A 144,179-nucleotide genomic window follows, 5' to 3' on the forward strand; every position below is an offset into this window, starting at 1 on the left:
TGAACCCCACTCGCTTAAAATTTAGGTTAAAGTTCCTCAGTTGCGAAATGGCAAAAATTAAAAGATCCAAAAAATTCCACTCATAAGGTCAGCTGTGAAATTTCGAAGTTCTGAATCGTTCCCTGACGACACATACGTAAATTTTATAAGTCCTTGTTTAGACACTTAAGAAAATTTCAACGCTTTCACGAAGCGACTATCTTGCGGCTCGTGCTATCCTTTAAGATGTAAGTTCTAGGGTTTGTTTATTGCATTTCGGAAACCGTAAATATTTCCATTGACCTGGTTGGGAGGTATGATTTCTCAGATGTTGTGTTATGTTTTGAAATATGTACAAAATCACCTGCATTATATTTGTGTTTGCGTGGACTTACTATTTTAATACGAATGTAAATGCTATTTACACGCTCATTATCATACATCGTCAATTATCCTGATTTTTACTGTCCTGTGGACAGAGCGGTTGTACATGTCGATAATTTGTGGGAGGATATCAGTACATTTAAAAGAACCACGAAGGTTAAAACGCATCCGCAACTGCCCTTTTATCGTCCAGTACAAACGGTCCACAATACGTACATGCCTTCATCTGAGAAAACGCCGAGTAACGGTGTGTTCCACACCGTTCTGCTACAGCCCTGAAATACCTGTTATAGAACTGACGACCGTGTTCTGTTTGTATATAGTGTGGGATGCAGAGTCCAAGCAAATTTCGAGTATGTCTCAATGATCATTAAAATATACGAAGCTTTCATTCTCCTATAAATATTGCCTCATATCTAGGAGATCCACCTGCCATAATTCATCGAAACCTCGACTTATAACCTACCTAACGTGGTACACTATGTGATCAAAAGTATCTGGACACCCACAAAAACATAAATTTTTCATATTAGGTGATTTGTGCTGCCACCTACTGCCAAGTATTCCATATCAGTGACGCCAGTAGTCATTAGACATCGTGAGAGAGCAGAATGGGGCGCTCCGCCGAACTCACGGACTTCGAACGTGGTCAGGTGGTTGGGTATCATTTGTATCATACGTCTGTACGTGAGATTTCCACACTCCTAAACATCCCTAGGTCCACTGTTTCCGATGTGATAGTGAAGTGGAAACGTGAAGGGCACAAACGCATACAGGCCGACCACGTCTGTTGACTGACAGAGACTGCCGAAAGTTGAAGAGGGTCGTAATGTGCAATATGCAGACATCTATCCAGGCCACCACACAGGGTTTCCCAAGCGCATCAGGATCCACTGCAAGTACTATGACAGTTAGGCGAGAGGTGAAAAAACTTGGATTTCATGGTCAAGCGGCTGCTCATAAGCCACACATCACGCCGGTAAATGCCAAACGAGGCCTCGCTTGGTGTAAGAAGCGTAAACATTGGACGATTGAACAGTGGTAAAACGCTGTGTGGAGTGACGACTCACAGTACACAATGTGGCGATCCGATGGCAGGGTGTGGGTATGGCGAATGCCCACTGAAAGTCATCTGCCAGCGCGTGTAGTGCCAACAGTAAAATTCGGGGGCAGTGTTGTTATGATGTGGTCGTATTTTTCATGGAGGGGGTTTGCACCCCTTGTTGTTTTGCGTAGCACTATCACATCACAGGCCTACATTGATGTTTTAAGCACCTTCTTGCTTCCCACTGTTGAGCAGTAATTCGTGGATGGCGATTGCATCTTTCAACACGATCGAGCACCTGTGCATAATGTACGGCCTGTGGTGGAGTGGTTACACGTCTGTAACATCCCTGTAATCTACTGGCCTGCGTAGAATTCTAAGTTGAATCTTATAGAACACCTTTGGGATATTTTGGAACGCCGACTTCGTACCAGACCACACCGACCGACATCGATACCTCTCCTCAGTGCAGCACTCAGTGAAGAATGGGCTGCCGTTTCTCAAGAAACCTCCCACTACCTGATTAAAAGTATGCCTTCGAGAGTGGAAGCTGTCATCAAGGCTAAGAGTGGGCCAATACCATACTGAATTCCAGCTTTACCGATGGAGGGCGCCACGAACTTGTAAGTCATTTTCAGCTAGGTGTCCGGATACGGTTGCTCACATAGTGTATGTTTTGCATGCTGGTTTATGCAGTTCTAGAAAAACTGTCTCCATAATTATGCAATGATACATATTTCTCTATGCTCTGAAATTATAGAAATGATTTCATTCCAACGTGCTGAATGCCCAGCTGTGGATGACGCTGTGAACAGCCGCAATTGATCAACTACTTTATTGGGAACATCATAATAGATATATTGGGGAGACCTGTTGCTAATTGCCGGCCGCGGTGGTCTCGCGGTTCTAGGCGCCTAGTCCGGAGCCGCGCGACTGCTACGGTCGCAGATTCGAATCCTGCCTCGGGCATGGATGTGTGTGATGTCCTTAGGTTAGTTAGGTCTAAGTAGTTCTAAGTTCTAGGGGACTGATGAGCACAGATGTTAAGTCCCATAGTGCTCAGAGCCATTTGAACCTGTTGCTAGTTCACTTATTCTGAATGTCAGTAATGCCTCTGCCAGGTGCGCCTGCTAACGCATGTTCGGTAAAGTTTTTGTATTTCGAACTGTTTGTGCATTTTGTTCGTACTCCATTGGCTTTATTATATACCTCCGTGATACGTAATATCTGACCACAATTTTCAATGTCTTTTGGTGACTAGCTGTCTAGTTTTGTCGTTCTTAAGAATATTAGATGCAATAAACGGAGCATTCTTTCGAATTCTCTGCGTGCGCTCTGTTTTGCACTCATGGTTAAACTTACTGGTTGAGCACCCAGCGCCGGCCGAAGTGGTCGTGCGGATAAAGGCGCTGCAGTCTGGAACCGCAAGACCGCTACGGTCGCAGGTTCGAATCCTGCCTCGGGCATGGATGTTTGTGATGTCCTTAGGTTAGTTAGGTTTAACTAGTTCTAAGTTCTAGGGGACTAATGACCTCAGCAGTTGAGTCCCATAGTGCTCAGAGCCATTTGAACCATTTTTTTTTTTTTTTTTTTGAGCACCCAGCGTATATGGTTTTTCATTTCTTACTCCGTAAGTTGTATCTGTCCGACTATCGGTGTAATTTTTAATGAAATCCCCAATAGCATCTCCTTCATCCTCTTCTTTAATCTTCGAGAATCGTTCTCGAGATTTTGTGACGGTCCTAAACGTGTCTGTGAGTGACTGGTCTCTTTCCAAATCCGCTAACTTCGGCATTCGTTGTTTCTCTCGGGCAGAGTTATTTCCTTCGACGGCTTTATGTTGCTTTACACCAAGCAGACTTTAGAACAGTATATACTCCCATTTACCTTCTTTTCGGTAACATTGAGCTACGCTGGAACTCGATTTTCTTGTTTTCAGTTGCATCAACCCTTGTAGTTAATTTGTTGATTAACTTCAGAGTGGTTTGTGTAGTAACCAAAACCAACTGTAGGAACGCCTTGGGCTGCGGATCGGAGCCGCCAGGCGGCGAAGCCGCCGGCGGTGGAGCACGCACCACCGGGTAAACAGAGGACGAGTCCAACGACAACTGACAACAACCTACCACGACCGACTATGACCGACACAACAAGGAAGAGATAAACAACGGAGGCTTGTGGAAACCACAACACCAAATACCAACAGTAAATCCACTCAGAACCAGAGACAGGCAAATGTCAACAACGAGCAACGACCAGAACGCAGTCCTGCCGAGATAGAAACGAAATCCAGAGCGAGTACCAGACTGACTGGACTAGGTTTTTTTTTTTCTTTACTGTATTTCAATTCCTCATCGGGGCGGGCTGGCAGCAGCATATGCGCTGCTCTTCAGCCGAAAGACATAGAACAAACAATAGAAGACATTTAAAAATAACAAAGGAGAGAATATGGTGAACATAGATATAAAAAAGGGGGAACATCATGGAAGGCAATAGACAAAAAACGGGGTGACTGTAAAATGCAGATAAAAAACTATTTAAAAGTAGCACACACAAAAAGCCACACACTGTGACAATCAAAAGAACACAAGGCACAGTATAACTGGAGCATAAAAGGTATCGACGGATGGCGTAGCACATGACAAACACTGACGGCGAACTTCAAGGCAGTACACAATTAAAATCACACCTCTTGACGCACAGGAGAAACAGCACACTGATGATGATCAAAACGGAGGATCTGCCAGGCGCAAGGAGATGAGGGAGGCCGGAAAAAGGGAGGGAGGGGAAGAGAGCGGGGAGATGAGCGGTTGGCGCGCTGAAGAGGGCCAGGTAGGGAGGGATGTGGGAAGGAAAGAGGCAATTATGGGGTGCAGGGTCTCGGGGGGGGGGGGGGGAAGGAGGAAAATCCGCTCTGGGAGAAGGAGGGGAGAGGAAAAAGGGGGCCCTGGGGGGGGAGGGGGGAACAAGGCCAGGTTATAGTTGGAAGGAAGGGTAGATGTCATGGTGAAGTTCGTCATCCAGGAGGGAGACATGTTGGAAATTGCCCTGATGAAGGAGATGGAGGGTGTGGAGGTGGAGAGAGGGTTACAGCGATAGAGGTGCAGCAACGGGTGGGGGGTGGAGAGGAAGGAGGAAACCAGAGGGTGGGGGGGATCAAGCCTGCGGACAATGTAAAGGATGCGGAGATGTTGCAGGAACAGGAGTAGGTGGGGGAAGGGGATCAGTTCATACAGGAGCCGTGTGGGGGAAGGAAGGCGGATATGGAAGGCAAGGCGGAGCACATGGCGTTCAAGGATTTGGAGGGTCTTGTAAAAGCGGGTGGGGGCGCAGATCCAGGCAACGCTGGCATAACAGAGGATAGGACGGATGAGGGATTTGTAGGTGTGGAGTATGGTAGCTGGACTAGGGCAGAGCGGGTCCCTATATACGAAACCGGAGGGAGCGGCTAGTGGCCGTTGTCTGCACGTGGCGTAGTGGTGGCGCCCTTGCTGCGCGAGAGACGCTGCACGGAATAGCCACCGCGGAGGCGGAGCCCTCTATGGGCTGACCACGTCCATTTGTTCTGGCGCATGTTAGACTTCCGAATAATCCAAGCCAAGGCACGCTCCCGACTCCGTCTCCTCAAGCTCCTTTCCGGCCGTACGTGGTGTCTGGAACCCCATCACCATACTCCACACCTATAAATCCCTCATCCGCCCTATCCTCTGTTACGCCCATCCTGCCTTGATCTCCGACCCCCCCCCCCCCTTCAGATCCTTGAACGCCATGCTCTCCGCCTCGCCTATCGCATCTGTCTCCCCTCCCCCATGCGGATCCTGGACGACCTCATTCCATTCCCCCACCTCCTTTTCTTTGAACGGATACGGATCCTGTACACCTCCTGAAAACTTGATCCTCCTCACCCACTTGTCTCCCCCATCCTCTCCCACCCCCACCTGCTGCCACGCCTGTATTCCCACATCCCACCCGGTCTCCATCTCTCCACCCTCCTTTCCCAAGGTGGCTTCCGCCAGCTCCCTCTCCCTGATGATGCCCTCCTCCCCTCCATCTACCCCTCCTACCAACTTTGATCCTCCTCCCTCTTCCTGTGTTTGCTCCTTTGGGCACCCTCCCTCCCTTCTCTCCCTCCTCAATTTCTCCTCACTCCTCCCCCAGGGTTCCCCTCCCCTGTCCCTCTACTCCTCCCCCATCTCCTCAGTCATTGGTATCTTTGTTCTCCACTCTCCTCTCCTTCACCCTTCCTCTCCTCTTGTCAGGTCCCCGGACTTGCACACACTACGTGGACATTCGCGCGCCGGAGATCATCGCCATCAGTGTCTCGTGTGTGCCGTCGTGTTTAGTGTTCAGTGTTCACCGTCGCACTCCATCGTTCACCTGTGCCATCGCCATCTTCAGTGTTTGTCCGTCGTGTCAACAGTTTGTAGTGTGGATTATCGTCGAGTGTGAACGGCTCCGTGTTTGTCTTTATGTGTCTGCTGTTTTATTGCCCACCGTTATGTCACTTATGTGTATTCTTTCTGTTGTTTCTTTATCTACTCTATGGCTGAAAAGTGGCGTAACATGCTGCTGACAGCCTGCCTGTTTGTACGGGTTTGAAAATAACAATAAAGAAAAAAAAAGAAAGCTCAGCCTGCCCGTCTATCCTCGCGTGCGTCTCAAGAGATATCGCCTCGCATTAGACAGTGTATTGACTTTCGTGTTTTCTTTACGAGTGGACGTGATTGTCTTGTTTGGTTAGTGACTCTGTTGTCTGTTCTTGCTGTATCGTAAGGTCCTTCGTTGGTCGTGTACGTCCTCTCCCGTTGTGTTGTTCGCGGGCCGCTCCGCGGGTCCCGCCGCGTTTCCGTCACTACAACCCCGCGACCGTCCCGATCGCCGTTACAACAGCTGTGGTGTAAGGGCGCGGATGACAACCAAAGGGCTTCTGCTATGAAATGAATTGGCACCCCAGACCATCACTCCTGGTTGTCAGGCGATATGACGAGTGACAATCAGGTTTGTATTCCACCGCTGTCTGGGGCATCTCCAGACACTTCTTCGCTGGTCATCACTGAAGACGATTCTACTCAAGACAGTGAGATTCCAGGCTGAATGTTCCTGACACCCCTTAAAAAGGGCTTGTTGGTATACAGCGATCAATGGTAGTCGGTGCAAGGGACGTCATGAGCTCAGCAACCTTTCTGTGAGCTGCCTGTTAATGATCGTTATGGCCACTGAAGCACCAGTTGCACGTCAGATCGGTGATAACGATGAATATGGGGCTCTGAGTGCCTCTCTCATGGTTGCTAAGTCCTCACGTTCTGTCATTTCTCTCTATGTCGACCGCTTCCTCCTTGACGCTGTGTCTGGCCATGGTTCTCGCGTTCCTGCCAACATCATAGAATAGGGGCATCGTTCTCTTCAAATCTCGAGCGATCCGCCGATTACTCCGAGCGGCTTCTTTGAACGTAACTACACGTCCTCACTCAAATGCTCCCATCTGCGTATATTTTTCATGTGCCTTTCTTCGAGGCATAGTTACTATCCAACTGAATGCACAGAATTAAATTCATAAAGACATTATGCCCTGGTTTCGACGTGTCCCCTATTTACTATCCCTTCCAGCTGCACGGTGACATTGAGCTACAGTGTCACACATTCATCAGTCGGTCACCAAAGTTTAAAATTTTGTATTTTCTGTGGATACCTGTATGAAAATCAGTTTGCGGCCAATAAACCACTATGCGTAACTCCTTCGGGGTACGCCTTTTGTTGTCTTAGAGTGTCTATACACTCTCGAAGCGAACACCAACTGAATGCATTAGCGAGGACATGAGTACGTTCCTCTCCTGGAATCAGATGGACCAACAATAACCGACGTGGTACTACTGGATAGAAATGCCCCTTCTTGTTATTCTGTTTCTCTGAAGTAATCTTAGGTGAATCAGTTACAGTGAGGGAGGCAGAGCGTGAGGGGTCTTTCCCTCCCCTGATGCGGTGTCAAATAACTGCACAGCATACAGTTTGAACTTTATCTTACGATGCTGCGTGACATGTGTTGGTCAAACGTAAACGACTGTTTAAATGGTAATGTCAGAAGAGATCTGCTTGACTTAGAACAGAAAGTATATAATTCGACAATTAGAATAGTCCTAAAGGTCTCTACAGGCAAGTTACTTCCCTTCGTCCTAGCATCAAGGGTTCTGATGTCTCCAGCCGCGGTGGCCGAGCGGTTCTAGGCGCTTCAGGCCGGAGCCGCGCGACTGCTACTGTCGCAGGTTTGAATCCTGCCTTGGGCATGGATGTGTGTGGTGTCCTTATGTTAGTTAGGTTTAAGTAGTTCTAATTTCTAGGGGACTGATGACCTCAGATGTTAAGTCCCATAGTGCTCATAGCCATTTGAACCATTTTTGGTTCTGATGTCATAGAGTTGCACCAGTGTTCCCTGGTCACCCATGTCGGATTCTGACCTCATAGAGCTGTGCCAGTATGCCATGGTCTCCATGTTGCACCGCCGTCTAGGATTCTGGCATCATAGTAGGAATGCACAATTATTTCAGAGGATCCTATAGTTAGCACACGTGATCTACTTCTACCAGTATGACAATGCTCAATCTTTTTTTTTTAATTTTCCTTCAATTTATACTTGTGACAAACAATCCTACATCATAGGAGTGGAGGGAAACCCTACAAAATTTGAATTTCCCATTATTTTATGCATAGAGCAACTGCCTTTTCCAGATTCTTGGAGGAGGAGGGCTGGGGAAATCTGATGACTTACCGATGTTGTAATCGATGACGTCATAGGGGACCTACTCTGCACCAGAAAGAGCACAGTACCTACCACCTGTGAACTGATGGAGGTAATAGTGCCGCTATGGGTTCAGAGTTAGTTGTGTCGTACCCCGTAATTTTAGGTACCGACGAACTGCAGAACATCTCGCAATTTTTTGGGCAGAGCTGGCCAAATGTGCCATATTATTACGCAGAATAATAAGGAAACATGGCAGAAATTTATGAACTCATTAAATCGGTCTAACAGTTTAGCAAAAGTGCGGGAACCCATTAGAAGGATTTCCAGAAAGCAAAGTAGGTCCTCCTATATTAGCTGTACCGAAGGAAAAATGTCTGCAAACATCACCCAGAGACTATGCGAAGATAATGCTGCAGCATTTCGCCAAAAATGTTGCTTGGAGCCGTCGTCTAGTCACCCACTTCGGAACATGGATGGGAGAATTGTACATGTGATCGAATAACGATGAGTGGGACTGCACCTCGCCGTAACTAAATAAAGTGCAGCATGCTATAGCAACTTGGTAAAAATCAGAGGTAATCCTTCTAGAACTTCTTAATAAAATGTAGCAGACAGAATCATTTCTCAGTTCGTGGGCGCATGCAGTACTGTTTAACCTCCTCAAAACAGGAAAGGACTGAGCGAGCCACAGTAATTATCAAAGCGTTGCCTTAACTGTGTAGGAAAGACCCTAGGGCAATTGGTAAAATGTCACCTCGTCTGGATCCGGGAAAGCAGAAAGCTCCCTATCTACTCTCATTGTAGGTTCAATACAAAAGGTTTTCCTGCAGCGATAGCATCTAGTAGGCACTTTCTTTGATATAGACAAGGCATATGATACTACTTGGAGGCACAATATTCTCAGACACTTCCATCAATGGGACTTCCGTGGGAAACAAACTACATTCTTAGGATTTTTGCTCTCCAAACGGGTTTTAGTGTACCAAATTGGTGAAACTCTCCGTGACTGATTTGCGCGCAGACTGGTGTCCCTCAAGGAAGTTCTTTACATCGCTATCACTCGTATAATATCCACGTTAAAAATTTCAATGCAATGCTCTTTATTTGTGGACGACTTTGCAGTCAAAATTCCTTATGAGTATGTACTTGGTAAACCCGGGGGTGCAGGATACTGCAGCCCCTACTTCGTTTCTTGTGCTGCAATCTCCCATCTCCGTGTAGCCTTACTTCTCTTACTCTCCTACGCATGGCAATAGTCTTTGGTGTTAACTCAGCTATTTACCTAGGTTCTGCTTTCTTTCGTTTACATCTTTGTCCATTTACTTTATATCAAAATATTCAGATGAAGTAGCTTTTGGCCCCCTTTTGGGTTTGACCATTTTTCTAAATTTTATCGTGTAATGTGGACTGACTGGGGAAGGACACCTTAAACAGCGATAACTGCCTATACTGTAAAAGAGCCCCTGTGCACCGTAACTACGCACACTATGTACACACATAAAAGCCAATGCGGTAGCCAAACCATCGTGGTGGGGTCATTCTGTGTCACTTCCGTCGGGGCTACTGAAAACTCAGGAATCACACTTCTGATTCCTAAGGAGCTAACTCCCTACGCGTACCAAGGGGTAAATGCCCAGCATTTTTGGGCACCAGGTGTCATAGCAATGGCCATTATGGCAGATGATCTTTGATGCGACTAGACGGCGCGCATGGAGAGACTCATTGATCCGAGCAGGTGTCATCACAACAGATTTTTCGCACATGTAACACATCACACTTAATCAACATAATGGCTGTACCAATACGGCTGTCTTAACAGATATGTATAGGTACTACAATGTGGGCATAGCACAATGTGCCAAACGGATTTCTCTATCCCAGTTACCACATGGGAAGAGCGACAAGCCAGAGGATTGGGAATATAAAGATTTATTCAATACCTGGTGTGTACTAGAACTGATGGAGATACTTTTACAGCACTGATGCCATTATTTTCCGTGGGAAATGTACACACATAAAAAAGTTTTGCATCACCTCGGTTTCGAGAGTTCCGGAACCTGTACAGAAAATTAGAACAGAAATCAACATAAACATCATTTCCGCCCTTTTTATTGCTCATGGAAACCACACATTGCGTGTTGTACCACCATACAGCGAGACCTTCAGAGGTGGTGGTCCAGATTTCTGTACATACCAGTACCTATAACACCGAGTAGCATGTCCTCTTGCATTGATGCCTGACTGTATTCGTCGTGGCATACTATCCACAAGTTCATCAAGGCACTGTTGGTCCAGATTGACCCATTCCTCAACTGAGATTCGGCGTAGATCCTCAGAGTCATTGGTGAGTAACTGTGGTGTCACCGCCAGACACCACACTTGCTAGGTGGTAGATTAAATCGGCCGCGGTCCATTTAGTACATGTCGGACCCGCGTGTCGCCACTGTGTGATCGCAGACCTAGCGCCACCACAAGGCAGGTCTCGTGATACGAACAAGCACTCGCCCCAGTTGTACGGACGACCTAGCTAGCGACTAGATGTACGAAGCCTTTCTCTCTCATTAGCCGAGAGACAGAATAGCCTTCAGCTAAGTTAATGGCTATGAACTAGCAAGGCGCCATTAGCCTTACAGTGATTGTAATTAAAGTCTCCTGTGTATCGTCAAGAGCGATGTACCACAATGGTTGATTAAAGATAAGTATTAATCCAGCTATGTACTTTTCTTCATAGCATTAATTACGTAGCCTGTTCCAGTACTTCACGCCCGTCTGCGTTAGATTGCGTGCATATCGGCCCCCTCACAATAACAAGGTGTTGGCCCAGCTGCTGACACATCACATGGCGACGAGTCTACAAAGGATCTTGTGTTTTACTTTGCCCTAATTTATTTGTGTCATGGCTTCGCCACATTCTCCAGATGTACGGTCCGAATTTTATCGCTTGCAGAATCAGCAGACGCAGGCGTTATTGGATGCCCTTGGACAGCTCGTCCAGGGTCAACGTGCCATTCAAACCGATGCGGCCGCCGCCGCTTCCCCGCTACCGCAGCCACAACTCGCAGTTGCACCGCCTTTTAGGCACTACGACCCGAACCACGAGACTTGGCGGGAATGGTCCCGCCAGTTTGCCTTCCACCTCTCCGCCTACAGAATTCAAGGTAATGAGCGGCAGCCGTTTTTGCTTTCTTGTGTTGGTGTGTCCACCTACCGTGTGTTAGTGAAATTGTTTCCCCGACGCGACGTAGCAACTCTGTCCTACGAGGAAATTTTGTCTGCTTTAGATGCCTATTTCAAAGAAACAGTTAATGTGGTTGCAAAACGGTATACGTTTTTTCGTACAAAACGTACGGCCGGTCAAACTAATAGGGAGTGGGTAGCAACATTGCAAGGACTTACTAGTGACTGTGCCTTTGACTGTGACTGTGGTCTTTCTTATTCAGATACAATGGTACGTGATGCCATTGCACAGAACGTTTCTGATGTTCGCATACGGGAGCAAATATTGAAACTAGTTAATCCCTCCCATCAACAAGTGATAGACATATTGGATAGACAAGACACACTTGACTGTGCTCAGGAATCTTTTGAAACTTCGCCAGCAGTGTGTAACGTTAACCGGCCCGCCAGGCGAGCTGCGCGGCCCGGTCAACTGCCCTCGCGCAAACAAACGCAGCTGCCGCCGCGCTATAAACCAGGTGTGCCGCGCCAGCCCACAAATGCAGTGAAATCATGCCCGCGGTGTGCTACTAGACATTCGCGTGAACATTGCCCGTCACGCCAAGCTATTTGCTTTTTCTGCAATAGGAAAGGACATGTTCAAAGTGTTTGCCAGAAAAAGCTCCGATCAGACAATCACAATCATTCCAGGCCCTTTGCTTCGCGCCGGAATCGAACCAAGGACACTCAGGATCGTGGACCTTCGCCCATGGACATTCATGTCGTTAATTCCACTTCGTCCAGTGACACTTTCTCTAACAGTGACTGTGTTCGTCCCACAAAAACTGTGCGTCGACGTCGCCGGAAATCACGTCAATTAGCAAGTGATTCTGTACCAGTGTCTATTCAAATTGCACAAAACAGTCGCTCTTGTCGTCAGCAGGACAATAAACTTTTTGTGGATTTAGAATTTGAAGGCAAAGTGATACCATTCCAGCTTGATACCGGAGCTGCAGTTTCATTGCTCAGTCACGACACGTACAAACAACTGGGCGCACCTCCGTTGCGTGCCGCAAATGTTCCGTTAAAAAGTTATTCCGGACAGACAATTCCTGTGTTAGGACAGTGCACTCTTCTTGCAACATATAAAGGACAATCAAAGCTTGTGTCATTTTACGTTCTTCGTTCTTCTTCTGCAGTGAACTTGTTTGGTTTAGATTTATTTCAGTTGTTTAACATGTCTATTGTAAATCAGGTGCTATCAGTGAATCAGATTGTGCCTTCAGACAGTGTTTCTCGCTTATGTGATGAATTTGCAGACATTTTTGCACCGGGCTTAGGTTGCGCTAAAAACTATGAAGCACATTTGGAACTGAAGGTCAACGCGCAACCGAAATTTTTCAGAGTGCGCAATGTTCCCCACGCATTGCGTGATGAGGTCGCAAGAACATTAAACGATCTAGAATCACAGGGTGTAATTGAGCGTGTGCAAGCTTCTCTCTGGGCCTCACCCTTAGTAATTTTGCCAAAACCTTCCGGAAAATTGAGACTTTGCGTAGACTTCAAGGCCACAGTGAATCCACAACTAGTGACTGCTACTTTTCCTTTGCCCCGCCCGGAAGATCTTTTTGCTAAACTGTGCCCGGGAAAATATTTTTCAAAGTTGGATCTCGCCGATGCGTACTTGCAAATACCGGTGGACGACGAATCCCAGCGCGTGTTGGTGGTTAACACGCATCTTGGATTGTACAGGTTCAAAAGACTGCCGTTTGGGTGTGCACCCGCCCCTGCATTGTTTCAGCAATATTTACAAACTATTTGTGCGTCGGTCCCTACTGCAGCAACCTATCTGGACGATATAGTGATCTCCGGACAGACAGAAGAAGATCATCTTGCGAACCTACGAACATTATTTCAGGTCTTGCGACAAAATGGTCTTCGCTTGAGGAAGGACAAATGTGTGTTTTTTGCTCGTGACTTACCATACCTGGGCCATGTCATCAATGCCCAAGGCATACATCCGAGTCCAGAGCACCTCCGTGCCATACAAGATTTACCTTCCCCTCGCAATGTGAAACAGCTACAGAGTGTGTTGGGTAAAATTAACTATTATCACAAATATATGCGCAATAGCTCTTCCATTTCAGCTCCGCTTCATCGCTTACGCCGTAAAGGTGTTCCGTTCGTCTGGACGACGGAATGCGAACGCGCCTTTCGCCAGTTGAAATCGGCGTTGCTTTCTAATACTTGCCTCACGCCTTTCGATCCCCAGAAACCCGTTTTGTTGATGGTAGATGCATCGGATTTCGGGATCGGTGCTGTGCTTGCGCACAAAGTTGGCTCGCATGATCGCCCTATTGCCTTTGCGTCCAAATTGCTCTCGTCTGCGCAAAGAAATTATTCCCAGATAGAGAAAGAAGCTTTGGCTCTCGTGTTTGGTGTTACTAAGTTCCATGATTTCTTGTATGGTCGTCCCTTCACCATCATCACAGACCACAAACCTTTGACATCGCTTTTTCATCCGAACAAGCCTGTACCTCCACGTACAGCGCAGAAATTCATTCGCTGGTCTATTTTCCTCTCGCAGTACCGCTACGATATCTTGTATCGGTCCACTGCTAAGCACGGCAACGCTGATGCGTTGTCCCGTTTGCCTGTTGCTGAGGATAAAGCATTCGATTCTTCCGAACTTGCTTGCATGTTCATTGATTCGGAAACCGATGAAGTGGTCGAATCGTTTCCGATTGATTTTCGTCGTGTAGCTACAGCCACAGCTGCTGACCCTGTCCTTGCTACTGTTTTACGTTTTGTTGCGACGCAATGGCCTTTGTCAAAGTCTCGGATCGAGGATCCGTTGGTTCGCCGATTTTTTGCTCACAGGGAGAGACTTTTGTTCGACGTGGTGTTTTGTTGTTGCGTTCTGATAATGATCAGTCCAGAGTAGTGGTCCCACGTTCGTTACAGTCCTCTGTTTTACGGCTTCTTCACCAAGGACATTGGGGTATGGTGCGAACGAAACAACTTGCTCGTCAGCACTGTACTTGGTTCGGAATCGATGCTGCGATTACGAATATGTGTTCTTCTTGCATGGCGTGTGCCGAACAACAGTCCGCACCGCCGCGGAAAGTCTTTGCATGGCCAAAAGCCACTTCCCCTTGGCAACGCTTGCACATTGATTTTGCTGGTCCATTCTGGAATGCTCAATGGTTGGTTCTGGTCGACGCCTTCAGTAATTTTCCTTTTGTTGTCCGGATGTCTTCCACGACGTCCTCTGCCACCATCCAAGCGTTGTCTGCTATCTTTTGCATTGAAGTTCTTCCGCAGACTATTGTTTCCGACAATGGCCCACAATTCATGTCCGCAGAATTTCAGTCATTCTGCCAGGCCAATGGTATTCAACATCTGACATCCGCGCCGTTTTCGCCTCAGTCAAACGGTGCCGCTGAACGATTGGTCCGGACTTTCAAGTCACAGATGTTGAAATTGAAAGAGTCGCATTCTCGGGAGGACGCATTGTTGCTCTTTTTGTCTTCGTATCGCTCTCAGCCCCGAGATGGTCGCTCGCCGGCTGGGTTGCTCCATGGTCGTCCTCATCGCATCTTGATGTCTTTGCTGCATCCGCCGCATCCGGTTCCTGTGCAGCGGCAGACTCCTGCTTTTGCTCCATGCGACGTTGTATTCTATCGCAACTATCGCGGTTCACGGCGTTGGCTCGCAGGGCGCATTCTTCGCTGCCTCGGCCGCGCGATGTATTTGGTTTTGGGGGCCTCTGGTGAGGTGCGTCGGCATCTCAATCAGCTGCGCCTCTGTCGTCGCACGGGTTCTGGCGCTCCCCGTCTGCTTTCAGCGACGGTGCCGTCCGGTCAGCGCCCTGGGGACCCATCTACTGGCTCGCCTCATCCCCAGGTGTTACCGAAGATGCCTTCCATTTTGCCCCATGGCGACGCGCCGCCGCAGCAGTCACCGCAGCGGCCGCCGCCGCCGCCGGCCCCGCCGCCTGTTCTCCCGCCGGCGCCGCCCGCATTCGACGCTTCGCTGCAGCCGCCAAGCGCCTCCCAGGGTCACGCGCCGCCGATCGCTTCCCGTGACCAGCTGTCCTCCGCCATGGAACTCCCGCCCGCTCCGGACCACATGACGTCATCGCGCGTCGGCTACCCCGACGCAATGGAGATCGACCCTTCGGCCCCTCCTGTCTCTTTACGGGCGCAAACACCGCATGTTGACGTGCACCCTGGACTAGGTTTTCAGGCGTTTCCTAGCTCCCCTCGGACCGAATGGCCGGGTGCGGGTGGCACAGCCTCGCCTGTTGTTAGGCTTCCCACCTCATCGCATACGTCAACATGGGGTCCTCCCCACGGCGGGCGGAAGCCTTATAACACGACCGTTCGCTGATTTGCGGGGGAGGAATGTGGTGTCACCGCCAGACACCACACTTGCTAGGTGGTAGATTAAATCGGCCGCGGTCCATTTAGTACATGTCGGACCCGCGTGTCGCCACTGTGTGATCGCAGACCTAGCGCCACCACAAGGCAGGTCTCGTGTTACGAACAAGCACTCGCCCCAGTTGTACGGACGACCTAGCTAGCGACTAGATGTACGAAGCCTTTCTCTCTCATTAGCCGAGAGACAGAATAGCCTTCAGCTAAGTTAATGGCTACGAACTAGCAAGGCGCCATTAGCCTTACAGTGATTGTAATTAAAGTCTCCTGTGTATCGTCAAGAGCGATGTACCACAATGATTGATTAAAGATAAGTATTAATCCAGCTACGTACTTTTCTTCATAGCATTAATTACGTAGCCTGTTCCAGTACTTCACGCCCGTCTGCGTTAGATTGCGTGCATATCGGCCCCCTCACAATAACAAGGTGTTGGCCCAGCTGCCGACACATCAGTAACGTCGTCCATAAACAGCCCTTTTCAATATATCCCAGGCATGTTCGACAGGGTTCATGTCTGGAGAACATGCTGGCCACTCTAGTCGAGCGATGCCGTTATACTGAAGGAAGTCATTCACAAGAGGTACACGATGGAGGCGCGAATTGTCTACCATGAAGACGAATGTCTCACCAATATGTTGCCGATATGGTTGCACTATCGGACGGAGAATGGCATTCACGTATCATACAGCCGTTACGGCGCCTTCCATGACCACCAGCGGCGTACGTCTGCCCCACATAATGCCACCCCAAAACATCATGGAAACTCCACCTTGCTGCACTCGCTGGACAGTGCGTCTAAGGTGTTCAGCCTGACCGGGTTGCCTCCAAACACGTCTCCGACAATTGTCTGGTTGAAGGCATATGCGACACTCATCGGTGAAGAGAACGTGATGCCAATCCTGAGCGGTCCATTCGGCATGTTGTTGGGCCCATCTGTACCGCGCTGCATGGTGTCGTGGTTGCAAAGATGGACCTCGCCATGGACGTCGGGAGTGAAGTTGCGCATCATGCAGCCTATTGCACACAGTCTGAGACGTAACACGACGTTCTGTGGCTGCACGAAAAGCATTATTCAAGATGGTGGCGTTGCTGTCAGGGTTCCTCCGAGCCATAATCCGTAGGTAGCGGTCATCCACTGCAATAGTAGCCGTTGGGTGGCCTGAGCGAGGCATGTCATCGACATTTCCTGTCTCTCTGTATCTCCTCTATGTCCGAACAACATCGCTTTGTTTCATTCCGAGACGCCTGGACACTTCCATTGTTGAGAGCCATTCCTGGCACAAAGTAACAACGCGGACGCGATCGAACCGCGGTATTGACCGCCTAGGCATTGTTGATCTACAGACAACAAGAGCCGTGTTCTTCCTTCCTCGTGGAATGACTGGAACTGATCGGATGTCGGACCCCCTCCGTCTAATAGGCGCTGCTCGTGTATGGTTGTTTACATCTTTGAGCGGTTTTAGCGACATCTCAGAACAGTGAAAGGGACTGTGTCTGCGATACAATAGCCACAGTCAACGTCTGTCTTCAGGAGTTCTGGGAACCGGAGTGATGCAAAACTTTTTTTGATGTGTGTAGAAGACAAATTTGGAGAAGTGGACGCATTATAAATAATTCGAAATAGATAAATATTTATTAATGCTTCATCTGTTGCACATTATCAACGACTTCGGAAATGTGAAAGACTGGGTGACATACCAGTAGCTATTGCTCCGTATAAAACTCTGAATATGGTACAAGAGATGAGGAGCTACGAGTTAACGTAAGACAGTGAGGTGGGCATTTTTTCTGCCGTTTACAAAAAAGTGTTGTATTGGGCGAAAATATACCCGTCTGTACAATGGTGGGTTCTTTATTTTACCCTGAGAGTATACTTAGTGGATACTATAGCACACAAACTATTAATCCATCTTATTATAAAGTAGATAAGAAGAATCAGTTAACTTTGTACAATCCATTTCCACAGGAATATCGTTTGTATTTATAACTCTCTGAACATTAACATATCACTTGATACACACAAAATACAAGTCTCTCACTCAGAGCACATTTAACAAAAACTTTCACATAGAGTTCTGTCTAATACATCGATCACACAGCTGGCCTACTCGAAGACGATGCTGTCATCTTAGTTGATAACCGCTGACTAGGGCTGAGCAACAATGTGCTCGGCTGTTAAGTAGAAGAGTGATTGAAGCAGCGTGGCGAAACGTTTCTGGACATGGCTACATCAGTGTCACTTGCTCGTAGACGTCGCTTGCAGCGACTATCTTCTCTTGTGGTGTCGTTGCGAGGTACCAACTCACTTTGGCACCTCTCTCTTCAACCGACACGCCGGCCGGAGTGGCCGAGCGGTTCTAGGCGCTTCAGTCTGGAACCGCGCGACCGCTACGGTCGCAGGTTCGAATCCTGCCTCGGGCATGGATGTGTGTGATGTCCTTAGGTTAGTTAGGTTTAATTATTTCTAAGTTCTAGGCGACTGATGACCTCAGAAGTTAAGTCGCATAGTGCTCAGAGCCATTTGAACCATTTTTTTTTCAACCGACACCACATTTCTCCCCCAAACCTCGATACTGTCATCGTGCAGGGCGGTGGCACGTGACAATGGTGGGGCAGGACTGAATGCAGACGCAGATGAGAATACAGGAAGTGTACCAGTAGCCGATGGCAGCTCCCTGGCCACAACCTGGTATCCACCTTGCGAGTGACCAGAAATGCAGGTTGAAAAACCGGTTACAAGGTGCACACCTACACCCAGATGTGCAGATGCTTTGGTCGGGCTAACAGTAAGGGGATCTCCAGGAGTGGCGTGGTGACCATATGGAAGCTGCACGCCCACGGACATCGTTTCAGGATGCAGGAGGGGCAGTGGCATCTGCGACGTCTGTTGATAGTGGCGGCGGTGGCGCTGCGTCGACCTCCTTGCGCACCACTGTGAAGTGCTGGCAGAGAGGCGGACGCGACTGCTGGTGTGGCATGGGCGCAAAAATTCTGCAGCACAATCACTGACATACTTGCAATGCAACGATCACATAGATACTGTTGTGGGAAAAGCAAACCAAAGACTGCGATTTATGGGCAGAGCACTTAGAAAATATAACAGGTCAACTAAAGAGACTGCTTACGCCATACTTGTCCATGCTCTTCTAGAGTACTGCTGTGTGGTGTGAGATCCGCATTAGAGAGGATCGACGGAGGACGTCAAAAAAGTTGAAAGAAGGGCAGGTCGTTTTGTGTTATAGCGAAATAGGTGAGCGAGTGCTATAGATGTAATACACAAATTGAGGTGGCAGTTATTAAAACAAAGGCGTTTTTCGCTGTGTCAGGACCTTCTCACCAACTTTCTCCTCAGAGTGTGAAAATATTTTGTTGGCAACCGCCTCCGTATGGCCCGCATCTCGTGGTCGTGCGGTAGCGTTCTCGCTTCCCACGCCCGGGTTCCCGGGTTCGATTCCCGGCGGGGTCAGGGATTTTCTCTGCCTCGTGATGGTTGGGTGTTGTGTGCTGTCCTTAGGTTAGTTAGGTTTAAGTAGTTCTAAGTTCTAGGGGACTGATGACCATAGATGTTAAGTCCCATAGTGCTCAGAGCCATTTGAACCATTTGAACCTCCGTATGGAGACGTGATCATCATAATGAAATAAGAGAAATCATTGCTCGCACTGACAGGTTTACGTTTTCATTTTCCCCTGGCCTGTACAGGGGTGGAATGGTAGAGAAGTAGCTTGAAGGTGAACCTTCTGCCAGTCACTTAAGCCTGAATTGCAAAGCAATCATGTAGATGTAGATGTAGATGTAGATGAGGATGTAGATGGATGGGCATTGCAGCTGGTTCCGATGACGCCGATGCAGCCGAGCGGAACTTTGTACGGTGTAAGAAGAACAGCAAATGGCTTTTGTATCGTCACCATGCTCCCAACGCAACTTCCTCCAAACACTTTCAGGAGTACTTCATCCTGCAGCTGAAACTTTGTCTGACCAGGTGGAAGAAAATGTTTCCCCGACAGCCGCACGAGATGCAACAGGGTATGGTGTCAACGATCATGTAATAATTCTGCTGGTGACTTCTCATCAAGTGACAAGGATCACTAGGAGGAGAGAAAAATCTTTAAGGCTTGATCCTGTGTGTGGCAGGAACGAAGCTACTTCATGTGACTTTTGAATCGTCGAACGAAACGTTCACATGTGCTGTTACATTTAGGGTGAAAAGGTGCAGTAGTCACTTGGTGGAGACTATTGATGGCATATAACTATTGAAAATCTGCTGACGTGAATGGTGGGCTATTGTCTGAGATCTCGGGATGACTTTTAAGACAAAAAAAAAAAAAAATAGGAGCCAAAGGTGATACTGTACTCGCAGTAGTGATGGATGTCATGGGGACAACAAAAGCAAATTTACTGTATGCGTATACCACAATTAACCATTGCATGTTCCAGAAGGGACCCACGAAATCGATATGAATGCAATGCCATAATCTCAACGGACTTGGCCACACCGGGCATCCTTGCCCCACCATACACAATGAGTCGGGCGAATTACTTTTTGTGAATTATGCCCCAATGAACTTGATGCAATAAAGACAAAAGCTCCCACTGTTTGGAATGAGAAATCACAACACGCTCATCGTCATGCTCTGCATGCAACACCTGGCTGCGCGGATAGTGCGCGACGTGCCACAGTTCAAATGGTTCAAATGGCTCTGAGCACTATGGGACTTAACATCTGTGGTCATCAGTCCCCTAGAACTTAGAACTACTTAAACCTAACTAACCTAAGGACATCACACACATCCATGCCCGAGGCAGGATTCGAACCTGCGACCGTAGCAGTCGCGCGGTTCCTGCGGTTCCGGACTGAGCGCCTAGAACGGGGGCGGGGAGGGGGGGCTGGCAGCAGTGTAATATGCCGCTCTGCACCCTACAGATAAAGTTAGAAAACATAATGAGGAAACATAACAATAAAAGAGGTGATAAAACGGTGGCTGTTTAAAACTGGTACAAGGCGAAAAATTGTGAAGAAAACATAAAAAACAAAGAGGCCAGTGATGCTGATTAAAAACACTTAGGGAATAGATGGGCACAATTAAAAAAACCCGGCGACAGCGTGGTTTCTGTTCGCAGCACTTTAAAAAGGGGATTCACAACAATGAACACTCACGGAAAACACTGCACTATAGAGTACGAAGGCATATGGGTATGGGGTGCGGGGGGGGGGGGAGGACTCGGACAGATGAGGTGGGGAAAAAGGGGGGAGCCGATGGAGGGAGAGGGCACAGAAAAAGGGGCAGCAGTTCGGACGCGAGAAAGGAGTGGGGAAGACAATGGAGGGGAAAGAAAAAGGACTGAGGAGGGAAGGAGGTGGGGAGAGAATGGAGTCAAGGAGTGGGTAGGTGGAGAAACATGTAACAACTGTCAGAAGTACGAATAAATGCTACAATCTCACAATCGACGATGGTGTGCTTTATGGTTCTCAGGGTCTCAAATGGATTACTCTGTGATAGAATCCAAAACTTTATGTACCATATCTCATTCAGAATTCCACAAAATATGTTTTTCTCTCATTATAACTATACCATATACTGATGTCCGATCTAATTTTAGTATATACTGTGTGAATCCGCATATCTACTGAGTGTGCTACCACCTAGCGGGAATTATGGCGAACATAAATCAAAGTCTGCTGCATTGTGCTACTGCCTGGTGGAACTGATGTAAACTAGTAATTGAGTAGTAAGGGCTAGCAGTGCACACCATGAATCGTGCACATTGTTTATCAAATCCGTATGTATTTGGCCTTTAAGGCAATTACTGCACGCCAGTTGCGCATGTGCAGAAGCTCCTTAAGACGTGCACAACTGAAGGTGTGCTCACGACCCTGATGCCAAGTTTCACCGAGTCTAGTGGAGCAATATGTAGTACATTGAGGTAGATTGAGCGCCATGTATTTCAGATTACTGCATCTACATTACTTTTAACAGCATTCAAAGAAAAGTAACCAATAAATCCGCAAGGTGTCAGAATTTAGGGTGTTCACGTGCTCTTGTGCTCTTACACAGCAGCCACCACTGCGTAAAATATCTAAAACGTTTTTTAGCCGTCTGAGTTCAGCAGTCCACTGCTTGAAAGTTTGTGCCGGCTGCTGCTTGAGTCGAAAATATTTTAAACCTTGATGCAACACAGTGCACCTGACTGTCGTAATGTTCGTTCACCAGCCGAACTAGTTCATCGTAAATAGTAGTCGCGGGACGAGAATCGGGGAATAGTTTTAACCACAGACTTTACGCATCGGCTCCGTCTGTCGGCTGAAAAAATGTTTTGTGCGTCGTACTTGTAATGTTGTATGCGGCGCAGTGGAACTCCATCTGCGCCCAGTATTCTGATTATTCCTCTTCTGTATTACTGAGACGCAGCAGGCAGTGGTGGTATATGACAAAGGAGGGCTGTCATCGCTTCTACATTGAGCAGCAGTAGTTCAATCTGCTGTGCCTGAGACCTAACAGCTTCTTTTAGAGATATGTCGTGTGGCTACTCAGACATGGTCAAACGCTTGATATAACACACAGAAAAATAGAACTAGAGATAGGACAAACCCAAGGCGGCTAAGTCACGTGAACGTGCTTAAGTCAACACTTTCTAAGGAGGCAAGGTTAGTCTATAGAAATGACAGATCTTGGCACCATTTGTTGTACCATACGAAAATACACACGTTGGTACAATGATGGTTCCTTCACTTTACTCTTGGAGGAGATCGAGTTGATACTACAACACATAAAATATTAATTCACCTAATTATAACATAGAAAAGAAGAATTACGTAACTTTAAACGATTCACTTCCACAGGAATGTCCTGAGTGCTTATAACTGTCTTTGAACCTTAGCATATCATTTGATCCAGATAAAATACAAGGCTCTCATTCAGAGTGCATTTAACAATAACATTCACGTAGAGTACTGTCAAGTATCTCGATCACACAGATGGCCTACTAGAAGACGATGCTGTCGTCTTAGTCGATGATCGCGGACTGGGCCTGAGCGGTACTGTGCTTAGCTTTAAATAGAAAAATGGTTGCAGCGGCGTAACGAAACGTTTCTGGGCACGGCTGCACCAGTGCCACTTGCTCGTCGATGCGGCTTACAGCAATTATCTTGTCTTGTGGTATCGTTGCATCTCGCTCTTTGGACGACACTACAAAACGTCCAAAAGATAACTAAATACATGTGGGTACTGTCATCTTGGCTTTTGACGGAAATGTTCTCCTAGAAAAATAAAGTTACCGTGTATCGGTGTGGCGTGAAACCTACCTCCCACTGCTCACGGAGTGTTTCTGAAGTTTACATTCTGGAAACATAACATCCCATTGCACGGAAGACCTAATATGTAGAAACTGTGGAGAATCAATCCATGAAAGTCGTCCTTGCAAACAACTGCCTTTGCATGTAAACTGTGTGGAAGACTATCCTCCACGTTCTCTGGCTTGCCCAGCATTAAAGAAAGAAAAGAAAGCATGGGAATGTAAAAGGACTGGCCGTTTGTCCTACACTGAGAAAAGAAAAAAATGAACGCGTGAATCCAAGCAGCATGATAACAAATTATTTAAAATTCGCAGCTACAACCCACTTGTTTCGACATTATGAAAAATAAATCTATCACCCGCTGTAAACCAAGAAAAAGTAATCGGGACCCAAAATTATCTGCTTGACTTACAAAACCAGCTAGAGTCTCCCAGGAGACACTTGATATCGCTCCTGCGACACAAAAGGGTTAGACCCACTCCACAGCTTCTTCCTACCAGACATAACTGATGAACTGTTGAATAACAGTCAATAGTTAAAAGTGACTTAGACGTCTGGTAGAAGAAATGTCTGATCGTCGTCTTACCTGTGACTACAACCTGAAAAATTATGCGAAGCATAATCGAAAAGAATCAAAAGACAAGGAAAAAAACAAAGTAAAGAACTAAATAACCAGTTCTCGTGGAACCGGAGCTCTCCTTGACAGCAGAATAATCTGTAGACACTACGCCAAGCAGAGAAGAGGTATTGGAAAACTCAGAAGATGAATTTACTTTTATAGGTTATCTGTGATTTTACAATAGAACTCTAATGGTTAATACTGCCACCTGGAAGAAATTCGAGAATTAATCGTAAACTGTCCCACAATATTCACGGCAATACAAAAACTGCGGTATTTGGAAGACCATCTTCGTTCTCCTAAATGATATCACGTATATAGGCAAACACTGATTAAACACAGAACGAACATCAGGAGGTGTTTGGACACTATTCACATCAGACACCTTCAGTGAACTGATACATACTAGCAATACACTCGGGGATATGGCCAGTATAATACAATTGAGTTTAATGATGACAATCTGTATTAGTAAAAGACAGAATGAGCCCAAGAGCTGCTGACATCTGAATCAGCGTTCCTGAAATCGATGACATCCACATCCAGTGGTCAGGCAGTTGTGCTTGTTGTATTTCCCCTGACATCACCACTTTTTGGCATTCCTGGATTGATGACATCAGGATCAGCATTCCCGAAATTCCCTCCCCACTCCGTCCTCCGCCTACATCCATGACATATATGTACATCGACGGCATCATGCTCTCAGTCAATTGGGACCCAAAGCGGTGACGTTTCAGCCAATGGCACGCAAGTTTAGGCCACACAACTTGAGCAATTTTAATTTTTATAATATAGTTGTGTGAACGCTGTCATTTGCTGTCTGTACGTACCTCTAGGCCTCAGGTGTACAATTGCAAAGATATTTGCGTTGAGAAAAAAAGACTGTAACAATGTGTTTGCTGTAAACATCTATCAGAGAAATGTTTTCTGTATCGAGAATGGAAAGGCATCATAACGTGCGAGTGTATGATTGCAGACAAGAGGTATGTTGAACAACAAATAATGGCAAGGCAACAGAATGGCAAAAAGTGGCATTGCCTAACTGGACCCACTAACTGACTGTTGCATTTTCTGGAATTGTGTACCCTTTACAAAATGTCTGTCCAGTTTCCCACTACTGCAAGAAGCGGGTGTGGGCTGTCCTGGTCCTGGTCGATACGTTACGCCATTTTCGAGTTATTTAACACTGAAGTTAACAAGGAAGGTCGTTACGGGCCCAAATTTTAGCGGATCGCCAAAGATGGTGGCACCAAACGAGTTCTTCGTTTGGTTTACTAAAACCGAAGAAGAGAGAGATACAAAACTTGGCCGTGGGACCGCAAGAAGGATCGAACCCGAGCGAAAGGCAGAGCAGTCTCTTGCACTATTATCTATGCTATGAGAACAACTGACAGTAGTTGTATTTTGCGGGTTGCGTGAATACCCATGTGCAGCGGCCTGATAGGCTAACCTCAGTGCTAATCAACTCGGAAAGGGTGCAATGTATCGAATTCTTTTAACAATTATTTCTCAACACAACCTACCCCGCAACACCATTACAAGCTTTTCGGGCTTTTTCTGGTCACTTTTTGCATTTAATGTGTTTATACTTAGGTTTTATTGTTATTGTTACAGACCCTGACGTGGTGCTGGCCGAATTGCTGGGCCAGAAGATGTATGTGTTCTGTGACGTATAATTACCTCAGCGGCGGGAGCCGCTGTCGGCAGGACATCATGGGACCTGTTGTGCGACTAATCAGTGACATAGCCACAGCAGTCCATAGAACCCCTAATACAATGCTTGCAGAACTGCTGGACCAGGACACGGAGGAGTTCCACGACCTGCTATTGCCTGAGCCACAGCAGCAGTATTCTACATCGGTATATGGTTGTTTAGTTAGACTGCTTAGACTGCGAAACAGTATGGAGGAATATCGCGTGAATGGTTATTACCGTAACTGTTGGTTGTAAACTGACGATATATATATCTTACTTTAAAATAGCTTTTTTTCTACTTCTTTTCATCTGTATCAACCAATAACAGCACACACATCTGCCATTTATGAGGTGCTATGAAGCGCTATCAATTGATCTACGATTATAAAAGTACTGTAATTATCAGCTGTATCGCATTTTTAAATTGGCAGGAAATTGGTAATATCGGTTGTATAGTTTGTTGTAAAACTGGTAATTTGGTAATTCGGAATCTGGTAAATTGGCTGTATAATCGGTAAATTGGTAAGATGCCAAATCTGAAATTTGGTAAAATTAGTTGTAAATTCAGCAATTTGGTAAGACGACAAATCCAGAAATTGGTAAAATGGCTGTATAACTGGTAAATTGGCATCGTGATGCCGCACATACGCCACAAGTGCACCACTATTACTTAACATTCGCCCCAATTACGACGAGCACATGTCAGCATTATTCCACGTTTAGAGAATACGTACACCATACATACACTGCACATACGCCATACATACCTTGTACATATGCCATGGTAAGATACTTAGACAATATAAGATAATGACGTCATAGGAGGGCCTTTAAAATGTTAGTCGAATGGCGCTAAATCAGGAAATTGTTAAAATTTGCTGTGAAATTGCCAGTTTGGTAGCATACGAAACTTGCAAGTGGCATAACTGGTGGAATAGACAGAAGTACAGACGTACAGGCAAAAAAAGAATTGGAAAATGTGTAAATATATCTGTTCTTGTGGATGTGCATTTACATTGAATATTCTAGTGCTGTGCATTAGTGATCGCTGATGTTCATATGTTCATATGTGAAGTTGTGAGAAGCAGAGTTTAAAAAAATAGTGGGGTGAGATACTTTGACACTGCAGGATGTATAACGTCATAGCATATGCCGAAAAAAACTTCATTAGTTATCAACATTACATACTTTGACATTAGCGTGTGTATGAATTCTACAAAGCTGTTAGTCCTTTGGACGAACTGTTGCGACTGAACCTAAAAATGATAGTTTTTTTTATCCATACGTAATGGCTTTCTTACCTAGCAGGAAAGTATTGGACAGTTTTCTGTAAGCCGTCCCCAAATAGTGAAACTATGTGACACATTTACATCGAGTATTTGGGTGCTATGAATATGCATTAGCGAACGTATATGTCAAAGTATTTGTGCAACACACATGTCAATTAGGCAGCTAGCATTTTTACTGTCTCTACACACATGCTTTTCTACAAAGTCAGTGATTGCTAATAGTATTGACCAAGTACCTTTGCAAAGCCTAGTTTGTCTGGACGAACATTGTGTCTACTGCTGTGTCCACACCAACGCTTATGTTACTATTCAAGTGTTATGTTAAGGCAGCAGGAAAAACATTTTTTTTACAACAATGTCGTCAAGCAATGTTATTTCGTGGGTTTCAAGAAAACGCTTTTTATTGTCTACAAGTCTGTTTTCTAAACTATTTAACGAGGATATGGAGAGACTGTTACATCACGCCTTGAAGGATATGGTTGATCTACTTTTGTGTGTTAAGTTTCGATTTATTACTGCAGTTTTTAGCCTACAAATACGAAAAAGAACTTTTACTACTGCACTGTGAGTACACCGAACATGACATGTCCACATGTCGCCCTTGTCAAGTGTGAAAAGCCGTGAAATGTGGTAGAATAGGTGAACATGCTAGTGCAAAAAAAGAAGTAAAATTATCTGCCTAACATTAAGATAACACATTTTATTTTGGGTAATTGCATGGCTGACTTCAACACCATTAGGGGCTGCCTCCACTATAAGATGCTCTAGAAAGAAAGACAAGCCTTTACGACCCATAAAAGAGTCGATGTATTGTCTGTAAGCGTTGCGAAGCATGACCAGCACCTGTTTTTCACATCCTCGCGCTATAAAGCTGTAGTGAAGTTACTGTTTCACTATATCCTTCCCCTGTGCTTAAGGCGTTGTACCTTGTGTACAAATGCTGCAGCAGACTCCATTATGTCTTTTTCGTCCATCTTTTCTTTCTTACAAACAAAACTTGTTATTTTGAGGGAACTAATGCGGTTTTTTCTTTTAAATCAGTCTACAAAATTTTTCGGCGCAATACATTTACAATTGTGTTTTGGTAGAAATAATAGACTAATTGAGTCGCCTAGATGCAAAACTGTCCATGTCCTCCATAACCGGTTTTGAGAAAAAGTGGAAAAACCGTTTTCACTGGGTAAATACACACTGCCCTACACTGTATGTTGTATATATAAATATGGATTAGCACAAAACCATTTGGGATATTGAAAAAAAATCAGGAACTCAATACATGTAAGATATAAGCAAAACAAAAATGGACTTGGACAGTTTCGCATCTGACTTTGCAGATGGCCACTTTTGCATGCAACTGAAATGGACATGGACAGTTTTGAACGGAACTAGTTGTACATGAGGAGAGGATATGGGATGAACATAAAACTGTGTATTCAGTTTTAATTTCTTCTAATATTTCTGAAGGTACATGGCGTAACAACTGACAAACTGCAATCATCTTCAATTTTGCCATATTTCGTTTCCGCTGGTCTTCACGGCATACCTGCTTCCTAAAACGGCCAGTATGTCTTTCTGTCATGCCTTGATTATGTTCCATAATTTATAATTTATTTAGATGAAAAATGTGTATAACTTTCAGAATAAACAGCTGAAAGTGACCACACAAGTACAATGTTTCCATGCTTACGGTAGCCATCTTGCATTACAGTCACATGACCCCAGCCTTCAATGCGATTGCACCCAACTTACTGATGGACATGGACAGTTTTGAGTCTAACCACACTTTTTGTGAGCTGTTTTCCATAGGACATGGAGCGCTTTGAGCATAAATAGCATTTCAAGCATGTGTAAAATGTCATGCTCTAGAATCCAGAGTTGCCAACTCAATTTTTTTAAAAAGTGGACATGGACAGTTTTGCATCTAAGCGACTCAATTTCTTAAATTAGTTATGGGCAGTCAGAATTCGAACCCTGTAATCTTCAAATTTTTTTAAACATTTCCTTTATTTTAAAGAACACTACATTCTTTGTACAATTAAACTTCTTTGCGGTTGCCGATACATTTTTGCTATTACGCCTCTGTTTTAATTTTTCTGCACGCTCATACATTTTCTTATATCTCTCTATAGTGGATCCTTTCCTTTAGCGGTTTCTGGTGATGATGGTTCATACTCACTTGTAGAATAACCTTCTTCATTCCCACTTTCGTTTGCTGCAACCCCAGAAACTCATTCAAGCTCAAAGTTATTTTGATCACCAACATCTAATCTACCATTTATAGAGATATATCTACAAAGAATTCATCGTTAATGAATTTGAATAGTGTATACTGCAAAAGAAAGTTCTTCAATACCAATGCCTATCCCATTACGATCACTTGTGACTGTGCCACATAGCTTCGTAAATTGTCTAAGACATGGACTGACGTGTTGCATGAGGGCTGGAAAACAAAAGTTTATAATTTTAATGCGAATGCGAAAACTTTTAAGTAGAAGAATAAATGTACTTACAGTACAATCATTAATAAATCTGTACTATACTTTAAACACACCTGAATATTTAACACAATGATACCAGACTGATCAAGAATGTGCGTGTATGTACTAGTGAACTGTGGTTAGTTCCTTCTGCACGACAACTGCAGTGAGAATAGGCAAGTTGGAAAAGAGGGGTAGAGAGGGTGATATATACGTGTGTCTGATACGCATTCCCTCGAAAATTTCTCTCCTTCATATCCCTCTGTGTTACGATAAATGACGTGTCACTGATCTTATCTGTATTAAGTCTGCAGTACACGCGAGGTGCCTATTTGCTTCCCCCGCCCTGAGTAGAATGCATGAGTTCTAATTAATGTTCACCAACCTGCAGTCTTCTGTAGTGGTTGTCCCTGCGCAGAAAACAGGACGAAGGTCGTGAATCCGTTTTCTTGCGGCTGTAATAAACTCTTAGCAAGGAACTGATAATGTATGACTAATAAAATTTTCTATTAGTTTGTTTGTACGGGATACCACTCGCCTTTCATTAGCAGAATACGAGAAACTGTACAATTATGTTCCACTTTATGAATCACAAATTATTTCAGTTCTTCACACGTTCATAAAAAAATAAACAAAATAGTGAAATGCATATTTGCGTAGTTACCATCAAATTGATTTCAGTGACACGGTCAAACAATCAGAGATTGGTAATTAAGTTCTCAACCGATACAGACCAAGGCAGACAACAAGTCAGTCCTCTGAGACTGCCGAACCAGCTCTGATCTTACAGCCGAACCATTTCGCCCGCCTGCCATTAAAGTTGGAACATCTCAAGATCTCCGAAGTGCTTCGTCTGTCTTTTCGTTTAGCAACTACTTGCTATTCTGCTGATAATTAACACTTTTGAAATAATGGAATGATAGCCTGCTATCATGAAATGCAAGTAAATACACCGTTTAGTTTATCTAAAATTAATAACAGAAGATTATCATTTTGGCGCGCAAATTCCGAACGCGACAGTCAATCGCGGAGAAGGACGACAATTAGGCGGTCTTTCTCACGATACCTCTACCGAACAAACCATCTGTCGCCGGTACCTCACAGCATATTATGTCATCTTGCCACTGCTGCTTTCTCAACTGCTCTAAGAAGAGCCTCTTATAGCCGAATATGATGGCTGTAAAACCAGAAATATTATAGGAACTGCTTGAATGAACGTACCATGAAGACCATGTATCGCGATACCATACAGCACACGGTGCAGTGGTGTAGTTGTGTGCAACCAGGACATATAGTTCACAAATCATATATCTTTACAATGCGAAAACTTGGGCATTTCCTCAACACGGGACGACGACCACTGCAATCAGCGACAAACCACGGGTCCTGTACACATGTTTCACCCACAAACAACTCATATAGTTGAAACACCTACCTTTTGAATTTATCTCATGATGACCTGCATCCCCTGACAATCTCAACTGGCCAACTGCACCACACGCATGTTTAAATGTCACTAGCCTTGATGATGCATGTCAGAGGCCACATATGGCCAGCACATGTCTTGATCCATTGTGCTCTCATTCCAATCTATTGACATGCAAACTGCATAAACTGTAGAAATAGGAACATCTATGTGAGATCTAAATCTATTGCTCGAATTGGAAAGTCTTCGATACTTTGCCTCCAGAAATGTAATGCAAACAGAAAACAGCTGAGGACATTGCTAGGTGCTGTTCGTGGTCACACAATACGTCAGATTGGCTAGCATGCCTTTCCCAATGTGCACTACATATTGTCAGTAGTCAATAAGCAGTGATTGTCTTTTAACCATACGTCTGTACGAGGCATCACAGCTCCATGCACAGAGACACTGCATGCTACTATCGATTCAGCTACATAACACAAAGTGCAGAATAATAGTTCATAGTGCTGTATCACAGCTACTGAAATGGCGCCAACGGCTGAACAAAGGCACACCACGTGCAACTGCCTACCCCCACCACAGTACCAGCGGTAATCGATAGAAACTGCTTAGTCGGTTCTGCCGCATCCTGTATAACACGCTAATCGCTAATGTTTTTTTGCTGAGGACGATTATTCGAACCGGTATCAAAAGCTTCTACGTGTAGTCCAAGATGGTAACACACCGTATCACATGTTCTTCCGGTCATGCTTTCTAAACGCTGTTGTGCTCGCGATCTAATACTGGTAAAGCTATTTATGTATGTGCATGTCTGCAGCGAAGTGGATGCCCTCAGGGCTTATTTTCATGTACTAAATCATTCCACTTACGATTGCATCCAATTTTTTTCTGGTGCCATATAATACGTTACTTGGATTTCTATGTACTGTGAGAGAATACCACAGTATTCAGAATAAAATAAAGAGTATCTTACAAATAATTATACACAACTCGAGGTAAGGGGACATGGCACATGTCATCGAGTTTTTTTTTTGTCGTATAGATTCGTACGCACAAAAATAGCAGTTTAGCAAACGACTGGGTGCCTAGCAGTTTACGGCTATATAGAAACTAATGGCAGCGAAGGGAATGGATTGTTTGTCTGACCGCATGAGAAGACCAACAAACAGTTCTTACAAGGTGCTCCAGTGCAAATCAATTCAATGTAGTATCAGTTAATGAATAACTTACAGAGCAGCAATGTCTGGCGTTTGACTGTGTTCTACAGTTTGTCTACTGTGGTTTTACGTCAGTAAACACCGTTAATATGTTATGTATACAAAAAATAACCATGTAAATTGTAACAATACATGTCTGAGTGTCGTCATCATTTCATAATCAGTTTTCGCTTAGTGAGTTGGCGATGTGTGTATTTAGTGCTGACAATTTGGCTGAACGTCAGCGCCAGTGTGGCCATGAGTTATGTGTAAGCCTTTGACGTCTAGCAGCAGTAGTGCGACTTAAAGAAGTGTAAGCTAGTGTGACACGAGGCTAAGAACTTTGCTACATATCGCTGTCACTTGGCGCCAAAGATGGTAAGTAGTTAAATGTTTTCTCTATCGTGTTTTATATAAAATGTGTTAATAATTAAAAGGTTTAATACTGATATTATGTCATATGTAAAACAAACTACTAAATAATATTGTCAACATCTTTATGTGTTTAACGAGACACCACTGGCTATAAAATATTATCTCTGATGTCGGTTAGGGGAAGTGCTGCGGGATAAAGGACGCCATACGGTCCCACCTTTTCCTTTAGTCTTTCTTTGAGATTTATAGAAAGACGTTGCCCCGCTGAACGCGAGTCAGGAAATTTTATTGTGCCTCGAGGAAGTGTATCAAAAATGGTACTTGCGGATTACGCAGATACATAAAAGCTTAATGTCGTCGGAGTGGAGTAATGTGGATCAGTTTCTGCAAATAAATGGTAGCCAATATGGCAGTGGTGAAACGGACAGTGAACTGTATGTTGTGGATGCTAACCGACAGTTCGTACAAAGGATTCAGCAGCTTGAATGTATTGCAAGCTACTTTCTAGAGTCAAATGTGTAACTGATACAGCTGTGTGGAGTTACCTGCCATTTAAGAGGGAGTCTAGCTTAATGCTTCCTGAAGCAACTGAAGACTGAAGTATTTTTATTATGTGTGTTGTGAAAATTAGCGAACACTTTGGGAGGCAGCCATTACACAAAGTTAAGTTGTGGTCTATATAAAGTCGATCTATATTTATTTTCTGAATAGTTTTGTTCAGTCGCTGAATTGTGCGTTATGTGTTTTAGACATAAATAGTCAGTGATTTCCAGTCTATATTTCCTTTAACTAAAGTTATTTCCAGTTTACTGCAGTTACTAAAGCAGGCGGATCAAATCTAAAAGTAATAAGTTCTAACATCCAAAAATAGTGTAGACTAGTATACATTATGATTCAGCCTACGGCAGCAAAGATACCATCTGTATGTGAAGTACACAGTGAAGTTGACTTGTAAAGATCATGTGCTATTTTCGCTATTAAACTGTATTGGCACTGTGGTGAATAAAGTCAGTGAAAATCTCACAATCCTAACACATGACGAAATTTGACTGTTTTACAATACAAATAAAATTTGTTGAAATTACGTTCAGTTAGTTAATAGGTTTCATGTAATCATAACAAACTGAATTTTTGCTAACTCTTGAACAACGTAATATATCAGAAACAAATGTGTATGAAACTTCTATTTAAAACCCCAGTCACCACAGTGCGGACTGAGCCTTCAGCCCAATGCAGATTAGTTAGATTCTTAACTGTTGAATATTTTTGATTTACGTGTTATGCATTATGAGATGTTTTACGTGTTTACATAGTCTGTAATCATAAATGCATGCAGATTTAAGTGTTTCTGTTAAGGTGTTCTATGAGTTGTATTTATAGTTGTCTGACTTATTCGCAGTGGACATACAGGAGGACGAAACAGAAGCCGCAGTCCAAGAAATAAAAGAGACAATTGAAGTAAAAGTAGGTGTCGTGTAGAATATTGAACCCCATCAGCGTAAGGTGCTGCGGGAAATGCTTGTGGAACACGCGGAAGTTTTTCTACATAAAACAGGCTCAATCAAAAACCTTCAATATGAATATAAAGTACAACCGCACAAAAAAAATTTTGTGCCACCATACGCCAGTCCTGGGGTATATAGAGCAAGAGTAGGGAAGCAAATAGCACGTATCTTAAGAGAGGGTATAATAGAGCCTGCAAGATCCACATATAATACCCATTACGAGTAGTTGAAAATACAGATGGGGGTGCTCGTCTCATGCTGGACTCTCGTCATACAAATACAGTCATTGATCCGGAAACAGAACGTCCTGAGAGGTTAGAGGAGCCCCTTCAAAATCTGATGTAGTGTCAGTTTTCTCCTTCGTTGACTTGAGATCCAGCTTCTGGCAAATTGAGTTGCACCTCAACTGCAGACAGTACACTGCATTCCTAACTCTTGGTCGGTACTACCAGTTTGGCCAACATAACATTTCATCTGCAGCATTTATAAGAGAGTTAGACAGTATGCTGAGTGAGAATCTAAACAGACGTGTCACCAGTTATGTCGATGACTTATTAATTGCAGAAAAATCTTGGAGGTAACACAATACGGTCCTCAGAGAGCTTCTGGACACCTTCCAAGAGTATGGTGTGACGGTAAACATTGAAAAATCAAACTGTGGGACATCGTCAGTTAAATTCTTGGGAGACATTATTACTGGTGAGGGGATAACGCTAAATCCTGGTAAAATAGAAGCCATTGCAAAATATGCTAGTCCAACGAACAAGAAACAGCTGACAGCCTTGCTGTGGATAGTAAACTTTTACAGCCGATTCATCCATATGAAGACACACAGTTGCCCCCGGATGAATCAACTTACAGGAAGAAAGATCGTCTGGGACTGGGACGAAACCGCAGAGACGGAGTTCCAGTCTCTGAAAGCGACATTACTGCAAGCGTCGATCCTCTCGCACTCAAACTTAGCCAAAGACTTCCCTACGGTGATTGACAGCCCGTACTCAGGATTAGGAGTGATGGTATTCCAAGGCTACGTCGAAGCGGGAAATCAGATCTGGAAAACAATTGATTTTGGGAGCAGGGCTGTCTCGAAAAATGAGAAAAACATTTCTGTAACATCGTTGGAGACACTGCCTATCGTGTGTGGGTCCGAGAAGTGTAAGTACTTCTTGTACGGAAGGAAAATGAGGGATCTGTATGGAATCTTTACTTACTGCGAGACTCAGCCACGGAAGACTTAAAAGATGGGCGAGCTATCTGTAGCAATATAATTTCACCATAGAATACATACAACGAAGTCAGAATGTCATAGCTGACGCTTTGTCATGCTCACCTATAGACCTTTGCAGTAGTATCAAAGAAGATCTTGAGGACAGCCACTATAGCTGATACTACTGCGCAAAGTGGTATTAGAAAATTTCGTAACCTGCAGCATGCAAGATATTAAGAAGCAACAAGACTATGATCCCAACCTTATGAAAGTGAAACAGACAGGATTCAAACAGTCATTAGGCAGTTCTGCAGCCGGCCGCTGTGGCCGACCGGTTCTAGGCGCTTCAGTCTGGAACCGCGCTGCTGCTGCGGTCGCAGGTTTGAATCCTGCCTCGGGCATGGATGTGTGTGATGTCCTTAGGGTAGTTAGGTTTAAGTAGTTCTAAGTCTAGGGGACTGAAGACCTCAGATGTTAAGGCCCATGGTGCTTGGAGCCATTTGAACCACATTTTTTTTTTCCTCTCGAGTCGTTCTGCCTACTGAGAAAATGTATAATTTTCCACCGAAGCAACGTAGAGTACGAAGAATGGTGCCTATGTTTTCCCGATCACTTAATTAACGAGTTGGTGTGGCATACTGAACAATGGCCATTTCGGTCCACATAAATGTTACTTGAAGCTTAGGACAATACGGCACTTCGGGAACATGGAGCGAAGAATTCGGAGTGTACTATCCGTATGTAAGGACTGCCAGAAGACGAAACACACCACAGTCAACATGCAGGTACCTCTGTTGCGATAGTGCCAACCAAATTAAAGCAATTAGCAGCAACCGATCTGATGGGTGCATTGCCAAGGAGTCGTAGCGGTTATAATTATGTGTTGGTATTCGTCGAGTTAACTTCGAAATTCGTCACGTTGACGCCACCCAAGAGGGCGAAAGGATTAACGGTCTCGTGTGCCATAACTCGAGACTTTCTACCACAGGGAGGACATGTGGAAAAGATTATATCATACAATGAACTACAGTATAAGTCGAGCCAGTGGAAGAAGACGTTAAGATGCTAGAAGAAGATCGAACCGATCTTCGTCTCACGCCATCCGAGCTCCAATGAAGCTGAACGAATGATTAAGGAAGTTGAAAAAACGGCTGAAATGGCTCTGAGCACTATGGGACTTAACATCTATGGTCATCAGTCCCCTAGAACTTAGAACTAATTAAACCTAACTAACCTAAGGACATCACACAACACCCAGTAATCACGAGGCAGATAAAATCCCTGACCCCGCCGGGAATCGAACCCAGGAACACAGGCGCGGGAAGCGAGAACGCTACCACACGACCAAAGTTGAAAACTTATGCCGATTGTTCTGCCATAAGCAGCATACTTCGAGGGATGTCTTTTTGAGGGAATTTCAAGACGCCGTCAATGAGGCACCCCATGGGATTACGAAGTTTCCATCTGTTATAGTACACTACTGGCCATTAAAATTGCTACACCATGAAGAAAAGCAGATGATAAACGGGTATTCATTGGACAAATATATTATACTAGAACTGACATGTGATTACATTTTCACGCAAAGTGGGTGGATAGATCCTGAGAAATCAGTACCCAGAACAACCACCTCTGGCCGTAATAACGACCTTGATACGCCTGCGCATTGAGTCAAACAGGGCTTGGATGGCGTGTACAGGTACATCTGCCCATGCAGCTTCAACACGATACCACAGTTCATCAAGAGTAGTGACTGGCGTATTGTGACGAGCCAGTTGCTCGGCCACCATTGACCAGACGTTTTCAATTGGTGAGAGATCTAGAGAATGTGCTGGCCAGGGAGCAGTCGGACATTTTCTGTATCCAGAACGGACCGTACAGGACCTGCAAAATGCGGTCGTGCATTATCCTGCTGAAATGTAGGGTTTCGCAAGGACCGAATGAAGGGTAGAACCACGGGTCGTAACACATCTGAAATGTAACGTCCACTGTTCAAAGTGCCGTCAATGGGAACAAGAGGTGACCGAGACGTGTAACCAATGACACCACATACCACCACGCCAGGTGATACGCCAGTATGGGGATGACGAATACACGCTTCCTATGTGCGTTCACCGCGATGTCGCCAAACACGGATGCGACCATCATGATGCTGTAAACAGAACCTGGATTCATCCGAAAAAATAACGTTTTGCCATTCGCGCATCCAGGTTCGTCGTTGAGCACACCATCGCAGGCGCTCCTGTCTGTGATGCAGCGTCAAGGGTAACCGCAATCATGGTCTCCGAGCTGACAGTAAATGCTGCTGCAAACGTCGTCGAACTGTTCGTGCAGATGGTTGTTGTCTTGCAAACGTCCCCATCTGTTGACTCAGGGATCGAGACGTGGCTGCACGATCCGTTACAGCTATGCGGATAAGATGCCTGTCATCTCGACTGCTGGTGATAAGAAGCCGTTGGGATCCAGCACGGCGTTCCGTATTACCCTCCTGAACCCACCGATTCCATATTCTGCTAACAGTCATTGGATCTCGACCAATGCGAGCAGCAATGTCGCGATACAATAAACCGCATTCGCGATAGGCTACAATCCTACCTTTATCAAAGTCGGAAACGTGATGGTATGCATTTCTCCTCCTTACACGAGTCATTAAACAACGTTTCACCAGGCAACGCCGGTTAACTGCTGTTTGTGTATGAGAAATCGGTTGGAAACTTTCCTCATGTCAGCACGTTGTAGGTGTCGCCACCGGCGCCAACCTGGTGTGAATGCTCTGAAAAGCTAATCATTTGCATATCACAGCATCTTCCTCCTGTCGGTTAACTTTCGCATCTGTAGCATGTCATCTTCGTGGTGTAGCAATTTTAATGGACAGTAGTTTATTAAATACTCAGATTCCTCAGGACCTTATCAGGAAGGTCTTGGAGTTTCCACCTACTCGAGGACCACGCCAGACCATCATTGATTGGTTCAAATGGCTCTGAGCACTATGGGACTCAACTGCTGAGGTCATTAGTCCCCTAGAACTTAGAACTAGTTAAACCTAACTAACCTAAGGACATCACAAACATCCATGCCCGATGCAGGATTCGAACCTGCGACCGTATCGGTCTTGCGGTTCCAGACTGCAGCGCCTTTAACCGCACGGCCACTTCGGCCGGCAGACCATCATTGATCTGGCATTAAACAGAATTCAGATCACAGCCTGAGATAGGAAGACCGGCGCCAATAAAAGGGCACGAGATAGTAGTTTTCACATAGAGGAAAATATGTTGGTGAAATCCTTTCGGCTTTCTAACAAAAGACATAAATGTCAAAATTTTCTCTCAGTCGACAATGGGCCGTGCAGGATAAGGCTTATTGCGCACCACAACGTCTTTGAACTCGAAATGCTGAAGGGTAAGAAATCGATAGGACTTCACTACATCTCTCATATTAAACCGTTTGTGGAATAAGATTGAACGTTGTTCTATCGAAAATTATTATTGTTATTATTGGCCTGGTGAAAGTTTTACTATCAAAAGTTATTGTTATGGCAACAGACGTACGGAAATGTGTCAAGCTCTGTGTCTGACAATACAATCGGTATCTATGAATTTTCTCTAAAAATTGTTAGGCTATCTTGTGAAACTTTATTATCGTTAGCATAAAAATCTGATATGTAGCCGTACAACCTGTATTTTGAAAACCCTTATTCCGACATTTCAGTATTCAAACATTTTCTGGAATATCCTACTATCTGACATGTCAGTATTCTTATAGAGAACAAACAACAGAAATTAATTACTCTGGTCACAACAAGGAAACGAATATTACTTTCAATGTGTGCATAAACGAATCTGAGAAAATCCCTCCAGTGCGCAAGCAAGCAACAACTACGCGCAGCGAAAAGTCAAATTACCAAAAATCCTCGATTAATTCAAGAATGTCCTCTGGCGCCATCAAGCACGGTCAGAACAGGCTGCGAGGCGGCGACATCTCCTGACGCGCAGCATCTCTCCACGCCAGGCTGCGACCGATTACTCTCAACAACTGTTCGCTCGGTATCGCTCACGATAATAATATCTCAGACTCTAAGTTTGTTAATGCACGCAACAACAGAATCAATAGCCGACTTTCCAGAAAAGATATGAACGTCCAACTTTCAAGACTATCTCTGAAGTCTCAGGTTGGACTCATAGTTTCGTTAGTAAGTACTTTTGTTTTGTACATAATAGATGATTATGTAGTAGGATATTTTTTATTATTTTCGTTATATTGCTAGTGCATGGATTACACATGACAGGAATATGACGCGCCAAGTCATCATGAGCGATCTTGCTGCTTTTTGTTATTAATATTAGGTGTCGTTGCGTAAAATTTTCTCACTTGCTCTGTGTGACTTCCTGTTGCGCGGGGGGGACATCACTCCTTCGGAAGCATGAGGCGACTGTGCCAGATCTGAGAACATAGTGACATCTGGCCAACGCTGTTACTATAGCTATGTTGGGGAAGAGCTCACTTTGTGGGTTTGTCGAGGTTGTCTTGGGCACGTTATCTCAACGTAGCGCCGATTTCATTATTAAGCTTTTTGTTATATCCTAGCCAGTAATGCCACCCGAGCCCGCTGCCAAAAGGTTGGCAGCATCAAAGTCCGGACGCCGTCCACATAAGCAGCGCCAGCGAGACAGCAAATCGCCGCAAGTCTGCGCGCGCCACCGCTGGAGTCGCGAGCGCTAGGACAGTTCTGTATTCGCCGCTCAGTTGTATACTCGCCACCGAATTGTGTACTTGCTAGTCAGTTGTGTTTTCATCGCAGCAGAGTTGTTGTTTGTCGTCAGCCGACGCTGACCTAGCCGCTCCGACTCGAACTAGACAGATCTCTGTAGACACGGAGTTCACTACGGTGTTTCTGTATCTTCGTTAATAAAGATAAGTACCGACTTTTATTTAATCAGAGTGTTTAGGTTTTCATCTTTCTGTTCACTGTTCCAGCGGACCGGTCGGCCCGCTATTAAAAGTGTGGCGGTGACTTCGTAAGCCGTTTCTACAGCGAATTGTTTGTCGCTACGAACGCCGCCACAAAACTTTTCGATAGTGTTTATGGGCACGTCTGTTCAAATGGTTCAAATGGCTCTGAGCACTATGGGACTCAACTGCTGAGGTCATTAGTCCCCTAGAACTTAGAACTAGTTAAACCTAACTAACCTAAGGACATCACAAACATCCATGCCCGAGGCAGGATTCGAACCTGCGACCGTAGCGGTCGTGCGGTTCCAGATTGCAGCGCCTTTAACCGCACGGCCACTTCGGGCGGCGGCACGTCTGTATAGCGTCGTGTCTCTCTTCGATGGTGTTCTCAGAAACTGCTGCGTTGTATCAGCCAGACTCATAGGCCGGCTGGTTCTAGGCGCTTCAGTCTGGAACCGCGCGACCTCTATGGTCGCAGGTTCGAATCCTGCCTCGGGCATGGATGTGTGTGATGTCCTTAGGTTAGTTAGGTTTAAGTAGTTCTACGTTCTGGGGGACTGATGGCATCAGATGTTAAGTCCCGTAGTGCTCAGAACCATTTGAACCATTTTGAGACTCATAGAGTCGAATGCCGCGTGTTTGAATGTGCATGTTCGACGCATTGTACGAGCAGCATATTGGTTCGTGGCTGTCGCTCCTCAGCGGGTTCAACAGCATGGGTTTAGTTGGGTGTCGGACGCAGAAAAGTTGAAGAGCGGTACCCACCTGTCGGAACAACTAATGTAAAATCAAACAGCAAGTTTACTGTAAAATTTAAAACTTTGAGAGTTTTTTTCGGCTGAATTGGTGTCTGTGAATTTCAGAATAACCAGAATCATCGACAATATGCAGCAGCCTTGGTAAGTCAACGATGGTGGAGACGCAGGCAGCGGTAGCAGTAGCCTCGTCGAGTAGTCTCATCATGACAGATGATGATGATCGTATGGCATTGTTGGCCTGGAGGCCCCATGGGGTGAAGTTCGTCCGCCGTATTGCAGGTCCTCTTTAGTTGACGCCACTTCGGCGGCTTGCGAGTCAATGATGATGAAATGATGAAGAAGAACACACAACACCCAGTCATCACGAGGTAGAGAAAAATCCCTGACCCCGCCGGGAATCGAACCCGGAACCCCATGGGCGGGAAGCGAGATCGCTACCGCAAGACCACGAGATGCGGACATCATGACAGAAATTGTGTAACTATTCGGTAACCCGGTCTGGACAATAAGATAGACTTAGGCTGAGAATTTTCATTTATACCTGCGAACGCAGTGTGCAGACAAACAATGTCTTTTGAAGTTCACAGGAAAACGTTTGGAGGCCTACTTCGGTTGTATGCTGGCCCGGAAATTCATCTTCTCAGGTCAGGTACTTAACACTAGTAAAAATACGATCGATCATCACTTACTGCCATTGTAATTATCATGTATCTTGACAGGAGAGCAGCCGAGCGGTGGCAGCGCGCTCCTTCGAGAGACAGGTGGCACGTGGGCCCACCACTGTTGTGGAGTGAAAGTGAAACTGTCCGGTTCACCGCGGCACGCGCGCTTGTGTCAGCAGGAGACGAGAAAGCAGGCAGCCGGCCCATTCAACGCCGCCAGGACAGACAGCGTGGCATCCTGGGTGAGATACACGCCCGTGGCGAGGGCCCTTGGGAACTTGTCAGTGGCGATCCGTTGACAGGGTCCTGATGCAGCAATGCCTCGAGGTGCTCGTAGTTGTGGCTGCGTACGCTGAGTTCTGAGGGACGTCGGACTGGTGGCTCTTGCCACTAGTCAGATATGACCGGCCAGACGCACTCACGCCACAGCCAGCACACCACCTCTGCTCAACAGTCTCCGACGAAGATGCTTATTCCATGTGTGGTGATTAAGAGCTGTGTTAGCGTGTGACGCCTCACATGTGATTGCTCTGTCTAGGTATGACATCTGTCATGAACCATGCTTAGCCTTACGAATATGAAGGCTATGAATCCCCAAGCTTTCATTTTAATAAACACTAGTGTAATATATTACCGTTTCCTTCCTTGTCATCTGTCAGAGTAGGGCACACACACACACACACACACACACACACACACACACACACACACAAGTCTTGTTTTGCTGTTGACAACACAATTAAACTGAAATCTATGTTCCTCAACATTTGAGTTGATAACGTTAGAATTGTATATGTAGATATATATCACATTGTTCGTTTCACATAAAATATTGTGTTTAGCTAATTCCATTATGTGACTGGGTATTTTTGTGATATGAACACATTGTCACACAACTTCCTATGACATAGAAGCATTACTGGTGTTTATGTGTATATCCTGAATTTCACATTGTTTGTGTATGATGTTATGTCCAATGTGTCACAATGTTTTTCTTTGTTTCGTAAAATTTATCAATTGTTGCATGTAAACTTTACATTAGAGTTACACTGAGCTTACCTATGTGTATGAATGCAGCGTACCTGCTGGTGCAGAAAAAGAAATGTGCCTGATGGCTTAGTCTATGGTGTATAGACGATTATTCCAGGAACTATCTAGTAAAAAGTTGCACACACTGTTTGAAAAAACAGTATGAATCTGTGTAGCTATTTAAATTCTGAATGCACTAACGTTGTCAAGTTTTCTATACCTATCGTGAAAGCATGAATGTATTTGAGTCAGGTATCAGTCTCAATTTCATATGTCTGAATTAACTAAATATGAGGCTTCTCATGACTACTGGTCAAAATTTGTAACTGCAGCTTGTAGCCTGCATATGTCCAACATTACTGTGAATGTATAAATGTGTGAATGACTGTAAGTGGACTGCGTGAGTGTGTATCTGTGATGAGTGTGGTTTGTTGGGCTGAGAAGTGGGCAGCATCATAATACACCAACCCTACAGTTCTTCTGTACATTCAGAAGACAAAATCGCAATTTGTAATGGCATGTTGGTGCAGTTTATCAAATCAGTATTGAGTGAGTGACACAATACTCCTACTAAGCGAGTCAAAGACTAACCAAAAACGATGTAAAATGACGGATGTGGGGGCGGGGAAAGGGGTGGCATACCGTTGGCATGCTTTTTCTGCCCTGTCCCCTATCATTTTTGCCATCTTTATCATCATTTTTGGTATGTCTCTATGGGAGAAGTCCGAATAAGTTGATTCTGGATAAAGCCATGAGTATCAAGAACTCTAATCGGCCTCGGTGTGAGACTCTGCATCTTTTCTTTGCGGCACTGTTAGCCTTCATGTGGATTGTCTGCGGCAGAGCCAGGATGTCTGCGGCGGCAATTGGAGGTAGAGGTGGACTGATTCTCAGGCAGCCTTCCTGCGAATTCTTTAGGATCTGCAGAAAATAGAGGCCAGTCAGTTGCTCTGTGCATGCGACCAGAGTTGCATTTTGGCCTGTTGTATACACTGTGAAGCGACTGGGAAGCCGGTGTAATCGCTTTACGACAGTCTGGTGTCTCGGCCTAACTTGGCCAACGCCACCAGCGTGCAATGTATTCCGACCTTCCCAGAAGCGGACGCTATACGACCTACTAGGTGCAGCTCTCTGGTGCCTGCAGTTTGAGGAACTTTTTATCTCATGTGTGTAGAGGTGTGGGGGAATGTTTAACGGCGCCATCATAGATGTAGGAAATCGCTTGGACAGTTCACAATGACTCTCTGTGACGTCATAGAGCCTCATGCTGAAACTGGAGGGACAGGAATCCATTGGGTGGGTATATGTTGTTCGCCAGTTTAGTGGAATTTTCCACTCCACCTTGAATCTTCCCACGGCCGCTGTCGATTGGAAAGGAGGTTGTGGATGGCTCAACTTTGAAAGTGTGAGCACGGTGCGCGTTAGATAGGCGCTCTGGATCTAGCCCTGGTACAGTGTGAGTGCAAAATTTTGTGTTAGGTGTTCGTCTCTGTGTCTCCTCTTAGAGACACTTTATCGCGAGCTAGCAAATGCACTGTCTCGGTCACCTGGACAGAAGTGTCTCGTGTTTTCTGGTGGACGGACCGTATTTGAAGAGTCGCCGACACAGGTTTCAGCAACTGCTTCACCTGTTTGCTGTCTGCCGAATTCGTACTGATGAAGGACATTTTAAAAGTTTTTGACTAAAGCCCTCAGCAGCACGTATTCTCGGTGTCGCCAGTACCACCCAGATTTTCTATTTTTTTTTGTTAGAGTTCTCACTACCGGTCGCCTTACAGTTAAATCGTCGGAGTGTAGCATTTAAACTGCGGACTCAACTGGTTGATCAGATTACTCTTCTCATTATTTGAGCGTAGGAGCCCCACCAAGTACGTGGCCAACTTCATATTCAATGTGCTGGTTCCATGAGGATTTATTGTAATGTATATTTTTCCATTTCCTTAGCTGGATAAATCACTTTCTTATACTTAAACTGTTTGTCATTCAGTTGTCAAGTAACAGCTGCCACATCCTCCCACATTGATTAAAGACTACTAAGGAAATAAATTATATCATAATTTAATTAAATTATCTCCTGTGTGCAACTCTTTGTAATTGTAATTTACAGGGCCACTTCACCTTCTGCATGTGTTTATCAATGCACTCTAGTTATAGTGATAGTTAGCAAGGGGAGCTGAGTGTATGATCAAGCCCCGTGCAGATTCCTCAGAATGAGTGTGTCCACAAAACATTTCTTAACCCCGGCAAATCGCAAAGCCATATACGAATTTTAAAGGAAAAAGAATGCTAAACAAACGAGTTTCACGCAGCTCAACTACCGGTCACATTGCTATCGAAAACTGGTCAGATACGTCCGAATTACCGTCATAAGAAGTGATACACGAAATATAAACGAAAAAGAAAACATAGTTGGGCGTTATCTTGTTGGAATTTAGGAAGAGTGTTAGGTCAATTGCTGGTCACATGATCATCGAAACTTTTAAATACCGTCGAAATACCGTCATAGTAAGTGATACGTGAAATGTAAACAGAAAAGAAATGAAGGGCGCTATGCTGCTGGAATTTAGGAAACGTAGTGGGTTAACAACCGGTTACCCGATCAACGAAAATCTGTCTGACACTTTATAATTGCTAACTTGGGAAGCCATACATGATTTTAAACAATAAACAATCATGAACAAATGGCTGGCTCTGAGCACTATGGGACTTAACATCTATGGTCATCAGTCCCCTATAACTTAGAACTACTTAAACCTAACTAACCTAAGGACAGCACACAACACCCAGCCATCACGAGGCAGAGAAAATCCCTGACCCCGCCGGGAATCGAACCCGGGAACCCGGGCGTGGGAAGCGAGAACGCTACCGCACGACCACGAGATGCGGGCTAATCATGAACAAAAGCGTTTCACATAGCTCAACTACTAGTCACGTGATCATCAAAAACAAGTCGAATATGTTCGAATCACTTTCATAGTAAGTGATATACGATATTCTACGAAAAAAGTGTGATAAACACATGATTTAGGAACATAAGGCTGAACTAGCAGACACGTGGTGATCGAAAACTGATTACATACTTTCGATTAACTGGCATCGGAAGTAATAATCGATATATAAACAGAAAAGAAAAAAAGTGGGAGGTCGATACCGGGTTGGATTTTAGGAACATTGTTAAGTCAACTTCTGGTCAAGTGATCACCCATCGCAACAGATATGAAAAATATAAAGTGAAAAGAAAAAAAATGGTCAGGCGTTATGCTGTTGGAATTTAAGAAGAATATTAGGTCAAACACCCGTCAAGTGGTCATCGAAATACGGTCAGATACGTTCGGACTAACAACGTGGGAAATTGTATACGAAAGTTAAATAAAAATCAATCATAAACAAAAAAGATTCAGACAGCTCAATTACCGATCATCTTATCATCGAAAACCTTTAAATACGATTGAACTACCATCATACGTTGTGATGTGGGAAATATAAATAGAAAAGAAGAAAAAAAGTCGGGCGATATCCAGCTAGTATTTAGGAAAGTGAAGGAAATTCGATCACACTACAAACAGCTAACATGAGAAGCCAAACACGATTTTTAAACAAAAAAGATTATTCAACAAATCAGTGCCACATAGCTCAACTACCGCTCACGTGATCATCGAAAACTGGTCAGATACATTCGAATTACCGTCATAGGAAGTGATGCAGAAATTTTAATAAAAAGTGTGATAAACACATGATCTAACACTAAATGGATGAACTAACAGTCACCCGACGATCGGAAACTAATTACATAATTTCGATTGATCGTCATCGGAAGTGATATGCGAAATATAAACAGAAAAGAAAAAATGGTCAGGCGTTATGCTGTTGGAATTTAAGAAGAGTGTCAAGTCAGTTACTGCTACGTGATCATCGAAAATCGATCACATATGTTAGGACTGCTAACATGGAAAGCCATATACTTTTAAAGAGGATCAGATATAGGTTGCTGAAGGTCGTAACAAGTTCTTTCAATTGAAGAAAAAGCCAGAGTAGACATACTGTCAGTGAGTCACTGAACGTCAGGGTTTGACACGACATTGCTGTCTCCAATGTAGCTGAGGAAAGTGCTATAGTGCCGAAATGATTCGTGATGCAATTACTTACAGTGTGCCTGACAGTAGGATTCGTGAACAAATTCTCAAACATTCTGATCCTACGTTGAAACATGTGTTACAAATTTTTGAACATCAGCCATGGAAAATTTTCAGGTAGCTCCCATTTGCAGTGTAACACAAACTGACAAACAGGTACTGCCTTGCGACTGACAACCTAAGGGAAACATGGCCACCACACCATGGGCAGAGTTAACAAGCGTCAATGTGTGTGTCTGCTGTGAAATCATGTCCCTGCTGCTTTTCCGTGCATGAAAGATAAAATTTCCCTTTGCGAAACGCAACTTGCTTCGCTTGTGGAAAGCCAGGTTATGTACAATATGCGTGCTTGCAACAGAAAAACAATTCTATCCACGTTCGCTCTCGTAAGCGCGGAGTACCTTCTCACTCATGAATGTAGTTTTTTCTAAACCGGCTACCGGTACTAGTAATGACTAAATTCACTACGTACTTCACCCCGCTCAAGTGCAGCGCAACGACAGTCAAACTGATTGTGAATTTGTCATCGTCGGACGCTGTGTGTGACTTCAGTTAGACACTGCCACTTCCGTTACATTGATTAATTGTACCACTTATGAAGAGCTGGGCTCGCCAGCGTTGACAAAATATTGTACGCAACGCACTGCGTATAACGGTCAGGACATTCCAATGCTTCGTACATGTAGTCTGCCTGCCACATTCCAGTCTCACATCAGAACAGTGACATTTACAATTTTGCGTTCGCGATGCTGTGAAAATGTTTTCGGGTTAGAGATTTGTTTGGCCTTCGTATTCCGGACAATGTACTTTCTGTTTCTTCTTTCGACCAAAATACAGTGTCACTCAATTTATTGAGGAGTTCCCTGATTTATTTTCTGAAAAACGTGGCAGAGCAAATAATTTTGTAGCGCACGTTACAGTAAAGGACAATGCGCAACCAGAGTTTTTCGGGCGTTTCTCGTCCCTCATGCACTTAGAGACAAAGTTACAAGTCAACTTAAAGAATCTCAAGACAGCGGTGTTATTGCCTCTACCCAGGCTAGTCAATGGGCTTCTTCCTTAGTAATCTTACCAAAGCCTTCTGGAAGACTTCGTCTTTACGTTGAATTTAAATCCACTGTCAATCCACAAAAAATAATTGATACGTATCCGTTGCCACGCCCTAAGGAATTGATGGACAGGCTTGCTGCAGGCCGCAATTTTTCAGAAATTGATTACGAGATGAGTATTTGCAAATTCGGCTGGATGAGGAGTCTCAGAAAGTGTTAGTGGTCAACATACACTTACGGTTGTTCAAATTTTTGAGCTTACCCTTTGGCAGCGCTTCCGCGCCTGCCATATTCCAACGCTACTTAGAACAGCTTACTGCAAAAGTTCCATTTTGTTGAAATTACATGGACGATATTGTGATGTCAGGACGTACACTGGAAGAACACGTCAATAACCTTCGTACGTTGTTTCAAGTACTTTCAACTGCAGGTTTGAAATGTCGCCTTTTTCCAGACTGAAATTCAGCACTTAGGACGTGTCCTTAATAGCCAAGGTGCTCATCCCGTTCGCTCACATTTGCTGGCCATCCGGCACCTCCCTTCCCCGTGGAACCTGACGGGATTGCAGAAAGTTGTCGGGAAGAAATGTTCTATCCGGCGTATACCAAAAGCAGCCTAGATCGAGGCTCATTTGCATCGTTTGCGCCTGAAGAATGTGCCTTTTGTTTGGACCAAAGAGTATCAGGATGCAGTCCAGAAACTTAAAAACGCATTGTTGAGTGGCATGTGCCTTGTTCATTTCGATCCCGCTAAGCCTGCGGTTTTGGCAGTGGACGCTTCTTCGTATGAAATCGGAACTGTTCTGTAGCACAGATCTGGTAGACAGGACAGGTTGATTGCTTTCGCTCGCAAGTTATTGACCAAGACTCAATGTAACAATTCCGAAATCGAGAAAGAAGCGCTCACTATTATCTATGGCGCGCCAAAGATTCACCATTATCTGTCTGACTGGAAGTTTTATCTAGTGACGGACCATAAGCCACTTCAGTCTTCGTTTCATGTGTCCAAACCTGTTCCGCCACGCACGGTTGAGAAGCTTCAACGTTAGGCTTTGTTATTGTCACAGCATCAGTACGAAATATTGTACCGACCCACGTCGAAGCATGCAAATGATGACGCCCTTTCTCGCCTGCCTGTTGGTCCTGACTCTTGAATTCGATGCTACCGCCGCATCTTGTTGTCAAAATGGGTCAAATGGCTCTAAGCACTATGAGACTTAGCTTCTGAAGTCATCAGTCCCCTAGAACTTAGAACTACTTAAACCTAACTAACCTAAGGACATCACACACATCCATGCCCGAGGCAAGATTCGAACCTGCGACCGTAGCGGTCGCGCGGTTCCAGACTGTAGCGCCTAGAACCGCTCGGTCACTCCGGCCGGCTCTTGTTGTCAGATCGATGCGCAGGACACTGAACATTTACAGACTTTTCCACTGCACTATAGGAAAATTGCTCAGGCCACAGCAGTAGACCCTGAGTTGAACCCGTTGTTGCACTACATCCGTGCTGCTTGGCCTCGTTCAGTGAAACACATTCAGAATTCTTTTCTGCGTTGATATTTTGCTCCTCGCATAGCGCCTCCGTCCAGCACGGTTTGATTTTATTGCAAAATGACTGGCGAATCGTGTTGCGATTGCTCCACCAAGGACATCGAGAAATTGGACGCACAAAACAGCTAGCGGTGTCGGCACTGTGCTTGGCCAGCCATGGACGTCCACGTTGAACAGACGACGTCACCGTGTCGCGCTTGTGCTGAAAATCTATCGATCGCGCCGCAAACGTTTCCAGGTTGGGGAAAGTCTCAATCGCCGTGGCTACGAGTGCATATTAACTTTGCTAGTCCCTTTTGGAACACTCGTTGGCTAAGTGTTGTGCACTCTTTTGCAAATATCCGTTTGCACTGCCTTTGAACTCTACTGCGTCGCGTAGTACCATTCAGGCTTTGTCTTCTATTTTTTGTTACGAAGGTTTGCCTGAAGTGTTGTTTGCAGGCAACAGTTTATGGCTCAGTACTTTCAACAGTTTTGTACAGCCAGCGGTATCACTTACTTTACCAGTGTTCCGTTTCATCCTCAGTAGAACGGAGAAGCTGAATGACATGTGCGTATGTTCAAGCAATAGAACAACAACCTACGTGCCTCCCACACACGGGAGCAAACGCTACTGCTCTTCCTCGCAACGTTCCGCATTGGACAAATATATTATACTAGAACTGACATGTGATTACATTTTCACGCAATTTGGGTACATAGATCCTGAGAAATCAGTACCCAGAACAACCACCTCTGGCCGTAATAACGGCCTTGATAGGCCTGGGCATTGAGTCAAACAGAGCTTGGATGGCGTGTACAGGTACAGCTGCCCATGCATCTTCAACACGTTACCACAGTTCATCAAGGGTAGTGACTGGCGTATTGTGACGAGCCAGATGCTCGGCCAACATTGACCAGACGTTTTCAGTTGGTGAGAGATCTAGAGAATGTGCTGGTCAGGGCAGCAGTCGAACATTTTCTGTATCCAGAAAGGCCCGTACAGGACCTGCAACATTCGGTCGTGCATTATCCTGCTGAAATGTACGGTTTCGCAGGAATCGAATGAAGGGTAGAGCCACGGGTCCTAGCACATCTGAAATGTAGCGTCCACTGTTCAAAGTGCCGTCAGGGCGAACAAGAGGTGACCGAGACGTGTAACCAATGGCACCCCATACCATCACGCCGGGTGATGCGCCAGTATGGCGCTGACGAATACACGCTTCAAATGTGCGTTCACCGCGATGTCCCCAAACACGGATGCGACCATCATGATGCTCTAAACAGAACCTGGATTCATTCGAAAAAATGACGTTTCGCCATTCGTGCACCCAGGTTCGTCGTTGAGTACACCATCGCAGGCGCTCCTGTCTGTGATGCAGCGTCGAGGGTAGCCGCAGCCATGGTCTTCGAGCTGAGAGTCCATGCTGCTGTAAACGTCGTCGAATTGTCCGTGCAGATGGTTGTTGTCTTGCAAACGTCCCCATCTGTTGACTCAGGGATCGAGACGTGGCTGCACGATCCGTTACAGCCATGCGGATAAGACGCCTGACATTCTCGATTGCTAGTGAGACGAGAGCATTGGGATCCAGCACGGCGTTCCGTATTACCCTCCTGAACCCACCGATTCCATATTCTGCTAACAGTCATTGGATCTCGACCAACGCGAGCAGGAATGTCGCGATACGATAAACCGCAATCGCGATAAGCTACAATCCGACCTTTATCAAAGTCGGAAACGTGATGGTACGCATTTCTCCTTCTTACACGACGCATCACAAGAACGTTTCACCAGGCCACGCCGGTCAAGTGCTGTTTGTGTATGAGGAATCGGTTGGAAACTTTCCTCATGTCAGCACGTTGTAGGTGTCGTCACCGGCGCCAACCTTGTGTGAATGCTCTGAAAAGGTAACCATTTGCATATCACAGCATCTTCTTCCTGTCGGTTAAATTTCATGTCTGTAGCACGTCATCTTCGTGGTGTAGCAATTTTAATGACCAGTAGTGTACATCGCCGGCACCAACGCACGATGCTCCAGTTGCTGCACCCAGTGCAGCGCACGGCGCCTCCCGTGCTCCTAAAGTATTGCTTTGCGCCTAATGATTTTATTCTTTTCATAGTTTTTGGACACATCAGGTGCTGGGAGAGACGATCGCTTCTTCGAAATTTGGGCGCTTGCATGTGTTTAATTCAAGGTTTGCTGTACCGCCATCAGAACCAGATTCGTGCTTGTCGATTGCGAGATTCTTCAGCAGATTTTATGTCCCCAGAGTCGTGTCCTATCCCCGTGAGCCTCTTCCGCACCTCCTGAGAAACCGATGGAGCTGGACCCATTACCTTCGCCGCCGCGGCAGCCCAACTTTGCGTTTTTCGTTGAGCCGGCTCAGGAAGAGAGTGGGCGCTTTTTCAGAAGATTTCCGACCGACGTTCCTCTCGGAGGGCAGGAAGGATGTCGGGGAGCGGCCAGGGGTTCGGCATCGGTTCAATTTGCGCTCCCGGCTCCTCACGCCACCAGGCATTCTACCGTTCCTCCCGGTTGTCCGTGCGAGCTCTGATTTCCCTTGTTTTATTATAATGATCGTTTCCCCCTATGTAAGGGGGGGAAATATTTTGGCGTTCGGAGGAGAAAGCGATCCACCTTTTCTACGGACTGGCCATGTCCTGGTGACAGTAAGAACTTGTGGTATAAAAATCGAACTAGGCTTATTCTCTACAGTGCAACCACCTGCAACTGGATGTGAAACAGGACTTGATTTTATTTCGAGTTTTCAGAGTTCGCGGAATAGAATTTAAGGTGAAACTCAAATGAATTTTTACCAATGTCACTGGTCAGACAGTTCTTAAACTAATTTTTGGAACTCAATAATGCAGACAGCTGGCAATACTTTAGGTGACTTAGGTAAATGAGATACTTTATTTGGTACTGAAACTGGTGTTATATATGAATGATTCGTGTGACATCACCAGATTACAGCTTCTCTACTTCATTACATGTAATTGGCTGCCAAGTAGAGGTTGGCGCGGGGCCCTCCTCCCCCCCTACTTCCTCCCCCTCCTCCTCCATGCCCATGCCACATGGCCAGATGCAGTTGTTGGTATGGCCTAGGAGACAAGTAACTGCTAATGCTGATATGACTTGTGCAGTTGTCTCAGGTCTGCAGGTACAAAAGAGCTGATGCTGATGTGAGCGAAATTCCTGTCCATATCTACAGTGATCCACTATTATCATTGTCCAACAGCATGGGTTTAAACAAAGTTATCCAATATTTGAAGCCCTCCACTGAGTCTGGGCAACTCCCATGGATGAGTTTTGTCAGCTGCTTATACAGTTTGGCGGCCGGAGTAGCCGAGCGGTTCTAGGCGCTTCAGTCTGGAACCGCGCGATCGCTACCGTCGCACCGTCGCAGGTTCAAGTCCTGCCTCGGGCATGGATGTGTGTGATGTCCTTAGGTTAGTTAGGTTTAAGTAGTTCTAAGTTCTAGGGGACTGATGACCTCAGATGTTACGTCCCACAGTGCTCACAACCTTATACAGTTTTCGGGCAGCAAACCTATCTGATTGCACCACAGTCACAGTTTAACCAGCACCACAGGTAACCAGGGTGGTCACATGCAGCCTGAATCGCCAATATGCAGCGTCTCTCAGGCAAGTATCGGTTTGAATGTCCCAAATGTGCTACCTCTAATGCAAACTCGCTAATTTGGTATGTGATTGTCTGGTTAGCTCCCGATACTAAGGTTCAGACTAGGGAATTGACATTGTCTGACACATCTATACCTGATATTGCCCAATTTGTAGAATCACATGAGCTTAAGGCAGTGGAAAGGGACGTCCTTCCCAAATATTTTCAAGCAGCTCAATAAGGTATACATGGCAAACCGCCCCTCACGCAACATGTGGCATCCCAGATGACCTCGCCTACCACTGAATCACCATATGTTCCCACGAATGATGATTCCAGTGCAGTGTGTCGAGCACTGATTGTCTTCAAACCCTCCAAGCTTAGCACTTTCACATCAATTGCAGCATACATGGTTGTTTCTGGTCCTTAGCGCCGTTCTCCTTCCACTTATTGGGCGAGAAAGTGGTCCTGGCCCGATTCTCACCTGTTGCATGTTCGCCTACATTGCCCGCATATGAAGGACATGTGTGGGTTATGTCCTCCGATAGGTCATTAGGCTACTGTTCTTGGAAGTCAGCAGGCCACGAGTTAGTTGTTGGTGTTGGGAACCGATGTGATTTATGGGTTTCTGTGACCGTCTCTGACACACCAGACCATGTGTCGCGCCACCGTATTTTACTTATGTTGGTAGTGGATGGGAGACTAGTCGAATTTCAAGCAGGCATGAGAATGATGGTGAGCTTTATTAATTTAGATACGTAAAGGATCTTTAGGCACCTGGAGGTGCAACGGCTGCTACGTCAGCTTATGTCTTATAGAAAACAGTGTATTCCTTTGCGGAGGCGGTTCTCTTGTAACACCCCACCCGTCACTTATCTGGTTTTGGTGTGTGTTCACCCCAGGTAATTGACTAACAGAGATTGCAGAACTGCCGCAATGTCGGATAACGCAAAGAAAGTAATAAGGCCCTGTGACTCCTGATTGAACTGCGGTGGCAGTGTTGACATTAATTGGTTCAGAATTGATCCCTTTTAATTAAAAAGGGGTGCACATTGATTTTATATTCAGCTATTGAATACCAGATGCAAATGTTGAACATAAATGGTTCTGAGCACTATGGGACTCAACTGCTGTGGTCATAAGACCCTAGAACTTAGAACTACTTAAACCTAACTAACCTAAGGACATCACACACAGCCATGCACGAGGCAGGATTCGAACCTGCGACCGTAGCGGTCGTGCGGTTCCAGACTGTAGCGCCTTTAACCGCTCGGCCACTCCGGCTGGCTTGAACATAAAATTAATTAAGAAAGTGACTTGGGATTTCAACTACTTGATTGAAAACAGATACAGTCGATTAGCACAGATTTATTTTAACTCACGACCTTCAATCATCACAGTACATGACTCTCCTAACAGGCAGTGGTAATAAATTGCGTTTGCGTGGAGTAAAGCACGATAAATCAAAAGTAATTCCTATCGATTGACCCAGGTGTAATGCGAAGTGCGAGAAGAATTTTACAATACATGGCCCATGAAACCCTTGTGGAAACTTTGCCGACGTGATCCAACAAGTTAATCAGTGACTGGAGCGGGCGCAATATCACCGAACTCAGCGTGGTGGAGCAGTGACTTTGTGCGGACGTCGGCCGACCTCGTGGTGCTGCAAGGCTGCACTCGTCTACTCACTCCTAGCTATCTTGCTCAGTACATAGCTGAACCAAAACTTCCTATCTCCAAGCTCAATCGTTCCATTTGCTAGGTCCTAAACTGCAGAGATGCTCACTCTTTCTTAGGCAAGCTGAGTAAAGAACGCCACGTCTGCACTCTAGGCAAGCTGGGAACGGAAGACCTCTATGAGGACTTCTCCCAGTCTGCTCTTCGCCTCGGTTTCCCCTCCAGCAAAATCACTTACGCCAATTGCAGCGCAAGTCACGTTAATTATGTGTCACTTCCCAGCGCCAACCAATGCCTGCTCTGGAAAGTGAACAAATTCTCACAAAATTTTCCTTCCTCTCAACTTATGCTATTTAGCTCCTCCCATGCCACCCATCAAGGTTAGCGTCTGGACAAAACATCAATTTTTCCGGAATTCTGACTCCCAGGAGATTACTTCAAATTTCTTGGCCCTATGTTCCCATCGGAGGCTGGCATATTTCATTCTGTCACTCTGAACCTGATTTACTTCAGGCTCTGCAGACCGTGAATTCAGTGTGAAGTTGCTATAGTCACGAACACGCATATTTTGACCTTTTTTGACCGCTCCACCGTAGCTTTGCGCGGCTTACTCGCATGTTTCACTGAAAACGGGACGACGGACATTTATCAACAGGCGTACAAGTTCTCCGTCTGCTTCCCGGTTCACCAGCATGGGGTCAACCACCCACTCACAGTCACTCATCTTAAGGCAGCTGGAGGCTGTGCCCCATTACCGCTTTCTCAGAGCTTGAGCTGCCCTAAGCTGCCTATTGTCGCTTCCCTTCGCCGCTCCCCAGCCTGCAGTAAATCGACACATTTCCACAAAGTTTTCATGTCATATGAATTACTATAAAACCATCACCTGACATTAATTATTCCAATACGTCCATACTATACCCTCTACATGATGCATTGTGCCTTGTCAGTCATTTTTGTTCAGCCCTACTGTTCACTCAACGTGAGTTAGGTTTACTTTAATGACTTCATGTAAGGGACATAGTTCTTGCCATCTTACATAGCTCCTCTCTTCAAATCAATTTTGTAGTACAGGGTGCAAAATTAATATCTCCATAACTGGTATTTTAATCCGTTTGCGTGATTAGTTATGGGCGATTGATTACCACTGCCTCCTCTCTGATGCAAACTCCCACTCATTCCTAGGGTACCTGTCTTCAATGACTGGATTTATTGTTAAAGACATGGTCATTAGTTAGTCTAATTATACTTTAATCTCTGCCGATTCCTGAGACAATTATTGGTCAGAGTACTCAAAAGAAAACTACAATTATATTACGAGGACACACGTCGCAAAGGGCAAATACATATGTTTAAGCACCTCTGTGCTTGTCATTTGAATGGCAAGACCCACAATTATAACTTAAGGTCCATTCACTCCAGTTATCCGTCCCTACTCGACTTAAATTACTGAAAACATACATGAACAATATTTGTGTAACATTTTGTGAAGTTGGGTTGTGTTGGTTTGTTTGGGGGAAGAGACCAAGCTACGAGGTCATCGGTCTCATCGGATTAGGGAAGGATGGGGAAGGAAATTGGCCGTGCCCTTTCAAAGGAACCATCCCGGCATTTGCCTGGAGCTATTTAGGGAAATCACGGAAAACCTAAATCAGGATGGCCGGACGCGGGATTGAACCGTCGCCTTCCCGAATACGAGTCCAGTGTGATAACCACTGCGCCACCTGGCTCGGTTTTGTGAAGTTGATAGTGGTCGCTCTCATTCAATTATATGTGAACGCCCGTTTGACATTTTATAAATAAAGATTTTTTTGTGTGTCTCACTGTCTCTGGACGTTTTTATTGTGCATGGTGTAAGTTATCTGATGATTTCCGCACCGCTACATGGGTTGTCTACGTACTGGTTCCTTTTTCTCATATTTTCAAAAAAATTTGACCAGACTCCGGTACCCTGCCCCTTCCATATCTCTGGACATCATAATTCCTTGTGTGATCCTTTCTTGGGTTTCTTTAGACCAATACTTGCCCAAGAAGGCATTTTTGAATTCTTCGAACGAGACGCTCGTCTTCGCTACATTTCTCATGTACTCAGCTGTCGCGCCCTCCATATGGGAGCACACAAAATCCAGCTGGTACATCAAGGGCCAGTGTGGGGGCAAAGATAACTCGAATTTTCCCATAAAAGCTTTTGGATGCAAGCTATTACCTTCGTCCTTGTAGTGATGGAACTTTCGGACTGATACAAAATACTTGTAGTCAAACCGGTCATCATTCCAGTTATCATTTCGCCCGTTCATACGATTCGTATGAACTTCGGGACGTGGACTAATTCGCTCCGACACGCTGTCGTTATCTCTCCCCCTCTGTATGTTCGACAGTTGTTCGGTACATCTAATCAGCCGACGGCAATTGTGCTCACTGGACAGCTGCGCGCTGTCCGTGTTTTCCTGGGTCATTGCCTCAGAGCTGTGAATCAAGGCGTGGCTCCCGTTGCCTATAGTGTCAACTTTGTCACACCGTGAAGCGGTTATCTGTGTTCCGGCAAGTGACGGTTCAGTCGACGCAGTAATTACACCCTTCTCCTTTCCTAATGTCTCTGTAATAAGACGTTTTACCTCGTCCTCTAAACTTCTTTTTAATATCGTCACCACCTCTTTCAACATCTCGTTAGGCCCTATGTGTGGTTGCTCTTGTTGTTTTTCTTCGACACATTTTATCCGGCTTTGTAGTCTTGATAACATGACCTTTCCTACTTTTGCCGTGCTTTGCGTGGAGTCCCGAGTTTCTCTCGCAATTTTCTTTGCACCTTTCGCAATTAATTTGGCTTCAATTGCCGTTCGTTTGATGATGGTAATCTCTTTCTCTATTTTGACGCCGAGATTCTTTACCTCCTCTTTTACTTCTCTGCTCTGCTCTAAGTTCACCGTTTGCATCTGTTGCAACAGGTCCGTACTGTTTTTGAGAGTAGCCGCATTTTGATCCTCGTCCTTTTGTGGTTGAAAATGCGACTCTTCTGCTCTGTTCTGAGGAACCCTTCGATATCTAGACAAGTACCGTCTCCGCTCTCCCGTCTGATCACTTGTGAATGAATCGTTTGATAATCGTCGGACACCGTTTTGTTCCAACACACTCTGGCTTCTTAGACTGGATCTTCCATACTTATGGATTAATCCTGTACTCCCTGCGTCCCCCGAGCCCTCAGTATCACTGCCTGAATCAACGTCCTTGCTATTCAACGGACTAAACCAGTCGTGAGACGCTGTTTCAGGAAGTTGCAGCTCGCGTTCGTCACGCTCATCGGTAGAGCTTTCCCTACTATCACCCATGTTCTCCCGAGTAACAGTCTGATTATATTCTGCCGTTGTCTTGGTTTTTCTCCTCGTTATCATTTGCACTTTTATGTTACACGAAAACTCAAAACCCAGGTACCTCTTACACTCAATAATTAGATAACGCAAAACATATATCAGGATACAAATTGATACACTGGGTGTGAGCAATGACCCGACAAACAGTTCATGACGAATTCCCCCAAAAAGGCTAGTACCAATGATTGTGTTCTGTGTGCCCAGCATCAGCTGATTACGGCACTGCACATCATAAGTACTCCAACTAATCACAAATACAATGCACAGGCACCTATAAATGTCAATTTGAAAGGACAGCACATGAAGAAGACAATGTAACTTATTGTAACTAATGCTACCTGTTTTTCAATTAAAAATGGCTAAGCAGTGGATCACGTGGAAAAATTTCCTTTTTCAGGACTACTTCCGAGCAAATCCCGAAGTATCGTATCCTGGCATGGGTCAGCCATATGTAACACCGCACCCGTCGTTTATCTGGTTTTGGTATGTGTTCACCCCAGGTAATTGACTAACAGATCAACAGAGATTGCAAAACTGTCGCAATGTCAGTTAACGCAAAGAAAGTAATAAGGCCCTGTGACTCCTGATTGAACTGCGGTGGCAGTGTTGACATTAATTGTTTCAGAATTGATCCCTTTTAATTAAAAAGGGGTGCACATTGATGTTATATTCAGCTGTTGAACACCAGATGCAAATGTTGAACATAAAATTAATTAAGAAAGTGACTTGGGATTTCAACTACTTGATTGAAAACGGATGCAGTCGATTAGCACAGATTTATTTTAACTCATGACCTTCAATCTTCACAGTACATGACTCTCCTAACAGTCAGTGGTAATAAATTGCGTTTGCGTGGAGTAAAGCGCGATAAATCAAAAGTAATTTCTATCGATTGACCCAGGTGTAATGCGAAGTGCGAGAAGAATTCTACAATACACGGCCCATGAAACCCTCGTGGAAACTTTGCCGACGTGATCCAACAAGTTAATTAGTGGCCGGAGCGGGCGCAATATCACCGAACTCAGCGTGGTGGAGTGGTGACGTTGTGCGGACGTTGGCTGACCTCGTGGTGCTGCAAGGCTGCGCTCGTCTATTCACTCCTAGCTATCTTGCTCAGTACATAGCTGAACCAAAACTTCCTATCTCCAAGCTCAATCGTTCCATTTGCTAGGTTGGGTTGGGTTGTTTTGGGGAAGGAAACCAGACAGCGTGGTCATCAGTCTCATCGGATTAGGGAAAGGGGGGGGGGGGGGAGGAAGTCGGCCGTGCCCTTTCAAAGGAACCATCCCGGCATTTGCCTGGAGCGATTTAGGGAAATCACGGAAAACCTAAATCAGGATGGCCGGACGCGGGATTGAACCGTCATCCTACCAAATGCGAGTCCAGTATCTAACCACTGCGCCACCTCGCTCGGTCCATTTGCTAGGTCCTAAACTGCAGTGATGCTCACTCTTTCTCAGGCAAGCTGAGTAGAGAACGCCACGTCTGCACTCTAGGCAAGCTGGGAATGGAAGACCTCTACAGGGACTTCTCCCAGTCTGCACTTCACCTCGGTTTCCCCTCCAGCAAAATCACTTACGCCAATTGCAGCGCAAGTCGCGTTAATTACGCGTCGCTTCCGAGCACCGACCAATGCCTGCTCTGGGAAGTGAACAAATTCCCACAAAATTTCCCTTCCTCTCAACTTCTGATACTTAGCTCCTCCCAGGCCACCCATCAAGGTTAGCGTCTGGACAAAACACCAGTTTTTCCGGAATTCTGACTCCCAGGAGAGTAGTTCAAATTTCTTGGACCTACGTTCCCATCGGAGGCCGGCGTATTTCATTCTGTCACTCTTAACGTGATTTACTTCAGACTCTGCGGACTGTGAATTCAACGTGAAGTTGCTAAGTCACGAACACGCATATTTTGACCTTTGTTGACCGCTCCACCGTAGCTTTGCGCAGCTTACTCGCATGTTCCACTGAAAACGGGACGACGGACATTTATCAACAGGCATACAAGTTCTCCGTCTACTTCCCGGTACACCAGCATGGGGTCAACCACCCACTCACTGTCACTCATCTTAAGGCAGCTGGAGGCCGCGCCACGTTACCGCTTTCTCAGAGCTTGAGCTGCCCTAAGCTGCCTATTGTCGCTTCCCTTCGCCGCTACCCAGCCAGCCTCGGTTGGGATAAACTAGCCTGCAGTAAATCGACGCGTTTCCACAAAGTTTTTATTTCATGTGAATTACTTTAAAACCATCACCCAACATTAATTATTCCAATACGTCCATACTATACCCTCTACAAGATGCATTATGCCTTGTCAGTCGTTTTTGTTCAGCCCTACTGTTCGCTCAACGTGAGTTAGGTGATCTTTAATGACTTCATGTAAGGGGCATAGTTCTTGCCATCTTACACTCTGTATCTGCACATTACAAAAATATGCAAATGATAACCTACATTCTTTGTGGTCAGTTTACCATTGCAACAAAATAGTTTTGGGCTCGACGCTTTTTCTGTTTTTCGCTAGCATGTAGTGGACGAAGTGCATTTAGTGCCTCAATCTGGTTCTTTTAACTATCTTGACTCGTCGTACAGCTCGTTATTTGAGAATACCTTGGCCCTGGTAGAGAATTTGGAGGCACATGTTTCCCGTAAGCCATCAGCTGTGCCTAAATTTTGTCACCAGCCCCAATTCCCTTCCGCATGTGCGACAAGATAAAGTCGAAGTTGCAGCACTGGCAGGATTAAGGCATCATATCTTCTTCTTCGTCGAGTCAGTTGGCCACCCATCTCCTTTGAGCCTTACCAATTTAATCGCTTGTTTTGTGGAATATTATCTGTGCAGGGAATTTGTCAATGGTATTTGGAACGGTTGATTCAGGACATTCTCTGTTGTGTCTCTTAACGGTAACGGACCTTACTCGGGAGGAGCATTTACGAAACCTTCGCCGGCCGCTGTGGCGGTTATAGGCGCTTCTGTTCGGAACCGCGCTGCTGCTATTGTCGCAGGTTCGAATCCTGCCTCGGACATTGATGTGTTAGGTTTAAGTAGTTCTAAGTCTAGGGGACTGATGACCTCAGATGTTAAGTCCCACAGTGCTTAGGGCTATTTGAACCATTTGAACGAAACCTTCAGTCAGTTTCCCAACGCTTCCTAGAGAGTGGCCTTTGCTGCAAGCTAGAAAAGTGCAGCCTTTTCGCCCCAAAAGTGCATTTTCCAGGATCTTTGTTTAGCAATGATGACCTCAGCCTTATGGATGACCACATCAAGTCCATCGTAAACCTGCCAGCGCCAAAGAACCTGAAGGAGCTCTAGTCTTTTTTGGACAAGGTTTCGTATTACTCTAAGTTCATGCCCCAGGCCAGCCACATCTGCCATCCTCTTAACCAGCTTCGCCAAAAGGGAGTTAAGTTGGTCTGGTCTGCAGATTGTCAACGGACTTTCCGGTGTCTCAAGTAGGTTTGTGCTCCGTCGCCTGTGTGGCTTCATTTGCGCCAGATAAACCTTTAACCCTGGCCTGTGACACTTTCAAGTAAAGCCCTGGTGCAGTCCTGTCGCATTAGAACTCGGATGTCACCGAACAGCCCATCGCTTACACGCTGAAGACACTTTATGTTGCATACTGTAATTATTCACAGGATGAAAAGAAGGCGCTAGCTATTATTTTGTTGTATGGAGCGAGTCGCCTTGTCACCATTGCCCACAAGTCGCTAGTTTCCTTAATTTCTCCTAGTTGTAAGCTGTCTGATAGGACTGCCTACCGATTGCAAAGGTGGGCCCTAGTTTTCGATAACAATTTTTATGACATTCGTTACTGGTACACCATTTAGCATGCCACTTCTGATGCGCTATCACGGCTAGCGGTGATGTCCGATCTAGAGTTTGATGGGCAGGAGAGTCTCGTGTTCATGTTTTATGATGCCTTGCTATACCCTCTCACGGTTTCTGTTGACAGCATGAGGGATCCTGACTGTTATGGCTGCTGACTCGCTTTCCCACAAAATTGTTACATGATCTGGATGGTTTGCAGAAGCACACCTCTTCAGTTGCATATCCAGTGTGGCTCAAGTATTTCCTCCTATGTGCTCGGTTCAGCATTGTCCAGGGGGTCTTCATGCTTACTATGGAGGATCAGTGCTGTTGAGTGGTTGTGCCACTGGTGTTGTGCCCTCTCATACTCCAGTTTCTGCATACTTCACAGTGAGGTATGACCTGTATGAAGCTGTTGGCACCACTTCTTGTCGACTGGCTGCCAGTAGATCACGACATTTAACATCTGGTGCAGGCTGGCAGGCCTGTGCACAGAAACAGGATGCATCACCATGTCTGTTTTCTCCTTATGTGGTGCCAGAGAACCCTTGGGACAGGGTGCACGTCGATTTCATAGGTCCCTTATTGGGCATCATGTAGCTGTTGGTGGTCGGTTCATTGTGAAGTTTCCTCTGTGTATCCATTCGGTCTTCGATGTCATCACCTGCCACTCTTCACATGTTGTCAGTTATTTTTGGCATTGAGGGATCGCTCATGTCTGATAACGGTTGGTTATTTGTATAGTGGGAGTTTGAAGACTTTTGCATTCTCAACAGTATCTGGCATCTGACGACCTCTCTGTTTCAACCAAATTCTATCACAGAGGAGGAAAACATCATACATACATTCAAGACTAAATGAATAAGTCCTTCTCTGCCTCTTCCCTTGACTATGCATTGTAGAGTTTTCTAGCTACATTCCAGGTGATGTCAGTCAATAGATGCGATCTGGTGGAACACTTTCTAGGGAACCAGCCATGAGGTATCATTCGTTGCACCCTGATTAACATATTTTGGTCCACTGGGGCCTTCTCTTGTGGCTGCCGATGGGGTCTGGTCCTTCAGCTGGCGGCAAGGATGGCTGCTGGGTATTGTGGTGGGCCATGAAGGTCGGTGGTTGTGTGTGGTAGATGTCAGTGGGGTAGAGCTGACTCATCATGCAAATCAGTTGCTCCAGTGGCCTGTTGGGGCATCACTGGCGCAGTGTTCTGGTTAGCCAGGCAGCATAGTTAGTCATGATATTGTTCCATGGATGGGTTTCCACTTGAATCAGTGTGACTCCCCACTGCCACCTCCTCCAAGCCCTCTGCTGTCCTCCTGTTGTCTGCAGCCTCAGCCCAACCATGAGTCTCACACCTGAACCTGCCAATGTGGAGGCCATGGATTCTGATCCATAGTCGTACCCCGCCTTCTTTTTCGCATCTCGCAGATAGCTGTGGCCTTGCTTCCAAAGCTGTCAGTTGGCCTCCTGTTTCCTCATCTTCCTGTGGGTTCAGCGTTGTCTCCTTCAGTGGTCAGTCAACTGCTGAGTCCTTCGGCGGCCTCGCCGGTTCTGTGCCGATGGTCACGGCCCAAATCTGGCGATTTTCAGCCCTGTGCTGGCCACATGTTGAGTTTATCACTGTGCACATCTCTACATGATTTTGGACCTTTTGCTTCCCATAGATTGATTTGCATGGGGAGTTTTCGTTTCCACTAACGGAGATCTGGCCTCTGTTTCGGCGTAACATCAAGAGCCGGCACGTCAGCATGGAATGTAACTGCAGAGAAGGCTGTGAGACGACGTCAGCCAATAGAACGCAGACTAGGACCGCACCGTGACAGGAGTGACTCTATCTGAGGAGAATATAAGGGCCGCCCTAGATAGCATCGGGCGCACTAGTAGAGCCGCGCTAGAAGAGCCGCACTAGAAGACGAGCCATCATCCTAACTGTTTAGCTGAGACTTGTGATCTATATCTATTGCTTGCATGGAAATTGTATATATCGAAGGACACTGATTATTTGCATATCACCAATTGCTTGCGACACTTCATTGTGAAAAAGGAAAAGTTAAGTATTATCAATTCTTTTTATTGTAATAAACTCCATTAATGAGATTTGCTTGTATTTGTATAGCTATCGCCGGCTGAGGTGTCCGAGCGGTTCTAGGCGCTACAGTCTGGAACCGTGCGACCGCAACGGTCGCAGGTTCGAATCCTGCCTCGGGCATGGATGTGTGTGATGTCCTTAGGTTAGTTAGGTTTAAGTAGTTCTAAGTTCTAGGGGACTGATGACCTCAGCAGTTAAGTCCCATAGTGCTCAGAGCCATTTGAACCATTTTGTATAGCTATCCGGGAAAACAGCTTCCTAGGCACTCTATACTAGGTAAGTGGGCAGAATCTCACATTGACGACGAGGCTTCACAAACAAGCCCCGTGCGTCGCGGCCATTGACTTTGCTTTTATATTTTGCTGGTGCCTTAATTCTCTCTTGTCTTTACTTTGACAGCTCGTGGTCGTGCGGTAGCGTTCTCGCTTCCCGCGCCCGGGTTCCCGGGTTCAATTCCCGGCGGGGTCAGGGATTTTCTCTGCCTCGTAATGACTGGGTGTTGTGTGATGTCCTTATGTTAGTTAGGTTTAAGTAGTTTTAAGTTGTAGGGGACTGATGACCATAGCTGTTAAGTCCCATAGTGCTCAGAGCCCATTGAACCATTTTTTTCTTTACTTTGAAGGGGCGTTTACTTGCTTTAACAGTCTCTTACCCCTTTTGCTAATCAGTGTTTTCAGGTGGGCGTTACAGAAATTTTCTTTGCTTTTGTACTTATTTTTCTTGCTTGCCTTGTCTATTTCTTGTATTTGTCACTTCCAAAGTGCCCACCCCACCTACCCCACCCCTGCTTAGGCGCCACAGCTGCAAGCATTAGATGCAACACACCTAATTCAAATGTTTCAGTTCTAGACGCAGCAAATTTCTACATTGCTCAACAGAGTGCAGCAGCTACTGGACAATGCTGCGCGCCCGACGTAACAAGCGCCACCTACAGCAACACATACAGCTATACTGCCTTTTCGCCAGTTTCGTGAACAAGAAGAGGAATGCCTCGAGTGGTTGCAACAGTTTGAAGCCCGCATACTTCCTCACAACATACCAGGTCCTGTGAAAAGCCATTACTTTCTCGCAACGGTAGGAGATGCAGTGCTCCGTGTTATCAACAAACTATTTCCTAACGCCACTCCGAGTGAACTTTCGTAGGAACAGGTTGTAGATTTACTAACTAACTATTGTAACCAACAAGTGACTGTGGTACCAGCAACTTATCAATTCTTTAATTGTAAAAAACCGTCAGAACAAACGTATCGCGAGGGGTAACAGATTTGAAGGCTATGACGAGTAAATGCAAATTCAGATGCGCTAATGGTTCTTTATATTCAGATGTTATGTTGCGTTAGGTGATTGTGTACAATGTACCTGATATCAAACTCAGAGAACAGACTTTGAAACAGTCCGATCCATCATTTCAGCAGATAGTGCAAATATTATATCAGTATGATTCAGATGCCCTGTCCACCAGTAAATCTGAGCAGCAGCTATTTGTCGGGTTGAGTCCCTTGTTTGTGACCGGCCCATTCAGCGGCAGCTTACGCTCTCCCACGCCGAGTAAGCAACGCTCCACGCTGCGTAAGCAGCTTACTAAACAGGCAGCTACACAGGAGAACAGAATTAAGTCTTGCCTTCGGTGTTATTCATGGCACAAAAGCCATTACTGCCCCTCCCGACAAGTTCAGTGTTACGCTCGCGGCAAGAAAGGACACGTACAATCTGCATGTTTGCAACGGCACAAACATAAGAATTCGGCCCACTCACAAAAATCTTCTTTGTGGGCAACGTGGGAAATTTCAGTTGGACGGAATGAGCGAGGTGGCGCAGTGGTTAGCACACTGGACTCGCATTCGGGAGGACAACGGTTCAAACCCGTGTCCGGCCATCCAGATTTAGGTTTTCCGCTATTTCCCTAAATCGCGTCAGGTAAATGCTGGGATGGTTCCTTTGAAAGGACACGGCCAATTTCCTTCCCCATCCTTCCCTAACCCGAACTTCTGCTCCGTCTCTAATGACCTTGTTGTCGACGGGACGTTAAATGCTAATCTCATCCTCCTTCAGTTGGACACAGGTGCCTCTGTCACATAGCTAAATCGTCACACGTATGAACTGTCAGGCTCCCCAAGCCTGTCTAAAACTAACACGCAACTGACGGCTTATAGTGGACAAGACATTCCCGTTCTCGGAAAATGTACTTTACTTGCCATGTATCGTTCTCATACGCGAACAGTGACTTTTACAGTGCTACAATCACGCGATTGTGAGAACATATTCAGTCTTGATCATACAGTGTAGGGTTTCACGGCCGGTATTGTCTTCACTTCAAACTTCCGGGCTGATAGGCCATGGTCGATGTATAAAACTCTCCCCTGACATTTCGTCTCCGACTGCAGGAGACATCCTCCGAGGTACAGCGGCGAACTGCGGAGAGAACTCGAGGAAGCGCTGATTAGATAGACAGTATAGAGGGCGCCAATGTCCATCACGTGGCGTCGGCTATGAGACTGTTTCTGGTAGTGCCAGCATTCTCGATTGAAAGAAATCGATCGTCACGCTTGCTGTGCAACGCTGACATCCCAATTTTATCCACTTTAACATCTTCGTCTTTCCTGTTAAAATTATTACGGTGTTTATCAATCTCGATAGCCTCTCTATACATGCATGCATAATGATGCGAGGATCTAGATATGACGCTCGTCTCGCTGAATTTCATTTCGTGATCACCTTCCTGGTAAACATGTTCCGCTACAGCTGATTTATCTGTGTGACCCAGGCGGCAATTCCTCTCATGTTCAACAAGGCGGGTGTTCACAGTTCTCGTTGTGGTACCGATATAAACCTGTCCACAACTACAAGGAATTTTATATACTCCCGGTGTAGCCAAAGGGTGTCGTGCATCTTTTGCTGATCTTAAATATTCTTTTATTTTCCCTGTGGATCTGAAAATAGTTTTCTTCCCATACTTACTTAAAACTTTCAAAATGCGATCTGTGACCTTACTAATGAACGTAAGAAAAGCATTGCCCTTGGGCGACTGTTGTTCGTCGTTGCTCCTGATTCTCTGCCTAGAGCGAAGTGCTCGATCTATATCCTTGCTAGAATATCCATTCTTCACGAAAGTTGACTGTAGATGTTCAATCTCATCTTTTAAATAAACAGTTTCACAAATTTTGTACACCCTGTCTGCCAAGGTTTTCATTACACTTCTTTTTTGTCTAGGATGGTGGTTTGAATCCTTAAGCAGATAACGATCAGTGAGTGTGACCTTTCTATACACCTTATGGCCCAACGTTCCGTCCCGTCGTTTAATGTCAGACACATTCAGGAAATTCAATTGCCCATTACTCTCCGTCTCCATAGTAAACTAGATTTTCGGATTAATACTGTTTAAATGTGTCAGGAAGGCATCCAACTCCTCTGCTCCGTGTGTCCATACTACAAACGTGTCACCGACATAGTGATACCATGTGGCTGGTCACTTACTGGCAGTCTGCAACGCCCGTTGTTCAAACGTCTCCATAAACAAGTTAGCCACAGCAGGACTAAGAGGACTGCCCATAGCCACCCCGTCAATCTGTCACTATTATATTGAAAGTAGGTTGTGGCGAGGCAGTGTCGGAATAATGCCACAATATCGGTAGGATGCATTGACCACGGCCTGTCAGCCCGGAAGTTTTAAGTGAAGACAATACCGGCGGTGAATGCCTACATTGTATGATCAAACGCCTGTACGGGGAGGATATGTCAGCATCGGTTCGACGATTTGAAGGAATGCGAAAGAAGAAAGCACAAAAACTGAGTACCCTCACCTTCCTGTTACGCTGCAGGGACTCTTCGACGGTTCAGAAATTTCTGAAGGTGAAGAGGATGTTTCGTTCGGCTCAGGCTCATCGTATGGAACCTGCAGAGCTACGTGAGAGGATTAATCAGACGCGGCGAGCACTGGCGGAAACCAGCAGTAAGCTTTTTCATCTCCACTTGGTTATTAGTAATGCTATGCAGTGTGATGATTGGAACAGGATTGACGGTCTGACATTCAAAACTATGGAAGTTAGTGCAGAAATATCAGTAAATACACAGAAGAAGAAGTTCGATAACTTACAGAAGAACATTTCAGGAGGTTCAGTTGAGGACAGTTCTCGAACTGTTATTAACCTGTCTGATAAAGTTTTGTCGATAGTTGAAATTTCTGTACGAGTGAAAGGAAGCAATTTTGCTGTGACGCCCGAAAATGTACCCACAGAGGATATTGTAGCAAATATTGAGGCAGGTATCCGTCAGCTTCCACACCAGTCCGCTGACGTAATTAGGATGGAAATGGCTACGATTTTACGTACATGTATGCCACCTAACAGTGATTTGTTGCAGGCACAAAGGAAGGCGCTGAGGGACGTAAATGCAGATAAAAACATTATTGTTCTTAATGCAGATAAGGGTAATGCCACCGTCATATTGAACAGTGAGGACTATCATGGAAAGATCAATGATATTTTGGTTTCCTCCAATTACAATAAACTCCAGAAGGATCCGACCATGAAGATTTTAAGAATGACTAATCGAGTGGTGAAAGCGTCTTCATTTCCCTCCGACGATAAGAAGCTGCTTTGTAAAACAGAAGCGTACCCTGTTGTGGATTGGCAAGAGAGCCAACCCACTATGAGAGGAAGCCGAAAGGCACGCGTTTTAGCTCACGCAGGCTGGCGTGAGGTCTGGAACAGGACAAGGAAGTTAGACTTTAGCAAAAAAGGACGTAGCTGTTGGAATACTTAACTTTAATCCGTAAATAGTGAACATCGCTCTTGACGGTACATGTTTTACAGCATCAATAGTAACTGGTAATGGCGCTTTGCTAGGTCGTAGCAAATGACGTAGCTGAAGGCTATGCTAACTATCGTCTCGGCAAATGAGAGCGTAATTTGTCAGTGAACCATCGCTAGCAAAGTCGTCTGTACAACTGGGGCGAGTGCTAGGAAGTCTCTCTAGACCTGCCGTGTGGCGGTGCTCGGTCTGCAATCACTGATAGTGACGACACGCGGGTCCGACGTATACTAACGGACCGCGGCCGATTTAAAGGCTACCACCTAGCAAGTGTGGTGTCTGGCGGTGACACCACATACCCACCTAGACTTTATGGATTACCCAAAGTGCATAAACCTGAGGTTCTGTTGAGGCCAATTGTCAGCGCTATAGGCGGACCAACAGACGACTTATCTAGACACCTTGCGTCATTGCTGCAACCAAAGTTGCTCAGTCGTTACAGTTTGCATCACTATGCGTAAAATAATCATCTTTTGCATTGTACCATCCACCTGTCGAATCGACCGTTACGTGACAACCGCAAAATAGTGGCGACATGTTTGCATCCATTAAAACTTGACAAACGTTTTAATTTCATCACTGTAGTTGCCCGAATTGGCTTTCCGAGTCATATCGATAGTTATAAAAACACAATCCTCGTTCCAAGATTTACTGCAAATTTCTCTAAAGTCGATCCACTTCAAATCTCCACCCACAAATTCGTCGTAGATGTGCTTTAAATTTGTGTCATCTTGCCGAAAAATGTTCAGAATATTAAGGTTATCTTTCACCAATTACTTGGGAATTTTTGAGTTCGTTTGTGCTATATAGAAGCAGTCAATGTTCTTATGTCGTCCTCTGGTAAAGTATTCTGAGACTATATCTTGATTTTCAAGAATGAAGTCATCAAAAACAACTACGGAGTTATCTTCATATTCATCTAGGGGAATAATTTCATCAGTGTTGCTCATCAAAGTAGTAATTTTTTCTTTGTGTTTATCTTCACTTTTTTTGCATGACTTCATACATTCTTGATATTTCGGCTGATCTAAACTTATTGAGTAAACATAGAGGTGGTTCATTTTTTTCCAGTTCACCCATCCTGGCGCTAAGATATAATTGTCAACCATTAACGTTGTTTTCCCACAGCTACTTGGTTCTATTATAGCACATCGAATAGAATTAGGCATAAGTTCACCATGTTTCTTTTTCTTTTCACGAATTCTTATTTTTAGCTTCCAATCAGTCGTCATTTATTACAACAATAAATGAACAGAATTTTTGAACTCAGTGGTAAGTCTTCGACTTTAGAAAAAAAACTGAACGTGCATATACGAAATGCGTTTACAAATGTAGGACTGGTTCGTTTTTACTTGACATTTTTAACTCCAAATGTTACATGTGAAAACAACAGGCTGCATTTCGAGAAAGACGGTGTCATTATCACGCTGACTGTTTCCACAGGATAGTACAGTCTAGATAATTTAGAGAAATATACACAGAGTCAGCAACCATTCAATGCTGATAAATATACAAATGTTTATGAATTCCCGAGGGACCAAACTGCTGAGGTCATCGGTCCCTAGACTTACACACTATTTAAACTAACTTACGCTAAGGAAAACACACACCCATACCCGAGAGAGGACTCGAATCTCCGACGGGAGGAGCCGCACAATCCGCGACATGGCGCCGCAGACCTCGCGGCCACTCCGCGCGGCTGTGCTGATAATTTAAAGATTAAGCCAAATAGTTCGCTCAAACAGAGTCGAAATTCAGACTACACGCCACAAGCTGTATTTTGATAGAAAGCACAGTGCTGGGCGGTTGCTCGGCTTTACGGAGAATCAAACTGTCGAGTTCGCAGTAAACACTGTTGCAGCACAGCTGCCAAAAATCATCCCTTTCGGTAAAATCAAAGCCCATTTTAATTTACCAGATGTCATGTTTATAAAGGACTCTTTTCATTTTTATATGGAAACGAACATTATCGCTTCATTTAAGTCAAAGTTGCTGAAATTAGCTGATCATTTTCAGTTTGGCACTCCTATCATATATGAACCAAGCTATCCGCTACTTTTACCTGTTCGCGATAAAGTTCAAAAATCTGCAGATCACTATAACGAATGAAAACGATTCTGTGATAGATTTCGATGGTGCGAATGTAACTGTGCTTCTGGAAATGGTGCAATATTTTTTTCCCTTTTTAATAAAGATGAACAAAATAGTAAGTCGTCAGTGGCAGTCTTTTCCAGTAAACGAGAAGACTAAAAGTAATTTGAACTTGCCGAACAAAGATGTATTAATAGACGTCAAAGTTGGTGATGGTTGATTTGATAATAATGCTTACTTGGTCATGACATTTAATGCGATGCACGAAGACGGCTCAGATTACACGGCATATCAAGACAAATCGAATGTAAAACTAGTTGACAATTTTCCAAGACTACTATGGAGTGTAGTAATTGTCAAGAAAAGAGGGCACATTGTCTACAGGCTAGAACATCCAGGCGTTTCTTAACAGTTTTGTAGCATCTAACGTCTTTTCTGGACGATGACACAAGATTCGAGGGAAATTTCATTAACAACAGGTAGTTGCAAAGGAAAGAAAATGAAGAACTTGACTCACTGAAAATGTTGGGCGGAGTTTTCGAAGATTATAGAGAAATCATGTGGGAAGGGGATTTAACGATAATGTTTATAGGAAGTCCACATGCTGGCGACGCGTTGTATAGGTGGTTTTCACTAAAGGATGATGGCACAGAAATTTCGGATTCTCGACCATACCATGGTAAAGTAACAATTACGAATATGGAAATTCGAGTGCCTGTTGTAAAGTACGAACCAAACTATGAAATGGAATTGAGAGAAAAGATGCTTAAGCAGCCTAAAATACCTATTCCATTTTTTGACCTTCAAACGCAGAAAATAGCGGGAATCAGTGGCAAAAGAAATTTGGAACTGGATATTACGAATTACTATAATTCTATGGAGTTTGACATGCCGTATTTTCTGTTTCTTGTATTTCAGACCCACAGAAAAGGAACTCAAGATGCAGACTCGTCGTTGTATGATCATGTTAAGCTGCAAAATATTTATCTCAGGACGGCCGAAACGAGATATTACCCGAAGAAAATGGTTCAAATGTCTCTAAGCACTATGGGACTCATCATCTGAGATCACCAGTCCCCTAGAACTTAGAACTACTTAAACCTAACTAACCTAAGGACATCACACACATCCATGTCCATGGCAGGATTCGAAGCTGCGACCGTAGCGGCCTCGCGGTTCCAGACTGAAGCGCCTAGAACCGCTCAGCCACAGCGGTTGGCTTTCCCGAAGAACTGTGGAACCTTAAGCCTCAAGGCACTTGTTTGAAGTCATACAGTGGATTCACAGATTTCAAGAGAAAACTGAATCGAGCAATGGCATTAAAATTAGTGCATACGCTTTCGTTGATTCATATCGAGTTTATGTTATCAATATGAGTAGGCGAAATAATGTTGTCACTGCTCAAAAGACAGCCATGAAACTGTCAGCGACTTTTAATGAACCTATTCCTGATGGCACTTTAGCGTACGTCATTATGTATGGCAAGAGGAATTTGACTTATGATCTTAAGCACGGAATAATTACTGAGAAATTTTAAGCATATATTTTTTAGTGGATCTTCATCAATTAATTGACATATTTATATTTTTTATATCGTTCCCATGCAGCTCCTGGGTCAGTGACAGACGGTACGGATGAAACCTGTGACCTTGTACTACACGCCACACAGATGTGAGACCGACACCAGCGACCGCAGCAACGACTCGTAAGATGACATGAGGACCGTGGTGTACTGCAGCTAAAACGAACACCTCCGTCTCCACACTTCTTGCAGTTCTCCGTCTGTTACTGCGGCGCATTACCAAGCTGCCTGTTTCCCGGAGCCGTTTGTTCGGCACGTAAAAACGTAATGGCTGCCGGAGCTCTTCGCCTAGGATATCTCACAGCGTACGCCTTGGCTGCTTCAGTGGCATCGTGTCGGCACTCCCAGAGCTCAGCAACATGTCGTCCGCCCCCGATAGCTGAGTGTTGCCGGCACGGTAGCTCAGCGTGCTCGGTCAGAGGGTTAGCTACCCTCTGTAATAAGAAACTGAGTGAACGGATCAACAAAGAACCTGAACGGGTAATATCGGACGTCTGCCTCAAACAAATTCAAAGAAATAAATAGAACAAAATGAGATCTAAAAAAAAGAAAAGAAAAGAAAAAGTGGTCAGCGCGACAGAATGTCAATTCTAAGGGCTCGAGTTCGATTCCCGCTGGGTTCTAGATTTTCTCGGCTCAGGGATTGGGTGTTGTGTTGACCTAATCATCATCATTTCATACCCATCGACGCGTAAATCGAAAGAGTTACACCCGGCGAACGGTCTACCCGACGGGAGGCCCTAGACCAGGGCTTCACAACATACGTGCTCGCGGAGCAAGCTGTGGGCAGCAAGGCGCGAGCACGGAGCAGCGCGAGCACGCTACCCCCACTACCGGACCAGAGCGGAGAGTGGGGAGAGTCACGTGGGGCACACAACAGCTGCCGCCAGTCAATGTAAATCCGCGGCCACCTGCAGGGATATCACTCACGAATTATTACTGCGACAAATGAAACAAATAAAGGAGAATGTACACGTGCCACATAATTTTATTAACTTAGTGTATGCCTCTACATTCGTATTAATTTGTGAACTGTTACACAATAAAAGGTGTCACTGAAGTGTGGGGTTCTCGGTTATCTTGTACTTTTTGCCCTTTACAATTGCGTCTATGTTCGGAGTAATTGTTCTTGTGCATTGTAGGCGCAGCATGCAGTTTAAATTTCGATCAGACAATGCGTTTCTCAGGCGCGTCTTGTTACATTTCATTGCAGAGAACAGTTGTTCACAAACATACGTGGAACAGATCACTGATGTTATTGTAGCCGCCAGTTTGTGCAAACGAGGAAATCTATCCTGAGGGAAGCCTCTGTAGAATTCCAAAATGTTTTTCTTGTTCTGAAATTTGTCTCTGTATTCTCTGTCACACTGCAGGTCAATAATTTCTAGTTGCAGCTCAGGACGAATCTCTTCAATATTCGCTGAATATGGAGAGTCGAACAGATCACAATCACTGTCTAATGCTGTCAGATCTTGAAAGTGTTGATCAAATTCTTCCTTAAGGGCATGTGAATAACGTTCACAGTCTTTGTGAACATCTTGCATGGATGATAATGTAGGAAAATGAGCTAGATTTCCTGTTTCCAGCTGACTCACCCAAAGTGTCAATTTCATTTTAAAAGCTCGTATTCGATCTATGAAATGAGTAATTAGCAGATCTTTACCTTGTAGTGAAATGTTCAAAGCATTCAAATGGCTAATTAAATCTGCTAAGAACGCGAGATCACATTTCCATGAAGGCTCTTTCAGTTCAGGAACACGCATATTATTTATTTCCATGAACATATTTATTTCATCTAATAGGCAAAAAATTCGATTTAATAATTCGCCTCGACTAAGTCAGCGGACCTCACTGTAATGAGGCAGGCTACCATACTGGCTTTCTACATACTGAAGAAAGCTTTTAAATTACCTGTGTTGTAGCCCATGCTTCCTTATATAATTGGTTGTACGAAAAACAACACTCATCACATTTTTTGGAGTGATACTCTTTGCACATAAGTTTTCCTGGTGGATCAGCCAGTGAATGCCCCTTGTTTCATTCGGCACGGTCAGTTTTGCATTTTCTCCTTCAACAGCGCGACGAAACCTGATTTTTTCCCTGTCATCGCTGGTGCACAATCTGTAGACACTGAAACTAAAGAATTCCACGACAATCCTATATTTTCAACACTTTCTTCAACACTACTTAAAATATCACTTCCGCTTGTAGTGTTCTTCATGGCTACTACATCGAGGAGCTCCTCCCTCACCTGAAGATCTCTATTAACACCTCTAATAAATATGGTAAGCTGCGCTGTTCCTGTGATATCAACACTTTCGTCCAGAGATAGAGAATACGCCATAAAATCTTTATAGATATTTGCAAGCTGTCTCTGGACGTCGTCTGCCATGTCCTGTATGCGACGCATAATGGTCATGTTAGATAATGGCACAATCCTAAACTGTTCAACTTGAGATGGACACAAATGTTCTGCGGCAACTACCAAACATTCTTTTACTAAATCGCCATCAGTGATGGGGAGCAGGGATTTTGCTAAAAGCAAAGCAATTTTGTAACTCATTCTGAGAGCTGCCTCAGTTGATTTTTCTTCGTCGTTCAGATCTTCTTCGGATAGCTTCCTTTTAAGTTTAATAACTTCCTGTGCACGATCTGGTCCATCACATTTTCCACTTCCGTAGTCTTTCACGTGGTACGACATATAATGTCGCTGCAAATTAAATTTCCTAAAAGAATTCAGCGTTTTGTGACACACTAAACATTTTGCAACATCATCTTTTTCTGTAAACAGATACAATTCCTCCCAATGGGGGTTGAACTGCGAAAGCATGGTTGGGGTTACACAACGGCAACTTGACATGATTCTTAACCAGCGAAGTGACTGTTAGAGCTGATAGTAGTACTTTTAACGTTACACAGTCGGCGCGAATTCAATAGGCACGCTGCGGTCCTATTCATACGTGCGCGCGCATTTCCCCTCCCTCCCAACCCTCCCTACTCCGCGACCTTGCAGCTGCTCGCGAGCACCTGCCTGAGCAGACGCGAGTACTCGCGCTCAAAACCGGCCAGTTGTTAAGCCCTGCCCTAGACACACGACATTTATTTAGCAACATGTCAACGTACTCGTTATTCGTGTATGCCATCTTAATCCGATGTCAGTAATTGTGGTATATTGAGCCCCGTTGGTTTCTGTGGCTCGAACTGCCGGGTATACGCCCGTGTGCGGCGACAATCGGCAGTCTAACAGCGCATCGAGGAAGCTTCTCGCTCCGTGACACAGGCGACGTTACAATTCGGCCACACCACATTTAGAAGGCGTATTGCGTTATGTGCAGCGTGTGTAGTATCTGCCCCTGAAACTTTGAAGGGTTGTAGTTCCCAAACTAAAAGTGATAGAAATGTAATTTAAATTGATGTATACACAGCTGATGTTACTAATTCCAGTGCATGATAGAAACAACTATTGTTCCATTTAAAAAATTGTATCTTTTTGCTGTAACTCTTTGAATAATAACACAATAAACTATGTTCATAGCTCCGCAGACAGTGTAACGTTTCTTATGGTGACCTACGGCAATAAATATTTCCGTCGCCTATTACTTCGTAACTTACAGAGGCAAACACCGTTCTTGAGATAAATATTTTGCAGCTTAAAATGATCATACAACGACAAATCTGCATCTTGAGTTCCTTTTCTGTGGGTCTGAAATACCACAAACAGAAGATACGGCATGTCAAACTCCATAGAATTACAGCAATTTGTAATATCCAGTTCAAAATTTCTTTTGCCGCTGATTCCCACTATTTCCTGCGTTTGAAGGTCAAAAAATGAAATAAGTATTTTAGGCTGTTTTTCTCTCAATTCCATTTCATAGTTTGGTTCGTACTTTACAATACTTCTCTTCAATATTTCTCTTCATATTTCTCTTCAATATTTCTCTTCATAACAGTGCTACACATTGGATAATTATTTTGCATTGCTAATCACTGGTCAACGCATTCTTTATGAAAAAGGTGTTTGTATTTTGTTAGCACAAATTGACCATTTCCATCTGTTAAGCATATAGAACAGTCATTTTAAGATTGTTCGGTCAGTATTTAATGTGGGCATAATATTTTTTGTTTGAGCGATCAGATAGATATTGAAATTTCAAAATTACTTCCATTTACTTTATACTACAATTCCATTATAAAATCTTCAGACAGTTTTTGACAGAGCGCTATACCTTCCTTAATAATCTATCTTGGAAATCTCGCATCAAATCTTCAGACATCTTTTGATGCAATGACATACATCCCCAGTCTAATGTATCTGCGAATTCTCACATGAAATTTTCAGATAGTTTTTGATGTGCTGATATTTGAAACCAGTCTAATCTGTCTTGGAATTCTCTCATGAAATCTTCGGACAGCGTTTGATGGTTTGATACGTGATACCAGTATAATTGGTCATGAAACTCTCTCATGAAACCTTCAGACATTTTTTTGATTGTATAATATTTCAGTCCAATCTAATTTGTCTTGAAAATCTCTCATGAAATCTTCAGATAGTTTTTCCCATCTTGATATAGTTCTCCAACTGGCACGTTTGAATGGATTTTCTTTTTTGATATAATCGCCAATTATTTCATTTGTTGAATACAATTCTTATAATCATTAAAATTTTAAAAATTTACACATTTGATTAATAAGTGGCTGTTGTTCAGTTAGTGGCTGAATAGGTTCCTCTTCATGTTTTTCATTCACTTGATCATTATTAATAAGATCAATAAGTTGCTGTTTTTTCAGCTCTGAATAACCTTCTAAGCCCATTTTTTCGCTTCATCTTTTAGTTCTTGCATAGTATAATTATTCAAGCCATTTCCTTTCGCAGCCATTTTATTGTATACACACACACATAAAATATTTCAATTATGCAATTCAGTTTTCATGTAGGACAGCTCGCCAGTTGCGCTGACCAACGCCTGGCCGCCAAAAACGTGTCCGCCAAAATGCCGCCAACATTCTGCAAAAAAGTTACCGTTTAGGCGGCCGACATAAAGTCGCCAACATTTTGCCAAAAAGTGCTCGACAAAAGTGACCGCCATCTTTTGTCCAGGAAGCTGCGGTTTCAGGGAGGTGTCATCTTTTGCGCAAAAACGTGCCCGCAGAAAAGTGGCCGCTAAAAATCCGCCAATATTTTGCAAAAAAGTTACTCTTTAGGCGACTGCCATCTTTAATGCAAAAAGAGGTCACCATAAAGTCACCAACATCTTCGCAAAAAGTTACCGTTTAGGCGGCTGCCATAAAGTCGACAACATTTTGCAAGAAAGTGGCAGCCATCTTGTGGCCAAAATGTTGCAGCTTCAGGGAGACGTCATCTTTATTTTGCGCAAAATGTTGAGGGTTTTGTCTCATACCGACGCCTATACTACTAGCGTCCTACACCCACTAAATTCCATGTCTCGTGAAGGAACAGGGTGAGCTTTGTCCGTAATTTCTCCACACCAATCTTACCCATGGTACCCATCCAAATGCACAAGATCTCTCGAGATGCTTGCATGTCGAGGACTGTATCGGTGTATATGTACCGCATTTTTTTCTTCAACAGTTCTGTGTTGAAGATAATGAGACTTAAGAATGGAGTTTTGTCTACACGCCATATTTTTCCACGTAATCTCCATCCCTTTCTATGGCCTTCCTCCTATCAGTACCAATCCTTGTCCTGATGGCGGAGCCACACTTCCTTTGCTGATTGGCAGATGCAGCGCCAACTGCCGAGTCCTCGCGAATGACATCAGCTCGTTGCAACATGTGAAAGCCGTCGTTTGTCTCCACGACTGCTGCAAATCGTGGAGCTCCGTTGAACCGCCTTCTGATGACCTCACCCTCCGTGCCCAGCGACTAGCTGTACTTCTGTCGACAGCAGATGCTCCATAGACTCTGCACAAGCATTTGTGAATATTTCCAACAGTTTCTTTTTCTGCAGCGAGAAATTCAATGACGACTTGTTGCTTGTAATGCACGACACTTACAGACGCCATTTTGAAACTGTCCTGCAAACTACGCTATCTGTGAGAAGTGACAGAAACTTGGTGCGCTCACTCAGGCGAGTTCAAATAATACTTATGTAACTTTTCGCAATCGTAGCATCGTTTTTGGCTGAGAAAAAAAAATGCTCTTTGGACATCCATACGGATGGAGCTTGAAATATTTCATGTAATTTAATTCTGCTACCAATTCTGAAGTGCTATTCCACTGTCTGGAGTCAGTACCAGAAAGGTACCAACGCGAGACAAATGAACGTAGAGCATAAAGCTACACGGTTCTGCACCTAAAATGCAATATTGTTAAAGCCGTATGGTTTCCGAAGTATTATTCGTGTGGAATGCAATACTTTTAATACTCTAAAGCAGGATATATTTATCCAACATCAGACATGCAACCACCCTGCAAATTTCCTTCCCTAATCACTACAATGACAAACTTTAAAATGATAAAACTACTTCCTTCTACAGTATTCTGGGTTCTAGGAAGGCGCCGTCAGTGTATATCCGCCGCTTAAGCTACTTATTAATCAACTAGAACGAAGTCAAGATACTGCTGTGCAGACTCTTACGAAATTAATGGATTTTATATGTCTTTGTAAGTCGGAAATGTACTACCCCAGCCGGCCGAAGTGGCCGAGCGGTTCTAGGCGCTGCAGTCTGGAACCGCGAGACCGCTACGGTCGCAGGTTCGAATCCTGCCTTGGCCATGGATGTGTGTGATGTCCTTAGGTTAGTTAGGTGCAAGTAGTTCTAAGTTCTGAGGGACTAATGACCTCAGAAGTTGAGTCCCATAGTGCTCAGAGCCATTTTTTTGTACGAGCCCTGTATCACACTTCCTACGTCAGTCGTGCTTATCATTATTATAAGTAGTAGTTTTGCTGTTTATGGATGCAGCTATGTCTCACTACGAAATAGAGCGAGGAAAAACAAACATGAATATTTTTGACAGCTGATACAGCGAGGTGCCACCCACATCGTGCTCCACGAAAATGCACTCTAAGAAGCAGCAACTTCTTACGAGGTAGTAAGCACCATGATCAGTAGCCAAAGGAGGTTTATCATTCTTATAGCTGTTTACAGTAGTAGCGCCACAGCTCTGGTAGCGTTCCTCTTGCACGAAGAATTTCTGGTCTGATGTTAGGTAGTTTTGCTCATGTGTAGGATAATACAGTAATTTTGTACTAACATTACGTCTCTCGAGTACACCCCCTCACACTATTAAAGTGACATATGTGGCATTGGTTCACTCTTCTACAGAACACTGTAGGGAATGTCTTAAGTCGGATAAATGCATTGATTCTTCTCCTTAAGTATTAAGGAATAACATTGTTTGTGAGAACCAACCCTAATTCGGTAATACCTATATTCGACTCCATGAGTGAGAACAGTAAATTAGTCGGATGGTATTGTATAGTACTCTACTAGAGTGCACCCAGTCACTCACAGCTACGTATTCTACAGATGCAGTGCATATGCTCTACTTTCTGCGTGTCTATGCATATGCAAGTGTCATGTATGGCTGCCATTAACCTCACCTAGTCCTCTCGCTAGTGGATCCACCTTCGAACCTCTCCTGGAGATAATGCATTGCGCATCATCCTCTAGACACTGTTCCGGACATAATGCATGATGTATCCACCATCGGGAAGACTGGGTTGGGTATATTGGAGCCATCCGCAACACACTCATGGATGTAGACATACAAAAATGGAGCTAATTCATTCCATCTGTAGAATATTTAGTTGTGACCGATTGGGCGCATTCGAGTACAGTACTATACCGTTTGATTAATGTGCTGTTCTCTACCGTACATAAGAATAACACTCACGAAGAACTGTCTCCATCTTTCCAATGGACATCTAGCACACAAAATAGCTGAATTGGGATGATTACGTGCCATCGTCATGGATCTTTAAGAGTATAAAATGATGGGTGGTAGGCGCACCAGGATGCCTTGGTTTGTTCTTGTTACTGGAGAATCTAGAAAATACTGTTAGGAAATGTCGTTAATATAACTTGCATCGAAGATGTTATGCTCTTTAGCACGATGAATTTTAAATGCGCTTACATGCCCTATAGAATCGTTTTGCGAAGAGTTTCTCGCTAATTGCGGGGCTGTAGCGCTGTCGAAAATACCGTACAAACAGTTGAAATCGAGACTTCGCGATGTCTATAGAGCTGTCACCGGCGGACGGTTGAGTTTCGAATGCATAATTTGTTAACTATTCGTCTATAAATTACGTTGCAGGTGGTGCGTACTCTCTAGGTACGGGGAGGGGAAGCTCTAACGTTTCAGGTTGCTAAGTGCAGTCGACACACCGTCGACTAATGAATAAATTATTACTAGGATAAAAAATACCTAAAATCTAAATTTATAGTTTGTAGATGTTCTGACATGGTTGTAGGGATGTGTCAGAGTTGGAAGTTGTAAAAAAATGTAGCGAAGTTCATCTGGTAAGTAATCAGAGCATATACTTAAGGGGAAAAAAATATCAGAGCAGCAGCAGAAATCAACTCTGAACATTTGTCAACTCTCTGTTGCAGATCCCTACATGGTAGAGTGAAGTTAGATCAACGTGTAGAACTGTGCCAGACTTGGAGTTTCCATCAAGTGCATCGCTACATGAATATGCAGACAAGTTCTCTGATGTGTCGTAGTAGTACAAGGACTTATTTCCAGACTACGAGTTTCCAATCTGCACTACTCGTTGAGTCACATCTAGGTACGAGGTGAGTGTTAATATACTTTTCATGATCTTCCTGTCCAAAATGCATGCATGTAGATCATCGGGAGGAGGGAACTCTTGGGATTTTTTTGTAGGTTTTTGTATATGACACGCAAATCTCGTATAAAAGGAAACAATGGATGGACATGCCAACAATACGACCATATACATAAAGAAAAGATCAAAACAAATACGAAAAATGACATAAAATCGGTAAAAATCGAGCAAACATGGTATAATTTCGACAAATTGATGAGAAGTACGTAAAGTTGAGGGAAATACAATGAAATACGTAAAATCGCAAAAAAATTGCAAAATTATGTAAGTTGACTGAGAATACATAAAATCAGAGAGAAGTACCATGAAATGCAGGGAACTGAAGTGGGTTGGGGGTACCCTGACACTCAAGACCGAGAAAAGCATAAGAATTATGCTCTGGCTGGATTCACTTTCAACTCTCCACCTCCCCCTGTAAACTACGTGGGTTTTTGTAACACATACGTAAAAAAAGGGGCGACGTAAGTATTACACAGAGGCGCCATTTTAAAACATATGTATCCAAATCTATAACTGTGTTCTCACACATGCAGTCGAATATAGGTATTACCGACTTAGGGTTGTTTCTCCCAAACAATGTTACTCCTTAAATAATAAGGAGAAGAATCAATGCATTCATCAGATTTTACCCGTTTCCTAGAGTGTTCTGTGGGTGAGTGAACAGATGCCACAAATATCACCTTTAATAGTGTGAGCACGGTGTACTCAAGAGACATGGTGTTAGGACGGAATTGCAATATGATTCCACACATGAAAAAAACTACCCTAAATCAGACCAGGACTTCTTTGTGCAAGGGGAATGCCACCAGAGATGTCGTGATGTTACTGTAAACAGCAATAAGACTGTCAAATCTCCTTTGGCTACTGATCATGGTGCTTACTCCCTCGTAAGAAGTTGCTACTTCTTCATGTGCATTTTCGTGGAGCACAGTGTGAGTGGTACCTCACTCTATTTGCTATAGAAAATATTCATGCCGGTTTCTCCGCGCTCTATTTCCTAGTGAGACATAGCTGCATCCTTAAAAAGCAATATGACTACTGTTAATGATAAGCACGACTGATGTGGGAAGAGTGATACAGGGTTCGTACATTTCTGACTTACAAAGACATATAAAATCCATTAATTTCCTAAGAGACTGCACAGCAGTCTCTTGACTTCGTTCTAGTTGGTTTATAAGTAGCTCAAGCAGCGGATATACACTGACAATGACTTTCTAGGACCCAGAATAGTATGATGATGATGATGAAGTCCCATACTCCTTGACAGAGCGTAGGGGACGATGTGGGAGACCCGCACCGCTGTACTAGACAAGGTCCTAGCAGAGGTGGTTTGCCATTGCATTCCTACGACCGTAATGGGGATGAATGATGGTGATGAGGACGACATAGCAACACCCAGTCATCTCGAGGCAGGCGAAAATCCCTGACCCCACCGGGAATCAAATTCGTGACCCTGTGCTCTGGAAGCGAGAACGCTACCGGGAGACCACGAACTGCGGACAGAATAGTATAGAAGGAAGTAGTTTTATCGTTTTAAAGTTTTTCAGCATAATGCTTGGGGAATGGAAACTTGTATGTCTGATGTTGGACAAATATATCCTGCATTAGAGTATTAAGAGCTTTGCATTCCGCACAACTAATACTTCGGGAACCATATGACTTTAACAATATAGCATTTTTAAGTCCCCTGTAGCCATGTGAGTGTGTGCTTATGCTCTACTCCTCTTCACTGGTACCTTCTCGGCACTGACTCTAGACAGGAATATTACTTCAGAATTGATAGCACAATTGATTTACGTGAAATGTTTCAAACGCCATCAGTCTGGAGCTTCACCATGTATCAACCACACGTTTCTTCTTAACTATCTGTTGTATCACCACAACACTCAAGTGTCTACTCTACACCGATAAGAGGTGCTACCCTCCTTGACATTCACCCCTCTCGAGAGATCTTCTGCATTTGGATGGGTACCATGGGTAAGATTTGTGCAGAGCAGTCTTTGCTGAACAGCAGTTACGGTCATAGCTCCCCTGTTCTTTCACGAGACATGGAATATAGTGGGCGTAGGACCCTCCTACTTCTGGTCAGTTGCAGATTAAATTGCGACCGTGTTGCAGCGAGGATTGGTCAAGGGCAGCATGGGAAGGATCTGTCAATCTGCGACTTTATCCTACAAATGGAATATCCTCACAGGGCAGGATAGTCAGTCGTAATTGTAAATATTGCGTTGTGATCGATATGCTGTAAAGAGGTAGAAAAATTAATTGCATCAGTATAGGGTGCTGTATGGCCAAATGGAGATACTGCACAATTATCTATCTGCATTCAAAATCTAGTATATGGTACTTCCAAAGTAGTGGAGTGGTGATTCAGTGATGATACAGAAGTTCGGGAGCATTCTGCTGTGTCATTGGCTGGTGTTGAAATTACAGAACAACTGATATACTTCGATGTATATGGCCATACGGACAGACTGTATAGTCATCTATTCGCATTCGCAATCTAGTATATGGAACTTCCGAAGTAGTGGAGGGGTAACTAGTGATGATACAGAAATTGGGAACCATGCTGCTAAATCGGTGGCCGGCATTAAAATTATGTAACTGCTGGTAAAACTGCTCAAATTGATTGCGCTATCAGCTTCTGTGCATATTACAGTACCAATGGTGGTTTTGCCATCCAATAAGTCCACTGATAAGCTGTTGATAACCACATAATGATTGACTGACACCACTTGGTTGAGATGGAGAGTGCCTCGGCAGAACACTGGATACCTGCTACTTGTCACTGTGGAGCGTGGGATTAAATATAGAAGTCTTCACCTCCAGACATTTGTTTGGAAGCGTTCCTCAATGCTACAGTGTTGTCCTACTCCCGTGTCCTGCGATGCCTCCACAGTTCATTTTTCACCAATAAGATAACAGTTTCTCTTTTTATTTCCACCACATGTTGTGAGCAGCATCTTCTGGTGATGGTCAACACTGGGGCATTAATCATGTACATGACTGCCAAATATGGTAACAATGCTCATCTAAAGGAACACTGAGACATATACTATATCGTGATTGTGGAGGATGAGATTAGCTGCATAGATCATCACCTCCCGATAGCTGTTGGAAATGCTCTACAATGCCGTAAACTCTTCCAGTTTCCGTATGTCGCGGTCTCTTCCACATTTTTGTTAATGAGAAACATCACTTCTGTGTTTTATTTCTACCATCCTGTGTGTTGTGCGAGCTGCATAGTTTATACCAGGAAATGTTCAACTTTTTGTGGGAGCCAATGGATGGAAATGTGTTAATGTCGGTTTTATCATCTGACACAGACCTCGAAATCGTGGTAGAAAAACAAAGTGTATGACAGTATACAAAGCTGTAGCCGTACACTGCTTGGATGTGTTACAGCTGGAAAAAAAGAATGTAATAAACTGCTTATGCAGGAACAATACAGGAACCCTCTGTTGTGATTCATAGTATGTTGGATGTTTTCTTCCCCTAGTACAGTCGAAAACAGTTTGCACAGTTCTGTGCAGGACACTTACAAGGGGAGGCCGCCAATTGTGAAATTCAGATTCGATTCATACTGCGCATAATAAAAGATCATGGCCAGAGGTGTAATGTGGCTAAGCACCAAGATGCACTTCTCAGCCGTTGTCGAGAAAATCGAGTTAATAGAAACCGTTGCGGTGAAATACTCTCTACGATGTATAACTTCCTATAGCGTCATGGCGCAGCGGTAAGTGCTTGGGTTCGTAAGTCGAAGGTCGCCAGATCCAATCTCGCGCCATGCAATTTTTTTTAGTATTTGTTTTTTGTAATTCAAATATATATCTCACGGGGTCTCTAATTCGAACGTTTGACTTACACTATACGTATTCGTTTCGGAATATCGTTTCTACGTCTTCCGTTAACTACACGTGTAAACATTATGAAGACAATTAATAACATTTGTGAAATACAACTTTGTTTGCAGAAAACATAATCATGTTCGAAGTCGCCAGTTTTTCCACGGCAAACGACTTTCAACAACTTATTATATGCATAATTGTTGCAACTGATTGAATTTTTTATATATATATATATATATATATATATATATATATATATAAAATTACAAATAACAAATACTAAAAAAAAAGTTGCATGGTGCGAGATTCGATCCGGTGACCTTCGGATTACGAACGCGAGCGCCTACCGCTGCGCCACGACGCTGTAGGAAGTTACAAATCGTAGAGAGTATTTCACGTCAACGGTTTCTTTTAACTGTCGATTTTCTCGACAACGGCTGAGAAGTGCATCTTGGTGCTTTGCCACATTACACCTCTGGCTATGAGCTTTTATTATGCGCAGTATGAATCGGATCTGAATTTCATAATTGGCGGCCTCCCCTTGTTAGACCTCTCGCCACCAGCTCAAATAGAGCAATACATGTATATCTAATACGCTCGATATGAAGACGAAAATGGTTCATATGGCTCTGAGCACTATGGGACTCAACTGCTGTGGTCATCAGTCCCCTAGAACTTAGAACTACTTAAACCTAACTAACCTAAGGACATCACACACATCCATGCCCGAGGCAGTATTCGAACCTGCGACCGTAGCAGTCGCACGGATCCGGACTGCGCGCCTAGAACCGCGAGACCACCGCGGCCGTTGATGAAGACGGAGACGGTACTTGTTGTTCGAGAGAGAGAGAGACGCAGTTAAATCTTGTAGGAGGTTCTATTACAAGGAGTGGTGTAACTTGTTAAAGTTTTCATACAGATACTTCTCTTAAAACTACACAGATTTTGCTCATAAAATTAATACAAATCTTCTGTATCTATCCTCATTGAATCATGACTGGTTTTATTATTATCGTCACGACTGCATGTTTAAAAATAGATGTTACCGCAAGTCCTGTGTTATTTCATACTTCGTAACCTCTAATTACAATGTATATACCACTTCAATTATAGCTTGTTGCGGAACATCGACATGACAGTGCTTTTTCCCGACATGTGAGTAGATTGCATGAAACAGGCAGTGTGTAAATTGCTTACAAAAATATAAAGCAAGACTCTGCTGCTATTGTGAAAGAGTACCTGCTGGATGAAAGAAAGTTTACCCACAGGTCGGTAGAGGGGAGGTATGGACGAAAAATATAAATGTAAGCGCACAGACAGTAATTGGTTTCTATGTATCGAAAGGATAGTTGTAGTAAATGAAATGAAATGATTGTATGGCATTGTTGTCTGGGAGGCCCTGTCCGGGGAAGGTTGGCCGCCGTGTTGCAAGTCTTATTTCATGTGACGCCACACTGGGCGATTTACGCGTCGATAAGGATGAAATGATGATGAGGACAACACAATACCCAGTCCACGAGTGGAGAAGTAAAACCTTATAGGAGGTTCTGTTACCAGACAGGCTCTTACGATTTGCATTGTAAATGTTGGTGTGATATAGCTTTGCATTGGTAAAATGGGACTTGTCATAGTGTACAAAACAGCAGCATCCTCTTGAATTATAGGTTCTTGTTGTTGAACGTAAAATAAGTAAAATAATTTGTCCATCAAGTTGAAAGAAATTGCTTAACATAGATGTTTTTTCTTTGGAGTTTAAATTCTTGCTTTTCCTTTACAATGATGAAGGTATTGAAATAAGGATATTCTGTGGTAATTGGTAGTTCTCGCAGCAAACTAGTGGAAGTTTTTTTCCCGAGTTTACGCAGAGAGGACATGTATATAGAGTTTACGATTTTATGCACTCCTTGTGTAGTGCGATGCATACAGCTGTGTAATTGGGACCAATCTTTATGATTAATTACATAATTAGGTCCTATCTCTAATTCAATTTCTTAACCAAAATGAATAAAGTAGATAACCTAAGCTTCCTCTCCTGCATCTGGTCAGCTTCCATGATTTGGGAGGTGCACTTGGGCATTCTGTCTAGAAGGACCAGGATTCGAGTCCCAGAAAGGGCACCGCCATTTTTAATTTTCCGCCAATCCCAGGTGGACTTTCGGTGCAGTGGGGTGAGGGGGTAATTATTTGATCAATTAAATTAATTTGCATATCAGTTTGATATTAAAAGTGGGATTGTGCTGCCCTTACCCTACTACTTTTGTATACCACCAGTTACCCCCAAATTCCTAAAGTGTTTAAAAGTTTCTAAACTAAAACATTTTCGTAATACATTCTAACGCAACGTAAAAGATCTTCTTTAGGTAACATCTCTGGTTATTTGTTCCGCTACTCATGAATGTTCAATGTAATACTTATATACATATAAGTTCATTTAAGGAGATAGGACCTGGATGAACTGACTAAACCAGAAGTTGTACAGCGTTTCAGGGAGAGCATAAGGGAGCAATTGACAGGTTTGGCGGAAAGAAATACAGCAGAAAAAGAATGGATAGCTTTGAGGGATGAAGTAGTGAGTGCAGCAGAAGATCAAGTAGGTCAAAAGACGAGAGCTAGTAGAAATCCTTGTGTAACAGAAGAAATATTGAATTTAATTGATGAAAGGAGAAAATATAAAAATGCAGTAAATGAAGCAGGCAAAAAGGAATACAAACGTCTCAAAAATGAGATCGACAGGATGTGCAAAATGGCTAGAGGACAAATGTAGAGGCTTAGCTCACTAGGGGTGAGATAGATACTGCTTACAGGGAAATTAAACAGACATTTGGAGGAAAGAGAACCACTTGTATGAATATCAAGAGCTCAGATGGAAACCCAGTTCTAAGCAAAGAAGCGCAAGCAGATAGGTGGAAGGAATATATAGAGGGTCTATACAAGGGCGATGTACTTGATGACAATATTATGGAAACGGAAGAGGATATAGATGAAGATGAAATGGGAGATATGATACTGCGTGAAGAGTTTGACAGAGCACTGAAAGACCTGAGTCGAAACAAGGTTCAAATGGTTCAAATGGCTCTGAGCACTATGGGACTTAACATCTATGGTCATCAGTCCCCTAGAACTTAGAACTACTTAAACCTAACTAACCTAAGGACATCACACAACACCCAGTCATCACGAGGCAGAGAAAATTCCTGACCCCGCCGGGGTCGAAACAAGGCCCCGGGAGTAGACAAAATTCCATTGGAATTACTGACAGCCTTGGGAGAGCCAGTCCTGACAAAACTCTACCATCTGGTGAGCAAGATGTATGAGACAGGTGAAATACCCTCAGACTTCAAGAACAATATAATAATTCCAATCCCAAAGAAAGCGGGTGTTGACAGATGTGAAAATTACCGAACTATCAGTTTAATAAGCCACGGCTGCAAAATACTAACACGAATTCTTTACAGACGAATGGAAAAACTGGTAGAAGCCGACCTCGGGGAAGATCAGTTTGGATTCCGCAGAAATATTGGAACACGTGAGGCTATACTGACCCTACGACTTATCTTAGAAAATAGATTAAGGAAAGGCAAACCCACGTTTCTAGCATTTGTAGACTTAGAGAAAGCTTTTGACAATGTTAACTGGAATACTCTCTTTCAAATTCTGAAGGTGGCAGGGGTAAAATACAGGGAGCCAAAGGCTAATTACAATTTGTACAGAAACCAGATGGCAGTTATAAGAGTCGAAGGACATGAAAGGGAAGCAGTGGTTGGGGAGGGAGTGAGACAGGGTTGTACCCTCTCCCCGATGTTATGCAATCTGTATATTGAGCAAGCTGTAAAGGAAACAAAAGAAAAATTCGGAGTAGGTATTAAAATCCACGGAGAAGAAATAAAAAATTTGAGGTTCGTCGAAGACATTGTAATTCTGTCAGAGACAGCAAAGGACTTGGAAGAGCAGTTGAACGGAATGGACAGTGTCATGAAAGGAGTGTTTAAGATGAACATCAAAAGAAGCAAAGCGAGGATAATGGAATGTAGTCGAATTAAGTCGGGTGATGCTGATGGAATTAGATTAGTAAATGAGACACTTAAAGTAGTAAAAGAGTTATGCTATTTGGGGAGCAAAATAACTGATGATGGTCGAAGTAGAAAGGATATAAAATGTAGACTGGATATGACAAGGACAGCGCTTCTGAAGAAGAGAAATTTGTTAACATCGAGTATAGATTTAAGTGTCAGGAAGTCTTTTCTGAAAGTATTTGTATGGAGTGTAGCCATGTATGGAAGTGAAAGATGGACGGTAAATAGTTTAGACATGAAGAGAATAGAAGCTTTCGAAATGTGGTGCTACAGAAGAATGCTGAAGATTAGAAGGGTAGATCGCATAACTAATGAGGAGGTATTGAATAGGATTGGGGAGAAGAGAAGTTTGTGGCACAACTTGACTAGAAGAAGAGATCGGTTAGTAGGACATGTTCTGAGGCATCAAGGGATCACCAATTTAGTATTGGAGGGCAGCGTGTAGGGTAAAAATCGTAGAGGGAAACCAAGAGATGAATACACTAAGCACATCAGAAGGATGTAGGTTGCGGTAGGTACTGGGAGATGAAGAAACTTGCACAAGATAGAGTAGCATGGAGAGCTGCATCAAACCAGTCTCAGGACTGAAGACCACAACAACAACAACAAGGTTATTTCTTTGGTAAACCTTTCAGGAATATTCTCGCCAACTTTAGCATTTAATTAATCATAGTATTACAGTGCCAAACTCCTATGACATTGTTTTAACGTTTCAAGCCATAAGGTGCTAGTCTTCGAAAATGATCCTCATTGGTTTAACTATTCTCAGTCCAATTGTCTGGAACAAGACGCTGACTTGAGTGTGCTTACGCTACTTGCTATATGTCCGAAATATAACTTTCGCTTTCCATTTAAACTCTTACCTTTTCAAAATCAGTTATAGAAAGATCGTCGTGGGTAAACGACAAATCATATACTAAAATTTATTTTTAACTAATGAACGTTTATTTTCTTTCCTTTCTGAACGTAAATGCTTTACAATGGTCAAACGTCGATTTGAATGAGTGACTAATAGCCCCACACTAACCGAGATGAAAAATAAAAAAAATTCAAAATAAATCTCAGGCGGCACCATAATTTTATATCGCAACTTAAATCTTATATTTTCAAAATATAAGCCTCTTCAGGTGTTGGCCTCTCGCATACCCACTAGGAAATCCTAAATCTGATGTTACTCATTATCGTTATTCAGGAGTAACGGTACCAATTGAAATTTCTGCTTTAAAATGGTTCAGCTATGGCATTGTGTCTCAGTGGTTACGTCACTGGTGTCGATCTTCTCGCGGGGAGCAACCTGAACCATGTATTTGTGTTCTATGGCCTTCCATGAACCATTATGCACACACCCGTTGCGCACTGCCGAAACATGTCGTCCCACACGAGCAGAAATTTCCCGGGTGAGTGCATCACATTCTGTCATGCCAATAATGCGCTCTCTTTCAAACTTGCTGATTTGACGGTAGGGTTCATGCAAACATCTGCGAGGCATACTGCACGTCTGCTCAAGTCACACTGAGCCATTAACTTCGGTTTATAGCGACAAGAGCCACAGGCACATTTTACCGGTAGTTGCGCCGCGATATCAACATGAACCTCTATTCCCGGGGCTAATATCGTTCAAATGCTAATCATTTCTGCAGAACATACTAATGCACATGTCTTGTGATTATGAACGTCCTGTCTCTAGTCGTTCAAGGTGTTCTGTTTTTTCCAATCATGAGTGTGTGCTGTCTTAATGACACTAGCTCGCTATCTCCTCAGCTCCTCAATAGTGACCTACTGAAATCTACTTCAATTCCAAAGTTGAACCATTAATTCAGACAAGTATAGGGCACTACCATCCTTTCTTAAGAATTAAAGCAGAGAATCTCGTAGCCGTCTGTTGCTCTTCCAGGAGCCACCTCACCCAGAATGATCCCTGCAGCGCCCAAGCTCTGTCCGTCCCTGTAGGAATACTTGCATGGGTGGACAAAGTACGGATTTTTCCAGAACAAATGCATCAAAACAGATTTTAGTTACAATGAAGCAATAAATATAACATTCTTTTCCCTGACTTATCTTATTTTTCGGTTGCTATTATAATAGATTGAAACAATGTAATTATATCCGTAAGACTGGAAAACCGATAAAAATAATTTTGATCCGTCACAAATTCAACCAAAAGGAGTTTTTCTTGGAAGCGGAATTTTTTTAGTTTTTTTTTGTTCAACTCAAAGTTAAGTTTTGTTCTAGAGAAAAGATGGGCTTTCGAAAAGACTGAAAACGTCGTGTATGAGCAGAAACGTAACTAGTAATGTTACATAAAATATGAAAAATATGTCCTACGTTAACTTTATTTACTTTCAGACAAAAATTTTGCAAAAGTACATTTCTAGTTAGTAATAAATATTAAATTACACACATTAATTTTTGTTTTAATACAGTCCATTATTGCATCAATTTAACTGAAATTTTATACATATTTACTTACGTTAGGAAATACTCAAACAATTTTCATATCAACGCACTTTGATTTCGACGAATCTTTGTAAGTATGATCTAAGAACAGTTTCCTAAAATATGACTTCTGTGTGACACAATTAAAGTATGTTGTGAAGAAAATATAATGACATTGCACCTTCGCGATCGAACGTTTGAAGCATATTATATAGCGTCCGTTATTTCAGGCATTGCACATGCAAATTGTGTTGATTTGGTGTTTACGTCTAATTGTGAGAGTCGAGATATCAGAGAAACTCGGGAAGAGTTAATCAAATTATTTTAACTGTTTTTTCCTAGTGGTAATGTAGAGAACAAGGACTGTTACTAATTTATCGCGTTTTCGGCAGAGAGGTGATATTTTGAGAAGTGGTATGACAGGCCTACTTCACTTGTCGAAAATAACTTACTTGCACTGCCATTGAAATCGGATATCACAAATATGTCCAGTTTTAACTGTCTACAATCTCCGGGACATTACTTTAACAAAGTGACTGCTGTGGCTTCACCTGGAAGCGTATCTAATGTATGACGCGATTTATTCAACTGATATGAATGTAATGTAAACGAGAAAATAGCGCCTGTAATATTATGAGTCATTTTGTCGAGTCTGATAATATTTTGTGACAAATATTGTAAATATGGTACACTCATCGAGTATAGGGACTTTATGGAGTGGAGAAATGTACCAAGAAAAAGGGTGGATTTTCTACTACCCAAACTTAAAACGAGTTGTACAGAGGACCATTAGATCCCGTAAAATATGCTAGAAAACCAAGCATGTAAATGTGTCAGTTAAAACCAATCCGCATGCTATATTACCCACAAAGCCATTCGAACTTGTGTCCATTGACCTAAGTGGGCCACGCCCCACGGCACGAGGATGAGTGAAATACTCAGTGGTCATATACGACGTGTTTTCGAAATACCTTGAGCTGTATCCTGCTCGAGCTACAACCACAGTTCCGATTATCAAAAAGATAATAGATAACTATATCCGGAATGTAGGAAATTCGAAGGTGATATTGTCGGACAATGCGTGCCAAATGGGAAAATTTTCTGAAAGAAAAAGGCATTAAACAGGTCTTAATCTCCAAATTTCATACCGAAAGTAGCCTCGTTGAATGTGTGTTCAAAGAGCTCAATAGGTATGTACGAACATATACTCATAGACGACGCACTAAGAGGGTGGAATATTTGAACGAATTCCAACATGTATACAGCAGCTTACCCCATTCTTCGACAGGGTGTATTCCAGAGGAAATCATGTTTGATAAAAACGAGCAGAATGAATGGACAACACAAATACACGAAGTCTCTGAACCCACAGTAAACCTGGAAGTGAAGAGTAGGCAGACTTTAAGGGATGTTAAGCATGAAGATGCCAAACGAAAAAGAAAATATGATAACAACGTAATAAATGTACGGAAATACGAACTAGAGGAGTTAGTATTATTACGAACATACCCCATGTCTTCTAGCCTAAAAAAAAAACAGAACAAGAGAAGGCAACTTCTGTACAGTTGTCCCTACAAGGTGGTAGAAATTACGAATGGGGGCAGTTACAGACTTGCCAACGCTGGGAATCTCATTGCTAAAGGACAGTACCCATATAACAATGTAAATAAATATTTTCCTTCATGATTTTCGTGTATATACACTCCTGGAAATGGAAAAAAGAACACATTGACACCGGTGTGTCAGACCCACCATACTTGCTCCGGACACTGCGAGAGGGCTGTACAAGCAATGATCACACGCACGGCACAGCGGACACACCAGGAACCGCGGTGTTGGCCGTCGAATGGCGCTAGCTGCGCAGCATTTGTGCACCGCCGCCGTCAGTGTCAGCCAGTTTGCCGTGGCATACGGAGCTCCATCGCAGTCTTTAACACTGGTAGCATGCCGCGACAGCGTGGACGTGAACCGTATGTGCAGTTGACGGACTTTGAGCGAGGGCGTATAGTGGGCATGCGGGAGGCCGGGTGGACGTACCGCCGAATTGCTCAATACGTGGGGCGTGAGGTCTCCACAGTAAGTCGATGTCGTCGCCAGTGGTCGGCGGAAGGTGCACGTGCCCGTCGACCATGGACCGAACCGCAGCGACGCACGGATGCACGCCAAAACCGTAGGATCCTACGCAGTGCCGTAGGGGACCGCACCGCCACTTCCCAGCAGATTAGGGACACTGTTGCTCCTGGGGTATCGGCGAGGACCATTCGCAACCGTCTCCATGAAGCTGGGCTACGGTCCCGCACACCGTTAGGCCGTCCTCCGCTCACGCACCAACATCGTGCAGCCCGCCTCCAGTGGTGTCGCGACAGGCGTGAATGGAGGGACGAATGGAGACGTGTCGTCTTCAGCGATGAGAGTCGCTTCTGCCTTGGTGCCAATGATGGTCGTATGCGTGTTTGGCGCCGTGCAGGTGAGCGCCACAATCAGGACTGCATACGACCGAGGCACACAGGGCCAACACCCGGCATCATGGTGTGGGGAGCGATCTCCTACACTGGCCGTGCACCACTGGTGATCGTCGAGGGGACACTGAATAGTGCACGGTACATCCAAACCGTCATCGAACCCATCATTCTACCATTCCTAGACCGGCAAGGGAACTTGCTGTTCCAACAGGACAATGCACGTCCGCATGTATCCCGTGCCACCCAACGTGCTCTAGAAGGTGTAAGTCAACTACCCTGGCCAGCAAGATCTCCGGATCTGTCCCCCATTGAACATGTTTGGGACTGGATGAAGCGTCGTCTCACGCGGTCTGCACGTCCAGCACGAACGCTGGTCCAACTGAGGCGCCAGATGGAAATGGCATGGCAAGCCGTTCCACAGGACTACATCCAGCATCTCTACGATCGTCTCCATGGGAGAATAGCAGCCTGCATTGCTGCGAAAGGTGGATATACACTGTACTAGTGCCGACATTGTGCATGCTCTGTTACCTGTGTCTATGTGCCTGTGGTTCTGTCAGTGTGATCATGTGATGTATCTGACCCCAGGAATGTGTCAATAAAGTTTCCCCTTCCTGGGACAATGAATTCACGGTGTTCTTATTTCAATTTCCAGGAGTGTATTTTATAATGTATGAATATATATGTATATTGTTATGTCATAAAGTGGTTCAAATGGCTCTCAGCACTATGGGACTTAACATCTGAATTCTTCAGTCCCCTAGAACTTAGAACTACTTAAAACTAACTAACCTAAGGACATCACACACATCCATGCCCGAGGCAGGATTCGAACCTGCAACCGTAGCAGGCGCGCTGTTCCGGACTGAAACGCCTAGAACCGCTCGCCACCGTGGCCGGCTGTTGTGTCATAGTAACCATCACGTTTCCGACTTTGATGAAGGTCGGGTTGTAGCCTATTGCGGTTTATCGTATCGCGACATTGCTGCTCGCGTTGGTCGAGATCCGGTGACTGTTAGCAGAATATGGAATAGGTGGGTTCAGGAGGGTAAAACGGAACGCCGTGCTGGATCCCAACGGCCTCGTATCGCTACCAGTCGAGATGACAGTCATCTTATCTGCAAGGCTGTAACGGATCCTGCAGCCACGTCTCGATCCCTGAGTCAACAGATGGGGACGTTTGCAAGACAACAGCCATCTGCACGATCAGTTCGACGACGTTTGCAGCGGCATGGACTATCAGCTCGGAGACAATGGCTGCAGTTACCTCTGACGCTGCATCACAGACAGGAGCGCCTGCGATGGTGTACTCAACGACGATCCTAGGTGCATGAATGGCGAAACGTCATTTTTTCGGATGAATCCGGGTTCTGTTTACAGCATCATGATGGTCGCAACCGTGTTTGGCGACATCGCGGTGAACGCACATTGGAAGCATGTATTCGTCAGCGCCATACTGGCATATCACCCGGCGTGATGGTATGGGGTGCCATTGGTTACACGTCTCAGTCACCTCTTGTTCGCATTGACGGCACTTTGAACAGTGGACGTTACATTTCAGATGTGTTACGACCCGTGGCTCTACCCTTCATTCGATCCCTGCGAAACCCTACATTTCAGCAGGATAATGCACGACTGCATGTTGGAGGTCCTGTACGGGCCTTTCTGGATACAGAAAATGTTCGACTGCTGCCTTGGCAGCACACTCTCCAGATCTCTCACCCACTGAAAACGTCTGGTCAATGGTGGCCGAGCAACTGGCTCGTCACAATACGCCAGTAACTACTCTTGATGAACTGGGGTGTCGTGTTGAAGCTGCATGGGCAGCTGTACTTGTACACGCCATCCAAGCTGTCTTTGACTCGATGTCCAGGCGTATCAAGGCCGTTATTATGGCCCGAGGTGGTTTTTCTGGGTACTGATTTCTCAGGATTTATGCACCCAAATTGCGTGAAAATGTAATCACATGTCAGTTCTAGTATAATATATTTATCCATTGAATACCAGTTTACCATCTGCATTTCTTCTTGGTGTAGCAATTTTAATGGCCAGTAGTGTATGTAATGTAAATGTGTTAAAGACAGAAGAAAAACTAAAATTCATGTATAACCAAACAACATGAAAAGCATTCTACTTGTCATATTCCAAATATACAAATATTTTTTTTTAAAGTGCACGTGATAACTATACCACGACTGTGCGTAAACATAGCTGGTGTTTGACGAAACATTTAATACTAGAAAGTGAACTTACAACTAAACTAACTTGATGTACTTTCCATAAAATGTAATACAACTTCTTTACATTGCTGATAATGATTTATGTGAAAAAGCATATACTTCAAACAAACTTCAATTAAATACTGCCATAAAGCACAATTTCCAATGATGTTTTCTAATGTATGATTCCATGTGATAAATTTGTAAACTTGTAAAAACTTCAATTAAATACTGCCATAAAGCACAATTTCCAATGATGTTTTCTAATGTATGATTCCATGTGATAAATTTGTAAACTTGTAAATTGTAATGTGATTTTGGATATGAGTCTGCCTGGAACTGACTGTCATTGTGAAGGTCAGACAAGGATATTCCGAAGGCTTCCGCCAGGGTTTTCAGCTGGGGTTTCCCATGGTCCTCGCCGAATGGGGAAGCGAAGTAATGATCCCTGGCAATATCATCTCTTAACTCGGAATATCCAGAGGGAAATAATACCACAGAGGCCCGGCTACTATTGCTACAAGTGTGTTTACTTAGTAGTAACAAGTGGACTTCAGCCCTGAGTCAACAATCAAGTGACGAATGTATGTACCTGCACACTGTTCTGTCTAACGTAAGTTCAGTGGAACGTTTCAAGCAGGTTACGTCACTTAACTTGCTTTAAACTGTCCAGTGGGCGTTGTGGCGTCGCCTGAAAGCCTATCTAATGTATGGCGCGATTTATTAAACTGATACGAATGTAATGTAAAACGAGAAAATAATGCCTGCAATGTTATGAGTAAGTTTGTCGAGTGACGAGAATTGTAAATATTTTCCATTAACCTCGGAGACAGAGACTACGATACTTCAATATGTTCCATGAAAGCATGGAACTTCTTGTGTAATATATATACAAAAGAGCCATGTTGCTCGCCCCTGATTGTTCTCTGTTTTTCGCCTGTTTCTTCTCTCTCGCCTGTGGGTCACTGTCTAAACATTCTGCGTGGTGTCTGTTTGTTCTATATCGTGTCTCCGTACCACTTTCGCGCAACGACGCTCTGAGCGTGTTTTTTAGGGAATTGACTAGTTTGAACCTGGGACCTGTTGCTGGTAAGGAGACGTCAGACCACACATGACATGTGGAATTCAGAAGAGTTCAGTGAGACTAGCGATGATATAACCAAATACTTAATGATTTCAGCGTCAGCTCCACTGCACTCCCTGTAAAGGAATCTTAATACTAGCTAAATTTAGTGGAAGGGGTTCAAGGCTTTCCTATTTTTAGTTAGCTGGTAAAATAACGTCGAAAAAGCAGTTAAGTTTACCATTGGAAATTTTATTCTACTCACAAAACATCGTTTATAAATTGCACTGCTGAAAAAAGGAAATGTTTTAATACAGGATGGTAAAAACCAACTGTGTTCAACAAAAATGTGAACGAATATTCCCTGAATGGGTTTCCAAGTTCTACAATGGATCGAAGGATGACCTATACCATATCACATCTATAATCTAGGTTTAAATTAAGTTTCACAAGAGAGAAAACTATCAAAATGGTCTACAGTGACCCTCAATTATTTTTAATTACTTATCTAACTTGTCGTAAATTACAGTGGCTGATGTAGCTTCTCAATAACTATATAACAGAAAAATCATCGAGTTTCAGATTTTTACTTCAAGTGGCAAATGTGAACACCATGAGCTTTAATTGATGATCGACACTAGTATTACGTGAAGGGGATGTAACAGATGAGACTTCTGCAGTTCTGAGTGAAGCCTTATGCGCTCCAAAATGTGGCGTCGCGTGCGTTCATTACCTTGTCGGTGTTCGTCAGGGGGCGGCGGCCGGTGCAGCTCCATCCAGCTCGCCCTCTCGGAAGCAACTCTGCTCTTAACTTCTCCTTACTACCATTTACCGAAGTTGGTTTAAAAAAAAACTATATGGCTGTGTTTTCATCTGACCAATCAGGGTCTCAATGTTAACCTTAAGCTCCGCCTACAAAAATTCTGTCTATCCAATGAGAAACGTTATACTTTTCGTGGTGGGGCAATGTTTTTAAAGTTTGCAACGTAACAGAGAGGCGAAAAAGTCTCACGCTAAAACTTGCAGCTGGTGTGGTCCTTTTAGCGCTATCGTAAGATCTATACTGTCCTTCTGGAGGGCTCTATCTTTTAACGTGGGCTGGGGGGTGGTCCTAACGTAACAGAGATGCAAAAAAGTCTCACGCTAAAACTTGCGAGTGGTGTAGCCCTTTTTGGGTTATAAGATCTATACTGTTCTTGTGGAGGGCTCTAGCTTTTGACATGGGCTGAGGGGGGTGGTCCTGAGGGCCTTCTCGCTTAACACGGTTCTGCTCTCGGCTTCTGTTCTCGTTTCTCCCCTCAGAACTGTGTCTGTATCATGGTGGGAAGGTATGACATGCATTTAGGCATTCTTGTGTTAGTCTGTGGTATTCCATTTGCTCACTTGTTACTCGTATTACTTTGGTTAATTTAATGTCACGATTAATTCGGAGCTATGTGACATACTACTGGATTTGCTTATCATGTCAGGGTTTTCATGGAAGGTGTTGGATTTGCCTGACACCTTACATATCACCACCCTTCGAACTTAATTTTTACACTGAAGGTAGGCAATGATTGATTTGTTGTCTAAGTCAGTCAAAAATTATTGATTTATCTAAAATTTGTTGCCTACTGTTCAGCCACGTTATTCTGGTTCTATGCTATTTTGTATTACTAATTTATATTTTTATATTCTTCCACGTTATTCATAAAAATGAGAAGAGAAGAATATTTTTATGCTATTATTAATTTTTAATTATTTTCTTTCTTTATTTAAGTGTGAAGTTTGTTTTTTAAGAAGTTTGTTATCGAAAGTGAGGAGTCTTTCACATCGAATTTCTTAGAAATATTGTCTTTCTAAATGTAGTAATTAAGTAAAATATATTCCTAACACATTGTCTAAATATCATGTACAAGTAAAATGTTTTTGTTTCTAGACACTCATTTCAACATTGTTACACTAACAAATCACAATTATTTCCAAGAATTGCTTTGACAAAGAAATATACATACACAAGTATTGAGATATTATCCTAACAAATGGTACAAATGTTAAAAAAAGGCAAAACATCCAACAAGATAATTTTTTATTCTTTGTTTTTATAAGGAGAAAATAAGTAAAATATAGTTATTTTTATTTTTTATGAGGAGAAAGTAAGTGGCATGTAGTTTTAGTGTCTATTATGCCTTACTTTTGTTCTTTATATACTGTCAATTTCAGAACTAATGACTTATTTTTATCGATAGTCTATTTTTTACTTAATTCCATAGTCAGTGACTGTTATTTTGTAGTTTATTAGCTGTCTGGTGTGCTTAACTTATTTAGTTTTTCACACGTTTCTTTTGCACAATTCCTAAATCACATAATTTGATTTCACACATTCACACAATCCTATAAATGTTTAAGCATGAGGTTGGCGAATGTTTTTGCACGAAGGTGGTGGACTTGAGCTAGATGGATGAGGGCAAGTATTTGATGTACAGCTTCATTCGTCGTTCCTTGTTGGCTTTGCAAGTGTGTGTTGCTGTTGTGGAGGTCCCATAATGGAATGGAGCTGTGAATGCAGAATCTGGTGGTTTACTGGCTTTGTATGCGTAAAGGTCATCGCTGAAAGCGATCGTTTTTCGTTGTAATAATTCGCAGACGACTAGTTTACAATAGGACAGGGATTTGGGAAGGTATGTCGTCTATTCTTCACCCATCTTCTTTCTTGGTCTCAATCTTGTGAATCTTCAACTTCTGTTCTTCCTGTTTTTTCTCTGCTTCTTACTTGCTTCTTGGTTCTTCTCTGGGCAGGATATGGAAATATTTATTGATAACTTGTCGCTTTGAAGTTCTCCTCCTAGTAACAGTTTGATAAATTGTTTGGGCATGTCATTTTTACTTTGTGGACGTTTTCTTCAGTTTCGTGCATCAGCGTGCTGTTTAATAGCGGTAGTGTGACTTTTACACATATTTTTTGCCAGTGGTGGCTTGCCCAAGCGGTCTTCTCATCGGGCCGTTTTCTGCTCGCTCCGCTGAGTGGGGGCGCTCGGAGACCCTTCCAGCGTTCGGTGTTGCGTCGCGTCACTGCAGGGTGTTCCGTCCCAGCAGGGTTCCGCCTAGCGGTCAAATTTGTTGCCCATTTCAGTTACAAGGGCCTTCTGTTGGACTTGCTGTCCTTTCCCTTCTCTTGATGCTTCTGCCTTGTAGGAATCGTGTCTTACTAATTACGTCCTTTTCTTTTTTGATACTTCTCGCGTTGCAACTTGTGGGTCGTTGCATCTGGTCTTTGCTGGAGTTTTTGCAATGGTTCTTACAAAACGTTTTACTTATATTCATCTAACATATGTCTAGTACCTACATTGTTTTACGCCTTCTTAAAAGCTTTACAAATTTCGGCGCCCTTTCCATGTTACAATTCTAAGATATTTTGAGTCTTAACTTATACAAGAAACCTCAAATTCGTTTTTTATTTTTGTGTAGTGTCGTGGTGTATAGCATTTTAGTATTTCATGCTGTTAGACTATCTACGCTTTATCCCTTCACCTTAATCTATGGTACTATTGGTGTTCTTATTGAAACTACTTTCTTTTTCCCACCTTCCTCTCTCTTCATTCTTCTTTCTCCTGACGATCTTATCTGCAACATAATCTTGAAATATTGTGCTGATTATTTACCAGTAATAAAATTAATCTTCAAACTTGTACTGAAAGTGTTTAATACTGCCAGTCTTAGGTAAAAATACCTCTGCTTTATCTCGTAAAATACCCTCTAATTCTCTTTTACTGTGTTCGAAAAAACCTTGAACTTCTTGCAATTTTTCGTCGATTTCTTTATGGACTTCTAACATGAGTTGAGGCGATTCCCCCTTTTGTGCATACCATTCTAATTCTTCATCCTCTTTATCTCGCGTCATCCTTAATTGTTTGTTTATAACTGGTATTTCTTCTAATTTTAGCTTTTGCTCAAAGAGAAGTGTGACATTCCCGAATGTTACGCTACCTTTCCACATATCTATTATCGCTCGTCTCTCATTTAAAAAATCTGCATCTATAATCAAATCTACAGTTAGTTTAGGTATAATCACGAAGTTGGCTTCGATCTTTTGACCTTGGCGTGAAAGAGTTAACTTTGTTTGTCTCGTAACTTCCGCAGCATTGTTTCTAATAGGACCTCTTACTTTAATCTTACGTGTTTTCAGAACTGGCAATTCCTCATTGGCATTACACTGCTTGAATAAATGTTCTGAGATCGCAGTCAGTTCACTTCCGCTATCAATTACAATATTGACTGGGATATGCTTTACCAAGGCCTTCACAATTGGTTGAATTTGAAAGGGTTGGTTCAGTTCTTCTTCTTCTTGCATCAACGAATCCTCCACTGAACCATACATGAGTCTTTTCAGGAATTTCCCTTGTGAATTTGAACTTTCTGTAGGATAAGCTTCGACTGCTACTTCTCTCTCTTTTATTTCCTCTTCTCTATTTCTTCCTTCATTTACGCTTTCTTCAACATCCTCTACTTTTTCCTCATCCTCGTCTATCTTCTCCTTCTTCGTCGCTACTTCCACATAATCGCATCTAAATGCTCTAATTATCGCTTCATAACTTCCTTCATTATATACGTTGGGTTGTGTGCCCACTTGTAACTTATTTTCAACTTCTGTCGACTGCGAATTATCCTCATTAAATTCGCTTTCCCTGGTTTCCATCTCAAATAGCTCTGCAATACTCATTACTTCGTCCTTTCCTCCTACATTCGTTGTGCATGCCTCTGGTAATTCATCTTCCTCGCCAGTATTCGCCCAATTAATTTCGTCCCAACACAATATTGTTATTTTCTTGTCTTCGTTTTCATCTGATCCTTGCGGATTTGTTTCTTCCTTCCTCTCTTCTCGAGATAAGATTTTTACTTCTCTGTTCAAGGTGCTGCAATTGTCCTGGGTCGGTGCGTCATTCTCTTTGGCATGGGCGCTTAGCTGTCAAATCGAACGTTTATCGGGGTTTGGTGGTCTTACCTCCACCTCTTCTATCTTTATTCTCTTTTCTTGTTCAGCTTGTTGATAGTGGTTTCTTTGTTGATAATTTGTCGGTCTATTGGTTCTCCAGTACCCTTTCCGGTTGTCGTTATTCCCTCTGTAATAGGTGTTGCCGTTCCTGGGTGAATTATAGTTATTGCCATATTCTCTTCTAAATCCATAACCGGTTCTTTGTTGAAATGTATTGTCGTTTCTTGGTGCGAAGTTATCACATGGTTCGTAATTATAGTTTCTTCGTACTGTGTCTTGTGGATTCCACTGCTTTTTGCTTTCGTTTTCACGTGTGCTTCGTATTTTTCTTGCGTCATCTTCCGAAAATATGAACTCTAGTTCCCTTAGAATACCTTTAAACGCTTCGACGTCATTGCCTCCGCGACCTACTAATGATTGCTGGTATTTCAATGGTAGCTTCATCGCGCATAATTTAATCAACTCTCCGTCACTGTATGGTACATCTAAGCATTGATTTTTCTTTGCCATTAATTCGAAAAATTTCACGGGACTCTTCTCTCCTGAATTTTCAAAATATGGGTTCTCTAATAATTTGTACTTCACTCTGTTCTGTGCTTCGCTGGACCAATATCGTGAGAGAAACTTCTCTCTGAAATCTTCGTACGATCGGCATGTCGCTGCAACATTCTGCATGGTTTCTGCGACTGTTCCTGACATGTGTGCACATATAAAGTCTAATTTGTGTGCTAGCGTCCAATGTTCTGGTAATCCCACTCGGAATTGATCAATAAAAGTTCGTGGATGTAATGAGTTTCCTTCTCGAAAGTGTTGAAATTTTCTGACTGTGAGGAAATGATCGTTGTCGTACTTCGTCATAGTTCCATATGAAATTCGCGATTCTCCGCCACTTTTGTTTCTGATAATTTCTCCCGTCGTTCTTTCCGGTTGTGGTAGATCCATCGGATATTGTCCACTGTAACTTTCGCCTACCCTTGCGTAGTATCGTTGGAGTGGTACGCAATAATTTTCTTCCATCGGTTGTGAACGTGTAGCTGAATGCATTGCACTGTACTCTTCGCGACCTGGCTTTGCATTGTCACGTATGTTACTTTCCGCCTGTGATTGGAATCGCAAAGGCATGATATCTTCGTTAATTGCTTGTTTTTCCGGTGCTGTTACGGATACAGATGTGCTTGTTTGATCCTGTTCACTACGCTCTTCAATGGTTTGCAAACACTCTGTTCGCAATTTCTGAAATTGTCGCTTCGTTTGCGCTTCTATTTTGACTATGCGGTTATCATATCTTTTCAGCGCTGCTTTTGTGATACGTTTGTGTAACACACTGTTTTCAACAATTTCACGCGCTGTACCTACTGCTTGTCTAGTAATTACGTTTATCTGTTTCTCTAGTTTCTTGACTTCTCCGTGGGTGTTGTTACTTAATGTTTTGATCTCGTCCTGAATGTCATTACGCAATGTTTGTACGTCCACTTGTACCTTGTCAATGTCTGTTCTCAATTGATTGTAACCTATTATTAAGTTTCCTATCACTTCTCGAGATTCTTTTGCCTCGTCTTCAATATGACTTAGGTGTAACTGAATTTTTTGTTTTGTTCTTTAATCTCACGCATTTGTCTCGTGGTTTCTGCATTTTGTTTCGTCATTTCTGCATTCTGAATTTTAATTTGGTTCGCAATTTCTTTATTTTGTCTGGTCATGGTTTCCGTCATTAATTGTAATAATTCTGCCAGATTGGTGGGTCCTATTGCGTTTTCTTCCGACGTCCTACGCTCTGTGTTTTCGCCCAAGTGTTGGTTTGCAACCGATTGCATTGAACTGTGCTGTGACACGTTTCTGCTCGCATTCCTTGTACTCTGTGGTGAGGGAGCTCTGATTACTTGTACTATGGGTTCTACGTATTCAAGATGCAAGTTGGAATCATCACCGACTGTCTCTCTACTTTCCTGCTCCTCTGTCGTATGCTGACTTACGTTTTCTATGCCTTGACGTACTTTATCCTCGTTATGGTGCGTTATATGTCCTATTTCTCGCTATACTGCATCGTCTGTTGTACTGTCCTCTATTCTCTGTCCATTTTCATGCTGGGTCTCTACCTCAATTCGGTCAAGGTCTCGATATGCCATTGCTAATCTTTCCGAATCCCTTATTTTCTGTTTTAAAAGCAATTCACGCGCCCTACTTCACGTCAACATGCGCTCATACGATCTCACGCGTTTCGTAAACTTTTTGTTCACACGACTTGACACTACCAAGACTGACAATCCATTCACTTACTTGTTGGGTCAGAACCAACTTGTCACCGATGTATCCGCCACCTGTGCGCTTGCATTGAGGAGAAAACTTAATTCTAACAATTTTTAAAATTCATAACTTAATTATGCTATTTTCTCTGCTAGAATGTCTATCTATTGAATACTTTCTTGCTATCTATCGCTGCAGCTACTGTTTTCGACTATGTATAACTTTAAGAAAAAAAAAATTTACTACGAAAACTTTTCAACAGAATATTTTTCTGACCTAGGCATGTGGTCGACCTTCAATCATGGTATTTTACCATCCTGGCAGGGTCGCTATTTTCTAAACATTCTGCGTGGTGTCTGTTTGTTCTATATCATGTATCCCTACCAATTTTGCGCAACGACGCTCTGAGTGTGCTTTTTAGGGAACTGACTAGTTTGAACCTGGGACCTGTTGCTGGTAAGGAGACGTCAGACCACACATGACATGTAGAATTCAGAAGAGTTCAGTGAGACTAGCGATGATATAACCAAATACTTAATGATTTCAGCGTCAGCTCCACTGCACTCCCTGTAAAGGAATCTTAATACTAGCTAAATTTAGTGGAAGGGGATCAAGGCTTTCCTATTTTTAGTTAGCTGGTAAAATAACGTCGAAAAAGCAGTTAAGTTTACCATTGGAAATTTTATTCTACTCACAAAACATCGTTTATAAATTGCACTGCTGAAAAAAGGAAATGTTTTAATACAGGATGGTAAAAACCAACTGCGTTCAACAAAAATGTGAACGAATATTCCCTGAATGGGTTTCCAAGTTCTACAATGGATCGAAGGATGACCTATACCATATCACATCTATAATCTAGGTTTAAATTAACTTTAACAAGAGAGAAAACTATCAAAATGGTCTACAGTGACCCTCAATTATCTTTAATTACTTATCTAACTTGTCGTAAATTACAGTGGCTGATGTAGCTTCTCAATAACTATGTAACAGAAAGATCATTGGGTTTCAGATTTTTACTTCAAGTGGCAAATGTGAACGCCATGAGCTTTAATTGATGATCGACACTAGTATTACGTAAAGGGGATGTAACAGATGAGACTTCTGCAGTTCTAAGTGAAGCCTTATGCGCTCCAAAATGTGGCATCGCGTGCGTTCATTACCTTGTCGGTGTTCGTCAGGGGGCGGCGGCCGGTGCAGCTCCATCCAGCTCGCCCTCTCGGAAGCAACTCTGCTCTTAACTTCTCCTTACTACCATTTACCGAAGTTGGTTTAAAAAAAACTATCTGGCTGTGTTTTCATCTGACCAATCAGGGTCTCAATGTTAACCTTAAGCTCCGCCTACAAAAATTCTGTCTATCCAATGAGAAACGTTATACTTTTCGTGGTGGGGCAATGTTTTTAAAGTTTGCAACGTAACAGAGAGGCGAAAAAGTCTCACACTAAAACTTGCAGCTGGTGTGGTCCTTTTAGCGCTTTCGTAAGATCTATACTGTCCTTCTGGAGGGCTCTATCTTTTAACATGGGCTGGGGGGTGGTCCTAACGTAACAGAGACGCAACAAAGTCTCACGCTAAAAGTTGCGGGTGGTGTAGCCCTTTTTGTGTTATCGTAAGATCTATACTGTTCTTGTGGAGGGCTCTAGCTTTTAACATGGGCTGGGGGGGGTGGTCCTGACATAACAGAGACGCGAAAAAGTCTCACGCTAAAACTTGCGGGTGGTGTGGTCGTAGCGGTTAGCTGGCGACGTGGGTGTCCGTCCCTTATCGTAGGACCTTCTCGCTTAACAGGGTTCTGCTCTCGGCTTCTGTTCTCGTTTCTCCCCTCGGAACTGCGTCTGTCTCACGGTGGGAAGGTATGACATGCATTTAGGCATTCTTGTGGTATTCCATTTGTTCACTCGTTACTCGTATTACTTTGGTTAATTTAATTTCACGATTAATTCGGAGCTATGTGACATACTACTGGATTTGCTTATCATGTCAGGGTTTTCATGGAAGGTGTTGGATTTGCTTGACACCTTACAACTGTATGTATAACACGCTGTCTGTAAAATTGCATGAGCTTTAAAGTTACAGTATATTGTAAATTGAAAGTATCTTATGTTTACTTTCAAAAATACTTCTCCCTCCACGTGAAATTTGCTTAAAGATAATAATATTGCTGTCGATTGCCCATCTGGCTTCGATTGTTTCGGTGGCGCTGCGTCCGCGATTACATGTACTAAAGAATATTTCAGTGTTTGCGAGCTTCACTCGTAAAGGAAAATAATTCTAAGTGCTTTAATGACTTTTTACAGTCAGTTTTCAATATTAAAGTTAGTTAATATTTTTGATTACGAAGCTTATACAGAGATTTAATACCGCATGGCTTAGGTGAAGCGTCACCCCTTGTTTAAAGTATTTTCAGGCAATTCAAAGGATTAAAAGTTAACTCGGTTCTTAAAGAGATAAAGTCAAAGAAATTCTTTTCAATTATTTCAATAACACGCAGGTGTTTATACCATTCTTTCTTTTTGTGTAACACTAGAGTAATTTGCTGGGAAAAGAAATCATTTCATGCTCTATATTATCGCTGGGTGAGTTGCAGATTATGTTACGTTGTCATTTGTTGAAAGAGAGCGTAACATTTCCATTAATAATAAATAACTTTTTGCCTGCATATTGACATTACGTCACGCCACGTATATTTAGGACGCATTTACTCGCGCTCAATGTACACGTAGCGTTCCAAAAACAATATTCAGAGTTTAAACTGCTACGTTACATTTTCATTGCTGTAGGTTGCAACCGACGCCAGCGTTGACTTATACGAAATAACTAAATTAATTCTACAGCACAACAGTTACGCAGGAAGGAGGTAATGATACACTGCGCACACGGTTACGACTCCCCGATTGTACACCTTCCCTCTCCAGAACGCAGAAAAGCGAACTTCACTGACTGGATGACTCTAGGAGGGGTCAATGAGAGTCCTTCTTGTTCTCATATGGTTAAGAAAAACATCCTAACTGATCATTCATACTTCTTAAATGTATTGTATGTTAATTGTCAAAGTAATATTTCCAAAGCGCTAAATGACTTTCAAAAATCATATCTTTACTCGTCTTATTGACTGCCGAAAAGATATTGCTTTTGCGATGTTACAGCCATCTGTTTTCCCATTTTCCCAGTCACTATTCCACAACGTTATTTCAGACAGTTAGATTATATCAGTTGATCGCAAATTCAAGATTCGTTCTTCACGTACACTTTCCACTCACACAACACACGTTCTAATAATATGCTAATTACAACTACCGAAAATTTTGTATTTTAAGAAAATTGCTGTACCTTCAAAACTATGAAAGCTATTGACTTGAAATTTTTAAGGTGCAGTTGTACTTTTGTGTAACTGAACAACACGAAGTTTAATTTACATTGGACTACTGAAACTAATAAACGTGGAATCACAGTCTGATGTGTGATTTAGTTAATCTCGATATGTGAGCACGATGCAGCGCTCCAGCTACCTATAGAGAGTCAAAATTACATTGCATACAGTCTATGACAAAAATTTAAAAAAAATAAGGAAAAAGATAAAAATAGCTGTGCATCACGAAGGAATCATCTGAATGGGGGGTTAATCGATAGATGTGATGTACATATACAGACAAACAAATCATTACAGTTTCAGAAAGACTGGATGATTTATTGAAGAGAAACTGCTTGAGCATTTTGAGCAAGTTAATTAAACTTTGGTCCACGTATGACCCCGTATGCAAGCAGTTATACTGCTGGGTATTGATCGACAGCGTTGCTGGATGCCCTGCTGAGGGAAATCAGCCAGCCGAGGTGGCCGAGCGGTTCTAGGCGCTACAGTCTGGAACAGCGCGACCGCTACGGTAGCAGGTTCGAATCCTGCCTCGGGCATGGATATGTGTGATGTCCTTAGGTTAGTTAGGTTTAAGTAGTTCTAAGTTCTAGGGGACTGATGACCTCAGAAATTAAGTCACATAGTGCTCAGAGGCATTTTGAGGGATATCGTGCCACATTCTGTCCCGATGGCACATTAGATCGTCAAAATCCCGAGATGCCAGGTCCATAATGCTCCAGACGTTATCCGTTTGGGAGAGGTCCGGTGACATTTCAGGCCAAGATATGATTTGACAAGCACGAAGACAGCCAGCAGAAATGTCACCATGTGCGCGCGGGCATTATCTTGCTGACACATAAACCCAAGATGACTTGCCATGAAGGGCAGCAAAACGGTGCATAGAATATCGTCGACGCATCAGTGTGCTGAAAGGGTGGTGCGGATATCAACTAAAGGGGTCCTGTCATGAAAAGAAATGCCACACCAGACCATCACTCCTGGTTCTCGAGGCGTATGTCGGGCGACAGTTAGGTTGATGTCAGACCGCTGTTCAGGGCGTCTCCAGCTACGTATTCGGCCTGGAATCTAGTTGATTGGAGTAGAATTGTCTTCAGTGATGAGTCCTGCTTCTAAATGAGCACCGATGACAAGCGGACGCTTCGGACAGCGATGGAATACCAACCCAACTGTCGCCCGCCATACGGCCTGACGAACAGGAGTGATGGTCTGGGGTACCATTTCTTTTTATAGCAGGACTCCTTTGGTTGTCATCCACTGCATCCTTATGGCACACCGGTACGTCGACGATACTCCACGCCCCGTTTTGTTGTCTTGATGGCAGGCCATAGTGAACTTACATTTCAACACGATAATGGCCGTCCACATATTGCGGGAGTTTCTCCTGTTTGTCTTCGCACTTGACAAGCTCTAACTTGGGCAGAAAGATCTCCGTATCTCTCTCCAATTGAGAGCGTCTGCAGCATAATGGGCAGAGTCCTCTGACAAGCTAGGGACTGTGATGATCTAACGTGCCATTTGGACAGAATTTGGTTCTTTATACCTCAGGAGGACATCCAACATGACTATTAATCAAAGTCAAGCCGAAAGCTGCTTGAGTAAGGGCCAGAGATGGGTCGACATGTTACTGACTTGCTTAATTTGTGAAGCTCTTATAAGTAGGCTGTTTAGGTTTTTATGTTGGTGAAGCCATGTAGCGCTCTGTATGAAAATCACTGACTGTGCTGTGTGCAGTCTGTGGCTGGTTGGCATTGTTGAAATATTCTCTATTGTAGTGTTGGGCAGTTGGATGTGAACAGCGCGTAGCGTTGCGCAGTTGGAGGTGAGCCGCCAGCAGTGGTTGATGTGGGGAGAGAGATGGCGGAGTTTTGAGAGCGGATGATCTGGACGTGTGTCCATCAGAGACAGTAAATTTGTAAGACTGGATGTCATGAACTGATATATATATATATATATATATATATATATATATATATATATATATGTAAAAATTAAAGAGACCTTTGGAGAGAAGAGAACCACTTGTATGAATATCGAGAGCTCAGATGGCAACCCAGTTCTAAGCAAAGAAGGGAAGGCAGAAAGGTGGAAGGAGTATATAGAGGGTTTATACAAGGGCGATGTACTTGAGGACAATATTATGGAAATGAAAGAGGATAGATGAAGATGAAATGGGAGATACGATACTGCGTGAACAGTTTGACAGAGCACTGAAAGACCTGAGTCGAAACAAGGCCCCGGGAATAGACAACATTCCATTAGAACTACTGACGGCCTTGGGAGAGCCAGTCCTGACAAAACTCTACCATCTGGTGAGCAAGATGTATGAGACAGGTGAAATACCCTCAGACTTCAAGAACAATATAATAATTCCAATCCCAAAGAAAGCGGGTGTTGACAGATGTGAAAATTACCGAACTATCAGTTTAATAAGTCACAGCTGCAAAATACTAACGCGAATTCTTTACAGACGAATGGAAAAACTGGTAGAAGCGGACCTCGGGGAAGATCAGTTTGGATTCCATAGAAATGTTGGAACACGTGAGGCAATACTAACCTTACGACTTATCTTAGAAGAAAGATTAAGAAAAGGCAAACCTACCTTTCTAGCATTTGTAGACTTAGAGAAAGCTTTTGACAATGTTAACTGGAATACTCTCTTTCACATTCTGAAGGTGGCAGGGGTAAAATACAGGGAGCGAAAGGCTATTTACAACTTGTACAGAAACCAGATGGCAGTTATAAGAGTCGAGGGGCATGAAAGGGAAGCAGTGGTTGGGAAAGGAGTGAGACAGGGTTGTAGCCTCTCCCCGATGTTATTCAATCTGTATATTGAGCAAGCAGTAAAGGAAACAAAAGAAAAATTCGGAGTAGGTATTAAAATTCATGGAGAAGAAATAAAAACGTTGAGGTTCGCCGATGACATTGTAATTCTGTCAGAGACAGCAAAGGACTTGGAAGAGCAGTTGAATGGAATGGACAGTGTCTTGAAAGGAGGATATAAGATGAACATCAACAGAAGCAAAGCGAGGATAATGGAATGTAGTCAAATTAAATCGGGTGATGCTGAGGGAATTAGATTAGGAAATGAGACACTTAAAGTAGTAAAGGAGTTTTGCTATTTAGGGAGTAAAATAACTGATGATGGTCGAAGTAGAGAAGATATAAAATGTAGACTGGCAACGGCAAGGAAATCGTTTCTGAAGAAGAGAAATTTGTTAACATCGAGTATAGATTTAAGTGTCAGGAAGTCGTTTCTGAAAGTATTTGTATGGAGTGTAGCCATGTATGGAAGTGAAACATGGACGATAACTAGTATGGACAAGAAGAGAATAGAAGCTTTCGAAATGTGGTGCTACAGAAGAATGCTGAAGATAAGGTGGGTGGATCACGTAACTAATGAGGAGGTATTGAATAGGATTGGGGAGAAGAGAAGTTTGCGGCACAACTTGACTAGAAGATGGGATCGGTTGGTAGGACATGTTTTGAGGCATCAAGGGATCACAAATTTAGCATTGGAGGGCAGCGTGGAGGGTAAAAATCGTAGAGGGAGACCAAGAGATGAATACACTAAGCAGATTCAGAAGGATGTAGGTTGCAGTAGGTACTGGGAGATGAAGAAGCTTGCACAGCATAGAGTAGCATGGAGAGCTGCATCAAACCAGTCTCAGGACTGAAGACCACAACAACATATATATATATATATATATATATATATATATATATATATATATATATATATATATATATATATAATGACATTTGAACACTATTAAGGTAAATACATTGTTTGTTCTCTATCAAAATCTTTCATTTGCTAACTATGCCTATCAGTAGTTAGTGCCTTCAGTAGTTAGAATCTTTTATTTAGCTGGCAGTATTGGCGCTCGCTGTATTGCAGTAGTTCGAGTAACGAAGATTTTTGTGGGGTAAGTGATTCATGAAAGGTATAGGTTATTGTTAGTCAGGGCCATTATTTTCTAGGGATTATTGAAAGTCAGATTGCGTTGTACTAAAAATATTGTGTGTTAGTTTATTGGTGATCTGAATAAGTAAAAAGAGAAATGTCTGTGCACGTTCAGTTTTGCTCAGCTGTTTGAAAATCAAATAACGTAATGGGTTTATCAGCACAGTAATTCATTAATTTTTCTAAGGGGACGTTTCACTCTGTCTCTTGACTAACAAATCAATTTTTTCTGAAATTGTAATCATGCTGAATCTTCAGCGCAACATATCTGGGGAATAGAAATAAAAATAAAAATTGTGCTTTGCTCAAGGCGGACCCTCACCAAAAACAAATCTAATATAATCATTTGTTTGTCTGTATATGTACATCACATCTACCGATTTCCGGCCCACTCGGATAATTCCCTCATGATTTGTCGGGTAGAAACATTGCCTTGATACCATAGAGGGAAACAGCAAAGAGAGTTGACAGCGGTATGGGTTGGAACCCTAGTCGCCTATAGTAATAATGTTGTTTGCTTCGAGGAAGTGTTAGTTGCTTCGAATGCATTTAGCTCAATAGCCCAGTGCATCTTACACATTATACAGCGCCGTTTGGCCTTTCACCCACAATAAACATTTAATTTCAACTAGAAATTAAATCTGAATATCTATTCTTTTAAAGTAAGTGCTTGTGTAATGTGAATATCAACAGCTGTGGTCCTGATGTTCGATTTTTCATATTGCCTTCCGCGGGAAATCGGTTTTAAACCGGATGGCTCTCGGTTTCCGAAGCTTTCCTTTCAGACTGTGTCGTAAAAGTTGACGATTGTCATATGAAAAGTTTAAGACTAGTAAAGAAACGATGTGTACGTAATAGCCCAAGGATTATATGGTCACATAAAACGTGCCAACGTTCAATACTGACAGTTTATGTGTCGAGTTAACATCGAAACACATCAGGGGAAAAGAGGAATTTACCGCTTTTTCCGTTTTAGGCGTAAAAACATCTTATCTGGCATGATATGTGTTGTACTTAAGTCCTATTCACTTTAATTTCTTTTAAAACGTTTTCTAAATTCTAACACGGTGTCATTCTCTGAAGCCTGTCTTTTCACATTTCTGTATCCATGACCTGTGCTTTACACTTAAATGTCATCAGAATTGACACACGATATTTTTAATTTTTGTGGAAACGAATACACTAAATTTCAGGTCTGTCGAAAAGTGTCAACACAAGCGGTTTTTACATTCTGGACATCCAGTAACTCTCGCTCATTCTTGTCTTCTTCCCGTCATCCTATTCGTATTATAAAAGCGGTACAGTATGTAGTAATCGGTTTGGGATATTTAAGTACGCTGTGTTTGTAGGTTAAAGGAAACGCACCGTACCTTAGATGAAAGTTTTGTTTTACCCGCAGCAGCTATTGTCACGCGTTTACTAGAGTTGCGGAAGTAGGGCGTGTTTACAGTATTGATCCGAGGCTTCTACCTCGAGTGACTAAGCCAAGTTTCCAGCCGCCGTGTTTGCTGCTACTTAAGTCAGGTCCCTCCTTTCCCGAATTCGTGCGATGGAGCGACCAAGTTTAAGGGCAAAATTTTCGAATAGTAAAACAATGTCTTCATAATTTCACACACATAACACTAATGAGTATAGCTAATTCTAATGGTTTGCGATGTGTTGTTGTATATAATGCTGTTATTAGATTATCTGACAACGCCTTCATGTATTTAGTTTCTTAATGTAAACGCAGGTAGGTATATACTCGTTAAAATTTGGGATATTTGTGTTTTTTGGTGTAGAAAGCCTCATCATAGAAGACGTACTTTACTCACAAGGAGATATAGCAGGATATTTTTCCTCAGGCCATTTGATGTGTCTAGCTGGTGTGGGCATAGACTGTGGGCGTAGAAGTACAACAGGGACTTTCGATGTACCGGTTCTTTGAAAAGATCGTAGAACCTTGGAATATGCACTCTACCGCAAGTTAATTCACAGGGATTAGTAGGTTCAAGCCAATAATTTTCACAAAACTTCCCCTCTTCCCCTGTCTACTGGTGTCCTGAAAATTCTGCTGCCCGTGGCATATGTTATCCGATACGGTTAATCTGCAGAATGAACATAAATATTTAAAAAGTATTTTTGAAAAAAATTGGTGTTCTCCTCAGTAGATTCAGAAAGCGTTACAGCTGGAAGCTAAGGTAGATCTGAAGAGATCAAGAGAATTACATGGAAATGGGTTCATGATTATTCATTCACAAACACAATTACCAAATAACTATACACCGTTACCGTTTCTTCAGATCTGAAAGCAGAGAAAAATGAAGAAGTGTCAATACAGGCTGGAATTACAAATACGTTATAGAATTCTAACATTCCCAAAACGCCGTAATCATATCGTCAAATACTGCAGGTAGATATTTATTTATTTGTTGTTTTACTTATGTATTTCAGTAGCAAACTAGTACAGTGAGATAGCTTTGAATATATGAGGCTTTGGTGCTATGTCAGATTATATGTTTCTAAATAAAATTAATAAAATAAGCCAGGCCCAGCGGTTCACGGAATACCGACGGCCCGCCGTGTCATCCTCTGCCGTGTGGCAACTCAGGATTAGCACTCCTTTGTGCTGGCCGTTGTCAGGGTTCAGTCGCTGGAGCCGCTGTATCTCATTCTAACACAGTAGCTCCACTGTTGACCTCACGAGCATGTTCCAGTCCTCCCACACAAGGACAATGTCTGGCAGCATCGGACCCTCGTTAGACATGCTGATGAGTCAGCCACAGAGGCAAACACACATATATATATATATACTGGTGTACAACGACTTTCCTATGTTACGTGCTTAACTTTTTCTCTTGCAGAACACTTTCTCTTCTGTCGCAGGAAGCAAACCTCTCGGGTCCAGAGACTGTCGAGCTCTCTTATACTCAATGTAAGAAACAATAAAAAATGATTCAAAGTAAGAAAAACAATAAAACAGCAGAATGTTAAGTAACTAAACAAAATAAAAGTTAAAAAGTCGGAACCGCTTACATTGCAACATTAATCTATTTGGTAAGGTAATCCAAGACAGTTAAGTTAGCATTCTACCTTGGATCTTATGAGGAGCTGAATACATTTTCTATAGCCTTAAAACACACAAAAGAGGTTACTCCTCGTGGCCCTGAAAATAAAAATGTTACCTGCGCTCTAGATGATCTGCTTTTTCTGCAACATTACCTGAAATATAATCGTCGACATCCGTACCTGAAATAAATCACGCTGCTGTGCAGTACGATTGCGTTTATTTGTACGAGGTGGTTTCCAATAGTAAATGGGAATTGTCGATTCGTAAGGTAATGTGAATAAAAATTTTACTTCCGTGCAACTATTATATTGACACTAGAAAAACAAATACAGGGTGAAGGGGGAACTCAATTCGAATTTTAAGCTTCAAGTCCATGCCTCTTTTTACAAACTTGTCAGTAACCATTACGTGGAGGCAACATATAGTAAACAAGCAAGGCTAATAGAACATCACACATATTCGTCGAACGGTTTCTACTTGACATATGTCTACCTTCTCAGGAGGAAGGGAATTACATGCTTGGTCAGAAGACATTGACTGTCCGTTAACTTATGCTGTATTAAATCCACAGCACTTGGTCACTATTCGAACGCACCAAATTACGTGAGTGGGTGTTTAGAATGAAATTCAGACTCCACTAGATAATTATCTTGATAAGCTTTCGTATGATATCAGGCTACAGACCGAAATAGATTTATGCAACTTAATACCAAGGCCCAAGTGGTTATCAAACAAAAGACTTTTTAACCATGAACCTGATATGAAAAGAACGATTCGCAACATTATTATTCTGCCCTAATCATATCAGAAAACATTAGATATCGCGTCCATACACACTACAACGTTTAACTCACAGAGGGCAGCGGACAATGCGGCAGCAGTCAGTCAACGCTAAGAGGTACCACGGAAGCAGGTGTGTGCTCTCGCCAAATTCTACCTGTCTGTTCACTCTCACGTTAACTATTACCATTCTCGCCAGGCCTAGCACAGAGGTCTTCCTCAAGCGTGTACAGAGCTCTCTGATTGAGTTAGAAGACGATAGATATTGCCACAGTGGCTAAGATGTATTCACACATAAAACTACAGCAACCTCTCGCCTTTAGTCAAGCCTCTATCACTTTCCCCAACTTTTACTCCCCAAACTTTCTTCCATTACCAAATTGCCTCGAGACGTCTGCTATCAATCGACGTCTTCTTCTGACTCGAGTTGTGCTATAAACTTCTTTTCTTTAATTCGATTCAGAACTTCCTCAGTAGTAATGATATTTATCCAACTAATCTTCAACATTCTTCTGTGGCATCACATTTCAAAAGATTCGATTCTCTTCTTGTCTGTGCGCCACAGTTTTCGCAATTTTCACAGAGATAATCAGATGCTGTGGTGTTCATCTTCGGCACGCCATTGTATAAGTAATCAGCTAAGTAAAAAATCCGTGCAATTCGCACGTTTATTTGCATATAAAATCCGACTCCCGAAATTTCCTTTGTGTGAGACGTCTGCGAGATTCGTTTCCTAATTCGAAATTCTAGATTCTAATATTTTACTGTTCGCGTCGCGTCTTTCATTCGTTGTGTCGGTACTAACGTGCATTGCGATATATTCTGAAATTTCTAACATTTGCGAGTGCCGCGATAAACTCATACTATTATCGTCAATTGTAGGCCTAACTTAACTGTGCCCTTTTAGGAATATTGACAACAGGAGGCCTATCCTCGTTTAAAAGCAATCGTTCCCTAATTTCATTGTATAATACATGAGGAAGGGGTTTATTTTGAGAATATTCGGTCAGTTACAAAAGTATATTTCTGAACATTTTCGTAAGTTACAAGTGTTGTGGATAACTTATTTCGCAGCCAGTCAGCGTTTGTGATTTACATTTACTATCAAAAAACAGTTCTCCATGATTTTCAGTGTATGTCAATGCCACTACTCAGCAGTGTGGGATCCGTACCAGATAGGGTTGATAGAAGAGATAGAGAAGATCCAACGGAGAGCAGCGCGCTTCGTTACAGGATCATTTAGTAATCGCGAAAGCGTTACGGAGATGATAGATAAACTCCAATGGAACACTCTGCAGGAGAGACGGTCAGTAGCTCGGTACGGGCTTTTGTTAAAGTTTCGAGAACATACCTTCACCGAAGAGTCAAGCAGTATATTGCTGCCTCCTACGTATATCCCGCGAAGAGACCATGAGGATAAAATCAGAGAGATTAGAGCCCACACAGAGGCATACCGACAATCCTTCTTTCCACGAACAATACGAGACTGGAATACAAGAGAGAACCGATAGAGCTACTCAGGGTACTCTCCGCCACACACCCTCAGGTGGCTTGCGGAGTATGGATGTAGATGTAGACATTTTTTTGGTATTATTGGACGTTGCCATTGTAGTATATCGGCGTTCGGGATTTAGTTAGTGCAACATATATTATAACTGAAGTATCGTGTTTCATCCAGTTTTCCTTTTCAAGAAGAGTGTATAAGATCTACGTTTATCGTAAATTAAGGCCATTTTCGAGTTGGTTAGCGGCTATAACATCATAGAATTTAAGAAAACTAGTATTTTTTAACACAAGTCTTTCTGTTGCCTTGATACAAATCACGTTTTGTGTACTAATTACATCAGTTCTTGAGCACGTGATGAGTTGGTTGACATTCGTAAGCAACTGAGAATCACGCTGAAACTTTCAAACGATTGGCAGCTGTTGTGAACGTGTGTGTTAGGGGTGCTCCTGAGAGTAGTGTGTTAGAAGTATCAAAAATAACTCGAGATTCTGTCTTCTCTGCGAGAGGTATGGAATCCGTCATAACTCGTCCACCTGACTGAGAATGGCGTGTCAGTGGTACGTCTAGGTGTTATTAGATAGGGACTAGAGAGCACTCAGGATGTCATAACGATTTTCCTAAGCAACAAGTTCGAGGTACTGTCTTTCACTGAAAGTGAACCTATGGTACTCAGTTCACCTACACAAAAGGGTAAGGGCTATTTATCGTCAGCAGTTCAAACGTATGGCGTAAAACGGAACCCCTTAGGAAAATCGGTGCAAGGGACGAGAAGGACCACCAGGTGAACTCAGTTGGTTGTCTGGGGTGTCTCAGTCAAGATGTAGACGAGGCCATTCAGGCAGCCATTAAGGGAACAGGATGCAACCAGCTGTAGAGTGTCGTGCACATTGGGAAAAAGGTGCATGTCATTACGATCTCCGAGGTCATACCGGCAATGAGTCCAACGACTGGCAAAGAAGCTTGAGACCAGCCTTGCGTACCATGTTTAAGAGAAATTCAAAATGTGCAGCATTGCTCCAGAACGGATTGTGACTCCTTGGTTCTGAATCGAGTCATAATATTGAACCAGAGACTTCGAAGTTTCAGTAACAAGCTAGGTTGCACATCCTGGGATTGCACCATAGGGATGAGAAATGTAGGGCCCTCCTAAATGAGTCAGGTATGCACTATACATGAGAAACTGCTACGCTGGTTGCTGACTTTGTGTAAGGTGCACAAAAGGATTTTTTCCGATTAGGCAACTCTTCATCCAGTCCATATAACGACAGCTGTAAGAAACCCAGAAATGTTAGTGTAAGAGATACAAAGGAATGCTGCGCTCACACCTCTCCCCCCCCCCCCTCCCCAACAGGTGACAGTATAAAAAAAATCCTAGTACGTAACTGCTGAAGCATTCGCAACGAAGTCCCGGAGACTGAAACGCTCCTTAAAAATCAGTGGAACTCGCATAATGCCAGGTACAAACAGGCAGTTAAAACCTGACGTTGATAGCAGTGAGATTTTTTGGGAAAATTTAAGTGTAAATAGAAAGCGTAGCGTAATGGGAAATCAAGGTAGTGCCAATAGACAAGGCAATTGAAGTTACAGGTGAGATTGTTTGGGCAAGACTCCAGTACCACGGGAGGGGCAAAAAATTGTTATTGGCTCTTTCTATCGAACACCAGACTCATCGCCGGCCGCGGTAGCCGTGCGGTTTCTAGGCGCTCCAGTCCGGAGCCGCGCTGTTGCTCCGGTCGGCAGTGTTCGAATCCTGCCTCGGGCATGGGTGTATGTGACGCCCTTAAGTTAGTTAGGTTTAAGTAGTTCTAAGTTCTAGGGGACTGATGACCACAGCAGTTGAGTCCCATAGTGCTCAGAGCCATCTGAACCATCTGAACCAGACTCATCTCCTGATGTACTGACGTAACGACAAGGTTACATATCCATCCAGTGCATGGTCACCTAATCTTTTAATCTTGAGCCATAGCTCTTCTAAACGCTCCTGTCCTGTGCTAAGAGTTTTAAGTTCCTCATTGAGATATGACAGTAATGCTGTTTTATCTAGTGTACTGAAAACACACACAACACACACAGACTATATATATATATATATATATATATATATATATATATATATATATATATATATTATTATTATTATTATTATTAGCGAATGTCCCCATGGGAGAACGATAAGCAGGTGATTAACATTTCTTAATGTTCTTCTTATTTCCCCAGTATTTCTTCATTGCCTCCCCAAAGGCCTTCTTCCTTTCTTCGGTCCACTTTGGTCGGAAAGGTTTAGATTCCGTCTCTGGAGTAAACTTCCACTTGTCGATTTTTCTTCTGAATGTATCCCGGTCTGATGTGTTTGTTATGTCAATTTTTGCCTTTTTCAAATCCTTCTTAACTTCAGTTACCCAGGGTATTGTTGCCTTAAGTGATGTCATATAGTCCAATAGACGTTTAGTTAACCTGTTTCCAGGTAATCTGTCTATATGTCCATAAAACTTCATCCGCCTCTTCCTGATATCTGCCTCGATGTTTGATATTTTTTCGGTTGTCTCGGTAGTCTGCAGCCTGTATCCATCTTGTGTGTATCGTGGTCCTAGGATTTTTCTAATAATTTTTCTCTCTACTTTCTTAATTTCGTGTAAATCTAATTTTCTATTCAGGGAGAGTGTTTCACTTGCATATGTGACTGTTGGTTTGATGACTGTGTTGTAGTGTCTGATTTTAGTGCCTTTTGATAGACATTTCTTGTTATATATATTTTGAATAAGTCCGAATACTTTCTTGATTTTCTGTAATCGGTTTTTTTGTGCTATTTTCTCAAGTCCTGTTGGTTCAATAACTTCACCGAGATACTTAAAGTGCTTGACTCTAGTTATTTCACCATACTTTGTTTTTAGTTTCGAAATATCTAATTTTGAGCAGATGAATTCTGTCTTCTCAAAGGAGATTTGCAGGCCAACCTTCTCAGCACATTCTTTAAGTGTCTCAATTTGTTTTACTGCTGTTTCTTCACTGTCAGTTATAATTGCCAAGTCATCTGCAAACGCTAAATAAGGGATGTTCAATTTTCCTTTACCTCTTCCTAGTTCAATTGGCTTCCAAAAGCTTTGTTTCCTTAGTGTTACTTCCCACTCTTTCATAACTTTGTCCAAAACTATATTGAATAATAGTGGTGAGATCCCATATCCTTGTCTTACTCCTGTTTTAATTGAGAATGGTTCCGAAATTTCCCCTCTGAATTTAATTTTTGATTTGGTTTCTGTTAGTGTTTGTTCAATTAGTTTTCGGGTTTTAGTGTCTAGGCCTCGTTCTTCGAGAATGTGACATAGAGACTGTCTGTCTATGGAATCGTATGCCTTTTTGAAATCAACGAATGTGCAGATTATTGGTTTTGACCTGATTGCTTTAATCTTTAAAATAGTTTTAAGGTTGAATATCTGTTCCGGGCATGATCTATTAGGACGAAAGCCTGCTTGGTAGTCTGAAATTGTATGTTCTAGTTGTTCTTGTGCCCTCTTTAGGAGACATGCGGATAGAATTTTGTAGGTAACTGGTAAAAGTGAAATGCCTCTGTAGTTGTTTACGTCTGATCTTTCTCCCTTTTTGTGCAATGGGTGAATTAGTGCACACTTCCACTCCTCTGGGATATTTTCTGTCTGCCAAATTTCTTTGATGATGCTAGTGATCTCTTTTAACGAATTTGGACCAAGGTTTTTCAGTAGTTCAGCTACAATTCCATCTTCTCCCGATGATTTATTATTTTTGAGTTTTCTAATGTGACTATAAATTTCTTCTTGAGATGGTGGTAGTGAAGTCTCATTCGTGTGTTCTGGTTGTAATCTGGGGAATCTTGTACTTGGTTGTGGGCAATTTAGGAGTTGTGAGAAATATTTAGCTAGTTCTTGGCAATTTTCTTTGTTAGTTAGTGCCAATTTTCCATTCTGTTTCCGGAAGCAGAGATTTTGTGGAGTGTATCCTTTGATTTGATTTGCGAATATTTTATAAAAATCTTGAGTGTTGTGGTTCTTAAAGTTTTCTTCAATTGTGTTTAGCTGTTCATTAAGGTATTTTCTTTTAGTTTGTCTAAGTATTTTAGCTGTTTGTTTTCTCACTTTGAAAAATGTTTGTTGTGTGGTTTCTGATTTGTCACAATTGTAATTTAAAAAGGCTTGTTGTCTCTCTTCTAATGCGTTATCACAATTCGAATTCCACCATGGATGCTTGGATATTTTCTTTAACGGAATCAAATCTCTTGCTTTCTGTATAATTTTCGTTCGGAAATCTTTCCAGTTGTTTGTTGGTTGTTTATCCCATGCTTCTGTAATTTCTGATTCCTTGATATTTTTCAAGTCAAATTTGGGAATTAGTGGTGATTTCCTTTGGCGTTTCCTTTTTGGAGTGAATTTAATTTTAACTCTGGTAAGGTAGTGGTCAGAATCTATATTTGCCCCTCTGCGGACTTGAACGTCGTGTATTTCTTTCTGGAAGTCATAGGAGATCGCAACATGGTCTATTTGAAATTCACCAAGCTGAAGGTTTGGTGATCTCCATGTTTTTTGTTTCTTGGGGTCTTTTCGAAGTGATGTTGTCACGATTTTTAGGTTGTTTTGCTGACATAACTCGATGAGTCTCATGCCGTTCTTGTTTGTGAATTTGTGTGCAGGGTAATTACCGACTGTTTTTTTATATTTCCTCTCTTTGCCAATTTGCGCGTTGAAATCCCCTAGAAGAATTTTTACATCCTCCTTTGGAATTTTGGACATTTCAGTTTCGAGTTTTTCCCAAAATTTTTCTGTCTTCTCCGGTTCTTTTTTGTTGGCAATGTTGGTAGGTGCATGAACATTAATAAATGTATATATTTTGTTGGTGTGCTTGATTCGCATGGTCATTAGTCTGTTACTGATTTGATTCATGTCTATAACAGAGTCAAGGGTGTCCTTATTTACAATAAAAGCCATGCCAAATATTGCAGCTCCTTTGCCAATTTTCTTGTCTGTTTTACTTTTAAAGATACGGTAATTGTTGTAGTCTATTGTTTCTGAATCAGTGAATCTGGTCTCTTGGAGAGCAAGGATTTGAATTTTCTGTTTGTTGAGTTCTGTTGTAAGATTATGAAGTTTGCCTGTCTGAATTAGTGTCTGAATGTTAAAAGTGCCAATAAATGTATGGGACTTTCGTGGACGTTTACTAGAGAACTCCGACTTTCTCTGTCGTACGAGCCCAAGCTCCCCAGAATCCGATAGCTTGGTTGTCGCCACAGGGCGAGTGGATTGGCCACCTGGGGTAATATTAATTTTACTTGTACGAATCATACTGCTTGTAATTAAGTTCCAGCTAATGCTGGGTAGTTAGAACCAGGGATTGTTAGTTCCTGGAGCTTGGTGTTCAGCCGCACCTCACATGGTGAACAGACGCTGGCCAGAGTACCGGTGGTTGCCACACAGACGTGTCTGGGTATTTCAATATGCTTTATCTTGTTGATAATGCTTGCCTCTTCCGCCAGTTCCGCCGTACCGATGATCTTCATCTCCGTCTTCACTACCGTTGAGGTCTTCGCCGTATCCCTGGCAAGGGACCCTCACAAGGTACTATCACCCGGGCCAGATGAACCAAGGTTTTTTTACGAGGTGTTACTCCTCCCCCTCCTCCTTTTACAACCGGGCTTGGGACCGGCTTAGGCGGAGTTGTATATATATATATATATATATATATATGTGTGTGTGTGTGCGTGTGTGTGCGTGTGTGTGTGTGTGTGTGTGTGTGTGTGTGTGTGTGTTTTCAGTAAACTATATAAAATTGCATTAGTGTCATATCTCAATGAGGAACTTAAAACTCTTAGCAGGGACAGGAGCGTTTAGAAGAGCTATGGCTCAAAAGTTTAAAAGATTAGGTGACCATGCACTGGATGGATATGTAACCAGTAGAACAGTTCTTCATGGGAGGGACCCTCCATGGTATACAGTCACTCTAATGAAACTTCTAAAGAAACAATGACAAGCGCATAATAGGTGTAAAACAGAGCATAGGTCTAAAGATAGAGAGATGCTAAAAAAAAAAAAAAACGCGTTTGGTTGTCAAGAGAGCAATGTCTGAAGCATTCAATGATTACAGTAGTAGAATTTTGTCTAATGATCGTTCGAAAAACCCAAGGAAATTCTGGTCGCCTGTAAAGGCTGTTTGTGGCAGCAAATTTAGTGTCAAGGAACTTGCAAAGGAGTCCGGAACTGAAATTGAGGATAGCAAAGCAAAAAGCACAAATACTTAACTCTGCTTTCAAATGTTCCTTTACAAAGGAAAATCCAGGAGAACTGCCTCAATTTAATCCTCGTACCACTGGAAAGACGAGTGAAGTAAACGTGTCTGTGGTGCTGTAGAACAAATTAATCCGTTAAGATTGAACAAAGATCCAGCGCATGAAGAAATCCCTGTCAGATTCTGAACTGTGTTTGCGGCTGAGTTAGCACCACCTTTAGCTATAATCTATCGTAGACCCCTCGAACAATAAACTGTACCCAGTAATAGCAAGAAAATACAGATCATATCCGTTTACAAGAATGGTGATAGAAGTGATCCACAAATATCCGTCCAGTATCCTTGACAGAATGACCTCCATGCCAACCAGCATGGTTTATGAAACATCGATCATGTGAAACCCAACTCGTACTTTTCTAATATGACATACTGGAACCTTTCGATCAAGGCAGTCGGGTAGATGCAATATTTCGTGATTTCCAAAAAGGATTTGACTCAGTACCTCATCTTAGCTTGTTATCACAAGTACGATCGTATGGGGTAGCAAGCAAAATTTGTGACTGGATGCAGGATTTCGTGGTAGAGAGGACGCAGCTCAAATTATCTTCAGTGGAGAGTCATCTACATATACAGAAGTAACTTCAGGTGTGCCCAGGGAAACTGTGTTTGGACCCTTGGTGTTCCTGTATAATCAAATGGTTCAAATGGCTCTGAGCACTATGGGACTTAACATCTGAGGTCATCAGTCCCCTAGACTTAGAACTACTTAAACCTAACTAACCTAAGGACATCACACACACCCATGGCCGAGGCAGGATTCGAACCTGCGACCGTAGCAGCAGCGTGGTTCCGGACTGAAACGCCTAGAACCGCTCAGCCACAACGACCGGCCCTGTATAATCAGCTTATGGATAATATTAATAGCAACTGCAAACTGTTTTGCAAATGGTACAGTTATCTATAATGAAGTACTATCTGAAAGGAGCTCGCGGCTGGGCAGTTTGCTCTCTCACTAATCTTTAAACAATCTGTCCACCTACCTGGATAGGCTTCAGGTTGTCTGCCCCTTCACTCTGCGTTGGTAGATACTAGTTCAGCCGACAAAAGCAGCGTTGGCAAAAATTAGATGAAATACCTACTACGCAAAGGCCACATAACTCCAGTCCATGGCAAGTAGCTGGAAGTTAGTTAAACTATTAAGTGTTTGGGATTCTTGTATGACTCGTTAGAAAAAATTTCTAAAATTTCCTTTTAGTTGGTTTATTGTCTCTAAAACAACGAAAATGGCTATCAAGTCCGTATTTAATATGCCGTCGTTAATTATGCATATGTTAAACTTCCCAAACAGTCACTGACCCACGACTTCTTGCGAGTTAACGTAGGCAATCGTTCAGTAGTCTTCTTGTATAGAAGTGCTTGCCAAATTGTCTCGTAATTTGCACGAAACACGCCGCACACGCTAAATCTCCTAAAATAGATCACTCACAAAGCTCAAACTTTCACAAAATACTCAATACTGACGGCTCTCGAGCGACTGTATCGGCTCATAGATCAGAGGCACAAAGCCCTACTCAACATGCGGCAAATGCTGAGTTCCTATTTGCTAGTACGTTAAGCAGCCAATCAGATCATTCGAGCACTTCTGTACAGGGTTATTACAAATGATTGAAGCGATTTCACAGCTCTACAATAACTTTATTATTTGAGATATTTTCACAATGCTTTGCGCACACATATAAAAACTCAAAAAGTTTTTTTAGGCATTCACAAATGTTCGATATGTGCCCCTTTAGTGATTCGTCAGACATCAAGCCGATAATCAAGTTCCTCCCACACTCGGCGCAGCATGTCCCCATCAATGAGTTCGAAAGCATCGTTGATGCGAGCTCGCAGTTCTGGCACGTTTCTTGGTAGAGGAAGTTTAAACACTGAATCTTTCACATAACCCTACAGAAAGAAATCGCATGGGGTTAAGTCGGGAGAGCGTGGAGGCCATGACATGAATTGTTGATCATGATCTCCACCACGACCGATCCATCGGTTTTCCAATCTCCTGTTTAAGAAATGCCGAACATCATGATGGAAGTGCGGTGGAGCACCATCCTGTTGAAAGATGAAGTCGGCGCTGTCGGTCTCCAGTTGTGGCATGAGCCAATTTTCCAGCATGTCCAGATACACGTGTCCCGTAACGTTTTTTTCGCAGAAGAATAAGGGGCCGTAAACGTTAAACCATGAGATTGCACAAAACACGTTAACCTTTGGTGAATTGCGAATTTGCTGCACGAATGCGTGAGGATTCTCTACCGCCCAGATTCGCACATTGTGTCTGTTCACTTCACCATTAAGAAAAAATGTTAGTTCATCACTGAAAACAAGTTTCGCACTGAACGCATCCTCTTCCATGAGCTGTTGCTACCGCGCCGAAAATTCAAAGCGTTTGACTTTGTCATCGGGTGTCAGGGCTTGTAGCAATTGTAAACGGTAAGGCTTCTGCTTTAGCCTTTTCCGTAAGATTTTCCAAACCGTCGGCTGTGGTACGTTTAGCTCCCTGTTTGCTTTATTCGTCGACTTCCGCGGGCTACGCGTGAAACTTGCCCGCACGCGTTCAACCGTTTCTTCGCTCAATGCAGGCCGACCCGTTGATTTAGCCTTACAGAGGCATCCAGAAGCTTTAAACTGCGCATACCATCGCCGAATGGAGTTAGCAGTTGGTGGATCTTTGTTGAACTTCGTCCTGAAGTGTCGTTGCACTGCTATGACTGACTGATGTGAGTGCATTTCAAGCACGACATACTCTTTCTCGGCTCCTGTCGCCATTTTGTCTCACTGCGCTCTCGAGCGCTCTGGCGGCAGAAGCCTTAAGTGCGGCTTCAGCCGAACAAAACTTTATGAGTTTTTCTACGTATCTGTAGTGTGTCGTGACAATATGTCAATGAATGGAGCTACAGTGAATTTATGAAATCGCTTCAATCATTTGTAATAACCTTGTACTCACGGGATTTTTAATGTCAGCTAATCAGTTTACCACACGTAAATTACGCTAGAAATCTCTAATTATGAAAATAAATAAAATTTAATGAAAAATACGATCCTTTCCAAAAAATAAATTACTGATAAATGTAAGACTCAACGCCCCTTCTGGCTGCCTTTCACAAAATCAAGCTCACTCTGACGTACATAATAAATTCGCCTTTCTCACGCTTACGTTTACATAGTTATAATACAATACCACATTCTTAGTCTACATATGTCCTCCATTCACTCTCTCAGTCTCTCCGAAACGCACACACACAACAAAAACACGATGAAATAATAATTATCCAAAGTATTTTTAATTACGTCACAAATTAAATTAGATAATATGAACCTATCCTCTTAGTTATAGTTTCAGTTGATACCATAGATACCTTACAGTGCCTAACTCAATTTGACAATGTCAGCACGGTTATTGTGTGTTTCATGTAGAAATTTGTATCTCCGAAAGCACTGATGATATTGATTTGAAATTTTAACAGTGTCGTTGTGTTATTCATAGAATTTAATATATTAAGTACGAAGAAGATCGATTAACATTTTAGTACTTTTCAAATTCACAGAGAGTATGTGTATCGTAATGCACGCAGCGTTATCAAGTGCACCGATCGCCAGGCGCAGTAGCCAGATTCAGCTTTGCGAGAGAACCGAAATCTGCCCTCCTCCCGGCTCCGTGGCAAGCTACACTGTCAAATGCAAAATGACAACTCGTAGTAATTTCCTACATTACAAGCTGCATAAATATTCAGTCAGATCTTGATATGATATCAAAGTGGTGTAAAGACTGGTGATTTGCTTTAAATATTCAGAAATGGACAAATGTGGATTTTACAAAACGAAAAAGCGTAGTACCCTGTGACTACAGTATTGGTGGCAATTGGTCGACTCAACCCTGGTGTTAAACTTTGTAAGGATATGAAATGGAATGATCACTTAGGTTCAGTCGTGGGTAAAGTAGATGGTAAAAGCACTCCGTCTTCAGGCCACGAGTGGCCTACCGGGACCATCCGACCGCCTTGTCATCCTCAGTGGAGGATGCGGATACGAAGGGCGTGGGGTCAGCACACCGCTCTCCCAGTCGTTATGATGATACTCTTGACCGAAGCCGCTACTATTCGGTCGAGTAGCTCCTCAATTGGCATCACGAGGCTGAGTGCACCCCGAAAAATGGCAACAGCGCATAGGGGCCTGGATGGTCACCCATCCAAGTACCGACCACGCCCGACAGCGCTTAACTTCGGTGATCTCACGAGAACCGGTGTATCCACTGCGGTAAGGCCGTTGCCCAAAGTAAATGGTAGACTTTGTTATATTGCTATAATATAGGGGAAACGCAATTAGTCTGCAAAGGAGATTAATTACAAATCACTCTTGCACCCCATCCTAGAATATTGCTCAAGGGGAAACGCAATTAGTCTGCAAAGGAGATTCATTACAAATCACTCTTGCATCCCATCATAGAATATTGCTCAAGTGCGTGGGACCCCTACCAAATAGGAGAATTTGAATGTATGCAGAGAAGGGCAGTACTAGAAGTAAACTACTCCGACAAAGACTACTTACAAAATTTCAAGGACCGAATATAAATGGTCACTCTAGGAATAGAGAACCAAATCCTATGTATCGCTTCCGTAAGGACCGTGACGACAAGATTAGATTAATTACAGCACACACGGAGACATTTAAACAGTAATTCTTCCCTCGCTCACTACGTGAATAGAACGGGTAAAAGGCCCTAATAACAGGCGCAATAGGACGTACGCTCTGTCATGTATTTCACAGAGGTTTGAAGAGTATATATGTAGATGAAGGTGTAGAGATTACAAATTAAAAAGGTGGATACAATCGTTCATGCGACACCTATAAATTAATATGGAAACAGGATGGTTGATTCCTGTCAACAATCACAAGCGTCCCTACAACCGCGATCGCGGAAGTCGAGTGCATGTTCTTCAGATGCTACCGGATATGTATCGTGAGTTATCCGTACACCTCTGGCTTGACGGTAACGAGTTCAGCAACTAAGATGGCGGCAGACTCACTCCCCAATATTCACGATACTCTCTTTCAAATTCCGAAGGAGGCAGGAGTAAAATATAGGCAGCGAAAGGCTATTTACAATTTGTACAAGAACCAGATGACAGTTATGAGAGTCGAGAGGCATGAAAGGGAAGCAGTGGTTGGGAAGGGAGTGAGACAGGATTGTAGTCTATCCCAGATGTTATTCGATCTGTATACTGAACAAGCAGTAAAGGAAACAAAAGAAAAATTCGGAGTAGGAATTAAAATCCATGGAGAAGAAATAAAAACTTTGAGGTTCGCCGAGGACATTGTAATTCTGTCACAGACAACAAAGGGCCTGGACGAGCAGCTGAATGGAATGGGCAGTGTCTTGAAAGGAGGATATAAGATGAACATCAACAATAAAACAAAAAACAAAAAAAACAAGGATAATGGAATATAGTCGACTTAAATCGGGTGATGTTAGGGAATTAGTTAGGAAATGAGACGCTTAAAGTTGTAAGTGAGTTTTGCTATTTGGGGATCAAAATAACTGATGATGGTAGAAGTAGAGAGGATATAAAATGTAGACTGGCAATGGCAAGGAAAGCGTTTCTCAAGAAGAGAAATTTGTTAACACCGAGTATAGATTTAAGTGTCAGGAAGTCGTTTCTGAAAGTATTTGTATGGAAGTGAAACGTGGACGATAAACAGTTTAGACAAGCAGCGAATAGAAGCTTTCCAAATGTGGTGCTACAGAAGAAGGCTGAAGATTAGATGGGTAGATCACATAACTAATGAAGAGGTATTGAATAGAATTGGGGAGAAGAGAAATTTGCGGCACAACTTGATTTGGAGAAAGGATCGGTTGGTGGGATATATTCTGAGGCACCAAGGGACCACCAATTTGGTATTGGAGGGCAGCGTGGAGGGTAAAAATCGTAGAGGGAGACCAAGAGATGAATACACGAAACAGATTCAGAAAGATGTGGGTTACAGTAGGTACTGGGAGATGAAGAAGCTTGCACAGGATAGAGTAGCATTGAGAGCTGCATCAAACCAGTCTCAGGACTGAAGACCACAACAACAACAACCTATGCCCTACAGGATGAACCTTTTATAGTGAGGCTGGAGACCCAAATATTTAGAGTAATCGATGTTAGGAATATTGGTATTGAAGGCTGTCGAGACGATTAACATTATTTAGGTGAAACACTTTAACAGTGACACGTTGTAGACTTTCCCTGATTAAAGTTCAGGGAGAAGAAATGGAAAGTCTGAGGTTTACCGAACTTATTTTGCTCCCCAAATAGCATAACTCCTTTACTACTTTAAGTGTCTCATTTCCTAATCTGATTCCCTCAGCATCACCCGACTTAATTCGACTACACTCTATTATCCTCGTTTTGCTTTAGTTGATGTTCATCTTATATCCTCCTTTCAAGACACTGCCCATTCCGTTCAACTGCTCTTCCAAGTTCTTTGCTGTCTCTGACAGAATTATAATATCATCGGCGAACCGCAAAGATTTTATTTCTTCTCCATGGATTTTAATACATACTCCAAATTTTTCTTTTGTTTCCTTCACTGCTTGCTCAATATACAGACTGAATAACATCGGGGATAGGCTACAACCCTGTCTCACTCCCTTCCCAACCACTGCTTCCCTTTCGTGTCCCTCGACTCTTATAACTGCTATCTGGTTTCTGTACAAATTTTAAATAGCCTTTCGCTCCCTGTATTTTGCCCCTGCCACCTTCAGAATTTGAAAGAGAGTATTCCTGTCAACATTGTCAAAAGCTTTCTCTAAGTCTACAAATGCTAGAAACGTAGGTTTGCCTTTCCTTAATCTAGCTTCTAAGATAAGTCGTAGGGATAAGGCAGAGGTAATCATTTTAAAAAGTAATCATACGTCAGTCAGACAGAAGCGAAGACCCAGCTTCCATTCGTAAGGACTATCGAATACTAGGGAAGTCAATGTAGGAAGACAGGCAATTATACATGAACTTAGTCTATCACACACAAAAATTACAGCGGACGCTGAAATTGAAATGACAAAATGGCTCTGAGCACTATGGGACTTAACATCTTAGGTCATCAGTCCCCTACAACTTAGAACTACTTAAACCTAACTAACCTAAGGACATCACACACATCCATGCCCGAGGCAGGATTCGAACCTGCCACCGTAGCAGTCCCGCGGTTCCGGACTGTAGCGCGTAGAACCGCACGGCCACTGCGGCCGGCCTTGAAATGACAGCATATGGGACCTAAAGGCACTTACAGGTAAAAAGACTAACTGTTAAAAGGAGGTGGCGATGTAAATTAATAGCGAATAGGATTTTATAAACATTTCTATTCTCCATAAATGTGACAAGTGAAGTTTAATCTACCCTCAGTGTTTACATTCTTAAATTAATGTTTCGATCTTCTTCACACGTTGATAAATAGGGGTTAATGTAGCAATGTGGTTAAATTATTTATATTCTATGAAAAACATGTCTATCTTCTTTACATTAGGAGAGATATGGTTTAACCTAGCCTTTGTGATGCCTTTAGACACTTCCAGACCTTCCTAAGAGCTAGTAAAAAAAAAAAAAAAAATACTACATATTACGCAGTCTTCAACCAATTATAGTTATAAGGAGTAGTTAAATAAACCAAGTCAGATGGAAAAAGTAAGTAAACTGTTCATTATTTCAAAAGCAACCGCCATAATTGTTCATGCATATATATATATATATATATATATAAAGATATATTCAAACTTACAACTGCCAGAGAACATCTTTACATGAAAATCATCGAAACAAACAGCCCTTCTTTCTAATTTCCCACAGTCGTTCTCTCCAGAAATTATTTACATGACCCATTAGCATATACGCTAAATAAAACTAAGAAATTACAGTAGAAAGACAGTTTCATATCGTCCACGATCCTTGTCTCTCACTTTTCCTAACAGTTACGAAGTCCTCAGCCGGCCGGTGTGGCCGAGCGGTTCTAGGCGCTTCAGTCTGGAACCGCGCGACCCCTACGGTCGCAGGTTCGAATCCTGCCTCGGGCATGGATGTGTGTGGTGTCCTTAGGTTAGTTAGGTTTAAGTAGTTCTAAGTTCTCGGGGACTGATGATTTCAGATGTTAAGTCCCATAGTGCTCAGAGCCATTTTTGAACGAAGTCCTCTGGCGCCCAATCCACCACAACAGGCCACAGTTCAGGTGATGCATGTTATCCTTGATGGTTAACCCAGAACATGACGAAGATAACACTTTATTAAAGCTGTTGAAGAACGTCGAAGATCTGAAGACAAATTCCTCTTAAATAAAAACTGGAAAAATAGACCAAACGGTACATTTAAAGTCATGTTACAAAATAACAATACGTCAACGAAAGGAATGCTTTATCTGAAACTCTTAAAGACAAATCTGTTGATAAGAAGCTAGATCGAAAAGAAAATTATAAAGCTAACTAGGTTAAAAAAAGTACACCACCTGACGAACACTTGAAAACCTCTTACAAAATTACAGTAACATATATTTAATTTATTCTCCGCGAATCTGAGTCATTTGATGTCGTATAGTTTTTCCAATTGAAACACTCTCCTTGCTCTTAACGTTCACCAAATGCTATTTTTTTCCTTTCTGCTATGACCATAATTCGTCTGTAACGTATCTATGGATGCAACTCTTGATGTCGACTCCATGTCCCACACTCCATACATACTCATTCTACACACTTCAGTTGTACGCTCGTGTTATCTTCATTCATGGACACTTGACAGAAAAAAAATCCATGTGTCCTTTTGCCAGGAATCCACAACAGCATTACGGTCTGCACGCGGCGCCGCGAACGACGCTGTCTGGAGGATGGTCTGAACTGATGCCACATTTATCGCCTTGACGACTGCGACTCCCTCTGGTGGAAAATGTGGAGTACCTTGCCCCCAGACGACTCGCCCTATCTGCTTTGGTAGGCCTGATGGTAAGGTTCTTAAAAAGGACCATAATCCCTGCCGTGATCAGTATCACCACACGACGAGAGATCACGTTCGTTGACTGACCCCTCCGATTGTGCTATGGCATCATACATCCTCCGGTTGAGTGGGACGGAACTGTCGGCAACCATTTGTTGGGTGTTGACATTCTGGAGGATGTTGACCTTGGGCAGTTGGTGGGTACTGGAGTCGCCGCTGGCCAAACCCTGGCACACAATACTAACTCTGCCCCTTCTAGGTCGGAAGCGACTGTCAGCGTGACTTGATTCGCCAGCTCGGTTGCTGCTCCAGCGAAGCCATGGTGATCCCAGCGACCTCCGTGTCAGCTGTCTGTTCCCGCAACCTGCTCTGTAGGTCGCCAGTCGTTGGTGTAGTGGGCTTTTCGACTGTGGGCTTTGTGACACGTGATGTCAACTTGGTGTTACCCATCATTAGAATCTGTTATTCCACAGCTTTTAAATTCTAGAAAAACGGTTGTTAAGTTGCTATCGTATATGCAGGGTAAATATTGTACTTAAAAATCGAAGCTTAACACACGAAATAGATCAGCCATGTGCTACAAAACGTGATACAATAGTGTCTCGATTTCCTTATTAAATAATTATCCCTTAACTCAGTAAACGGTCTCGATTCCAACATTTTCCGACTGTTAGTCCAACTTATGGCTATTTGTGGTTAATATAGCTGGCAAAAACACCACCTTCCAAGCGATTTTCTTTGTCAGTGTAAGAATAAGGACAAAATCTAGTAAGAGGAACGCAAAAAATAGCTGTGTATCTCTGGAGACCTGACTGTCTTGTTGGCGGAGATATAGATACCTAAAGAAATCAGTGTGTCAAGCAGACTTGACGTAATTCATATTGAGAGCTTACAAGCCGGTCACAAGACCATAACATCGCTTGTCGATGTGTTAGCTTAACGCCCCAGCGCCACAACACGTAACATTATATGTGTAAATGCGCTACAGTTACACCACGCTACGCTAATGTCAATACGCAACCCTAAAAGTACACGTGATTACCTGTCATGTCAGATTCAGTCTACAATTATTTATTACCTGTATAACACATTTGGATTTTCGTGGTATGTAATGTGTAAAAAATGTAGGAATTCTTCGTGAGGCTAGGATACTTACCAGACTGGATTAAGAGATGTGAGATATAATTATCATGGGAAGATATGATGGTAGCCCATGTTTGACTGTGTGGATGGTAAAGCAGCCCAGTGTTTACATATACATATGTCCGAACAACAATCACACTAAAATGCTACCTGATTCTGCACATATGTCGCAAATTCTTCGTAGTTTATGTGGACTGTGATGCAGGGCCTTCTCAAAAACGAACTACGAACTATTATTCTTCACTTTGTGTGTGTATTGAAGTCTTTCCGATTCAAGCAATAGATATAGTTTTCATATAAACGTCTAGGCTACGATAAGTGTTACATACTGACTGATTATAGAAAACCTTCGGGCCATACTCCGTCTTTAAATTTAGAAAGAGAGAGAAGAACTGCAAGGTTGAGCCATAAAAATACGAGAGGTGGCATGTCCCTATTATCTAAAAACACGCTGGTGAGCTCTATTTTAATCTATTGCGGCACCTTTCAGAAAGCGGACATAATTAGTTTGATACTTAACTTTAATCCATTAATGATGAACATCGCTCTTGACGGTACATGATTCACAATATTATCTGTTCAGAATACATTCTTGAAGTAACTATAGTAACTGAATATGGCGCCTTGCTAGGTCGTAGCAAATGACGTAGCTGAAGGCTGAGAGCGTATGTAGACAGTGAACCATCGCTAGCAAAGTCGGCTGTACAACTGGGGCGAGTGCTAGGGAGTCTCTCTAGACTAGACCTGCCGTGTGGCGGCGCTCGGTCTGCAATCACTGATAGTTGCGATACGCGGTCCGACGTATACTAACGGACCGCCGCCGATTTAAAGGCTACCACCTAGCAAGTGTGGTGTCTGGCGGTGACGCCACGCATACCGTCATTTAACCATCGGATACATTCCAGTACGGACGACATAGTAATAAGCATCCCTGCCGTAGAGAAACAAGTGAAAGATTTGGAAGTAAATAAATCACCAGTTCCGGATGGAACCCCAGTTCGGTTTAACAAATAGCACTCTACGGCATTAGCCCCTTACCTAGCCTGCATTTATCGTGAATCTCTCGCCCAGCACAAAGTCCCAAGTGGCTGGTAAAAAACACAGATGACTCCAGTATATAACAAGGATAGAAGAACGGACCATTACAACTACAGACCAACAATCCACCTCGATAGCTGACTGGTGCGGGCACGGTAGCTCAGCGTCTTCGGTCAGAGAGCTGGCTGCTTTCTGTAACAAAAAAAACCGAGTGTAGGGAACAGCAACGAACTTCAACGGATGTCATGTGACGTCCGCTACGATCAAATACAACGAACAATCACGAAAAAAAACGTCAGTGCGGCAGAACGCCATGCTAGGGGCTCGGGTTCGATTCCCAGCCGTGTCGGAGATTTTCTCCGCTCGGGGACTGCGTGTTATGTTGTCTTCATCATCATATCATCCACATCGACACACAAGTCCCCGTAGCAGTGGTGTCAACTAAAAATACTTGGCACCAGGCGACTGGTCTACCCGACAGGAAATTCTAGCCACACGACGTTTCATTTCACAGATCAATATCCATAGCTTCGGTTTGCTGTAGAATCCTTTAACATGTTCTCGGTTAGAATATCTCTCTCTCTCTCTCTCTCTCTCTATTCGTTTAGTCGGTTTCGACTCTTCGTGACCCCATGAACCATTCACGCCACTTTTTTCTGTCTTGCACTTTCTCCCGTAGACTTTCCAGGTTGGAACACATTGCTTCTGTGATGCCATCGGTCCATCTCATCCTCTGGCGTCCTCTTCTTCTAGTTCCTTCGATCTTACCAGCATTAATGGTTTTTTTTTCCAGCGAGGCATGCCTTCGCATTGTACGTCCAAAGTAGGTCAGCTTTTGTTTTAACATTAGAACTTCCAGGGAGAAATCTGGTTTTATTTGCTCCAATATTGATCTGTTGGTTCTCTTTGCAGTCCATGGAACTCTAAGAAGTTTCCTCCAACACCACAATTCGAAGGAGTCAATTCTTCGCCGTTCAGCCTTTCTAATGGTCCAGGTCTCACATCCATACATCACAACTGGAAATACCATAGCCCTTACAATACGGATCTTTGTTGCTAGTGTTATATCTCTGGACCTTAGAACCTTGTCAAGGTTTAACATCGCCTGTCTACCGAGCAACAGGCGTGTCCGGATTTCATGGCTGCAGTCGCCATCAGCAGAGATCTGGGAACCGAGATAACTGAATATGATCACTACCTCCATGGTTTCTCCTGCTATATCCCACGAATTGGTAGGTATAGTTGCCATAATTTTCATTTTCTTCACATTCAGCCTAAGACCGGCCTTTTCACTTTCGTCTTTCACCTTCAGCAAGAGTGTTCTCAATTCTTCTTCACTTTCTGCCAACAGGATCGTATCATCCGCGTACCTGAGGTTGTTTACATTTATTCCAGCTATTTTAATTCCTGTTTCTCCTTCATCTAGCCTCGCGTTCCTCATAACACGTGCTGTATACAGATTGAATAAGTACGGTGACAGTATGCAGACTTGCCGGACCCCTTTCTGAATCTTTATCCATTTCGTTGTTCCATACATAGTTCTCACCGTGGCTCCTTGGTCAAGGTATAAACTCCGTATCAGATGAATGAGGTGATCTGGTACACCCATGTTTTTCAGTACGTTCCATAATTTGTTGCGATCGACGCAGTCAAACGCTTTGGCGTAGTCAATAAAGCTGAGGTACACATCTCTCTGGAATTCTCTTGCTTTTTCCATAATCCACCGAATGTTAGCAATTTGATCTCTAGTTCCTCTTCCTTTCCTAAATCCAGCTTGTTCTTCTCGTAGCTCTCGATCTAGATATTGGCGAAGTCTATTTTGTAAGATTTTCAACATGACTTTGCTAGCATGTGAGATAAGTGCGATTGTTCGATAATCTGAGCATTCCTTATAACTTCTCTGCTTTGGAATGGGGATGAATACTGATCTTTTCCAGTCTTCTGGCCACTGCTGCGTGATCCATATTTTTTGACTTACTGAGTGCAGCACTTTCACTGCATCCTTTCCAGTGACTTTAAACAATTCTACTGGTATTTCATCATGTCCACTAGTTTTGTTATCAGCCATATTTTCACGGGCCCACTGGATTTCGCTCTCCAAAATATCTGGCTCTAGTTCGAATATAATAAACGTTTTTAAGACTGAGAAGCTTATGTCCACGAATCAGCATGGTTTTAGAAAGAATCGCTCGTGTGAAACTCAGCTTGTCCTTTTGTCACATGATATATTGCTAACTATGGATGAAGAGCGACAGGTAGAAGCCAATTCCTAGATTTCCGGAAGGCGTTTGACACGTTGCCCGATTACAGGCTGTTAAAGAAGTACGGGTATATGGAATAAGTTGATATATATGTGAGTCACTCGAAGAGTTCTTAAGTAATAGGATCCAGTACGTTGTCGTGGATGGCGAATGTTCATCGGAGACAAGGGTAGCTCTAAATGTGGAAAAATGTAAGTTAGTGAGAATGAAATGGAAGAACAAACTTGTAATGTCCGGATACGGTATTACTAGTGTCCTGATTGACACAGGCAAGTCGTTTAAATATCTGGGCGTAACGTTGCAATGCGATATGAAATGGAACGAGCATATGAGAACCGCAGTAGGGAAGGCGAATGGTCGAATTTTAAGGAAGTGTGGTTCATATGTAAAGGAAACGGCACATAGAACACTGGAGCGACCTGTTCTTGAGTTCTGGTCGAGTGTTTGGGATCCGTACCAGGTCGGATTGAAGGAAGACATCAAAACAAATCAGAGGCGCGCTGATGTATTGGCCACTGGTAGGTTCGAACAACTCGTGTTGTGTTATGGAGATGCTTCGGGAACTCACATAGGAATCCCTGGAGGGAAGGCGACGTTCTTCTCGATAAACACTCTTGAGAAAATTTAGAGAACCTGCATTTCAAGATGACGGGCGATCGATTCTACTCTCGCCAACATACATTGCACGTAAGGACCATGAGAATAAGATATGTAAAATAAGATCAAAATTAATAAGTTATATCCATGATAGCAGATGGTGACGGTGAACGGAGCAGGTATCTTGTTTGCAAGAACGTCAATTGCTGCTTAAGCCGTCGGCACACGGGTCGTGCTGTGGAACGTCACCGTTGAGCGTGAAGTTCAACGTGCTGATGAACGCTCGGAAATGATGCGACTTCTGCATACGCTACAAGGGCCCAAATGTGGTATACGCTATCAGAACGCACTCCAGAGGCAGTTGCAGGATGTTTCTAGTTTGTAAATCACACAGTTTAAAATTCTCAAAAATGGTTCAAATGGCTCTGAGCACTATGGGACTCCACTTCTGAGGTCATTAGTCCCCTAGAGCTTAGAACTAGTTAAACCTAACTAACCTAAGGACATCACACACATCCATGCCCGAGGCAGGATTCGAACCTGCGACCGTAGCGGTCTCACAGTTCCTGACTGCAGCGCCTAGAACCGCTCGGCCACTTCGGCCGGCTAAAATTCTCACATTAGCTCTATTCAAACGCACATTTCCTCCATCGTCCACGAAAAGGAAAGTACCATGTCGAATCAATAAGGACAAAGGCTTATAAAAGTTTCATTACAGACAGTGCGGTACAAATTTGGAATACTTCTCTGCCTAAGATAAACATTATTTCATCCTTCCCACATTGTAGTAAAACCCTAAGGTCAGTCTTACTTGATCACTGTTTCTATCAAGTAGCAGAATCTTTGCAACATGTGAATTACGAAGCGTAAAAGAGAAAGGAGTAAAATATCTTTATACAAGTAGCGCAAGCTGTCCTGTAGATTAAGCCAATCGGACAGTCACCCGTCAAAAAAAAGGTGAACTTATATTTACATACCATCAAATATTATAGTATATACTTATAGTAGCCGGCCGAAGTGGTCGAACGGTTCTAGGCGCTTCAGTCTGGAACCGCGCGAACGCTACGGTCGCAGGTTCGAATCCTGCCTCGGGCATGGGTGTGTGTGATGTCCTTAGGTTAGTTAGGTTTAAGTAGTTTTAAGTTCTAGGGGACTGATGACCTCAGATGTTAAGTCCCGTAGTGCTCAAAGCCATTTGAACCATTTATACTAATAATAAACTATCAGAACCTAATAAAAATGTGAGTGTTAGGAAAAAAATTTGGAAGTGTCAAGACGTGAACGAACGCTACTTGCATTCGATCATAGCATGTTACCACTTGCTAAAAACCTTAATCGTAGATATGTTACTAATTGAAATTTAATTATAACAAATTGTACCAAGAACAATGCGTTTTGGGTGAATCTTCAGTGTGTCACTGCCTTCAAATAGCATACTCTCATAATACGCAAGTTACAATAATTATTTTGCTACGAATATGATGTTTCTCATTATTTTATTGGAACGAATCACACAGTTAACAACGGGTTTTCCAATGATTCTCAATTTCATATATATGTATAGGCTCGAAATGAATGCCACTATGGCGCCTCACAACTCTGTACTGAACGTGACGTAGGTGGCGTTGTGCCATCTCATTGGTCAACGCTCAGACGCACGCTCAGAATATCTGACATGCTCCATATTGGTCTGCACGTTCGGAAAGACTCCACGCGATGACGTCAGAAACTCGGCTGGCTCAACGCTCAACGTTCGGATGCACGGTCCGCGTGCCGGCGGCTTTAGGGTACATGGGGCTATGGGTTAAGTACAGGACGCTCCACCCACCGTTTACTGCGTTATGTCAGTAACAGCCAAACAAGCATACAGTACATCTACATCTACATCTACATCCATACTCGGCAAGCCACCTGACGGTGTGTGGCGGAGAGTACCCTGAGTACCTCTATCGGTTCTCTCCCCTCTGTTCCAGTCTCGTATTCTTCGTGGAAAGAAGGATTGTCGGTATGCCTCTGTGTGGGCTCTAATCTCTCTGATTTTATCCTCATGGTCTCTTCGCGAGATATACGTAGGAGGGAGCAATATACTGCTTGACTCCTCGGTGAAGGTATGTTCTCGAAACTTCAACAAAAGCCCGTACCGAGCTACTGAGCGTCTCTCTTGTAGAGTCTTCCACTGGAGTTTATCTGTCATCTCCGTAATGCTTTCGCGATTACTAAATGATCCTGTAACGAAGCGCGCTGCTCTCAGTTGGATCTTCTCTATCCCTTCTATCAACCCTATCTGGTACGGATTCCACAATGCTGAGCAGTAGTCAAACAGTGGGCGAACAAGCGTACTGTAACCTACTTCCTTTGTTTTCGGATTGCATTTCTTTAGGATTCTTCCAATGAATCTCAGTATGTAAAAATAAGACGAAAAACATTGAGAAATACAACTAATACGTATTGGGTGACATTTCCCTGAAACAAGAGACTAACAAACACATGGGTATTTGGGATTTTACTTTGCCACAACACTTTCACCAATGCACACAATCAGTGACAGTGGAACATAGAAGCTGATTTTGATGTTTCCGCGGAAAATACCAGGCGGGCGCGGCAAGTGCCGATTCTTGGTATCAACTAGCAGCGTATCCGGAAGTCGTCGTTTCTCGCCTCACAGCGCAGACAGCGGACGTTGTTGATTCTTGGTATCAACTAGCAGCGCAGCCGGAAGTCGCTGTTTCTCGCCTCAAAGCACAGACAGCGGACGTTGTTTGGTCGCCTGCTGAGCAGAGGGCAGTCGGTTGCCGGCGGAGACTAGGGCGGACGGGATGTTGCGTAACAGCCGGTGGCGTCTCAAGGTATCGGCGCCGGCCCTTAGCAGCGAACGTGGCCAGATGGAAATGCGTTACATCATAGCCCACTCCGCTGTCGTCCCCGGAACTCATTAGACGCGTAAATAATTGGCTCAGTGACCTTACACCCAACAAAAAGTAAAAACACACTGTGCGCGTGACACTCGCATTTTGTAAGTGTTGCATTTACAGAATACCAAGAGAAAAGAAACCTCACTATTCATTATAACGACAGTCTACAGTACTGCTAGCCTAACACATATACGGTATTATAACACAAACAGTGCAGAATTACTAACAAACTGTTCATAAATATTCGACAGTCCTTTTATTTGGAAGTACCACTCAAGCAACTTGCAAGCATGCAACATCCACAATGCATAGTTGCTGATCTCTTCTCCCTCTTCTTTCCTCTCTTCTTCAGTTGCATAATATTTACGTTCTTGTAACCAATCAACCGAGGGTACGTCATTTCAGCTCTACTCATTCTGCTTCACGCCACCTCGCGCAGTCTCATTTCACTTTGACTGATCGCTCTCCTCTCATTCCACTTCTTTCTATGATGTTTTCCGTACGTCAGTGAGCCGTAATTGACTAAATGGTTCAAATGGCTCTGAGCACTATGGGACTTAACATCTCAGGTCATCACTCCCCTAGGACTTAGAGCTACTTAAACCTAACTAACCGCCGGCCGGAGTGGCCGATCGGTTCTAGGCGCTACAGTCTGGAACTGTGCGATCGATACGGTCGCAGGTTCGAATCCTACCTCGGGCATGAATGTGTGTGATGTCCTTAGGTTAGTTAGGTGTAAGTAGTTCTAAGTTATAGGGGACTGATGTCCGCAGCAGTTAAGTCCCATAGTGCTCAGAGCAATTTGAACCATTAGACCTATCTAACGTAAGGACATCACACACATCCATGCCCGAGGCAGGATTCGAACCTGCGACCGTAGCGGTCGCGCGGTTCCAGACTGAAGCGCCTAGAACCACTCGGCCACATCGCCCCGGCGGCAGGTCGCAGTGAGAGGTGGCATGAGCCCCCTCTCATATTTCTATCTTACGATTTTCGTCTCTAATTGCATGCGGTGAAAAGTTGCTATTCCTTCACACGCGGACTTCCCACGCAGCGTCTCTCGTCACCCAGGTGGTCCGGTGACAGGCGGGATCAGCTGATCTCGAGAGGGTTAAGCCAACGGGTGTGAGGCAGTCGAGTGAATGCTTTCCAGACGCCGACATTGTCAAGAGACACGCCCGCAGGGGCCTGAAGTAGCGGCTGGGCTAGAGGTTCCGTTACTTCGCAGAAACTTAGCGAAAACACTTTCTGGCGGGCTACTAGCGAGGCGTGGGAATGACTTGTGTACCCAGGCAGTTGTGGCGGGAAAATTCCCGCGCTTTCTGCAAAATAGTAACTGTGATTGGCTTTCTCAGGGCATAGCTTCGTGACGTAGCAAAATCAGCGCAGAAATTGGCGCCAAGAATCTCCATTGGTGGAATGGTAGTGCTCCGGCAATAGAGTGGAATTTTCCGCCGGTTTTCGAGTTGCTGATTGGAACGTTTAACCACGGCCACTGTCGTGGAGGCGGGAATGTTGTGTGTTCGAGCTGTACGGGTGCTCTTGTATGGGTCGGCTCTCGCCTTTCGGTCGAGGACGTCGAAGCAACCAGCCATCGCCTCCGGTACACCAGATCGTGTTCTGGCAGTTAAGAAGACAGTTTGGTAATGTATGTCCACAGCACCGGCAGATAGGGATTTTCCTAGGTGATAATAAGAGCTCAGCAGAGCGCGCCTGTTCGTCGTTTTCTAACTTTGTTCTGTCTTGAGTAGCAGCAATTAATGTTGTGTTAGCTGTGTGTCTCTCTTAAGATTTGAGTGGCAAGGAATTGGCTCCACATACCACTTCGTCATAAACCTCACAATCTAGTTTAGGGACAACTTCACCTTCACAGCGTTTGTTTGAGTATCCAATTTGAGCCAATTTGATGTATTATAAATGTTTCCTGTGTTTTTGTTTATTATTTTGTGTTTAGTCTTAATAAATCATATTGTTATTTTGGACAATACTTTCATTCTGTTAATCGGTAGAGCAACCCATCATTTCTCACTACGTTAATGAAACCTTCCTTTATTTAAGTTATTTATCAAATTAAATTATTGCAGGTGCCAAACTCTTTTCTACTCCACTTGCAGGGTTGATTACAGTCAGTTCGCGTATATTTTTTTATCCATGTGCAACAGCAAAAGTCGGAGTTAGAATGGGGGGGGGGGCTTAGAGCATCATTTACATATGTAGGTTCTAGAAGAATTTAGTGTTAAATACACTGCTTGCCCCGGCACCTCGCAGCAGGTTCGAATCCTGCCGCGGGCATGGATGTGTGTGATGTCCTTAGGTTAGGTAGGTTTAAGTAGTTCTAAGTCTACGGGACTGATGACCTCAAATGTTAAGTCCCATAGTGCTTAGAGCCATTTGAACGGACTGCATTTTCTCTTATTCCTTTTGCTTGCGTTTCCTCTTGACGCCTGTCGTTACTTGTATGTTCTGCTATGTGCGGAGTTTCGCTGTGCCTGCTTCACCGCCGGCCGGAGTGGCCGTGCGGTTCTAGGCGCTACAGTCTGGAACCGCGTGACCGCTACGGTCGCAAGCTCGAATCCTGCCTCGGGCATGGATGTGTGTGATGTCCCTAGGTTGGTTAGGTTCAAGTAGTTCTAAGTTCTAGGGGACTGATGACCACAGCAGTTAAGTCCCATAGTGCTCAGAGCCATTTGAACCATTTTTGAAACTGCTTCACCGTTTCAGTGACTGTGTTAGATAGAAGACCACAAGCTAGGCGCTTTAGCTGTTGCGTCACCCTGCGCACACTGTTGTTATCTAAATACCGTAGTTCAAAATATCTATTTCTTCGTGATTCCTTTTCCACAAATTCTGCTTACATTTCATGGTATCTGTGCACGTTTTGACAACTGCAAATAAAATTTAAACTCTCATATTTCTTGCTTTTAGATATGTGTTTATTCAAGTAACATCGTGTCAATCTCTTTGTATGACAAACTTTCTTCTTCTTGCTTTCTAAACTACATCACTTCAGTTTTCTCGTAACGCTCTAGCGAAATCTTAAGTTTCTCTTTTGAATCTTTGTTTTTTTCATAACAGTTTCCTCCAACTTTTCTGTGACAATAATCTTCATATGCTCAGCTTCAATATTCCGTTTCAAAGCACATTTCTTATCCACAGATAATGGATTTGAATCCGTACGAATAATGTTAGCATCCGATTGAGTACTATCCCCATCTGTGCAAGTACTAGCGGTTTCGTTATCTAGTATTGCAGTATCTAGCATTCTGCTTGACATATTAAGTTCAGAGCTATTAAGAAGTCGGTATCTGAAGTTGTTCCTAAATCTGACTCCACAGGTGACGTACATCCAGTAAGAAAAGGTGTATTTTTCATGTCTTAACATACGTCTGTGCGTCTCTCTTCTTGTCTCTCTTCAAATATCTTCGCCATTTTCTCTCGATTCTTCTTAAATATCTTCACTACTTTCTTCTCTTTATTTTTAACTTACTTCTGATAATCTCTTCCACGAATTTCCCTTCGTTTTTCCTAAATTATTTTACTTCCTTCCTAGATTCCTGCTCTATTTATTCGTAGTTTTTCTGTTTTCTTTTGCGATTTTCTTTTCACTTGCCCTGGTTGCATTGAGAAGCATCATTATGTTCCTATTCAGTTCCTCTTGACTAAGCTGAGTTCCAAGAACAACACTATCTGCTGCTACTTGTTCCTTTTCTGACATTTTTACACTACAACAGCAATTGTAAACTACCCACAACTGACATTACCGCAACCCTTACATTTATTACTGCGACTGACGGTTGCAGTGTTTCGGTACCATGCTGCCAGCTGTGCCGTTCCCTTTAGTTGTGGTTTTTGTCTCAGACCACAGTAATCCAAGACGGTGTAACATTTCTCTTCTTGTGATTCTTGAGTTTCTCCTGTCGTATTTGATAATCAAAATATCCACGGGTGTACTCCATACTCATACACCATACTCCATACACCCCAACATCAAATTCACTATGGAGACTGAAACGGAGGGTAAATTACCTTTCCTTGACGTCTTGGTCAAGAGAAGGGCTGACGGCACCCTTGGTCATGTGGCGTATCGGAAGACAACGCACACTGATCTGTATTTGCACGCAGACAGCTGCCACTACCCTTCACAGAGGAATGGGGTACTTAAAACTCTAGTACATAGGACGCGCACTATCTCTGACGCAGAGAGTCTACCCC

General features: G+C 43.3%; 1 pseudogene; it reads right to left on the minus strand.

The window, feature by feature from the left end:
* Nucleotides 1-127,212: 127,212 nt before the first annotated feature.
* On the minus strand, nucleotides 127,213-127,330 carry LOC124723491 (annotated as a pseudogene).
* Between the last annotated feature and the right edge of the window lie 16,849 nt (nucleotides 127,331-144,179).

The sequence above is a fragment of the Schistocerca piceifrons genome, chromosome X (assembly GCF_021461385.2).
Source record: "Schistocerca piceifrons isolate TAMUIC-IGC-003096 chromosome X, iqSchPice1.1, whole genome shotgun sequence".
Classification (NCBI taxonomy): domain Eukaryota; kingdom Metazoa; phylum Arthropoda; class Insecta; order Orthoptera; family Acrididae; genus Schistocerca; species Schistocerca piceifrons.